The 126,695-nt window shown below is 39.7% G+C and overlaps 1 protein-coding gene and 1 pseudogene across 4 annotated transcripts; both read left to right on the top strand.

Annotated features, from left to right (window-relative positions):
* Nucleotides 1–7,410: 7,410 nt before the first annotated feature.
* RCL1 (RNA terminal phosphate cyclase like 1) lies at nt 7,411–76,295 on the top strand. Of its 4 annotated transcripts, none has more exons than XM_077148270.1 (9): nt 7,411–7,763; nt 34,857–34,928; nt 36,590–36,765; nt 41,796–41,870; nt 42,833–42,957; nt 50,513–50,638; nt 55,024–55,180; nt 61,468–61,571; nt 75,969–76,295. In XM_077148270.1, exons 1-9 carry the CDS (start codon nt 7,628–7,630, stop codon nt 76,117–76,119), a joined length of 1,122 nt encoding a protein of 373 aa, XP_077004385.1. In that variant the 5' UTR covers nt 7,411–7,627; the 3' UTR covers nt 76,120–76,295. The 4 variants fall into 4 exon arrangements, with proteins under 4 accessions (XP_077004385.1, XP_077004386.1, XP_077004387.1 ...); XM_077148271.1 differs by lacking the exon at nt 7,411–7,763 and adding an exon at nt 8,080–8,143; XM_077148272.1 differs by lacking the exon at nt 7,411–7,763 and adding an exon at nt 33,114–33,242.
* Nucleotides 66,134–66,232, top strand: LOC143675304 (U6 spliceosomal RNA; annotated as a pseudogene).
* Nucleotides 76,296–126,695: the final 50,400 nt, after the last annotated feature.

Genomic DNA, 126,695 nt, shown 5'->3' with positions numbered 1-126,695 from the left:
TGTTTCCATTTATTATGTTATTCCATGTTTTTCTTCTTTTTTTTTTTACACTAGAAATTGTTCATTAAAACACAAAGCAATGGACAGTGAAAAACATCCTGATTTTTTACTTTTTGGTGGGAGTTGAATGGGTGCATGGAAGGGATAGGAACAGATGAAGACAGCTCAAAAGGAAAGACAGCTCTATCCACCCTATTACGTTCCCCAGCCAGCCAGGTTTGAAGCCCTCAGGAATACCTCATTGAACTGCTGTAAATGCACATGAGGGCTACAGACACAGTTGGTTTGGTCTAGGCAGGGAGAGGATGGGAAACTAGAGCAGGAACTACTAAGAACCTGACATTTTTTTTTCTAGTACTTGGTACAGATTAGAGCAGCTAGACCCAATTTGAAGGGCCAGCTTCCTGACAAGCTAAATTAGGCCTAAAATGGTTAAAGAAGATCTCCTAAGCTTAGAATGGACAGCTGATCCTAGCTTGAAAGAACCTAGTGAAAGAAAAGATATCATTCCTTAAATCCACAGAGGGAACAAACCCAGGGTCAAATATCTTTTCATTCCCTGGATCATGGCACACCAGGGAACAAAAACATGAAGACCGTCTCTTTCCTGGTTTTGCCAGAATGTCTCTCCATATGTTTTTTTTCTGATATAAATTTTTTTTATTAGAGAAGTTGTGAGTTTATAGAAAAATTATGCATGAAATACGGACTTCCCATACACCACCCTATTATTAACACCTTGTGCTGTTGTGGTACATTTGTTACAACTGATGAAAGTTCATTTTTGTAATTGTGCTATTAACTATAGTCCATGACATAACCGAAGGTTCACTGTTTGTGTGCAGTTCCACAGATTTTTTAAAATTTTATTTGGTAACATATATACAACCTAACAAGACTAAACTCTTGATGGAGTTGTGGCAAGGTTCTGGAAGCATGTAAGACTAGAAATATTGTTCGGGGCATTTTTTATATATTCGATTTCACTTGGCATTATTTTTATTATTATGACACTCTTCAGATTTCACTTAAGTGTCCAGACAGCATTTCTTGATGCCTCAAAAAGTTTAGAGCTCCCTGGTTCCCATAGTTCTCCTCACACATAAAATTATTTGTTTGACTGTTGGTTTTCTATTCATATTATAAGCCCTATGAGCAAAGGGACCTGTCTTTGTTTTCTTTGTTTTAATTTCTTTTTAAAAATACTTTCAAGCTTATAGGACAGTTACATAAATAATACAAACCCATATAGAGAACTCCTATGTTCCCCTGCCTTCCTCTCCCCCCAGATTCCCAGATCTACAAATTTTAACATTTTGCAACATTTTGATGCATCATTCTATCTACCTATCTATTTATCTATGCATCTATCCATCTATCCACTCATCCAACTATCTGTCTTTCCCTCCATTCATCTATCTGCCTGCTTATCTATCAGTATATTTTCTAAACACTTGAATGTAGGTTGTATACATCATGTTCCTTGTACACTTAATACTGAATTTACATTTCCTAAGAACAAGGATATTCACTTATGTAACTACCTTATGTACAGTTACCAAATTCAAGGAATTTACCATTGATAGAAAGAAAAATGTCGCATTCTATATTCAAATATTTCATATGTCCCAAAAATGTTCCTTTGAGAATTTCTCCTTCCTAGCTAGAACCCATCCAGGATCATGTATGGCCTCTGTCATTGTCTCTCTCATTGTTGTTTTCTTTATAATTGTGGAAATTGTGGAAAAATACATACAATATAAACTTTCTCATCTCAGTTTCTTCCAAGCATACCGTTCAATGGGATTAATCACATTCACAACATGGCAGTAACTTCATACTTAAAACTTTCCCACTACCACCCACAAAAACCCTATGTGGATTATGCATTAACTCCTCATTCCCCCTGCCCTCCACTTCTGGGAACCTGTGCTCTAATTCCTGTCTCTACGACCTTGCATATTCTCTGATATTTTCTTTGTAGTAACCATGAGGCTTAAATTTAATATCCTATATCTATAACGATCTCCTTTGTTTGATACCAATTTTCTTCAATGTATACATCAACTATGTCCCTATACCCCACTTCCCCCCGCTTTTATGCAGTTCTTGTCACAAATGATGTTTTTTTATTAATTAAAAAAAAATTAACTAACACAACATTTAGAAATCATTCCATTCTACATATGCAATCAGTAATTCTTAATATCATCACATAGATGTATGATCATCATTTTCTAGTACATTTGCATCGATTTAGAAAAAGAAATAGCAAGACAACAGAAAAAGAAATAAAATGATAATACAGAGAAAAAAATAAAAATAAAAAATATATATATAAAAAACAAAAACAAAACAAAACAAAAACTATAGCTCAGATGCAGCTTCATTCAGTGTTTTAACATAATTACATTACAATTAGGTAGTATTGTGCTGTCCATTTTTGAGTTTTTGTATCCAGTCCTGTTGCACAGTCTGTATCCCTTCAGCTCCAATTACCCATTGTCTTACCCTATTTCTAACTCCTGATGGTCTCTGTTACCAATGACATATTCCAAGTTTATTCTCTAATGTCGGTTCACATCAGTGGGACCATACAGTATTTGTCCTTTAGTTTTTGGCTAGTCTCACTCAGCATAATGTTCTCTAGGTCCATCCATGTTATTACATGCCTCATAAGTTTATTCTGTCTTAAAGCTGCATAACATTCCATCATATGTATATACCACAGTTTGTTTAGCCACTCGTCTGTTGATGGACATTTTGGCTGTTTCCATCTCTTTGCAATTGTAAATAATGCTGCTATAAACATTGGTGTGCAAATGTCCGTTTGTGTCTTTGCCCTTAAGTCCTTTGAGTAGATACCTAGCAATGGTATTACTGGGTCGTATGGCAATTCTATATTCAGTTTTTTGAGGAACCGCTAAACTGCCTTCCACAGTGGTTGCACCATTTGACATTCCCACCAACAGTGGATAAGTGTGCCTCTTTTTCTGCATCCTCTCCAGCACTTGTCATTTTCTGTTTTGTTGATAATGGCCATTCTGGTGGGTGTGAGATGATATCTCATTGTGGTTTTGATTTGCATTTCTCTAATGGCCAGGGACATTGAGCATCTCTTCATGTGCCTTTTGGCCATTTGTATTTCCTCTTCTGAGAGGTGTCTGTTCAAGTCTTTTTCCCATTTTGTAATTGGGTTGGCTGTCTTTTTGTTGTTGAGTTGAACAATCTCTTTATAAATTCTGGATACTAGAATTTATCTGATATGTTGTTTCCAAATATTATCTCCCATTGTGTAGCCTGTCTTTCTACTTTCTTGATGAAGTTCTTTGATGCACAAAAGTGTTTAATTTTGAGGAGTTTCCATTTCTTTCTTTCTTTCTTCAGTGCTCTTGCTTTAGGTTTAAGGTCCATAAAACCGCCTCCAATTGTAACATTCATAAGATATCTTCCTACATTTTCCTCTAACTGTTTTATGGCCTTAGACCTAATGTTTAGATCTTTGATCCATTTTGAGTTAACTTTTGTATAGGGTGTGAGATACGGGTCCTCTTTCATTCTTTTGCATATGGATATCCAGTTCTCTAGGCACTATTTATTGAAGAGACTGTTCTGTCCCAGTGAGTTGGCTTGACTGCCTTATCAAAGATCAAATGTCCATAGATGAGAGGGTCTATATCTGAGCATTCTATTCGATTCTATTGGTCGATATATCTATCTTTATGCCAATACCATGCTGTTTTGACCAGTGTGGCTTCATAATATGCCTTAAAGTCCGGCAGCATGAGACCTCCAGCTTCGTTTTTTTTCCTCAAGATACTTTTAGCAATTCGGGGAACCCTGCCCTTCCAGATAAATTTGCTTATTGGTTTTTCTATTTCCGAAAAATAAGTTGTTGGAATTTTGATTGGTATTGCATTGAATCTGTAAATCAATTTAGGTAGGATTGACATCTTAACTATACTTAGTCTTCCAATCCATGAACACGGTATGCCCTTCCATCTATTTAGGTCTTCTGTGATTTCTTTCAACAATTTTTTGTAGTTTTCTTTGTATAGGTCTTTTGTCTCTTTAGTTAAATTTATTCCTAAGTATTTTATTCTTTTAGTTGCAATTGTAAATGGAATTCATTTCTTGATTTCCCCCTCAGCTTGTTCATTGCTAGTGTATTAGAAACGCTACAGATTTTTGAATGTTGCTCTTCTAACCTGCTACTTTGCTGTACTCATTTATTAGCTGTAGTAGTTTTGTTGTGGATTTTTCTGGGTTTTCGACATATAGTATCATATCGTCTGCAAACAGTGATAGTTTTACTTCTTCCTTTCCAATTTTGATGCCTTGTATTTCTTTTTCTTGTCTAACTGCTCTGGCTAGAACCTCCAACACAATGTTGAATAGTAGTGGTGATAATGGACATCCTTGTCTTGTTCTTGATCTTAGGGGGAAAGTTTTCAATTTTTCCCCATTGAGGATGATATTAGCTGTGGGTTTTTCATATATTCCCTCTATCATTTTAAGGAAGTTCCCTTGTATTCCTATCTTTTGAAGTGTTTTCAACAGGAAAGGATGTTGAATCTTGTCAAATGCCTTCTCTGCATCAATTGAGATGATCATGTGATTTTTCTGCTTTGATTTGTTGATACAGTGTATTACATTAATTGATTTTCTTATGTTGAACCATCCTTGCATACCTGGGATGAATCCTACTTGGTCATGATGTATAATTCTTTTAACGTGTTGCTGGATTCAATTTGCTAGAATTTTATTGAGGATTTTTGCATCTATATTCATTAGAGAGTTTGGTCTGTAGTTTTCTTTTTTTGTAATATCTTTGCCTGGTTTTGGTATGAGGGTGATGTTGGCTTCATAGAATGAATTAATTAGGTAGCTTTCCCTCCACTTCGATTTTTTTGAAGAGTTTGAGGAGAGTTGGTACTAATTCTTTCTGGAATGTTTGGTAGAATTCACATGTGAAGCTGTCTGGTCCTGGACTTTTCTTTTTGGGAAGCTTTTGAATGACTGATTCAATTTCTTTACTTGTGATTGGTTTGTTGAGGTCACCTATTTCTTCTTGAGTCAAAGTTGGTTGTTCATGCCTTTCTAGGAACTTGTCCATTTCATCTACATTGTTGTATTTATTCGCATAAAGTTGTTCATAGTATCCTGTTATTATCTCCTTTATTTCTGTGAGGTCAGTGGTTATGTCTCCTCTTCCATTTCTGATCTTATTTATTTGCGTCCTTTCTCTTCTTCTTTTTTGTTTCTGTGTTTTATATCATCTCATTTAATTACCCAACAACCTTAAGAAAACAACTATTATCCTTTGTAGCGTACTCTGTCGATGCCCTGTCCATATCCCCTCAGTGCTTACTGTTTTCCATGTAAATCTCCATGTAATTCAGAAAGAATTAGTATCAACTCTGCTCAAACTCTTCAAAAAAATCAAAATGGAGGGAAAGTTACCTAATTCATTCTATGAAGCCAACATCACCCTCATACCAAAACCAGGCAAAGATATTACATGTAATATTAAAAACAAATGATGTTTTTAATATTACATGTCCAAAAACTGATTTATCATTATATTTTATGCATTTGCCTTTTAGATCCTATAGGAAATAAAAAGTGGAATTTCAAACCAAAAATACAATAGTAGTGGCATTTAAATTTATCCATGTCGTTATCCTCACCAGAGACATTTATTTCTTCATGCAGTTTTGCTCGACCGCCTAGTGTTCTTTTCTTTCCAACAGGGAAGGAAGAAAGCCAATAAAAGCTACTTTATCAAGCAAGTTACCATTGTGGGTAAAAGGAGCATAAAATCACTGGAGAACTGTGAGTAAACACCATAGAATGTATGTTTCAGTGTTGAGGGAGCTGGGGCATTTATATACCAACTCCGATTAGTCATTAGTTGAGAACAGGATGGGAAAGAGGGCCATTAATTCCCCCACTTCCTCTTTCCTGCTTCTTTTGATGCAGGTGGGGAAAACCCTCATCAGGTAAAGAGATGTAGGTGCAAAAGGAGTAAAATTAAGGAGATTTACATGGAAAACAGTAAGCGCTGAGGGGATATGGACAGGGCATCGACAGAGTATGCTACAAAGGATAATAGTTGTTTTCTTAAGGTTGTTGGGTAATTAAATGAGATGATATAAAACACAGAAACAAAACCCACTCCTGGCTTGAGGGCTCCTCCCCTTGCCTTGGTATCCTCCAAAGCAGGATTCAAGGGAGTCTCTCAGAGCTCCTGGAGCTTCCAACACTCCCTACATCACCACTGTCAACTTCCTAAAATACAGTCTCAAGAAAGGGCATTAATGTAAATGCCCTTTCATCAGATTTCAGGACTGATTCTGCCAGTTCACCTACAACTCTACTACCTTGTCACTCTATAGGAGTTCAAAGTGGTTCCCATCACTGACTCCCGTGCACACAAGCCTATGCACATCCCCTAATTTTATTCAAAAGCTCCTATCTCTCCACGGTGCATTCTGAAAGTCATGGTCTGGTAGCACCGTCCAAGGGTGGCGGCATGCACTTTATGATATTGGATTCCTAAACTGGTAGTCATTTGAGAGTTAATTGAGCATCTTTGAAGGCTTTTGTGAAAAGTGACATAGTCCAATCTTTGGGAATATTTTAGTGTCCAGCATCGGTTGGAAGTGGAAGGGAAAGAAGAAAAGACATTAGGTATATGTTGTGTGTGCTTACAACAATCCATTTTGAGGGTCTGACTTGGAGGGAAGCTCACTAAGCTTAAGTCAAAGGACCGATGAGAAAGAGGCAACGCGAGTGTCTTATAATAAAAACAACCAACCGCCTGATGTCTGAAAACTCGTGTCCCACTGCAGGCTGCTACTGCCAGCTTTGCGATGTTCCTCTAGTCTTTTCCTGTGTGTCTGATGGAATGGCATTACTTCGTAGGATTACAGCGAGGAACGACAGGACTGCTCCCGCTGCGCGCTTAGCACCAGGACTGCAAAGTAAAGGCGCCAACCTGTTTTCCCATCTATTGAAAGGCGCAGGGTGAGGGGTGGGGGAGAGAAAACCAGCCTCACTCCTCGGGTTGCCAAAAGTAGTGATGCTAAGTTCCCGGCATATAGTAGCCACCAGTCCCCCGCCTGCTGCCGCCTCCACACCTGGGAATACCCGGCGGTGACAAGCCCCAAAAGAAAGCTCTAGTGCCTGGGATCTCACACCGCCCTCAGCGCTCCCTCCCCACGCGCGCTGTTGCCAGGGCTCCAGAGCCGCCCAGCTGTAATGAGAACCAATGGCGGCGTACCCCAGGCACCGCCCAGCTCCAAGGCTGGCCAATGGTGATGCCGCACAAGCCCCCAGATCCCGAGCGGGCCAGTAGCGGCACGGCCCCGCACAGAGACCGCCCCCAGCCGGGCGGGGAGACTGGGAGGCAGCCCTGGGCTCCGCCCTGCTCCCCTCTGACCCGGTGTCTGGTCTCTCCGTCTTCCTGTTCCAAACCACGTGGACACGCCGGGGGCTGCGGGGTTGCGGGACCCAGCCAGTGCTGCCACCGCCTCGGCTCGCCGTCACCTCCGGGGCCGCGATCCACGCGCGGGTCCGAAGCCGCTGCACCCCTGCCGCTCGCTCCTCTACGGAGGGCGCGCACATGGCGACTCAGGCGCACTCCCTCAGCTACGCGGGCTGCAACTTCTTGCGCCAGCGTTTGGTTCTGTCCACTCTGAGCGGTCGCCCAGTCAAGATTCGAAAGATTCGGGCCAGAGACGACAACCCGGGCCTTCGAGGTAACTTGGGGCGGACGGCCGCGGGCCGAGGGGAGACCGCGCTGATACCTTGGGGGTTGGCGCGCTAGGGAGCTCCGGGTCCCGCGGGCACGCCGGGACGGGCGGATTGCGTGTCGCGCCCACCCCGTACCCGAACGTGCGGGTGGAGAAGGGGAGGCGGGGTCGGGCCAGGAGGGGAGGGCTCAGCGGCGGCTCGGGTAATAAACAGCTACACGTTTTCTGGCGTTACGTGTTGCAACAATTCCCTGGCATTGTCCCCTCGCTTCCCCTCAGTCACTCTTGTCCTCACCATAAATCTCTCAAAGGAGAAAAATAAACCCAAATGTGGTGAATGGGCCGATGTAAAGATGGAGAGAGGTTTGCAGAGAAAAGTACCGCTGGTTGGTTTTCTGCCCTGTCCCGAAACAGGTTTCTGAAACGACTGCCCCCTTGGATACCCGGCTGTCCGTGTTGCCACGATCTTTTCGCTACCTCTTGAGTTTGGATTAAGCGGTGTTTTAAAATTTTGAGGTTGTTTTCCGTCGTGACTGTGACTGATGCGCACAAAACGGGAGCTTTGAAATAGATTTTAACGTCGTGGTTCCCAGTTTCTTTGACTTTAGGAAAGAGTTGGTGGCAAGCGCTAAGCCACAGGTTTCCAAGCCCACTTTTTTGCCCTGTAAAGGTGGATAGGTCAAAAATAGGTCCCATGTAAAGTAAAACGTCAGCTGGTCGCCTGAAATAAGGCACATGCGTTTGAAAGCTTCTCTCTGATTACCCCAAATTGTGAGACTCCAAGACAAAACCAGTCTCCTGATTAAGGGAGGGGGTTTGTAGTTGGTCCTGGTGTCTTCCTGGGTCCTACTGATGTGTTTAATTTTATATTGGCTCCTGTATTAGTTGGCCAGCCCATTTCGTCATCTATGAGTGCATTTTCTGGACAGCTTGATTTCTGCCTCTCTTGAACGGTGATTGGTTGTGTATACGGGGGAAAATGCCATGTCATTGATGGAGATAGAAGGTTAGGAAGAAAAGATTCCAAAGACCCTACATATTTTATGAGAACTTGGTGACAACAGGAAAGTCATATGTTGGCATATGATTTCTGTCCTTTCTCTCCTGTTCAGAAACAGGACATTAAGGAGAGAGGACTGGGAAGGTTTGTGTCTGGTGCTCTTCTCCTAAACAAAATCTGTTGTCCTTATTTTGAGTCTGTCCCTTGAGCAAAGCAATTCCTTGATGGCTCTACTCTGTGGCATTCTCAGTCAACTCTCCACTTACTTCTAGATTAGCCCAGAGAACTTGCCACTAGCTGGATATAAGAAGACATACTTTCTATGACAGCTGGAGATAGCTATTTTCTTAGATGAATAAAAGTGCTTTAGTATGGAGACCTGGGATTTCCAACAAATACAGTGTTTGTCCCTTGACAGGTGGCCTCAGACTAATTGAATGTCCCCAAGAATGCTTCCCTCTCTTCCCCCCTCTGTATGTGAGCATCTCCTCACTGCTGCACACACCAGACCCTATTTCTTTCAAGAATGGGGCTTGACCATTGGGCACTTGCCTGAAAGAGTACCAGACTGTTACCTGGGAGACATAGTACTGGTTGACATGTGTGCTGCTGGTATTTCATGAGCGACACTAATGTAGAGCATTATTTACTTTATTTCGTTAATATGCTAGGAAACAGAAAGATCCCTAATTTAGATCTCCTTGTGTTGGTTTCCAGCCCTCAGAAACCTTGTAGGTGTTTAATTTCTTATAGAATAGGAAACTGAGATATATGAACCATATATACGGACATTAATAGATGTATACATGTATATACACATGTATAAGGACACATATATGTGTATATGCTCACATGTATGCATAAGGGCATGCAACCTCTGAGCCATTATTTGTATTATAGTCAAGTGAGTCCTTAGTACCTTGATTTAAGATGTAGGCAAAGGGTTGTGTTGCCAGTTATCTAGCCCTTTCTACCTCTTCCGGATTCAGATTCTGAGAGTTAGAAAAAACTCAGAACATATCTGATAAAATCCACAGCTCAAATGCAAGAATCCTGTCTCCTGAAGATCCTTGCTTGAATGTCCCTTGTGGTACAGGAGACCTTTTGCCTCAGACAGTTATTCATTTAGAAAAGGTTTATTGCACTCCAGTAATGTGCGAGGCTTTGGACAGGGTGGGAGGGGAGATGTAAAAGTGAGAAGCGTACTCTAAAGGAGCTTGCCATCTAGGAAGAGCCTGAGTGAGTAGCTTGAGTAACTTGAGGTAGGAAGAGCTAACTGTTGCAGAGACTTCCTGGAGGTTTAGTAGTTATCAGACTTTCTGAATCTGCCTCTCATATGGACAGATGGAGTTGAGATAGTTGCTGTGAGAATCATTGTTGGTGAAAGAAAAACTTAATTATTATCCTTAATTTGCCGTGGTCATAGTAGCTTGCTGGTTAAGCTGGTTAAGTCCATAGTTGCTTGGACTTAGAATTAGACCTGGGTTTGTATCCATGTTCTCCCTTTTGCTATTAGCTCTTAGACCTTGGTCATTGTTCTAGTTTGCTAGCTGCCAAAATGCAATACACCAGAAATAGAACAGCTTTTAAAAGGGGAATTTTTTAAGTTGCAAGTTTACAGTTCTAAGGCCGTGAAAATGTCCCAATTAAAGTCTATAGAAATGTCCAAATTAAGGCACCAGTAACAGGTTACTTTCACTCAAGAAAGGCCGATGAAGTTCAGAGTTTCTTTCTCAACTGAAAAGGTACATGGCAAACATGGTGACGTCTGCTCGCTTTCTCTCCAGGCTTCTTGTTTCATGACGCTACCCTGGGGACATTTTCCTTCTCCAAAGGTCTCTGGCTATGTGAGCTCTCCTGGTTTTTCTGGCTCAGTCATTGCTCTCCAGCTTTCTCCAAAATGTTTCCTCTTTTAAAGGATTCCAGTAAACTAATCAAGACACACCTGGAATGGGCGGAGTCATATCTCCATGGAGATAATCGGATCAAGCTTCCAACCTATAGTACCGAATAGGGATTAAAAGAAAATGGCTGCCTCGGTAAAATGATCTGGATTAAAACATGGATTTTCTAGGGTACATAATCTTTTGAAACCAGCACAGTCATATTCTTAACATTTTGAGTTTCAATTTCTCATCTGTAAAATGGGGCCAGTACTACCTACCTCAGAGGGTCATTGTGAAGATTAAATGAAAGAGCACTTGAAAGTTTCTGAACACTGCCTGGCCCATAGGAAGAATAAATGTTAGCTGGTTTTCTTATCAGGTAGCTTCTACATGCTGGTAGTAATTCTGCTCCCTAGCATCCCAAACCTGTTATGTGGAAACTCTTCAGATATTTAAAGAGAATTGTGGTTTATATTTCTTTTTTAGCCTAAAGGTTTCCTTCTCTTTGTCTTCCTCTTTTAGCCGAAAAGTTTCCTTTTAGGTGAAGATTTTCCAGTTTCTGTGTGTTAAGGGTATAATGCAGTCGTTCTCAACTGGGGGACAACTTTGCTTCCCACGGGACATTTGGCAATGTCTGGAAACATTTTCGGTTGCCACAACTAGGAGATGCTACTTGTATCTAGTGGGTAGAGTCCAGAGATGCGGCTAAACATCCTCCAGGGCATAAGATAGTCCCCCACAATGTAGAATTATTCCACCCAAGGTGTCAGTAATACTAAGATTGAGAAACCCTGGTCTGGCTTAATTGTCAAAGCTTTTTCTTTTCCACATATCCCTAGTGGTTGGGAATATATTGTGGTACCAAGAAAACTGCCCAAGGATTCAGAAGGGGATAAGATGCAGGTCAAACTCTGACTTCAGGCAAATCCTTTAATCTCAAATGAAACTGCCTCCTTCCAGTGCAGAGGGAGTATAAATAATGAGAAGAACTTACACCACGAAGAAAGATGAACCATTCCCTGAAATGATTTTTATAATGATGCAGTCATATGGTTCATTTATGCTAGGAGCATGAACAATTATGTTGTCTCATTATACTCATCCTGTCAGTGAGGATGAGGAAGTATTTTTTGTTGCTGTTTTACTGAGGGTAAAAGCCAAGCCATAATTAGGCAAGGTAGCTGGTGACATTGACCATGTGGTCAGTGGCAGAACTGGAAAGAGAATGTAGCCAGCTCCAGCCTGGAGACCTGTTTTTTTCCCCACTAATTGATGATGGTTTGGGGTGTTTGTTGTCAGTGCTGGAAAGCAGCTGCTCAGAGTGCCTCTATTTCTGGATTTCAAGAGGACTGTGTCTTGCAGGTTTTGGTTGATAGAACAATTTCTTTGCAAGGTAAGGACCAAATGAAAAATAGTTTCATCAGAATGATAATTGTTTAAAGTGGGAAAAGCATAAGTGGTGAACTTGGGCAAAAGCACTGGTTTAAGAATTTGGAGACTGGACTGTGGTCATCCAAGATCCTGGGCAGGTCATATGACTAAGCCTCAGTGTATTCCCCTGTGATATTAGAGTGAAGCTATGGGAGTGCTACACATGGCTTTAACAGATGAGATCCTGAAAAAGGAAGGGAAGTGGAGTTTTGTCAAATGAATCTTTTAAAATGTACTGAGGAAACATGCTATGGAGATGTCCTTTGATAGGTAAAGCATCATTTGGTAAACTTGTTGTTTTGGAGATAAATCTGGTTGTTCATAAATAGGATTTTCTAAAAGGAGCTGTACCTATATTTTATTCCAGCACGTTCTGGAACTCAGAGTTGTTGATAGACTTCTGGATAGCAGAAGGACCAGATGACCAAACAATAATAAGCATAGCTTGAATATTGTCTTTTTGCTTAGGAACGTGCCCTCTTGTGCCTTTGTTGATTGTAAAATTTGCTCCCAAGTGATGATTATTGGCTCCCCAAAACAAGACTCTTGTCTTTTAAAGACAAATGCCAAGAATCTTAATGGCCTTTCCCCAGCCCTGCTGTCGTGTGGAAGTTTCAAACTGCTATTCCAGATGGAACCAGGCACCATCTTATTTTAAACTTTTTATTTTGAGGTAATTGTAGACTCATATGCAGTTGTAGTAAATACTATGGAGATGTTCTGTCTGCCCAGTTTCCCTCAGTGGTAACATCTTGTAAAATTATAGTACGGTATCACAATCGGGATATTGACCCAGTCAAGATACACAGCATTTCCATTGCCACAGGCATCCCTCATTGTGCCCTTTCATAGCCACACCCCCATCCCTCCCACTCCCTCTCTTTTCTTAACCCCCTGCTAATCTCTTCTCCATTTCTATAATGTCATTCAAGAATGTTAGAATCATACAGTACATAACCATATAGGAATTAACTTTTTTATACTCAGCATAATTCTCTGGAGATTCACCCAGGTTGTTGTGTTTATCAATTTTTATTGCTGAGTTGTAGTCCATGTATGAATGTACCGCCTCACCTGATGGAGAACATCTGGGTTTTCAGTTTTGGGTTATTATGACAAAGGCTACAAAAACATTCGAGTACAGGTTTTGTGTGTGATCATAAGTCTTCATATCTCTGGAGTAAATGCTCAGTAGTGCAATTGCTGCACCGTATGGTGGCTACATGTTTAGTATTTTGAAGGGCTGTCAATCAGTTTTCCTAAGTGGTTATACCATTTTACATTCCCACCAGTAATGTTGGGGTGATCCAGTTTTTCCACATCCACACCAGCATTGCCGTTTTGATAGGTGTGTAGTGATCTCTCATGGATTTAGTTTACATTTTCCTAGTGGCTAATGATGTTGAACATCTTTCCATGTGCTTATTTGCCATCTCTCTACCATTTTCAGTGAAATGTCTCTGCAGTTTTGCCCATTTTCTAGTAGTATTGGTTTATTTTTTTTATACCGTTGAATTTTGAGTGTTCTTTTATGTATTCTGGCTGCTAGTTCTTTGTTGGATATGAGATTTGCTAGTATTCCTCTTCTACTCTTTAGTTTGTATTTTTATCCACCTTACATGGTCTTTGTAAAGGAAAAGATTTTTATTTTGATGAGGTGGAATTTATCAACTTTTCCTTTTATGTGTCATGTTTTTGGTGGCAAGTCTCAGAACCCTGCACCTAGCCCTAGAACCTAAAGACTTTCTCCTGTGTGTTTTTCCTAAAAGTTTACATTTTATGTTTATGGTCATTTTTGTATAAGGCGTGAGACTTAGGTAAAGGTTTTTCTGGTGGTTTTTTTTTTTTTGCCTCTGGGTATCTAATTGCTCAGGGACTATTTGTTGAAATCTTTTTCCAAAATTATTTTAGCTGTTCTAGGTCTTCTGCCTTTCCATATAATTTTTTAAACTTTATTTGTTGTGTAATATATATACAAAGCGAAGAAAGAAAAAAGCAATGGTTTTCAAAGCACTCTTTAACAAGTAGTTACAGGACAGATCCCAGAGTTTGTCATGGACTACTATACCATCATCTCAGATTTTTCCTTCTAGTTGCTCCAGAACATTGAAGGCTAGAAGGAATGAATACATATTTCTTCATCATCACAATAAACTTTTTTCTTTTTTTGTGAAAAATAGCATATATACAAAAAAGTAATAAATTTCAGAGCACATTGCAACGATTAGTTATAGAACAGATTTCAGAGTTATAATTCCACAATTTTAGGTTTTTACTTCTAGCTGCTCTAAGATACTAGAGACTAAAAGAAATATCAATATAATGACTCAGCAATCATATTCATTTGTTAAATCCTATCTTCTCTGTATAACTCCACCATCACCTTTGATCTGCCTATCCCTCTCTTTAGGGGTGTTTGGGCTATGGCCATTCTAACTTTTTCACGTTGGAAGGGTCTGTCACTAATATGGGTAGGGAGATAGAACGATCTGATGCTGTGGAGAGGCTGGGCCCTCTAGGTTTCAGGACTTATAAGGTCCAGGGACCCATCTAGAGGATGTAGGTTTCTGGAAAGTTACTCTACGACTGCATGGAACCCTTGTGGAATCATATATTCTCCTAAGTGTTCTTTAGGATTGGCTGGAATGGTCCTGGTTGGGATTTGGCAGGTTATGATAAGTAGCAGTGTCTAACTGAAGCTTGCCTAAGAGCAACCTCTCAACTCTATTTGAACTCTCTCTGCCACTGATACTTTATTATTTACACTTCTTTCCCCCCTTTAGGTCAGAATGGAATTGTTGATCCTATAGTTCCAGGGCTAGATTCATCCCTGGGAGTCATCTCGGGAGACTTTCACCCCTGGATTTCATGTTCCACATAGGGGGGAGGGCAATGATTTCACTTGCAGAGTTGGGTTTAGAGAGTGAGGCTACATCTGAGCAACAACAGAGGTCCTTCAGAAGTAAATCTTAGGCACACCTATAGGTAGGTTAAGCTTCTCTGCTACCTACATAAGCTTCACAAGAGTAAGCCTCAGAATCAAGGGTATGGCCTATTGATTTGGTTGTCCCTAAAGTTTGACACAGTATCAAGGGATTTCCTGATGATAAAGTTTAATAGTTCCATATTTTGTTATTGATTTTTAACTTCATTCTTTTGTGGTCAGAGAAGATACATTGTATGATTTCAGTACTTTTAAATTTATTCAGACTGTGATATAACATATGGTCTATCTTGGAGAATGTTCCATGTGCACTAGAGAAAATGTGTATTCTTCTGCTTTTGGGTGAAGGTTCTATGTAGGTCTCTTAGGTCTAATTGGTTTATAGTATCATTCAAGTCTTCTCTTTCCTTATTAATCTTCTGTAGGTGTTCTATTCCAATAGTGAAAGTTGTGTATTGAAACCTCCTACTATTAGTAGAGTTGCCTATTTCCCCCTTCAAATCTGTAAATATTGCTTCATATATTTTGGGACTCTGGAATTAGTGTGCATGTATTTATAACTGTTATTTCTTCTTTTAAAATTGACTTCTTTATCAATATATAATGACCTTCTTTGTCCTTTGTAACATATTTTGACTGGATGTCTGTTTTATCTAATATTAGTATAGGTACTCCAGCTTTCTTCTTTTACTGTTTGCATGGTATATTTTCCTATCCATTCACTTTCAACCTTCTTCTGTCTTAGAATTTAATATATGCATGCAGCATTTGGTTGAGTCATGCTTTTTAATCTGTTTTGCCAATCTCTGCCTTTTAACTGGAGAGTTTAATCCATTTACATTTAAAATCACTGATTATGCAGAACTTTCTTTTGCCATTTTGCAATTTGGTCTTGATAAGTCATATACCTTTTTTGATCCTCAGTTCTTCCATTAATGCCTACTTTCGTATTTATTTGGTTTCTTTTTGTATTGTACCATTTTGTGTCCCTTCTCATTTCCTCCTAAAGTCCCCTATTTAGATATTTTCTTTGTATTTAACCTGAGGTTAAAATTTAACATCCTAAATTATGTGTGATTTGATACCAACTTCAATAGCAAACACATACAGGCAACTTCATTTTTTTCCCCAATATATATGTATTTTTAAATTTTAACATTTGTTCCTCCTATTGTTTATTTATTTTTAATCCATATGTTTTACTCATCTGTCCATACCGTAGATAAAAGGAACATCAGACACAAGGTTTTCACAATCACCATAGTCACGTTGTGAAAGCTGCATCATTATACAATCATCTTCAAGAAACATGGCTACTGGAACACTGCTCTACAGTTTCAGTCACTTCCCTCTACAGGCAGCTTCATTTTATTGTGCTTTACAGATATTGCGTTTTTTAGAAATTGAAGGTTTGTGTTAACCTTGCACTGAGCATGTCTGTTGGTGCCATTTTTCCAGCAGCATGTGTTCACTCTGTATCTCCGTGTCAGAGTTTAAGTAAGGTATTATATTAGTCAGGGTTCTCTAGGGAAAGAACCAACAGGAAATGTTTGTAAATATTATGAGGGATTTTTATGAAAATTGTCTCATGTGACCGTGGGGATGCACAAGTCCAAATTCCATAGGGCAGGCTGCAAGCTGGGAACTCTGATGAAAGTTTTCAGTGGATTCCCCAGGGAAGCTGGCTGGCTGAAATAGAGATGGAAATTCTCTCTTCTGACTGCTGAAATCATCATTTCTACTTTTAAAGCCTTCAGCTGATTGGATGAGACATTTCTCATTGTTGACAGCAATCTCTTCAGTTGGTTGAAGATGTAATCAGCCATAGATGCAGTCAACCTACTAATGATTTAAGTCCTTGAAATGTCCTGACAGTAACAATCAGGCCAGTGCTTGCTTCACCAAACAACTGGGCACCATCAAGTTGACACATGAACTTAATCATCACAGGTATTTATATTGTCTTTTTCAGATATAATGGTATTGTGCACTTAATAAACTGCAGTACTGTGTAAACATAATTTTTTTATGCACTGGGAAACAAAACAACCATTTATGTTTAAAATAAACTCACTTTATTTAAAACTTTGGGACTTAGATTTAAATGGGGACTCACTTTATTGCAGTATTCACTTTATTGTGTGGTCTAGAAGTGAACCTACAGTATCTCCTAGGTATGCCTGTATTCTGTTCTCTATCTCTCTGACTCCTTTTTATTGTACTTGTTAAAAATTATATCTTCATACATTGTATGTCTGTAACCAGGAATTTACCATTATTTCTTATATATTTGCATTTTAGCATCTATAAGATAAAAAATTGGAGTTATAATTCAAAAAGTATGGTACAGTAGTACTGGCATTTATAATTATCTATGTGGTTCCCTGTACTGAAGGTCTTTGTTTCTTTTGCTGCTTGATACATTGCCTTGTGTCCTTTCCTTTCAGTCTGAAGCACTCGCTTTAGCATTGCTTCTTGAGCAGGCTGACTAACTTCATCAGCTTTTGTTATCTGGGATTGTCTTCATTTCATCCTTATTTTTGAAAGACAGTTTTTCTCAATATAAAAGTCTTGGTTGACAGTAGTTTTCTTTCAACATTTTAAGTATTTTGCCATATACTGCCTTCTTGCCCCCTTGGTTTCTGACGAGAAATCAGTGTTTAATGTTATTGGGCCTTCCTTGTTCATGCCCTGTTGCTTTTCACTTGCAGGCTTCAGAATTCTCTTTGTTCCTGGTATTTAACAGGTTGACTACTGTGTTTCTGTGCCTGGTTCTTCTTGAGTTTTTTTGTGCTTGGGATTTGTTGTGTTTCTTAACTGTGTATATTCATGTGTTTCATTAAATTGAGGGAGTTTTCTGCCATTATTTTTTTTTAAAAATTTCCTCTGCCCTTTTCTTTCTTCTTCTAAAACTCCCATAATGAATATATTGGTTCACTTGATGGTGACCCACGGGCCTCTGTTTGCTTATTAAATTAGTTTTTCTTACTACTTCGCAGCCTGAGCCATTCTACTTTTGTCTTTTGGTTCACTGATAATTTGTTCCGCCAGCTCTAATCTGCTGTTTTAACTGTCCAGGGAATTTTTCATTTCAATTATTGTGATGTTCCCCTCCTCTTTTTCTGTTGGTTCTTTTTAAAAATTTGTGTCTTCTTATTGAGAGTCTTATCTTGTTTGTTCTTTTTTTTATTGAGATTCTTATATTGTTCATACTTTTTCTGATATCCTTCAGTCCTTTCTCTGTGTTTTCCTCCAATTCCTTGAGCATACTGAGGATCATTTTCTTAAGGTCTTGGCCTGGTGTTTCCGTTCTTTTTTTTTTTTTTTACATGGGCAGGCACTGGGAATCGAACCCGGGTCCTCGGGCATAGCAGGCAAGCACTCTTACCTGCTGAGCCACCATGCCCCGCCCGTGTTTCCATTCTTTTTTTTTTTTTTTTTTTTAATTAACGAAAAAAAAGAAATTAACCCAACATTTAGAAATCATACCATTCTACGTATGCAATCAGTAATTCTGAACATCATCACATAGATGCGTGATCATTGTTTCTTAGTACATTTCCATTGGTTTAGAAGAACTAGCAACACACCGAAAAAGATATAGAATGTTAATACAGAGAAAAAAATAAAAGTAATAATAGTAAAAACAAAACAAAAACCTATAGCTTGGATGCAGCTTCATTCAGTGTTTTAACATGATTACTTTACAATTAGGTATTATTGTGCTGTCCATTTTTGAGTTTTTGTATCTAGTCCTGTTGCACAGTCTGTATCCCAACAGCTCCAATTACCCATTATCTTACCCTGTTTCTAACTCCTGCTGAACTCTGTTACCAATGACATATTCCAAGTTTATTCTCGAATGTCCGTTCACATCATTGGGACCATACAGTACTTGTCTTTTAGTTTTTGGCTAGACTCACTCAGCACAATGTTCTCTAGGTCCATCCATGTTATTACATGCTTCATAAGTTTATCCTGTCTTAAAACTGCATAATACTCCATCGTATGTATATACCACAGTTTGTTTAGCCACTCATCTGTTGATGGACATTTTGGCTGTTTCCATCTCTTTGCAATTGTAAATAACGCTGCTATAAACATTGGTGTGCAAATGTCCGTTTGAGTTTTTGCCCTTAATTCCTTTGAGTAGATTCCCAGCAATGGTATTGCTGGGTCGTATGACAATTCTATATTCAGCTTTTTGAGAAACCGCCAAACTGTGGTTGCACCATTTGACATTCCCACCAACAGTGGATAAGTGTGCCTCTTTCACCGCATCCTCTCCAGCACTTGTCATTTTCTGTTTTGTTGATAATGACCATTCTGGTGGGTGTGAGATGATATCTCATTGTGGTTTTGATTTGCATTTCTCTAATGGCCAGGGACATTGAGCATCTCTTCATGTGCCTTTTGGCCATTTGTATTTCCTCTTCTGAGAGGTGTCTATTCAAGTCTTTTTCCCATTTTGTAATTGCGTTGGCTGTCTTTTTGTTGTTGAGTTGAGCAATCTCTTTATAAATTCTGGATACTGGACCTTTATCTGATATGTCATTTCCAAATACTGTCTCCCATTGTGTAGGCTGTCTTTCTGCTTTCTTGATGAAGTTCTTTGATGCACAAAAGTGTTTAATTTTGAGGAGTTCCCATTTATTTATTTCCTTCTTCAGTGCTCTTGCTTTAGGTTAAAGGTCCATAAAACCGCCTCCAATTGTAAGATTCATAAGATATCTCCCTACATTTTCCTCTAACTGTTTTATGGTCTTAGACCTAATGTTTAGATCTTTGATCCATTTTGAGTTAACTTTTGTGTAGGGTGTGAGATATGGGTCTTCTTTCATTCTTTTGCATATGGATATCCAGTTCTCTAGGCACCATTTATTGAAGAGACTGTTCTGTCCCAGGTGAGTTGGCTTGACTGCCTTATCAAAGATCAAATGTCCGTAGATGAGAGGGTCTATATCTGAGCACTCTATTCGATTCCATTGGTCGATATATCTATCTTTATGCCAATACCATGCTGTTTTGACCACTGTGGCTTCATAATATGCCTTAAAGTCAGGCAGTGCAAGACCTCCAGCTTCGTTTTTTTTTCCTCAAGATGTTTTTAGCAATTCGGGGCACCCTGCCCTTCCAGATAAATTTGCTTATTGGTTTTTCTATTTCTGAAAAATAAGTTGTTGAAATTTTGATTGGTATTGCATTGAATCTGTAAATCAATTTAGGTAGGATTGACATCTTAACTATATTTAGTCTTCCAATCCATGAACACGGTATGCCCTTCCATCTATTTAGGTCTTCTGTGATTTCTTTTAACAGTTTTTTGTAGTTTTCTTTATATAGGTTTTTTGTCTCTTTAGTTAAATTTATTCCTAGGTATTTTATTCTTTTAGTTGCAGTTGTAAATGGGATTCGTTTCTTGATTTCCCCCTCAGCTTGTTCATTGCTAGTGTATAGAAATGCTACAGATTTTTGAATGTTGATCTTGTAACCTGCTACTTTGCTGTACTCATTTATTAGCTGTAGTAGTTTTGTTGTGGATTTTTCCGGGTTTTCGACATATAGTATCATATCGTCTGCAAACAGTGATAGTTTTACTTCTTCCTTTCCAATTTTGATACCTTGTATTTCTTTTTCTTGTCTAATTGCTCTGGCTAGAACCTCCAACACAATGTTGAATAATAGTGGTGATAGTGGACATCCTTGTCTTGTTCCTGATCTTAGGGGGAAAGTTTTCAATTTTTCCCCATTGAGGATGATATTAGCTGTGGGTTTTTCATATATTCCCTCTATCATTTTAAGGAAGTTCCCTTGTATTCCTGTCTTTTGAAGTGTTTTCAGCAGGAAAGGATGTTGAATCTTGTCAAATGCCCTCTCTGCATCAATTGAGATGATCATGTGATTTTTCTGCTTTGATTTGTTGATATGGTGTATTACATTAATTGATTTTCTTATGTTGAACCATCCTTGCATACCTGGGATGAATCCTACTTGGTCATGATGTATAATTCTTTTAATGTGTGGTTGGATACGATTTGCTAGAATTTTATTGAGGATTTTTGCATCTATATTCATTAGAGAGATTGGTCTGTAGTTTTCTTTTTTTGTAATATCTTTGCCTGGTTTTGGTATGAGGGTGATGTTGGCTTGATAGAATGAATTAGGTAGTTTTCCCTCCGCTTCGATTTTTTTGAAGAGTTTGAGGAGAGTTGGTACTAATTCTTTCTGGAATGTTTGATAGAATTCAGATGTGAAGCCGTCTGGTCCTGGACTTTTCTTTTTAGGAAGCTTTTGAATGACTAATTCAATTTCTTTACTTGTGATTGGTTTGTTGAGATCATCTATGTCTTCTTGAGTCAAAGTTGGTTGTTCATGTCTTTCCAGGAACCCATCCATTTCATCTAAATTGTTGTATTTATTAGCGTAAAGTTGTTCATAGTATCCTGTTATTACCTCCTTTATTTCTGTGAGGTCAGTAGTTATGTCTCCTCTTCCATTTCTGATCTTATTTATTTGCATCCTCTCTCTTCTTCTTTTTGTCAATCTTGCTAAGGGCCCATCAATCTTATTGATTTTCTCATAGAACCAACTTCTGGTCTTATTGATTTTCTCTATTGTTTTCATGTTTTCAATTTCATTTATTTCTGCTCTAATCTTTGTTATTTCTTTCCTTTTGCTTGCTTTGGGATTAGTTTGCTGTTCTTTCTCCAGTTCTTCCAAGTGGACAGTTAATTCCTGCATTTTTGCCTTTTCTTCTTTTCTGATATAGGCATTTAGGGCAATAAATTTCCCTCTTAGCACTGCCTTTGCTGCATCCCATAAGTTTTGAAATGTTGTGTTTTCATTTTCATTCGCCTCGAGGTATTTGCTAATTTCTCTAGCAATTTCTTCTTTGACCCAGTCGTTGTTTAAGAGTGTGTTGTTGAGCCTCCACGTATTTGTGAATTTTCTTGCACTCCGCCTATTATTGATTTCCAACTTCATTCCTTTACGATCCGAGAAAGTGTTGTGTATGATTTCAATCTTTTTAAATTTGTTAAGACTTGCTTTGTGACCCAGCATATGGTCTATCTTTGAGAATGATCCATGAGCACTTGAGAAAAAGGTGTATCCTGCTGTTGTGGGATGTAATGTCCTATAAATTTCTGTTAAGTCTAGCTCATTTATAGTAATATTCAGATTCTCTATTTCTTTATTGATCCTCTGTCTAGATGTTCTGTCCATTGATGAGAGTGGTGAATTGAAGTATCCAACTATTATGGTATATGAGTCTGTTTCCCTTTTCAGTGTTTGCAGTGTATTCCTCATGTATTTTGGGGCATTCTGGTTCGGTGCATAAATATTTATGATTGTTATGTCTTCTTGTTTAATTGTTCCTTTTATTAGTATATAGTGTCCTTCTTTGTCTCTTTTAACTGTTTTACATTTGGAGTCTAATTTGTTGGATATTAGTATAGCCATTCCTGCTCTTTTCTGGTTGTTATTTGCATGAAATATCTTTTCCCAACCTTTCACTTTCAACCTATGTTTATCTTTGGGTCTAAGATGTGTTTCCTGTAGACAGCATATAGAAGGATCCTGTTTTTTAATCCATTCTGCCAGTCTATGTCTTTTGATTGGGGAATTCAGTCCATTAACATTTAGTGTTATTACTGTTTGGATAATATTTTCCTCTACCATTTTGCCTTTTGTATTATATATATCATATCTGATTTTCCTTCTTTCTACACTCTTCTCCATACCTCCTCTTCTGTCTTTTCATATCTGACTCTAGTGCTCCCTTTAGTATTTCTTGCAGAGCTGGTCTCTTGGTCACAAATTCTCTCAGTGACTTTTTGTCTGAAAATGTTTTAATTTCTCCCTCATTTTTGAAGGATAATTTTGCTGGATATAGGAGTCTTGGTTGGCAGTTTTTCTCTTTTAGTAATTTAAATATATCATCCCACTGTCTTCTAGCTTCCATGATTTCTGCTGAGAAATCTACACATAGTCTTATTGGGTTTCCCTTGTATGTGATGGATTGTTTTTCTCTTGCTGCTTTCAAGATCCTCTCTTTCTCTTTGACCTCTGACATTCTAACTAGTAAGTGTCTTGGAGAACGCCTATTTGGGTCTAATCTCTTTGGGGTGCGCTGCACTTCTTGGATCTGTAATTTTAGGTCTTTCATAAGAGTTGGGAAATTTTCAGTGAAAATTTCTTCCATTAGTTTTTCTCCTCCTTTTCCCTTCTCTTCTCCTTCTGGGACACCCACAGCACGTATATTTTTGCGGTTCATGTTGTCCTTGAGTTCCCTGATACCCTGTTCAAATTTTTCCATTCTTTTCCCGATAGTTTCTGTTTCTTTTTGGAATTCAGATGTTCCATCCTCCAAATCACTAATTCTATCTTCTGTCTCTTTAAATCTATCATTGTAGGTATCCATTGTGTTTTCCATCTTTTCTACTTTATCCTTCACTTCCATAAGTTCTGTGATTTGTTTTTTCAGATTTTCTATTTCATCTTTTTGTTCAGCCCATGTCTTCTTCATGTCCTCCCTCAATTTGTCGATTTCGTTTTTGAAGAGGTTTTCCATTTCTGTTCGTATATTTAGCATTAGTTGTCTCAGCTCTTGTATCTCATTTGAGCTATTGGTTTGTTCCTTTGACTGGGCCATATTCTCAATCTTCTGAGCGTGGACCGTTATCTTCTGGTGCTGGCATCTGGGCATTTAGTCAGATTTCCCTGGGTGTTGGACCCAACAAGGTTGTAAGATTTTTCTGTGAAATCTCTGAGTTCTGTTTTTCTTATCCTGCCCAGTAGGTGGCGCTCGTGGCACACGTTTGTCTCACGTGTTTGGAAGGGATCCCCCCGGTCACCATTCTCCGCGGCCTGGGGATTTCCGATCCAATTCTCTCAGTTGGTTCGGGGGGCCGCACGTGGTGGGGGCGTCAGCTGCCGTGGCTTGAGGGGACCTTGTGGCTCCTATATTAATTTCCCTATTGGTGCCGGCCGCCACCGGCCCGGGGAATTCACCACTGGACCAGGAAGTCGCCTGCGGGGGAGGGGCGTCGGTCGCAGACCACCGTGGCCTGGGGAATTCGTCACCGGACCAGAAAGCCGCCCGCGGGGGAGGGCCACCGCGGCTTGTGTAGCCCTCTGATCTGAGACTCGTAGCCGGACCAGGAAGCTGCCTGCAAAAGAGGGGCGCCGGCCGTCACGGCTTGGGAAACTTGCCTCTCCGAGACTCTCAGCCGGCCCGGGAAGGAGGGAGGGAGGAGCTCCGGCCGCCACAGCTGCCGCTGCTCGGGAAATCGCGTGCCGCTCGGGGATCTCACCGCAGCCGAGTCTCGCAGTCAGACTAGCCAGTCCAGACTGGGGTACGCTGTGTGTCCATTCCCTACCGTGGCCCCGGGAGCTGTTCTGCACTGTTTCTGTTCACCTAGTAGTTTCTCTGGAGGAGGAACTAAGACGCACGTACCTTACTAAGCCGCTATCTTGGCCCCCTCCATTCTTTATTGAGAGTTTCTGTGGGTTTTTTTTTTTTCCTTGTTTCTTCGATGGGCCATCATTTCTTGTTTTCTTGTTTGTCTTGTAATCTTTTGTTGCACATTGTTTTCAAGTGTTAACTGTGGATTTTAGTCCCTGACCTGCCTGTGCCTTACTTAAGTTTGTATAGGTGATGTGAGAGAGATTTCTTTGCGTGCCAAGAGCTAACACGAATAAACCAACACGAAAAACACCTTTCATAGTCTTTGCAGTTAGGCTCTTCTCGGCTGGTGTTCTTCAAAGTTTAGCCCTCCTGTCAAGAATGTAGCCTGAGGTGAATGCCATGTGCATGGTCCTCAGTCCTTTCTGAGCCTGCTCCTTGTCCTAGGCTTGTGCTTACCTGTAGCGTTAGGAAATCGCCAGTTCACAGAAATTCACATGACCCCTGTATACTCTAGGCTTTCTTCCTCTTCGGGTGCTCTTAAAGCAGGTAAGCTTTAAGAGCCTTTCTTTGCCTTTGGCTGCTTAGACTTATTTGATTTTTTACATTGCTTTAGCTGTCCATAAGCTGCTTCTCCCTGTAAGGCTAGTTATGAGAAGATGAACTTGAGCAAGTTTCCCGGTTCAGTCTTTCAGGCTGCCGTCCCATACACTGGCACTGAAATATAGGTACCCCAGTATGCACGTATTGGTTCTTCTCCTGCCTCCAGAACAAGGCCAGGGGCCCACGGTGGGGGCACAGGCTGGTTCCATATCACTCTGAGGACAGGTCGGGGGTGGCCAGCAAGGCTGCCAGGAGCGTCTGTCTTGTTTAAAGCTGCATGCTCCTGTAGCCATTATTCATGTCAGGAAATAGAACATGACCCACACTCTCTAAAACCTTCCTCCTGCTTGCTCCTGGTCACAGTATTTCCTCCTACCCACGAGAGAAACGTTAGCCTGACATTTAACAACTCAGATGAGATTAAATTAACTATAATTTATATAAGTGGAAGTATAGAGTGTGTATTATTTTGGGGTCTGGCTTCTTTGGCTCTGTATTGTTCTTGTGAGATTCATCTCTGTGGTAGTGGCAGGTAGTTTGTTGATTTTCATTGCTGTGTTTTGGTATTCCATTATATTGAGATACCACAGTCTCTTCTACTGTTGGACCTCTGGTTGTTTCCAGTTTTTAGCTATTGGAAATAATGGTACTAAGAATATTCTTGTGCAGGTTTTCTGTGTCCTTATGTACACATTTCTGTTGCGTCTATAATGAGTCAGCATATGCTTATATTCAGCTTCAAGTAGATGCTGCAAAACAGTTTTCCAAAGGAAGTGTACAGCTTACACACCCACCAGTAGTTTGAGTTCCAGTTATCCCAAATCCTTTTCAGTGCTTGGTGTCGTCAGTTTAATTTTAACCATTGTTTGCAGGTGGCTCATTGTGGGTTTCAATTGCGTTTCTCTGATGGCTAATGAGGTTGAGCCACTTTTCTTTGATGTATTAGTCAATTATGTATCTTCTTTTGTAATGTGTCAGTTCAGATCTTTTGTTCATTATTTTTCTTGGTTTGCCTATGTATTCCCTATTGATTTGTTGAGTTATTTTTATATTCTGGGTCTGTTGAAGTATTGCATATAAATTTTTCTACTCTATGACTTTCCTTTTCACACTCTTAATGGTGCGTTTTGATGATTAGTAGTACCTAATTTTAATTTAGCCCAATTTATAAATCTTCATGTCCTTTTAAAGAAGTCTTTGCCTGCTCCAAGGTAGATATTCTCCTTGAATTTTAAAGCCATTTTTTTAAACATTTTTTAATTGTGAAAAATAACATATGCAAAAAAAGCAGTACATTTTGAAATACATTTTAACAAGTAGGTTATACAACAGATTTTAAAGTTTGGTATGGGTTGCAGTTCCATGATTTTTTGTTTTTTCTTCTAGCTGCTCCAAGATACTGGAGACCAAACGAAATATCAGTATAATTGATTCAGCAGTCATATTCTTTTGTTAAATCATATCTTCTTCATTATACTCTTTCTTCTCTTTTTTTTTTCTTTTTTATGAAAAATAACATTTATACAAAACAATGATTTTCAAAGTACATTGCAACAATTAGTTATAGAATAGATTTCAAAGTTTGGTATGGGTTACAATCCCACAATTTTAGGCTTCTATTTCTAGGTGCTCTAAGGTGCTGGAGACTGAAAGAAATATCTGTATACTGATTCAGCACTCATACTCATTTGTTAAACCCAACCTTCTCTGTATAACTCCACCATCACCTTTGGTCTTTCTCCCATTTTTTAAGGGTATTTGGGCTATGCCCATTCTAACTTTTTCATGTTGGAAGGGACTGCTGAAAATATGGGATGGGGAGTGGAACTTCGTTGATGTTGGAGAGGCTGGCCCCTCTGCTTTTCAGACTTATATGGTCCAGGGACCCATCTGGAGAATGTAGATTTCTGGAAAGTTACTCTGGTGCATGGAACCTTTGTAGAATCTTATATAATTCCCTAGGTATTCGTTAGGATTGCCTGGAATAGTTTTGGTGGGAGGTTGGCAAGCTATGATAGGTTAGCAATATCTAACTGAAGCTTGCATAAGAGTGACCTCCAGAGTAGCCTCTCGACTCTATTTGAACTCTCAGGCACTGATATCTTATTTGTTGTACTTCTTTTCCCCCTTTTGGTCAGGATGGCATTGCTGATCCCATGGTGCCAGGGCCAGACTCAAGTCACCTCCCATACCACCAGGGAAACTTTCATCTCTGGATGTCATGTCCCACGTAGGGGGATGGGTAATGGTTTCATTTGCAGAATTGGGCTTAGAGAGAGAGAGCCCGCATCTAAGCAACAAAAGAGATCTTCAGAAGTGACTCTTAGGCATACCTGTAGATAGGCTAAGCTCTGCTATGTGCATAAGCTTCACAAGAGCAAGCTTCAAGATCAAGGGCTTGACCTATTGATTTAGGTGTCCCTAATGTTTGACACAGTATCTGGGGTTTCCCTGGTGGTAAAGTTTAATAGTTCCATATTAAATAATAAACTCTTTATGGCATTAAAGAAACTCATTGTTTCATGCATTCTAACTATAGTTAGAGGTTAATATTTTCAGTTATAAAAATGTGCTTTCCTCAGTCATAGCAAATATACCACACCAAGGCAAGGTATTAAAAATAGGATTGGTGTATAGGAATCCTGTATTTTATATATGATTATTCTGTAAACTCACAACTTCTTTACTTTATTAAACAAAAACGCAGAATTTTATGGAGAAATAGATGTTGAATTTCACCAAATGCCTTTCAGTGATAATTAAACTAGTTCCTTGATTATTTTTTTCCATCTGTATAATTAATACTGTATTTAATTACAGTGTAGTTTTACTTCATGCTTTATCTGCAGCCCATTCTTGGGATACATTGTTAATTATAGTGAAAAAATTTTTAAATATGGTATGCTATCTTTTATAAGATTGTATTTAAGATTTTTCATCTGTTCTTGTTAAATGAGATCAGTTTGAAATTTAATTTTTTAGTGGATTCATAACATTCTCCAATTTAAGTCATCATCTTTACATGCTCTTTTTTTAAAAATTTTTTATTTTATTTTATTTTTTTAAATACCAAAAAACATGTAACAAGCACAAACATTCCTCTTTTGGTCATTCCGTTCTACATATATAATCAGTAATTCATAAATCACATTGTTGCATATTCATCATCACGATCATTTCTTGGAACATTTGCATGTATTCAGGAAAAGAAATAAAACGAAAACAGAAAAAAAATTTATACATACCATACCTCTTACCCCTCCCTTTCATTGATCACTAGCATTTCAAACTAAATTTATTTTAACATTTGTTCCCCCTATTACTTATTTTTATTCCATATGTTCTACTCATACATGCTCTTTTTTGCACTTTGAAACCAGTAGTAAAGTTTCATTTTTTCTTTGAAGGTTGGTTTTACAGTGACCTCATTAGTGCCCACATTGCTCTGAGATATGTCGGGGCATCACACTAACCTGTTCAAACCAACAAGATCTCATGCCCTATTCAAGATTCCATGTACTTATAGTGTTCAAATAAACTGACCATACAAGTTAAATTAGATAATGCATTAACCAAACTATAAATTTTCACTCCAAATAACCATCCCTCCCTTTGGTTGTACACAGAAGTGGAAGTTTTAAAATATGGACCATATCATCCTTTACCATGTATTCTGATTTACCTTAGTCCTAACCAGATCAGCTTCACTCATATCTCTACTCAATGTCTGATTACTTTTTCAACTTTTTTAACAGTTGCTGTATGGGGTCATGCTGACTTTCATAGCTTCAGTGCTCTTGCTCAGAGTCTCAGGTATCACATAAATACCCAAAGTTTCTGGGAACGACCACGTTATACTCAGATAGCTCAGTATCTCAGAATTTAGAAATAACAGTTATAACTCCTGAGTATATGTGACTGCTGTAAGAGGTTACAATCTAGGACCTTTGACAATAGGCCCCAATCTGATAACTCATGCTCTGGACTTCAATTCTCCAAGTTTGTATAGTACAGTTAGTCCATATGAGTAAGGCACGATAACATTTCTCTTTGTTTCTGCCATTTCATTCAAAACCTTGTACTGAAAGTTCATTCATCTAGTTGCATGCCTTACAACTTCCTTCTTGCAGCCACTTTGTAGTCCATTGTATGCATACAGCATGGTTCCCCTTCCATTCCGCAGTCACAGTCGTTGTGCCCTAAGCCACCTCCAGCCATTGCATATTGAACACTGCTTCCATAAACACCGGTGTGCAAATGTCCATTCGTGTCCCCACTCTCAGTTCCTCCAGGTATATACCTAGCTGCAGAGTTGCAGGATCCTCTGGCAACCCTACCTCTAGCCTCTGTGTGGAACCACAACACTGCCCTCCAAGGGGCTGCACCTCTCAGCTTCCCTTCCAACAGTGAATAGGTACATCTCTTTCTTCACATTTGTTTCTCTCTGTTCATTTTTGGAGTTTTATTTGAACATCATACAGTATAACCTAAGTAAATAACTATGCCTTTGCCACCATAATCTATATGTGAAGGCATTTCCTTTTCTTCCACAAAGAATCCGTACCACCCCCCCCCATATCCCCTTATATTATTACTATTATTATGTATATTTTTTGGCATGGGTAGGCTCCGGGACTCGAACCGGGTCTCTGGCATGGCAGGTAAGAACTCTGCCCCTGAGCCACCATTGCACCGCCCTATTATTTTTCATACATGTGAATGGATACTGATTTTTCAAGCTGCCAGAGTACAGTATACCAGAAGTAGAATGGCTTTTATAAAGGGGAATTTAATAAGTTGTAAGTTTACATTTCTGAGGAAGTGAAAATGTCCAAATTAAGGCACCAGCAAGAGGTTGCTGTCACTCAAGAAAGGCCGATGGATCAGAAACACCTCTGTCAGGTGGGTACCACGTGGCTGGCATCTGCTGGTCCCTTGCTCCCGGGCTCCGTTGCTTTCAGCCTCTGTTCCTGTGGGGGATCTTCACTTTGCTTCTCTGGGGCTGGCTTTCCTCTCTTTGCTTCCCTTGGCTCTCTCCAGGTTCTGGCTTGCTTAACATCTCCTGGCACATCTGTTAGTCTCCGAGCATCTCCAAACATCTGTGTCTCTGTTCTCCGCGTGTCCGCATCTGTGTCAGCTCTGCTGCGAAGTTTCTGTTGGCTCTGAGGCTTCTGTGGTTTCTCTACGTTTCTCCAAAATGTTTCTTCTTTAAAGGATTTCAGTAAACTAATCAAGGCCCACCAATCTCCATGGAGATAAACTAATTATACATTTCCAACCTAAAGTACCGAATAGGGATTAAGAGAAATGACTGCGTCCACAGGATAGAATCAGGATTAAAGCATGGCTTTTCTGGGGATGCATAATACTTTCAAACTGGCACAGACACTTTTAATTTATTCCGAGCACTAGGTACATGTTTGGATTTCTACATTTTTTTAATTTAATGAGGAAAATAGTTATTCCTAATCTCACTTGTTAACACTTTACTGTATTATCTTCTAGTCACTTCCTGAAAGAATTGAAAACACATTGTAAATATTGCTTTTTATTTTTTCTTTAATGTAGTGTGAGCATTTGCTTATTACATTATTCTTTTTTTTTCATGGACAGGCCCCGGGAATTGAACCCGGGTCCTCTGGCATAGCAGGCACCACCGTGGCCCACCCTACATTATTCTTTTAAAAACATTTTTAATGGCTGTATAGTGTTATGTGTATCATAATCATTTAATGAAAGCAGTTTTGTTGGTAATTTAAGTAGGGTTGTACTACCTTTATTAATGTTTGGGAATTTTAGTTTTGTATATTTGAATTGGTATGAAATTCAAAGTTAAAAAAGGGTTTACAGTAGAAAGTATATTTTTCTCTTTGTCTGTTTGTCTTTCTCCCCCAATTCCCTCTCCCCCTGAAGTAACTGGTGTTACTAATTGTGGTATTTCTTTTCAGAACTATCTTTTCATAAACAAGCAAGTATATATATATATATTTTTTTCTTTATCTTTTTTCATACAAATGGTAATCTGCATCTTAACTTTTTTCTCACTTAATAACATACCTTGAACCTGACCTATATCAGTACATTAAAAACCTTGTTAATTATACGGCTGCTGTGTGTCCTGATAGATTGATGTGCTGTAATTTTTTAACCACCCTAGTTTTTCTGAATGTTTAGGTTAAGTTGTAATACCTTCAAATTGAAACCATGTTTGTTGACATTTGCTCCTTGTTTCTAAAGTATGGATCTTTAGGTTGTATTCCCTCCATTGCCTCCCTCCCCTCCCCACCACTGAGACATGTTTTTGCCTTTCTTGCTGAGGAATGGGTGAGTCAAACATCACGACTGCAGCTTTCTTCTAGGAGTGACTGGTCCCTTTAAAGAAATGATGGATCACTTATTTGTGGGATAGGGATGGGAGGGGAATAGGCATGGGGAGTAGTATTTACATCCTAAGATTAAAGTTCCTAACATTTAAAAAGTTCATTTAAGGCGGGCCGCGGTGGCTCAGCGGGCAAGAGTGCTTGCCTGCCATGCCGGAGGACCCCGGTTCGATTCCCGGCCCCAGCCCATGTAAAAAACAAAAACAAACAAACAAAATATAATAAAAATAAAGATGTTTCCCTTCCTTCCATCCTTCCTTCCTTCTCTGTCTTTCTTTCCTTCCTTTCCTTCCTCTATCTTAAAAAAAAAAAAAAAAAAAAAAAAAAAAAAGTTCATTTAAGACGTGAAATCTAATAACACCAAAAATGCATAAAACATGAAAGTGTTGTTTCATGGATTACAAAATGGACACTCCTCCAGCCCCTGCCCAGGTCAGAGAAGTAGAACATCGCCAGCCCCGCGCCCCTCACCCTGCACAGCCCTCTTCTGTGCTTCCGCGGGAGCCACTGTCCTGGCCCTTAGGGCTTTTGCTTTGATTTTCTTTATGGTCCTATAACATAATTATGTTTTCCTAAACACTTGTGGTAGAATTATGCTTGGAACTTTCCTCTTCATGTTATTAGATGTCCTAGGAGCAGTCTTAAAGAGAAAGAGTGAGTCCAGAGGGTGTGGGGAGAGGTCCAGCGGCAAGGACTCCTTCCACCTGTCTTACTGAAGCTTGGGGACTTTCAGTCTCATTATTTCTAGGTCACTTGTGATCTCTGTAGACCAGGTGATGGAGCTCTGTCTTCACTGTTGCTGAGACTGTAGAATTGGCTCTCTGTGTCTGCTGTGTCCACAGTGTGGTGCTGCCTGGAGGTGTCTGAGGTGCCTGTTCACTCCCTCCTTGTTTTCCTCTGCTGGACATTTGCGGTGGTGCTCGTGTGTTAGAAAGAACTGGTGGATTGCAAAACGTTTCTTTTTGAAATCATGCCTTCTTTTTCTTTCCTAATCTGTAAAAGCTATGGAGCTTAATCTTGGTCTTTATTTGTAAATACTTGTTCCTCAGTCCCATTTAGGCATCTGCAAAACTGGAGCAAATCAGAGTTTTCCGTGTGTGTGTGTGTGTGTGTGTGTGTGTGTGTACAGTAGTAACTTGCATTTGTATTATGATAGAGGTTGTGCCTGATTTTTTTTTTTTTTTTGCATGGACGGGCCCTGGGAAATGAACCTGGATCTCTGGCATGGCAGGCAAGAACTCTCTGCCTGCTGAGCCACCGTGGCCTGCCGTGTGCCTGATTTTTAAAAACAAAATATTTTATATAAAAAGATCACCAAAATAATTTCTAGTTTAACTCCATGGTTTAATTGCATTTAGACTTTTTTGACAGCTGTTCACAGAATATTTTTTATACCACAACATAGTATACATGCAAATAGAATTAAAACTGAAAGAGAAGTTTCATGAACAGCACTCTTACTATGTACAGATGCTCTGATATGTTTTATTCTGTTCTTATCTCATTAAAAACAAATGTCAGTTGAGGACCCATTAAATCAAATTCAGGATCCCCCAGTAGGTCACTGTATGCAGTTAAGAAGGTGCTGTGATTTTCTGGAGGGAGAAGTTGGCTCTGAGGGATTAAACTGAGTGAAGGTAACTGGTGTCGTGGCATTGTGAAGGGTGTGCGCTTTGGAGAAGGACAGATTTAAGCTCAAATCACGGCTGTGCCACTTCCCAGTCATTTGACTGAGTCAGGCCAGTCAACATTCTTGAGTTCAGCTTTCTGCAGATTGGAAATGACATTCCTTGCCTTGTGGCTGTGAGGATTACGTGAGAGAATGTGTGGCGAAAGTAAGTGGTCAATGCACAGTAACTATTATTAGCCATTCTTATTTTGTTCAGGGCTTAATGAAGTTTCTCTGATTTCTATCCCAGTGGTCTTTGTACAGATTGCAGAGTCTCCTATGACAGGAGTTGTGGGGCAGCATTAAGTAACAGACTAGGTGGAAGGGAATTGCCGAGTTGATCCGCTGACCCTTTGGTAAGCTCAGGTGACTGCTGGGACTTGTATTTACAAACTGCTTATTTCTTACCGGAGTGAGAGCTGCCTGAAGAGTCAGTTTTAGTACCTTCAGGGGCAGAAGGGTTGGAGTTCTTCCTGTATTTATTCATAGGCAGGAGTGTGTGTGTGTGTGTATGTGTGTGTGTGTGTGTAAGAAACGCTCAGTGGAAGGTTAGAGAACATATTTTGCTCTGAGTTTTCACTCCATTTACTCCCGTATTTTACATTTTAGATCTGTTCTCTCTTTATCTCTAAGAATAACCAGCTTTCATATTTTAGATGGCAGTTTCTTTTCTGATCGTCAAAGGAATGAATTGAAGCAGATTTGAACATAACAAAGTAACCAGAAAACTAAATTCTGATAAAATCTTATTATCACAAAAGGACAAATATTGTATGAAATATCTAGAGAAAGCAACAAATTCATAGAGATAGAAAGTAGATTATGGGTTATCAGGGGCTGGGGTTGGGTTGGGTGGGTGAGGAGTTATTGTATAATAATGGGTCCAGGGCTTCTTTTGAGGGTGATGGAAGGTTTTGATAATAGTTGGTAGTGATGGTAGCATAATACTGCAAATGTAATTAGTATCACACTGAATTGTACACATGAAAGTGGCTAAACTGGGAAATTTTGTGTTGTATGTATGTTACCACAATAAAAATGAAAAAAAAATAGAAAGATGTTTTCAATAAAGTTTTCTTAAAAACTTCTTTTAAAATCCTGTCATCAAGAGACCCATTTATTAACATTTGGCTTTTTTTTTTCTTCCAGCTCTTTTTTTCATGCATTTTTTAAAAAGTGGCAATAATACTATACATTCAGACACCTTTTAAATAAATAAAAAATAGTAAGGTAGTAGAGGAAGGAAAAGGGACACTGGGCTGAATGGGAGAGACAGTGATCTTGTACTGTCTCTGAGACTGAGGGGGGGCCCTCAGTTTCATCCTCCCTCTCAGTACTTTACAGCCTCTCCTACAGGAAGAGAAGGGACTGAAGAGGGTGAGAGAGCAAGTCTAGTGGTTAACGTATTTATTTAACGTATTGCTCCAGTTCTTATTGGAGCAAGGAAGAATTAGACTTTATAACTCTTCCTACTTTCTGTCTATTATTTGGCGTATGCTCCAGAAGGTAGAAGAACAGGCCTTTATGGGTTTTATGTGCTGAAATGAATATCCCATTAAATTGCTGGTGGAGGTGCTATTTTTTCCATGTAATGTGAAAGCTGGATTCTTTCTAATAGGGCTACCAAACATATATACTAGCCAGCTACTTCAGGTTCCTGAACTAGTGGTCCCACTAGAGCCCAAGCAAAACCCAGGAAGTAGGCTGCCCATCACTGTAGGACCTGGATAATGGTGCCTGAAGTGAAGCATTGACCATCTGTCTTCTCTTTTCCCTATAGATTTTGAAGCCAGCTTCATAAGGCTGTTGGACAAAATAACTAATGGTTCTCGAATTGAAATAAACCAAACAGGTAAGCTCATTTTCTTATCATTCCTGCAAACACTTACATGCACTACTTCAGTATTCTTTGATCTCTGGTTCTCTTGATGGTATAAATATTGTGTTTAGATGGAAAGACCCAATTTCCTATCTGTGATGCAGTTCTTCAGAGATGTATGTGAAGCCTCCCATTTTAAGGGGCATACGCTTGATTCAGGAATGTTGGAAGACTGAAAATTTCAGTCTTCTGTTCTTTTTCCTAACAATAAATATTTTTTTATACCTAACATGCATACACTACTTTCAAAACCTACTTACTTATCACATTAAATTCTTATGAGATAATTGTATATAGTCAAAGAAAAAATTGCGCCAGACAATGTTAAAGAGGCAAAGATAAATTTATTCAAGGACTGCTCTAGCAGAAAGTAGAGACTAGAAGAACTCAATTTGGCCCAGGCAGAGCATAGGAAGGTTTTTAAGGGCTGGGGTGGGCTAGTAGAAAAGTATTGGTGGAATCTTAAGAGGGGTTGATCAGTGGGATGGGTGAGTGACTTAATGAGTTTACGATTAAGGCCCCTTGGTTAACTGAAGGGAAGTTAAGGCTGTCCTGGTCAAATGTGCTGAATTTTGTTTTATTTTTAAAATTTTGTCTTTTAAAACAACTTTACACAAGTAAATGCAAAGAATGTTATACTCCCTTTTCTGTTTTCCTCTTCCATTCCTTTCCCCAGAGGTTGCCACTGTCATGGCTTGTCTGCTTTATTTGCATTTGCTTATGTAGGCACAGATATATTTCGTACTATAAGCAGAGTTATGTTCCTCCTATTGCTTTGCAGCCAACATATTCAGCCAGTCTTTGTGGTCTTTATAGGCTTCTCTATACTTTGCTTTGTACCTTTGCATTGCGTTCTATTCTAATTACTCATTGGGGAGTTTTAGCCCCCTCGGTGGATGTAAGCCCCTGAAGGGCAGGGGGAATTTCCTCGCATTGAGTCCCTTCAGTGTCTAGCACACAGTGGCGTACACATGTATTTCTAACCATGCCTCCTGCTGTCAGCCACTCTGGTCAGAATTCTGACCTCTCAAGTAAGGATTGCAAACTCGAATGTCAACAGGGGCTGGGCAGTTAGCATAATGAATGAAGGTTAGGGTTAAATCGTACTGAGAACCCTGTAAATAAACAACGTTAACCACTAGACTTGCTCTCTCACCCTCTCCAGCCCCTTCTCTTCTTGTAGGAGAGGCTGTAAAGTACTTGCCTTTTCTGGTCATCTTGCCTGGTCTGTAAAGTATCTGGGAAATCTCATTTCAGTTGGCTAGGGGATACTGGCTGCTGGTGTGGTGATTTAAGGATGTCGTTTATAAAACCCTACTTCCACCGCGAGTGTGCTGACTGGGGGATAGGGTGCCTGTTGGCATCTCTCTTCAGTGTCCTGTCATGACTTTGCCAGTTCAGATGGCTTAGGGAGGGGTTTAATTTTATTTTTCTTTATTAAATTACACTCACAGTTTACTATTACAGGGGCTTGACAGTAGTGAGTCAGCTTTTGGAATGAAGCGCGGACTCAGGAATGGCATTTTGAACTCCCTTGGATGCCCTTGTCAGACTTGCCCTTGGGATTCACTGCCTTCGTTCCTTTGTGACACAGCTTTTTTCTGCTGAATGTGTCTCTCTTTCCTCTGCTTAAGGAACAACCTTATATTATCAGCCTGGCCTCCTGTATGGTGGATCTGTGGAACACGACTGTAGTGTCCTTCGCAGCATTGGGTATTACTTGGAGAGTCTTCTTTGCTTGGCTCCGTTTATGAAGCACCCATTAAAAATAGTTCTGCGAGGAGTGACCAATGACCAGATTGACCCTTCGGTGAGTATTGAGACCAAACTGTGGTGTGAATTTGTTTTGTCTCTTGGCACAACCCCACCGTTGAGAAGAAAATTTCCTTATAAAGCACAGTTTTATCTTTTGAGTATATTTCTCTGGTTATTTACCTTGAGGTTTAGAGGTTAAGCACTCTAGGAAGCAGATAACCAAGACTAATAATCATCATATTCAGTAGTTCACATTCAACAAGGTGCTTTTCACTCTTATGCCTAAGAACCTTCCAAACAGATGCTTGTAGTCTCATTGTCTTTGACCGAAATGTGGCTCTATTGGCTGAAATGTGTGAGAATGGAGTTTTCATAAGATCGCATGATAGATGAGGCTGGAAAGCTTAGACCAAAATTTTAGGCAGGAAATTATATCCCCTTCACATTGCCTGAGCATAATCTTGACCATAAACCCAAGGACATTCTTCCTTCTAGAAGGTTTTGCAGATTTAAGAAAAGAGCCTAAAGACAGGGAAGGAATATATGAGCTTTGATCATATGTGGGCACCAGCAGTCTTCTTATCAAGCAGGCTAGTTTTCTGTATATATGGGGAGGGTGGTTTAATATCTAGCTTTTAGTGCAAGGCTGGGATGGATTTTGTCACATGTGCATGTGTGTGCAATTACAGAAGTCCTGCCCAGGCTTGCCTGTGATATCTTGTACGGTGGAAAGGACCCCCACTTTTGGATGCTGTGCTGTCCAGAGAGGTTGTCTTAAAGGTGTTGGCCATGATGTGAAGTCCTGACTGAGGAGGCATACTTGTCTTTTACCTCTACAGCATAGGCCCAGACCAGTGAATGAGTGACTTCTAAGATGGAATGTGAAGGGTTTAGCTTTTGTAGCCAAGACAATCAGTTAGGTGGTACAATGAACCCCAAGCAGAATTTTCTGCTATTCACCAAGATGCCCTCCAGGGTATTAACATGCTTAATATGTTAATATTTTTAAAAGCTATTCCTCAATTCTTGGACACTCAGCTGCATAAACTCTTCCTAGGATGCTAAGTACAGTGCAAGATCTGAAATTCTTAGTGGTAGAGAAATATTGCATAAGCTGAATTTTTAACTACAAGTGATTTGTTCTTTTCCTGTATTTCTAGAAGATTCTAAGAAATGGATCCTTCAGTTAATAGTATAAGGAGAGGCATCTATACTTTTAGTTTTGTTTTGTTCTTTTGGCGGGGGTAGGGGAGGTGCCTCAAATAATGAATAAAAGGCCTTGAAGCATTCAGGGGGCTTCAGCACTGTGTGTTTTTTGTTCTCTTTTCGTATAATTGTCAGTGATCTTAAAAGCTGTTCTCATTGGCATATTGAAGAAATTTTATACATTGCTAGTGACACAGATCCATTGATGAATTCCCCAGAAATGGTACTTAACTCTTTGGGGGCAGAGTATAAAGAAGTCTGTTTTCATATACTGCAGAATTACTTGCCTTTGCCAGCTGCACGACTGAAAATACCTTGGTTGGTACCTGGCTTCAGCCCAGGGTAAAATAAACACGGCTAATCCTAAATAAAGAGTGTATTATTTTCAGCCTGTGACTTCTTCATTCCAAGTTGCCTTTTTTCTCCATGGTCTCCTCACCACTGTGTCTGTATTTAACCTGTGCTTACCAGGATGCATGGGAAGAGTGATTCTCCCTCCAGGATCACTCGGTCTCGTGGGGTGGACCGTGGGGAGAGGTTTCTAGAGAAGGAGAAGCCACATGATCAGTCTGAGTTTGAAGAGAATGATTCTGGAGATAAGAGAAAGGTAAATTAGAGAAGTGATCAGCTATTTGGGACATTATGAAGATGACAGCGGAAAGGAAAAAACATATAAAGGACACTGTGGAGGAGAGATTTCATAACTTGACAACTACTTGGAGATGGGATAGGAGAGAGGAGACAAAATGACTTCGTTATTACTGTCCTGGTTGACTTGAAGGATAGCAATCAGAAAGAGTTTGACATAGGGAAGAAGAAAATTTGGTAGGAAGGGTGGGACGATGAGTGATGTATTTGGTTTTGCTTCTCTGTTCTGGAATGTTGGCAGGGTGTACATGGGGTTACCTAATAGGCAGTTGGAACTTATTATCTGGAGCCTCAGAGGCAGGTCATCGGTACAGCGTGGTGTTGTGTGTGGGTGTGAATCAGGATGGGTTAATGGTAAAACCCCAGATTTTACATTATAATAGGGCAAAGTGACAGCACTGGACGGCTGTGTCTCCATGACAGCCATCCACTGGATCCAAGTAGTAGTTGGCCTCTCTGGATAAAACATAAGTTTGCCAGTTTGACACAGGTCTCATCTGACCTCATCATTCTATTCCTTTCTGGCCTCTGTGGGCCATTGAGTCATTGTCCATGGTCCAAGGGACTGAGAATAGTAGATGAAAAGGGAAATCCTTGTTTATGAATCTGAGTGGGGAAAGAGGAGGTGGAGAAAGAGCTGGAGAGAGCAGTTTTTGTAGAGGCCAAGCAGGAGTCAGGTTCTAAGAAGATGGGGTGAGCCACAGGGTTTGTCTCTCCAGGGGTTAAGACAGGTTAGGCAGTGAGGTTTAGCAGTGACCTTCGTGAGAGCAATGTCAGTGGGGCTGCGAGGCTGGGCGCAGATTGAGAAGTGAGTAGGAAATGGAGGAGTGGCAGAGATGCGGCAGGTTAGGGCATTCTTCCAGGTCCCGTAAGATGGTTCTTTGAGAGATGAGGTGGAGAGCTTTTAAGACTAGGGGTAACTTGAGCTTGTTTGTAGGCTGAGGAGAAGGTATAATGGAGAAGGACAGAATTAAAATAAAAGATAAAAGACATGGAGATATTTAATAAGGAAAACTGCAGCAGTACAAAGGGGATGAGGATTGAAAACAGAAGTGAGGAAATGAGCCTTATAAAGAAGTATGAATATGTTTTCCTCAGAGGCAAGAAGATAGGGAGAAATTTTGAGGAGGAAATGAGATCTAGGAGGTCTCCTTTGGAGTTCAGTGATGTAACCCCCAGAGCCCCCAGTAAATATTTATTGGTGGCAACCAGCTTATCAAATGGTGAATGGAAATTCCCTGTGTGCTGGGCTCTGTTCTAGATGTTTCTGTGCATATATGTATGTATCCATATTTATTTAATTCTCATGCCAGCCCAGTAAGGTGGGTATTCTCATTAGTGTTTTGCAGATGGGTAACTGGAGAGCAGCTTTCTTCTTTCTCTTTTGGCATGCATTTGATTGCATTTCTACCAATCAAATTGCATTGATTATTGATTGAACTGTAAGAGTCACGCCTTCATCCTGGGGTGCCACCTGAGTCTGACCTTTGCCTTAAGCAGAACTCATGGACATCCTCACTCCACTAAAATTGGAGAGTGTGCAGAGATGGAGGGGACTGCGGAGAGTGGCCAGTCCAGCCTCTCATTTAATAGATGTAAACTGTGAAGCCTGGGGAGTTAGGGAAGGGTCCTAGGTTTCACAGCTAACAAAAGGCAGAACCAGACAATCTCACATCTTTTTCCCAGCCCTGGTCCCACTGCCCCGAGTTGCCTCCCCTCTGTGTCAGACAGGGCTACACCTAGAATTACACTTGGGCTTCTGGCTGACCCACATATAAATTTGACTTTGTTCTTTGTGACTTGGGGTATTGGTAAGATGAGCCAGAGGGCTGCTCTGTTGTCCTGTCTTCCTTATCCCCTGCCTATTTCCAGTGAGCCTTTTAGGCAGAGTAGCCTGCATCCCTTCATCCCTTATGTTGTTCGGAATCTGGGTTCGCCTCGTCTTCAGCTGCCCTTAATTTTAGCCTAGGTGGAATTCTCTCTTCCAGCAATCCCAAATGCATGTTTTAAGCTTTTTGGTGTGTTTCACTTTAATATTTAATTGACATTAGCTAACCTTTACTGGCTTTCCTAGTAACTGCCCTTGCCCTACCCTGAACCATTCTGAATATGTTCCTGAGCCTCTGTTAAGTTTCTGATATAAGAATATTTACTTGGGGTCTGTCTCTCTAGTTAAATCATGTTGGAATAAATTATTTTGAATCTTACCATGCTGAGTTTGTGGCAACTTGGAGAGAGCAAGGCTGAGCCCTTTTTTTTAAAGGCAAGGAAGTTAAGACGGTTATGATTATCTTGTCTGAGACCACACAGCTAATTAGAGGCAGGGCTGGGACCAGGACTTTTCCCTATTCCCTCTGCTCATGCTGCCTGCTGTCCCCCCTCCCGCTAGACAGGGGTGGCCTTATCCAAGGTTGCTGGATCTTGTGTTCCTTTGGGAACAAGTAAGGAAGTAATTTTTTTCCCCATATTTCAAATGAGGCAACATTTACTGACTTCTTAGATAAATATGACTTGAATGTCATCCTTTTATTTTATGAGGTGTCCACAAATGAATAAGAAAGGGTTTTGGCCTCCTTGGGGCTCAGCTAGACATGGGAGGGAGATAGTAACACTTGACAAAGTCTTGCCATTAACTGTGAATGCTGCAGTTGTGGTTTTGGATCTGTGCTCCTTCAGGTGATATATCCCGTATCACTCTCTACCGCCATGAGGAATCAACAGCTGCCTTTTGCCGGCCTGTGTGGTAGTTATTACTGGGATCCTTAGGTTAGACTTTTGAATGGTTCATTTGGCTTGCTTTGGCTTAGGGTGCCACCAGCTCTAAACTTTAAACAACCATGTTAGAAAAAGCTTAATAAAAAGGCTGAAATTTTCTTCCATTGATTTTTACCCATCAAAGCATAAACAGAAATCCCGATTTTTTTCCTGTATGAGCCCTACAGTTTTTTGACGCTTCTTGCATGGTGTGTGTGAAGCTCATGTTGACAGTACAGTTATGGGTGTAAGTCTCCTTGTGACACAAGGGGAAGGTGGGGCCCAGAGAAGCTGGTGGTTTGTGAAATTACTGTCTTACTTGGGGGAAGTCCACCCCTCAGTTGTCAGCCAGTATCCTTTCCCTTTACCAGATTGTTTCTATCTTCTGCCTTGTTGCTGTTCATCCACCTGCCTCATGGCTCTTCCTTACATACGCTCGAGGTTTCATTAATTTTTTTTTTTTTAATAATTTCATAGGTTGATGTTCTTAAGGCAACAGCCCTCCCTCTATTGAAACAGTTTGGGATTGATGGTGAATCATTTGAGCTAAAGGTAAGACTGTATGAGCTGCTGGCTATATATCTTTTGGTAAAGCATTTTCTTATGAACTCCCTGGAGGAGATGTGTGAATGTGTGTGTATATGTGTCCATTGGAAGTCACATTTATCAGAAGATCTCCATTACTCATGATCCAATATTACAGACTTTGAACTGTAATGTAGTGACAATAGTAACCAGCAGTTACGTTGCATTTACTGTTATGTGATAGGCACTCATGTGAGCATTTGCCATGTATTAACTAATTTGTTACTGACGGCAGCTTTGCCCATGTCACTGAGCTAATGAGTCTTGGAGCCAAGATTCTGGCCATACTGCTTCCTTGATCTACATTATCTAGATAGAATTTTTGTCCTGAAGCTCCAACCTGAGTGCCCCTGAGAATTTTCAGTATTTTCAAAACGTAGTAGAAAGTGATACAAGGATCTGCTCTTTTGCAGCTGAAAAGAATTTTATTAGTCTAGTATGGTGACACTGGATATCTTAAACTGTTCAGCATTTCTGTTTCTTTAATTGATATTTTTAAACAGGAAATTACTTCATTTATATGTAATAATATACAGTTTTGAGAGGTCAGTTATTTGCATAGGTGGGGCAAAGATGGTTCTTGATGGTTCTTGATAAGAAATGGGATCAGCTGATGAATTAAGCCATTTGCTCATTTCAAGGTGAGTTGACCTGCTCAGAGTTCCTTGAATAAGTGGCAGACATGCCACTTGGACTCAGGCATACAGGCTGTATGCCTGCTGCTCTTTCTGCTACATCATGATAGATCCTGGCTCAGCACGTACCCTCTCAGGATTCACATATGTCCTGAAGGGACTGACAAGTTGAACACAAAAGAGCTGCTCTGCCCCCTAAGGAATAGCCCCTTGGTCTAAATCTTACAGGTTAGGTCTCAGGGGAACTCACTCCTTTGCTGCCCCTGCGCTTCACCTCTCTTGGCTTGTGTGCAGATTGTGCGGCGGGGGATGCCCCCAGGAGGAGGTGGAGAAGTGTTTTTCTCGTGTCCTGTGAGGAAAGCCCTGAAGCCTGTTCAACTCACAGATCCAGGGAAAATCAAACGTATCCGAGGAATGGCGTATCCTTTACATTTGGTTTAGAGTTCTTTTTTTTGTTTCACCACCGAATGAATGACTAATGACAGTTTACTTCTTCCTCCAGGCTGGGGATGAGATTGCGGGTGACTTACATTCTGGAAAACCATCTTGGAAAAGCTTTAAAAAGAAAATCGTAATTGTTGGCTGAGATATGGTGTTTTAATATCTGTTTCACCTAGACTGGGTTGGTTGATTGGTCCAGTTTTTCAATGAGTGCTTAAGTGCATGGTGCCTGTGTATGTGGTCCTCTCCTGAGATCTGTGGTTTGGGGACCACAAATGCAGTGCAGTTCTTCCTCAGAGAAGTTCCTGGTCTAGTGTAGGAGACAAGTATGTAAACACAATTTGGTATGACTTGTGAAATTATATAGAAGTATGTACAGTAGGCTGTGGGAGGTACGTAACAGTAGGGAGTGGCTAGTTTTGTCTGGAGGATATGGTTGGGCTGGAATAATGATGAACAATGTCTACCATTTAGGAGGGGCATGCTTTATATGTGCTTCAGAATCACTTTACACATATGTAATTATAATGATTCTGTGAATTAACGTAATCCCTATTTTGCAGATAGCTTCAAAAGGTTAAGAATTTGCTCCCAAGACATGCTGCAAGTAATGGCAGAGCTTTTAATCTCTACTGTCTTCTATAGAAACATGAGGGCATTTGAACTGAGCCTTGAAGAATAGAGGCTTGAATGCTTCAGGTGAAAAAGTGGGTCTGTGCAGAGGTGACATGCGCAGTGGCTCTGGGGAGTGGCAAACAAAGTGATGTAGCCGGAATGTAGGTTGGTCGGTAGCATTTGGTGGTGGAAGATGACATGAAAGACAGGCAGGAACCAGTAAAGAGCTGAAGGTCATGTTGAGCAGTTGACCTTTATTCCATAGTCAGTACTTTCCATCTGGAGAGAGATTTTGCATATTAAAAGGTCAACTCTAGTGGTACTCTTAAGAACTTTTGACTCATCGTAGAAATTTTGGAAAAGTACAATTTAAATTTTTTTTAGGGGGTGCATAATTCAGGAATCTAACTTGGGTCTCCCGCATGAAAGGCGAGCATTCACTGCACCACCCGTATACCCGGAAAAGTACAGTTCAAATAAATAATCCTATCAATGAGAGGCCACCACTTAGAGGCAAAGATAACCAGATTATTGTCATCCCCTAAAAAAAGCAAGTGAGAATCCTCCCCTGGGGCGGTGGCCAGGGGACAGATGCAGGGAACTAGAAGAGGTCCTAGAGGCAGAATGGATAAGACACAGATTACCTGGATCTGTGGTACAGTAATAGGGAGTTCTTGCAGAGAGTTTTGGTGTTTCTTGTGAGACATTTGGGTTTGGATGTTTGCTTTGATGGTAGCTACAAAAGTTTGGCATGGGGGTAGAGTAGGGTGAACATATTTCCAATTTTATACATATTAGATTTGAAGATGCTTCAAAGTGGTTACAGAGAGGTAAGTGTAGAAAAGCAACTAGATATATAGATCTGTAAGTTGGGAGCAAGATAAGAACCAGAAGTGACTGAGAAATCAGCTACCATGTTTGATGCCAGGAAAGGAGGATGGAACCTCTAGAAGCCACTAAGGCTTGAAAGCAAGAGCAAATTGCATGCTCTCAGAATATGTAGTTAAGAATCCGGTAAGTGGTGCTGCTGCCATCATTATAGCTTGGGAGGAGATGGAGTCAAGACCACAGGCATGGTAAGAATGGCTCAGGATAGAGCTGTTCGGAGGTGAGTGAAGGGTTTGGGATGAGTTTTTTATTTTCACTGAGTTAGGATGAGATTGAGGATAAGGGAATGGAAAGGGGTAGGATTAGGAAATGTGGTAAAGGTGTGGTAAAGATGTGTTGTCACAGTGGAGCACAGCAACTCACGAAAAAGTTTTGTGGAAGAACGTTAAGGGCTCAGCATAACTTTTGTTCTAGTACTAGCTGCACGGTTGTATGACTGTGTCCAGCAGCAGTTGAAAGCCTGAGGCAGTAGGGCCAGCTTAATCCAGGGATATATACTGACAGGGCCGATGAGTGCAGCAGAACAACAGGGAGCTGTAAATGTTGGTTGAAGTGGTGGCCACTGCACTTCTTACTGAGTAGAGTGAGAGTAGGTTGGGGGTGGCTCACCAATCTAGAGAGAGCATGCAGTCAAGGGGTAGGAAACCTTAACAGGTTTAAAGATTGGGTCTAGTGGAAGTAGATGTGTGGGCTGTGTAGACAGCAGAAATTGTGTTTAGAATTCTGTTTGGAAGCTTCAGATTTTTTTTGGGGTGTATGGTCTGGGAATCAAACCCGGGTCTTCCACATGAAAGGCAGGTATTCTAACCACTGGGCTACCCGTGCACTCAGGGCTTCAGATTTTTAAAATGGTAAAATTCTAGGTGCTGATAATATGTGTTTGAGGGCTTGCTGATGGAGAGTGGTAGGTATGGGAGGGTAGAAGAAGATGTTAGGAAACAGGCCAAGTTGCTGCCTGGGTTGGGCAATAACTTTCCCACTTGGAATTGGATGAAGTGGTTCGACCAGAATGGCTGCTTCAGGGTCTGGGTAAGTACTTAAAATCACGTTTTGTATTTCTCAGATACATTGAAGCGGTCTTGGAAAAGAGATGGAGTCCGCTGACTTTCCATAAGCCTGGATTACCTTACACAGTTATTTTAGTGGTGAGGGACATGTAATAGGGTGGGTGGCATAGTCCCAGGGTGGAGAGAAGCACTTGTTGAACAGACGATCAAACTTGGGGTACTATCTGAAGTTCTTTTTAAGGATCTTTTTAAGCATTATCAAGAACAGATGAAAATATCAGAATGCTTCCCTGGCTTATGGTCTGTTTTTGCATGGCTGTCCAGGGTCTACCTGAAGGCAAAGCCCACCCCATATGTACGGCAGAGAGTGGGCAGGTAGAGGAGAAGTGGTTCCTGTCCTGGGGTCCCCAAGTTGGTGGGGGTAGTTAAATTGACCCAGAATCTTCCTAAGGTGACAGTCAACTGTAGTATCCTCCAGTTCTGAGGAGCCAAAACTACCCATGGCTTAAAGTTACTGAGAAATGGAAATGCAGTATGATTGGGAGAATGGGTGCCCAGGGCAGTCACACTGAGAGTAGATTTAATCAACAGGCCCATCTAAGAATGCAACAGTCAAGATAAGGAAATGTGTGTGTGCGTGTTGTTCTTTTTGACCAAAAATGCCTTTTCACCAAAAATATCTTTTCACCTTGGCCTGTGTCAGTTACTTACAGATCTACCTCTTTCTTATTCAGGTATATAGTATTCTACCATATAAAGAACCCAAAATCAAACCCCATTGATGGCCTTTGAGCTGTTTTCCATTTTTCATTATTGCCAGTAATTGCATTGTACATGAAATCTTACACAGTTTCAGAACAGTTTACAATTTTTTTTTTCTTTTTCATCTGAGATTTGTTTTCTTAATGCTGTATTGTGGCAGAAGATTCTGGTATCCAGTTTCTGTAGTGATTTCCAGTAACATGCTCTGTTTGTTTTCCCTTGCGGTAAAACGTGGGCTTCATGGAACCCATCCTACTGGGTGCCACCTGTACTATCTGAACTGTGTGTGCAAAGAACTTTGGGAATAATCCTTAGATGATGATGTTGGGAAATGGAAAAGCCTCCAGGGTTATTTATACAGAGGAGAACATAAAAGCTAAAAGAGCTGTAGTGCCCCAAGCACCTGGGATATAACCTTGTCTCACCTTAGCTTTTCCCTCCTGTGTTCTTTGAACCTTTCCTATTTAGAATCTGAGCCAAAAAGACACCTGATAGATCCCAAGTCCCTCCTCTTCCTTGAGGCACAGGATAGGACACCTAAATCATCCCCAATCTGTGATTTATAGGGCCTTCCTTAAATTCAGGAAAATACACGCAGCACCCTTGCTCAAATCCATGTCTGTAAACCAAATGTTTCAGCCACTGGTCTGCAGAGCTGCCCATTTAGCAACTACCTCAGAGCAGTATTGGTTTGAATTGAGATCGCTTCCTTTGCCAGTTTGGGGGCTGTTCTAGTCTGCTAGCTGCCAGAATGCAATATACCAGAAATGGAATGGCTTTTAAAAGGGAGAATTTAATGAGTTGCAAGTTTACAGATCTAAGGCCGAGAAAATGTCCCAATTAAAACAAGTCTATAGAAATGTCCAATCAAAGGCATCCAGGGAAAGAGACCTTGGTTCAAGAAGGCCAATGAAGTTCAGGGTCTCTCTCTCAAGTGAGACAGCACGTGGCAAACACAGTCAGGGCTTCTCTCTCGGCTGGAAGGGCACGTGGCGAATACGGTGTCATCTGCTAGCTTTGTCTCCTGGCTTCCTGTTTCATGAAGCTCCCCAGGAGGCGTTTTCCTTCTTCATCTCCAAAGGTCGCTGGCTGGTGGACTCTTTGCTTCGTGGTGCTGCAGCATTCTCTGCTCCCTCTGAATCTCTCATTGTCCAGAATATTTCCTCTTTTATAGGACTTCAGAAACTAATCAAGACCCACTCAAATGGGTGGAGACATGTCATCCCCTAATCCAGTTTAACAACCATTCGTAACTAAATCACATCAACCAGGGAGATGATCTCATTACAGTTTTTAAATATACAGTATTGAATAGGAATTATTCTACCTTTAAGAAATGAGATTTATATTAAAACATGGCTTTTCTTAGGGGGCATACTTCCTTTCAAACCAGCACAGGGGCCTAAGGGGAAAAAAGCCACTCTTGGAAAAAGCTTTAGTTGATTTTGTGGTTTTTTACTTGAAAAGCTGATTGGTGTGTGAGGCTAAGCTTGGAGGACTGTTCCCCTGAGAAAGTCTTGAGATGGGAGAACTGACCTTGTTCTCTTGTGTGTATTTGAGGTTTTAACCAAATTTTCTCCCAAAGCTCAACTTTTCCGTCTTAAATTCCGCAGAGAGATAACTGACTGGCCAGGGCTTGGAGGTGACCTGGTGTTGGTTCCTGCCAGCAGCTGTGACTGCATAGTGCAGTTACTTTTTTGTTTAATACCAGCCACTCCTATTCCCTTCCTGTCTAAGGTGGAAAGAGCAAGGAATACTCTGTTTTAGTTTTGTGGCTCTGTCCCAGTAGCTCCAGAACACTGGCTTTCATGAGTCAGTGCACAAGATTTAAATGAAGAACTGGGGTAGGAATAGAAGAAAGGGGTGAGTTGGAATTTGTGGGACAATATAATTTCCTTTCCCCGATTGTAACGAGGGTGTTTAGAGAATGTAACACACACACACATGAACACCAGAGAGGATGAAGGGTGAGGTGGGGGTGTCCCATATGAACTGAAGTTATAAGCTTGTCTCTCTTGGTTAAAGGTGCTTAATATGGTATTCATAAATGGACTTCAGGAGGTTCACAACCTCCTGAAATTATCTGCAAAATTGTGTGTGCACAGCTTTTTCTGGAGCTGGGTCTTGAACATGATAGTCAGATTCTAGATCAGAGGCTCTTAGCTGTTCTGTGGTAGGGCTTCTGCAGATGGCTCCGTGGTTACTCTGGGATGTAGCTGGCTTTGAAGCTCCTTTGTCTTCTTCATTTCCCTGCCTGAAATCTATTATAGGCTTCCACCTGTCCTGAATTGATCCTGTTACCCTCTTGGTTTCTGTACCTGGAGGTGGAAGGGTAGGAGGAGAAAGCTGTATTTTAGGAAGGGGGATCTGTGTAATTTTGAGCAAGCAGTTCTGTGTCCTAGTTGTCCTTGCTGTGAGCCCTGAAAGTAGGAAATCTGTAGCCCTCACCACAGGAATGCTGTGAACATAAAATAAGCTGATAGTATAAGTGAAAGGCCTTTGGGAGCCACGAACGCTGTGGTCTTCTGTGTTAGGAAAGTGGGTAGCCTCAGGCCTCCAGAGGCTACACTCCTCTGGTCCAAAGGGCATCAGACCCAGCATTGTTTGTCTAAGGTGCCTGTGGTCAAAAGTACGTTCTGGATGAAGTGGTGGCTGTGTAATGGGGCTGTGTGTGTGTGTGTGTGTGTGTGTGTGTGTGTGTGTGTGTTTTGGAAAATCCCTCTTTGCTCTTTCCTCATTTCAGGTTTGTTCTTTGGAGTCAGTCAAATATTTATTGAGCATTTCTGAGTATAAAAGTGTAGTTGAGAGTTGTGAGGGGTACAGAGTAAAGCCCCTGTCCTTGTGGAGTGTGTGGTCTCGTTGAAGAGCAGGACAGGAACAAATGTGGGTCTGTGAAGGGAGATGTATGGTGAGCTCCAGTGAAGACCCAGTCAGGTGTTGTCTGGAGGATTTCAGGAGAGAGAGGGAGCTCTGGGTTGGAAGAGTGAGAAACGGCAGTGCCAGTTAAAGAATTTGGATAGTTTGGATGGGTGGAGGGAGTGATGGTGCCACCTTGGGACACGAGCAAGTTAAACAGGTCGAAGGGTCTGACAGCTAGATTTGGGAGGGCCAGGAGTCACTGGGAGACTCTCGCTAGTGTAAGGAAGAACGATCTTTTAATGGGGTGTTCAGGATGAATCAAAAAGGGGAGATAGGTCAAGTTGCAGAGTCTCTGGTCATTTTGTTTCTGTAGCTTAAATGAGAATGAAATGTCTTGCTGACAGCCTTTCTTAAAGAGTTGGCCTGGCACAGGCAGACTACACATCTTGTTTTACCTTTTGGGCTTGCCATCTGGAGCCCGCGGGTCTAATGGGAAGATTGCATGTTGTTATTTCTCATCCCACGTGGACAGCTAGCTCTTGACCATACATGCCTTGAAAAGAGCTCAAGTACATACTTTTTAAAAATTTTTATCTGTGAGGCTTGGGAGAATCAGTCTCTGTTATAAAATCCAATATTAGGTAATAGTTTCCACTTCTTCAAGCATCATATCCTTTCATTTGAGCTCCTTTCTGGGTTGCCTTCTTCTAGAAGTGCTAATTCCCAGTACCATGACTGTAGGGTAGCAGGTGTGAGGAGCCTATAAAATCCACAAATGGAGCAGTTAATACTTCAATAATTGAAAATAATCTGTGAGTTAGAAAAATGTTTTTTTTAGGTTTTTAAAGATAGCACCCTCCATGTTCTTTCACTAAACCTTTTCTGCTTCCCCTGTCAACAGACCACTGATTGAAGTTGTCTGATTGAAGTTGGCCTTGGTCAGCCACAGTGTGGTGTCTGTTCTGGTTTTAAGTACTTAAGAGAAAAACAAATTGGCTACAGCAGTGGTGATGGACAGAGAGTATAGAATATTTTTAAATATGTAACTTCAAAGGGAGCCTGGCTCAGGAAGTACTGAATAGACTGATATCTTCAGTTATTCCATAATTGAGTTGAAAGACACTTCTAAGGTTTGAGTGAATAGGAAGTTGGTGGAGTTCAGAAGCTTTCATTTAATGTTTTCTGACTATATAGTTTGCTTTTTCCCCCATGCGTATTTAGACTTTTATAATGTAAAAAAATGAGTTATGGCACTATAATTAATTAAAAACAGTTGGAAAACAGAATGAAATTATAAGTCCCAAATTGTTATTACAGTTCCACAATTGTTTACTGGCTTTATAACCGATATTTCTCTGTTCTGGAGTCCAAGAAGAGTGACTTCCTTAACTCTAGTCTGCAGGTACTCTGTACGTGTTTCACCTCAAATGGCAAATCGGATTGTGGATTCCGCAAGGAGCATCCTCAACAAGTTCATACCTGATGTCTATATTTACACAGACCACATGAAAGGAATTAACTCTGGGAAGTAAGTGTGCATTTTTGGAGACCAATTCTGAAGCTACCCTTTTCTCTTTTATATAACTGAAGTTAAAATTGCCAGCTCTGAGGTTAGGCAGCTAGAGCAGGAGCGATTTAAAAATTACTTGCCTTCTGTTTTATTCCTGTTGCTACCAACAGACATTTCTTTCTTTCTTTGTTTTTAATAATAAAAGAAAAAAGTTTTATTAAGTGAGCATTAACTGTCATAGTTATTCTTGAAAAAAATAGTAAAGGTCAGTGGAATTATTCAAGCTTCAGACACTGCAACAACTACCAAAGGAAAAGAAACCTAAAGTGCAGGTGGAGGATCTGGACTCATGCCATCTTTTTTGAATCTTGGGACTACAATGTGACTGTTGGCAAGTCAGTCTATTTGTGCCTCAGTTTCTCATATTGTATAAGCTGGAAGTGGGTGGCTACTTTTGTGTCTTGGCTAGAGAAACTCAAATCTAGAATATACCTCCTCCCTCTCCCCATTTAAGTGCCCAGGTTGTTCCAACTTCATAGTAACTGACAAACTTTATACTTATTTACTTGACTGTCTCTTCCTATAAGAATGTAAATTACATTAGACTAGGGACTTTGTTTTGTTCACAGATGTATCTTCTGAGCGCTTTCTGTGCTATTTGTAGTTAATAGCATATGTTTAAATAAGAAGTCAAAAGAAGAGATGCATAACACTTAGGGCGAGGTCAGGGAAGGTCTCAAATGCAAACTTCCATGTCTCCAGTGGAGTCAGAACATGTCACCTTCCTGGAACAGCAGCTATTGGTATTTTCACAATCTTGGAAGCTCCAACAGGCTTTTCTTGAGCACCTGCCACATGGAAAGCATCACAGTGGCTAGTGATCATGGAAGGTCGAGGGTCCAGTCTCTACCCTCAGAGAATTAAAACTTATCTATTAATGAACAGTACTTCAAGCTCTAAATATCATCTGCAGTCTGTTCCCACTAAAGAATTTAAGTCAGTAAGTTTTTCCACTCTGAGTAATTAATTGTTTAGGGGAAAAAAAATCCTTTGTTATCTAAGTGCCAGTCTGCTTCTCTCTTTATCAATGGGAACATGTAATATTCCTAGATCCAGAAAAGGTTGTTGCTGCAGATTTGAATTTGGTTTAGTTAAGTCTCTGCTAAAATGTTCACTTTAGAATATAAAAAGAAAATTAATGATGGACTGTGCAGTAAAAATGTATCTTCTAGGCTTTGGTTGTATATTTACAAACCAATATGTAGAGAAACAGTTAAAATTAATTTTTTTATTATGAAAATTTTAAACATACGAAAGACTTGAAAGAATAGTATCATGAGCACCTGTTTATTGTAGTTAACATTTTCCTGAATTTAGTTTACTTCTCTTGCTTTTTGAAAAATTATTTTGTGTTGTTGAACCATTTCACTTTGAATGGTAGCTTCATTATACTTTGTCTCTAAAATTTCAGTTAGTGTATCCTAAAAAAAAGAATATCAGAGTTGACTCAGTCACAGATTGATGTTTTGGGTTAAGAAGTCAATTTTTCCGTAAGTGGTAGCACAGCTAATTATTTTCACATCTGTTCTGCCTGAGGTTTGTTTTAACATGTGCAAAAAGAAGGAAAGGGAGAATAAAAGAAGGGTGGTTATGTTACAGGATTTCTGACCTTCATAAGGCCCATGGGGTAAGATGAAGTTGATTTAAAAAAAAAATACAGTAATGGCTCGTATTCCAAAGCAACAAAGGCAGTGTTATCAGGGGTTACAGAGTTGGGAAAAGATTTCTGTGCAAAGCTAACCCTTTCTTCTAGGAGTTGGAGAGCTCAGTAATGGTTCTAACCCTTGGGGGCATTGTTTAAATATTAGTGGTGTTTTCCTCACTTATACAACAGGGTTGAGAATGCCTGCATCCTTGGGTTACTGTGGAGATTCAGTGGCCACGTATGTAAGGCCACTAATGCGGTTGTCTAACATAGTGGGTGCTGTAGAAATGGTAGCTGCTACTGCTGCTGTTCTTTCCTTTCCTCTCTTAGCCACAGGTCTGGAATTAGTGGATTGCAGAGAATGAAAGATAGGTAACAGCAAAAGCTGCTTGGTGGCCTGATATTGATGGCTCCTTCTCTAGCACGCCTCCAGCTCTACCAAAGGGTGCCCAAGAAGGAAGCAGAGCAGACTTGAAGGCTGTTCTACCACCAGCTCTAGTGTGACTTTTTATAGTGCCACTCATTTGGCTGACCCTAGAGCGTGGTCAAGTCCCATACTTGCTAATGGTGAGTGGGAAGCCTCATACGTGGATCAAGAGGTGGATATGAGGTAGACCTGTCACATCCTGGGATTTATCCACCTGAGTTAAGTTTGTTGAAATCTAGGAGTGGGAGTTTATGTTGGATAAAACCTTGGGGCCTGCAGTTCTTGGCCTGCATTGGGGTTTTAACTGGTGTGCACATCAGTCTAGCTGTTTGAAGATTGGTGGCTTTTTGACCACCCTTTGCAAATAACACCAACACACATCTTCCGTGAGGTTTCCTGGTAACCACTTGCTTTGTCAGCATAACTTGAAATAGGCCTGATAACACATCTACCCTAAACTGGGGATGGAGGATGTTTGTTGGAGCAAGGCATGTAGAATTTAATATGTTACCAAGTTCTTTGTTTTCTGCTGTTAGTGAATATGATAATTTAAAGTGATTAAATATAAAGTTAATTGTAATAACATATACGTATCTCAAAAAACTTCACATGGATGGAAAAATTCAGAAGTTGTTGGGATTTGCAGGTAAGTGGGTTAAAGCAGTGGTTGTAGCTTGTCTTCTGGTTCTCACTCCTGCCCCCCAACCCCGTTTTTGATTCTTTGTTTTTGCATGCCACTGCTTCTACTCCCAAGCTTGATGTCCCCTCCCTCCTCCTGGCCATATTACTCAAAGGCAACTTTGGGATTGCTCTAAAATTTTCCGAGTGCCCCGTGATTCTGGGTGGGCAGCACAGTTTTGGTTTGTTGAGCATGACTCAAGGTGCCTCGGAACCTTTGAATGAATAGTTACCTCACTGCACTCCCTTCCCTTTGCAGGTGTACAAACCCTTGACTGCATGGACAATTGATTTTTTTTTTTTTCAAGAAATTAAGGATTGATCAATATAAATCCTCCATATTGTTAATTCCCTTAATACATCTGACATGTCACACAGTTTTTCTGAAACAAATATTTTGGTTAGTCTAGTGCTGGACACAGAGCAAATGCTTTATGAACACGTGTTGTGCTAAAGGAGGCAGGTCTGTCCCGTGACTGCACGTGGACTCGGTGCTGGGTAGGTGTAGACACGTAGGTCAGTAAGCCACTGTGGTTTGCCTTTCTACTTCGAAGGTACTGGACAAATAGATTTGAGGTATCAAATCTTGATGTTTTTTAGAGGAGTGCTTGTTTATACTGTTCATGGGCTGGTCTTGTTTTGTAGCCAGACATATTGTCACTAGGCTTTGTGGGGGCAAGGACCCGTGGGTTTGCCATGGTGTCCCCAGTTCCTGGCACAGCTTTTCACCAGATGTTTGCTGGATGAAGGCGTAAATGAGTCAGCTGTGGGTCTGGACAAACAGATGTTAGTTTGTGACTTTTGGATGGTAGAAACAACATGAGAGAGAATGTGGGGCTAGCCCTTATATTCATTGAATTCTGAGATTAGAGATGTCCCTTGGTAATAAAAACATAAGCGTGCCTTGTCTGGGTACTTTGTAGGCTTGTGTAGTGGTGTTTACTCAGGAGGAAAACCTCGTGTTTCTCAAGAAGAGCTTTAATCAGGTGAGCTCCAGGCTCCTGGCTCCCAGATTGATTGTGAGTGAGAATCAGTAAGTTCTATGGTAGAGGAATTGCATAGGCTTTGAAATCCCAAAGACTTTCTTTTAAAACTCATCACAGTCAGTTTCTAGCTGTGCAGATTTGGTGCACATGACTTAGTTTTTCTCCATGTCCTCTGTTTGTAAAATGGGGACACTAGTATTTTGCGGAGTTGAAGTATCGCAAAGACTGTTTGCAAAACCCCCAACTCCATATCTGGCAGGAAGCAGGTATTCAAATTGGAAGCCTCCTTAGTGTTGTAATATACTGTTGATTGTTACAGACTCTGAAAGCAGGATCATTTAAGGGTGGGGGGGGGAGGGAGATAGGAGGAGGCAGGGCTAGTAGGAAGAGCAGTGAGGACTCGTGTCTCTGGGTTCCACCACATGCACCCTCACTAAGGCGTATATATTTCTAGTGTAAGCAGAAGCAACTCATAAGGCTTGATGGTACCGGAGGGAAGCCTTAGAACAGAATGCCATCAAAAGATGTTTGTGTTCTTTACATTTGCAGGTATGTGTGAATCCCATTTCATTAACTCTACCTTAGCTCTACACCTTTGAATCACCAGGTCTCCAGGCTTTGGGCTGTCACTTGTTGCTGAGACTACCAATGGCACCTTCCTCAGTGCTGAGCTAGCCTCCAACCCTCAGGGCCAAGGCGTAGCTGTGCTTCCAGAGGACCTCGGCAGGAACTGTGCCCAGCTGCTGCTGGAAGAAATCTATAGGGTATGTCCTCAGCCTTTCTGCAGGTTCTGGGAGAGGCATGATCAGTAAAAATTCATTGTCTCATTCTTATTCAGTGGCAGCTTTCTTCTTCCTTCTTCCTTCTTCTTCCTCCTTCCTCCGTTCTTCTTTCCCCTTCTTCCCTAAGGAGTTAGCCTCTTAAACAGTTTAGCATTAGTTAGTTTAATGGATTAGCTAAATTAGTTGCTGAGTAGGGATCCAGAGGGTTAGAACATAGGGCAGGTGAATTTTAAATGGTGGGGAGAGGACAGAACTGGAGCAGAGAGGTGAAAGAAAGTAAAAGTGAAGCAGGTAAAATGGTAGCTGGACATGTACCACCTTGACCTGGGAGGGTACCATCCCTCATGGCCCCTCATTTGTCGCCTTGTGGGACTTACTGTTTTCGGATTTTTCAAGAGAAACAGGGAAACTGGATTTGCATTACAGTTGATTCATAATTTAAAATAACGTCAGATTTTTTTATAGATTTTGCATTGTACTCTAGAAGAGGGTCTAGGGAAGGCAGGCGTGTGCCAACATGGTAGGATTTTGGAAAGCATGAGAACACGGGACAGGGAAAGGGTGACACAATGCTGAAGATAGGCTTCACTGATTACCATTTTGCTTCTGCAGTTCTGCTGGGGGCTGCATTTCACACCAGCCTACCCTCTCTTTTGGGCCTCAGTTTTTTCTCCGTCAAACCACAGATGTGTGCAGGCCCATGTTTTAATCTATTTCCCCCAAATAGTTGAGATGACCTAAAATAAGCAAGGACATTGACAGGGAAGAGAAGATGATGGAAGCTGTTGGAAATATATTCGCTAAGACCCTGTATACTTTGTTAGAGGAGAGTCGCAAATCTGGTTCCAAGATGTCTGTTAGTCTGTGCCACCTTTTCCTTTGGTCCCACACAAGAGAATGTGAAACCTTTTCCTTAACATGCAGATGGAGAAAGTGTCACCTTAAACAGCCTAAGTCAGTGCAGAATCCAGGATGGGCTCGTCATTTCTCTACTGTTGTGTAACAGCCCGCTAGGTCCTTGAACTGAGGACTCAGCATTATCTGTACTCTGAATGATTTGCTGTTATATGGTATATAATGTTTGTATACTCTCTCGTTTCTCCAGTTTATGGGCTGAAGAACCTTTTAATCTTTGTCTTTCTTCTCAGTTCTTTGCTATCTCTTGTGGTTCTTTCCTAAAGTCTTTAAGGAGGTATTGACTATTTAAGTAGCAGAAATCACATCCAAGCCCAGTGAAGTAAAATGAGTGAGGCAGGTACAGTGATTTTGTTTTTCTTTCAATTCTTCCTTTTGCCAGGGGATCAGTTTATGGGTCACTGTGGTAGGGTGATGTCCGTGTCATGGATATGGATCTCCAGACAAGTCTCAGAAGGGAAAACAGGTTATACTCATAATCTACTCTCTGGATCCAAGCCAACATTCTTGAAAATATCTCATTAGTCCCAAGGTAGACCAAGTGAGAGTGAACTGTTTCAGAGTTAACCAAACTTCTAGGTCCTAAAAGACATGATTTAATGTCTGTATAATTTAAAAATGGAAGGCAGAAAGCCTATACTTGTAACTTCAGGAGAGTAGTCCTATCCTCACTACTCATTCAGTTAGGAAATAGTGGAGGAGACAAATTTTCTATCAAAATCAATCCTCCCTTTAATTGAACACCCTAAGTACATGGAATCTCAAATAGGGCGGGAGATTTTGTGGTTTCTCCAGGTTAGTGTGATGCCTCAATAAATCCCAGAGTGATTTGGACAGTGAGTAAAGAAGTATTTGCAAAGTCTCCTTCGGGGAATGGAGAGAAAGGGGGAAATATTCAGCTTCCCCATTTGGAGAATTTCTGGTATTCTCGCAAGCAGTGGGGACAACCAAATCAATAGGCCAAGCCCTGAATCTGGGGGTTCGCCCCTATGAAACTTATCCCTATAGAGGAAAGGCTAAACGTACTTAAAATTAGGCCTAAGAGTCACCCCCAGAGAACCCCTTTTGTTGCTCAGATGTGGCCTCTCTCTCTAAGCCGATACGGCAAGTGAACTTGCTGCCTTCCCTCCTACGTGGACATGACTCCCAGGGGGTATAAATCTCCCTGGCAGCGTGGGACAGAAACCCCAGGATGATCTGGGACCCGATATCAAGGGATGGAGAAAATCTTCCCGACCAAAAGGGGGAAGACAGAAATGAGACAAACTTTCAGTGGCTGAGAGATTTCAGGTTTGAGAGGTTATCTTGAAGGTTATTCTTACGCATTATATAGACATCTCCATTTTAGTTTATAGTGTATTGGAGTGGTTGGAGGGAAGTACCTGAAACTGTAGAGCTGTGTTCCAATAGCCTTGATTCTTAAAGACGATTGTATCATGATACAGCTTTTACAGTGTGACTGTGTGATTGTGAAAACTTTGTGTCTGATGCCCCTTTTATCTAGAGTATAGACAAATCAGTAAAAGATACGGATGAAAACTAAATAAGGGGCACAAGGATTAAAATAAATTGAGTAGATTGAAATACTAGTGGTCAATGAGAGAGAGTGGTAAGGGATATGTTATGCATGAGTTTTTCTTTCTTTTTCTAGAGTGATGCAGGTGTTAAAAAAAAAATGACCATGGTGATGAACACACAACTATGTGATGATATTGTGAGCCATTGATTGCACACCATGTATGGAATGTTTGTATGTCAAGAACATTTGTATGTTACAATAAAAATACTAAAAAAAAAAAAAATCCTCCTGAGGAAGGAAGTAACCTTTCATAAGTCTTGCACATACAGACACAGGCTAGCCTCAGATTTTTTGATGCTAATAAATCAACTCAATTTTTGATGCTAAATTCCCTGATTTTTAAAAAGTGGATAGTAGCTAAATGTTGGGGGTAAATGATCTAGAGGTTGTCTTGCCAGGTACTTAATTTACAATGTTTGTCGTGTGTGTGTATGAGGAAAAAAGTCTGAGTGTGCGATGTGTGTGTCCTAAGGTCTGTGATGAGTATGGTGGTTTCCTTTTCTTGACCCTGTATGACCCACAGGCCCCCTCTCTGACTCTGGGGCCACTTCGTTCCCTTTTTAGGGGACACAGAGAAACAGCAGCATCACATTGCAGAATAGCCCAGTGGGAATGTGGCTTTTATATCCCCATAAATACATAATTGTAGCCCTCAGGCTGAAAGCGCAGCCCATAATACCACAAGAGGAAAAACGTACAGTCTGGATTAGTTTATGTATTTTTTTTTCTTTATTCTAATTGAACCCTACTTTAAACCATTTGATTGTGCCTGGCCCACATTTTTATTTTTATTTTTGTTTTTTTAAATGATTAAAGAAGACTTCCTCTGTGTGTCTGTGGTCATTAACTGTTTTTAATACCTCATGTTTTTCTGAGTAAATTCTCAAATCTGTGATAAGATGTGGTTTGAATGAGCAGTAAAAGATCTCTTTTGAAAGTGCTGTTTATTTTTACCAAAGTTTTAAAGCCTCTGATCTAATCTGTCTTATTCTGTATGTCCCATTGGTCATCAGTCCTTGATTCTGTTTCAGGTTTTTGGAAGTGCTCTTTCCTTCCCATCCTTTTTGCCACCTCCATCCACTGTACCCCAACCCTCCCAACACCTCAGGCCTGTATGATGCTTATTAGCTCTCTGCACCTCTAGAGGAGAAATCCTTCGTAAATCCTCTGGAACATGCTTTTTAGACTAAATCTCCCCTTATGACACTTAACCTGATTTTTTCACTCCATGCTCAGAGATCTTCACTAGCTTCCCAGTGTCCATAAGATAAAGTCAGAAATCTTGAACCAGGTAGAGAAGCCCTACGGCCTCTCCACCTTTGCCTTGCAGGTTTGTTCCCATCTTTGCATCTTCTCCGTAAGGCAGCTTGCGGCTCACCCCAGACTTGCGTCCTGGCTGTTCCTCACTGGTCCTGGGCCAGTTTCCCCCATTCTTGCACTCTTCTTACTTTTCTGTTCCTATCCTGCCCATCTCTCAAGAGTCCACTCAAGTTCCTACCTCCCCCCAACCTCTCTGTCTGGGCTCTCATAGGACTTGTACCTCTTAGCTGCTGGGTGGCCTTGGCCTTGCCCTGAATTATTCCCGGTTCCTGATCATAGGTCGTTTTTACAAGAGACTGAAGCATTGCACGTGCAAGGCCTAGGTCCTCTGCTGTGTGGACACCACCCATTTATTGTGTTAAAATATTGCTCCAGTATATAATAAAAATCCATTGAGGATGAAGGAATAGTAACATAATGATGAGAAGCAGAAACTGAATAGAACAGTTTTAATTTTAGCTAGCCTTATGAAAGGGAGCAAGATCAGTAGAACAGAATTAGTTCTCTTGGTCCTCATAGTTTCCACAGATCAGGTTTCCTTTTTGGATGGAAACATATGATTCCTCGTGTCCTAAAATTGGATATGTGAGATAAGTAGTATTCCCTGTCCTTTATTAACTCAGATAGTTTAGGAAAAGCAAAAGACATTCATAAAGACTAGCAGTAGGTTAACCCCTCACTCCTGCACCATTGTCGGGTTACCAGAAGCTACAGAATGAAGTCTGACAGCCCAAGCGTCAGTGCCAGCACCAGAAAATTGATTTAATCTCCACCTACATGCATTAAAAAGGAGAGTGTGCCAGTTGAGACAGCAGGGGCCAGCCCCCTTTTCTGTTCCTTTTGCCCGAAGTCTAAAAAGGGCTAGCCTTGAACAGTGATGTGCAAGGGTCAGAAACTGGGTCTCTTGTGACCTGTGCAAAACACGTAGACATTCAAGGTCATCTTGCTTTCACTACGTACAATGTAAGTTTAAATTGTCTTAAATAAAGTTATCCTAAAAAAAATGATCAGAAATGAAGACACCTTTTAAGGTTTAAACAGGGGTAATGTATGCATCTAGAGGTGAAATGACTGAAATGGTTGAGAAATTCAAGAATAAAAGAAAGGAAGGTAGCCAAGGCTGTTACTCCTCAAGAGAACATTTTTGAAAATAGTTCTGTCCTGCATATTATACTTCGTAAGAAAAAGCAGGGGAGGAGTAATGTATAGGTAATAAGAATGGAGGGGTCTCATCTGAACAATTCCCCAGTTCTAAAGCGTATAGGAAGAGGTAAAGTTATATAGCATGGTGTTCTGGTTTGCTAGCTACCAGAATGCAATATACCAGAAACCAAATGGCTTTTAAAAAGGGGAATTTAATAAGTTGCTAATTTATAGTTCTAAGGCTGAGAAAATGTCCCAGTTAAAGCAAGTCTATAGAAATGTCCATTCTAAGGCATCCAGGGAAAGATACCTTAGTTCAAGAAGGCCGATGAAGTTCAGGGTTTCTCTTTCAAGTGAGAAGGCACATGGCAAACACAGTCAGGATTTCTCTCATCTGGAAAGACATGTGACAAACGGCATCATCTGCTAGCTTTCTCTCCTGGCTTTCTATTTCGTGAAGCTCCCCGGGAGGTGTTTTCCTTCTTCCTCTCCAAAGATCGCTGGCTGGTGGACTCTGCTTCTCATGGCTATGTCATTCTCTGCTCTCTCAGAATCTCCTTTTCTCCGAAATTCTTCCTCTTTATAGGATTCCAGTAAACTAATCAAAACCCACCCAAATGGGTGGAGGCACGTCTCCATCTAATCAAGTTTAATACCCACGTTGATCGAGTCACATTTCCGTGGAGATAATCTAATCAAGTCTCCAACCTATATTACTGAACAGGAATTAAGAGGAACGGTTACTCCCACAAGATTACTTAGGATTAAATCATGGCTTTTCTAGGGTACATAAATCCTTTCAAATCGGCACAAATGGCAGGCGGTTTCTGAATACATTTGAATACGTATAATAGGTAAGACACAATGTCAGATTGACTGTATTGTTCAAGGATGAATTTAATAAATATGTGTCATTCACTTACCCCTTGGTAATTAACTGTACATTTCCTAGAACCGATTATACCTTTTTCACTTATGCTCAGTAAAATGATGCCCTCTTGCTGCTTTAATTACAAAGGGAAAGTTTGATTTTTCACTAGATATACTTCAGTAAATTTGAATGTCTGTTTATTCTGATAGTCTCAGCTGTTAGAATTGCTTTGATTAGATGTACCCTTAAAGTTTGTTTATATAAGGTTTACTCTCAAAAAACCTGTAGTCTGTTTCATCGTTGCTCAGAATTTGCAATCTGGTGTTTTATGGGTTCTGATATTCTGAGTATATGTTTCTCTTTTCTTTCTTCCTCTTTTTTATTGCTTTTCCATTTTTTGGTTTGTACAATGATTAATCATTAAAGCGTTTATGTTTACAGGGTGGATGTGTGGACTCGACCAACCAGAGCCTGGCTCTCTTGCTCATGACCTTGGGTCAGCAGGACGTTTCCAAAGTCCTGCTAGGACCGCTCTCTCCTTACACGTAAGTTGTTTGCTTTCAATCTCGTTATTCTTTCCAGTTTAATTTTTTAATTGCATAGAATGACAGAGGTGGTGTGCTGTGCATAGCATGTCACTGTGAGCGCCGCCCTGTGTCCATCTGTCAGTGAGCCAGAGGTTGTAACTCATAACCTGGTGTGTTTTACTCTGACACACAAGGATTTGCCTTCCTTGCCTGTATTTTCATCATTCCTGCCTCTCTTCCCATATAACTAAGGTTCTCTTAGTTCTATAACTGAGATATTTGGGTAGTTTTCCTTTTGTCTGTGCTTTAGATTTTATTAACATTTTGTGGGTAAATCCCTGGTTTTATTATAACTTGGATTTTGTTGTTAGTGTATTTTTAATCCCTCTTCTCTCTAGCAGTCTCATTTGCTGTGGCCAAAAGGACTATCTTTTTGTCCCAGGTGATAGGGATGAACTGGCTGGAAAAAATGAAGTAAGAAGCAAAATTCATAGTAACACTAGTATTACTAGTTGGGAAATTGTCAAGATGAATTTGAGGCCATTAGGTGTGTTTAGCAGAAGTTGCCTTCTGAGATATGAACAAAGAAGAGCTTGTCAGAAGACTTGAATTATGAATGGCACACAAAAGAAACATTCTCCATTGATAACAAATGAGGATGCCTGAAAACAGCCCGTCTGAGCACTGGCATACGTGTGTGAGCGCATGCATGCACGTCTTATATTCTTCAAGATCATCGCACAGCCATCTGTGAGAGTTAGGGGGTGGGCCTTCTGTGGAAGGAAAGGTTCAGGTAGATATGAGACTGAACTGCCCTTTTTCGGTTATCATGGTACCGATGCTGTATATCTGAAAGGTACAGTACTGTGATAACTGAAGAATGGTGGTGCCATCACATTGAGAAAGGGCATGAGGACTCCGCTGGGGCAGTTCACCACTGGACCATGCCTTTGGGGTGTGGAAACCAGGAGCTTTGAGAGACATTCTTTTGGAAGCTTCTTTATCTTTTTCTTTTTGAGTTGGTGCGGGAGGTTTTTTGGGACAGGGAAATGGAAGTGAATGCATTCTGTTAGCAGTGGGGGAAGACTGATAAGCAGGAAACTGGTGAGGACCGCATTCACTCACGATAACTTGTGTAAAATATTTCACAGGACAGGAAACCTACAATTGAGCAATCCTGGCCTTCTAACACCAGTAATCCACATTGCTAAAATAGACTTTGTAGCTAAGGCATTTGGAGGGCAAGGGCTGGGGGTACAGCACCTAGAGTACAGAGATTCACTTCCCATTGAATTTGGTGGGAGCGACCAATGACTGTGGCCACTGTCCCCCACCCCAGTTGGTCTCACTGCTGCTGCTTTCTCCCCTCTGCCTTGGAAACAGAAGACTGGCCAGCAGCTCACACAGAACTAGGCAGTGTCTAGAAATGTGTGTGGTCTTGAGGCCGGGGGTTTGGCAGAACATCATGTGAGAAATGGAATGTATATTTTTATTTTTTCTCGACACTTTTTTCTTTTGGAGATTTTTCCAGTTTGGCTCCAGGACGTTGTATAATCTTTCCAGGTCGGCACAGTCGCTTTGTAGAGGGGTCAAGTTGTGACAGAAGTCTTTTAAAAGCTCTTCTGTCCTCCCTGACACACCCTCTCACCAAACATTAATTGCAGTCTTTTATTCCCGAAAACTTGCCTAAAATTAATCCATCTCCTGGGAAAACAAAGTGGTCTGTTCTCAATGGCACATTAAAGGAATGGGACAAATTGCAAAATTCTGTGTTTTGAGACTCAGCACTGTAGGGAGGAAGTTCTCTCCTTGCTCTGGATTACCTGCCTCCTCAGGCTTTTTGCAGAGGGGCTTGCCAGGTTGTGGAATTGGGCATCCTCTCTTCTTTTTGGTGAATGAGCACAAAAAGACATAAGGGAGTTTGTTTTGAAGTAAGCTGTATCTCTTTGAAACCCAAATTGCCCTTTACTCATTGTGGAAGGTTCCAGTGGTCCAAAGTGATGAAGGACAAAGTGGGAGGAAAATACATCCTTCAAGGACCAGTAGGTAAAGTTTACATCCTGTTTGTATGGACAGCTAGGGTGAGCGGAGACAGAATCCATAGTTAAAACTGTCATGGGGGGGGGAATCAGTTATCCTAGTTCAACTCTGGAGCTATCACATTTATTCTTATGTGCAATTAAAAGTCAAAGAAATCAGTTTGAAACCTCAGATTTCTAAAACCAGAAGCAGGACCCTCCTTGGTTTTAAAAAAGTTTTTCATTTCTTCTGACAGTTTTCACATGTTTTGATTTGTATAAATAGCTTTCTGAATGTCTATTTACAGAGGAAGATGTTTTCCTTTCCGTGTTACTCTCTTTCAAACCCTTTCTGGGAAATAAGGGTTTTTCTGTTCCTCCCTTATTTTCCTCCCACTGTCTCACTGCAGGAGATTCCTGTTGGTGGTTTTCTGTGCTGCTTGAGAAAGTAAGTCTGTATGTGTGAAATTCTTCCAGAAGGCCAGAGAGAATTTTTTCTGCACAATAAAATATCATTGGTGGGGTGATTCAGATAACAAGCTGGCATGTAGAGAATCTGTTTCAGTTGAATTTGTGGAGTGTTAGGTGATTTACATTTGGCGACTGACGTAGTTCACCCTCCTGTTGAAAAGCTATATTTTACACTTTAGGGAGGATTTATATTTTACTTAAAAGTGGGATTAATAGGCAACTTAATTAGAACTTTCAGAAATTTTGAGAGGAGGCCAGCGTTATCAGAGCCCCCTACATTTCTGCTGTGGCGGTGGAGTCCCACCTACCTTAATTCAAGTCCTGACTTAGTCGCAGAGCCTCAGTGAGACCACAAACAAAACATTTATCATCTCCGAGTCTCGGTCCCCACTGTAAGGTAAGGTGAATGATCCCCAATTTATAGGTTTGTGGAGACAGAGCTAGAGTTAAATGAGATAGGGAGCTCAGTCCATGTTGGATGCTGCAGACTCCTTCCTGCCTGGATGCTCTCTTGCCTGCCCCAGATTGGGGAAGCCCATTTTCTCTGTTCAGGTCATGTTGAAAACCCAGGAGACCTAGTAAACTACTCTTTGATCTTGAAGTTAGCTGTCAATTGTCTGGTCGTCCATCTATATACATCTATAGTCATTGATTTTTAAATTTATGATTAAGCGTCTAAACAAGCGACACATCTTATTTAATTTTCTTAAGAATTCTGTGATGTACATGTCTATTTAACAAACACCGAAAGTGTTTACTGTGTGCCTGGTATGGTTTTAAGTGCTTTATACATGTTAGTGCATTTAATTTTCATGAAAACCACTTGAGGGTGGTAAAGGTAGGTAATGTTAAAAGCCCCATTTCACAGGTAAGGGGATTGAGGCACAGAGAGGTAGAGTAATGTGCCCAGGGTCACACAGACATCAAGTGGGATTCAGACTCAGGCAGGCAGCCTGATTCTAGAGTCTGTGCTCATGTTAATCCTTGCTCTTTTATGTATGTGCTAGGATTTCATCCACATGTTTAGACTCCAAGCACCTTCTTGCCTAAGACAGGATGCCATGCCACATCTTCTCAGGAGTGTACTTGTTTCAAACCCTGCAGGGAAATGACCTCCTCCTGTCTTTAGTTAGAAGTTGAAAATAAGCCCTCTACTTTGTTTTTTTCTAACTTGAGTAGTTGACCTATTTCTCCTACTTGTGGAAGTGCTGGGGAGCTAGTAGCCTGTTGTCCTTGTTAAACACTGCCTCATCCATTGTTTTCCACTCACTCAGCCTGACTTATAGGAATGGGAAGATCAAATGAGATAATGCACAGGGACATGGGGAGCTGCTGCCCAGTCCTGCTGCTATTCAGGTGCTAGGCTTCGTGGATTCAGTTCCTTCAGTGCTCTCTGTGAGCTGGCATGATTCCTACTCCATCGTACATGTGTGAAGTAGTTTAAATGCAGAAAAGCCCTGTCACTTTTAGGATGCTGTCGGAGCCTCAGAACATATTTGGGATGAGTAAAAGCAAGTGTTAACCCTACTTTTCAGATGAAAAAGTTTCAGTGACCTGCACATGATGGGTTCCTGACAAAACTCAGGCCAGGACTGTGTCTTCCACCAGTGCAGCCTGCCTGGTCTGTTTACTGCTGCCTTATAACTGAATTTAATTACTTTGTTCTTGGAGCAGAGGTCAGCTGGGCTTTGGGAAAGCTGCTGCTGGAAGGCAGAAAAAGTATTACCAAGGTATTTGAAAGCTGTGTGTAATGACTACAGGGGGCCCCATTGAGCAGACTCTCTTCCCACTCCCTGACCTTACCCCTCAGCTTCCAAAGCAACTCCTTAGCCCTGAAATGTAGGTAACCCCATATCCAAGTGGTGTGGAAACTGGGTGTCCTGTGGGCACAGGGGGCAGTACTCTGTGGCGTGGTTTGTGTATGTGGGAGCTGCAGCAGAATCCTCTGAAACCAGCTTGTGAGATCGACTGTAGGCTTTCATGGAAAAGTGGGTTGTTTTTGTTTTTTCTGAAAATAAATCACTTTGTCCTGAAAAAAAAAATGCCTGCAACAGATACAGTCCTGTAAGTCAGTAGTTGAAAATCCTTCACATGCTCTCATCAGCAACACATATACTGAAATTGGAATGATACTGAGAAGATTAACATGACCCCTGTGCAAGGATCACATGCAAATTTGTGAATATTTTTCTATGAGGAAATACAGATGGCTAAAAAGCACATGAAAAAATGTTCAACATCACTAGCAATTAGAGAAATGCAAATCAAAACTACAGTGAGATATCATGTCACACATACTACAAGGGCTACTGTTGAATAAACATGAAGCTACAAGTGTTGGAGAGGATGTGGAGAAAGAGGAACACTTATTCACTATTGGTGGGAATGTAAAATGATACAGCTGCTGTGGACGATGGCATGGCACTCCCTCAGGAAGCTAAGTATAGAGCTGCCATATGATCCAGCAGTCTCACTACTTGGTATATAGTCCAAGCAGTGGGATATACCACTACTTTTTTTTTTTTTTTTCCAGAACCGAAAGCAGAAACCCGAACAGACATTTGCACACTGATGTTCACAACAGCATTATTTATGATTGCCAAATGATGGAAACAATCAAGTATCCATCAGTCATTGAATGAGTAAACAAAATGTGGTATTTACGTAGGATAGAATTTTATTCACCAGCTAAGAAGAAATGAAGTGCTGAAGCACACAACATGGGTGAACCTTGAGGATATTAGATTGAGCAAAATAAACCACACAAAACAACAAATATTTTATGGTCTCACTATTAATGAACTAACTGTAGTGAGCAAACTCTGGAAGTGAAATCTAGAATATAGCTTACCAGTAGATAGGAAGAGGGTAGGAAATGGACAGATGATGCCTAAAGTGTACAGAATGTTTAATATGGTTTATTGTAAATGTTCGTAGTAGATAGAGGTGATGGTAGCACAGTACTGTACGGGTAATAAACAGTACTGAGCGTGAGTTTCAGTGAAAGGGGACGTCTAGGGACGTGTATGTCATTAGAAGGAAAGCTGGAGGATAAAACATGGGAACCCCGTAGTGGGCGATGGCTGTGATTAATAGTACTAATATGAAGTTGTTTCGTGATCTAGAACAAATGTACGACACTTTTACAAGGAATTAATAATAGAGCAGTATGTAGGGGAAATGCACCTATTACAAACTGTGAACTATAATTAGCAGTAATATTTTAGTATTTTTTCATCAACAGTAACAAATGTACCACACCAGTGCTCGGGGTCGATAATGGGGGTGGATGGGGTGGGATAAGGGGTATAGGATGTTTGTTTGTTTTTTCAGTAATGAAAATTTTCTAAAATTGATTGTAGTTACGAATGTGCAACTATCTGATGATACTGTGAGTCACTGATTGTATACTTTGGATGGATTGTATGGTGTATAAATATATCTCAGTAAAACTGCATAAAAAATGCTTTTGCACAGGAATTGCCCAGAGTTCCAATTGCCTATAAGTTTTTAGTCTAAAAAATGTAACTATGCTGTTAGGTAGCAATCTGTTGAAGAGCAGAGGTACTCAGTATGCTTCGAGTCTTTCGGGTCAGCCTGGCTGGCTGTGTGGTTATGTCTAGGAAGTGTGAATATATGATAGAGTGCTATGGAAAAGGAGGAAAGGGAAGTGTTCTGAACTTGGGAGGTGGTGCCTCAGTGGGCTGCCACTTCTGAGGCCCATTCATGACTGCAGCCGCACAGAGCTGTGGGTCTGTGGAGAAGAGTATGGACCAGCACTGGACTTGACAGTGTGTAACTGCAGAAGGACATGGGATGAGATCGTTCTCAGTTCACTTTTCATTTTCTTAAGGAGACAGATGGAATTTAATATTGTTAGTATTTATGTCTCAACTTCTGAACATTTTTGCTTTTTAATATCCCACCTTAAGGTGTGATATGGGTGGTATGGGCTGGAGGTAGAGGAAGGACAAACTGAAATATTCTGTAGTCCAGTCTCTTGTGTAGTATTCAGGCTGTCTTCCTCAGATTGGCCGAGGGGGTTGGCAGAACATTATGTAAACAAGTGGAACCAATTTTGCTTTTTTCTAACTGTTCTAAAGGCTACAAATACCCAAAATATGTAGCCCTGCACACTCAAGCATGTGTTTCTCCCATCCTTTTCCAGGAGATCAGAAGCAAGCAGAGGCCCTGTAGGGATCTTGCCAGCTGGGGAAGGTGTCTGGTTTTTCAAGCACAGTTGAATGATTCAGAGTGAAGTTAGGCTGGGCGAGGCTGTGGGAGCAGAGTGTGTGCCGCAGGAGTGTATTGGCTCGAGGGCAGCAGTGAGAGAGAACAGGCTGTTTTCTCCTCAGAATGCAGATGAGTGGGTGAGATGGCTGCCTTTTCCTGTGTTGCTGCCAGCTGGAAGCTTTGCCCACAGATGTGGACTGTTTATCTGTGGGTTTGATATGTTTGTTTTCTTTTTCCCTAGGACAGGATGGGGGAGGTGGTGTTAGAGCAGGGATCAAGACTCAAAAAATGCAATTTTCAGTTGGTTAGTAAGACAGGGAAGCCAGCAGGGGGAGAGCTGACTTCCTTGAATTGCTGAGAATGTTGAAGTAATTTCTCAAAATTGCTCCTGACTCCTAAATTCCATTCGGTGTCCTTATCAAATGGTAATATGATGCAAAGTAGGTACAAGAGGGGTGTCAGGGATGATAAGGCCATTCTCCTGGAGGTGCTTATATAATTTACCAAGGAGGAAGGGGGAAACCATTATAGAAACCATTATAACATAAGCATTTAATTAGGCACCATCAGCAGTGCCAAGAATGCAATGGAAGTCCAAAGGGGAAGGAACGATCACATGGGGTAGGAGTTCGTTGGCTAGGCAGGGTTTCATAGAAGAATTAGCTGGCATTTAGGATATTACTTTAAAGACCGAAAGAAACAGCACATTCTTAGGTGGAAGAAAAAGTAGAGAATGGGAAATTCTTCCATGAATGTGCACACACACAGCAAGGTTAGTTAATGCTCGTCTCTCAGCCCCTGATGCTCCAGTCATTGCAGCCAGACAGGGTGAGGAATTGTTGAGGCTCCCTCTCTCCTTATTTCCTTTTCCTTCCTTTGACAAGTTCAGTGCTCCTAGGACAGAAGGACAGGTCAGGAAGGAAAATTCACCGCAGTAGGTCTATGCTTAGTTTGGCAAATATTGCTTGGGGGTGGGTACCAGGATTGGATTTTTTTTTTTAATTCACAATATATATTTATTTTAAACAGCTTTATTGAGATAAAATTCATACACCATACCATTTATCCAGTTTAAGTGTATAATTCAGTGGTTTTCAGTATATTCAGCGTTATGAAACCATCACTGCAAGCTAATTTTAGAACATTTCATCACCCTGGAAAGAAACCTCATACCCATCAGCAGTCTGTCTGTCACTTCCCCATCCCTCCCATTCTTCCCAGCTCTAGGCAACCACTAATCTACTTTCTGTCTCTATGATAAATTTCCCCATTGTGGCCATTTCCCCATTCTGGCCATAAATGGAATAAAAAATTTGTGATCCTTTTATTCCTTTTTGTGAATAATAATACATTTTATTTATCTGCTCATCAGTTGATGGTCATTTGAGTTTTTTCCACTGTTTGGCTCTGAATAACGCTGCAGTGAACATTTCTGTGCATGTTTTTGTGTGGACATGTATTTTCATTTCTCTTGAGTATATACCTGAGAGTGGAATTGCTGGGTCGTATGTTAACTCCATGTTTAAGAAAATTTTTTTTTTCCTTTTAACATTTTTTGTATTGTGAAAAATAGCATATATCAAAAAAAGCAATAAATTTCCAAGTACATTTTAACAAGTAGTTATACAACAGATTTTTAAAGTTTGGTATGGATTACAGTTCCATGATTCTTCATTTTTGTGCTTCTAACTGCTCCAAAACACTGGAGACCAAAAGAAGTATCAATATAATGATTCAGCTATCATATTCATTTGTTAAATCCTGTCTTCTCTATTATATTTTTCCTTCTCTTTTTTTCTTTTTTGTGAAAAATAACATATATACAAAAAAACAAATTTCAAAGTACATTGCAACAGTTAGTTGTAGAACAGATTTCAGAGTTTGATACGGGTTACAGTTCCACAATTTTATGTTATTTATAGCTGCTCTAAGGTACTGGAGATTAAAAGAAGTATCAGTATACTGATACAGCAGTAATACACATTTGTTAAGCCAGACCTTCTCTGTGTAACTCCACCATCGTCTTGGTCTTTCTCTCACTCTTTAAGGGTATTTGGGCTGTGCCCATTCTAACTTTTTTCATGTTGGAAGGGGCTGTTGATAATATGGGGAAGGGAGATGGAACTAATTGATATTCTGGAGAGGCTGGCCCCTCTGCATTTTAGGATTTATCTGGTTCAGGGACCCATCTGGAGGTTGTAGATTTCTGGAACGTGACCCTCGTGCATAAAACCTTAGTAGAATCTTATATAATGTCGTAGGTATTCTTTAGGATTGGTAGGAATGATTTTGGTTAGAGGTTCGCAAGTTATGATAGTAGCAATGTCTAACTGAAGCTAGCATAAGAGTGACCTCTGGAGTAGCCTCTCAACTCTATTTGGATCCTCTCAGCCACTGATACCTTATTTGTTACACTTCTTTTCCCCCTTTTGGTCAGGATGGCATTGTTGATCCCATGGTGCCAGGGCCAGACTCGTCACTGAGGGTCATCTCCCATGCTATCAAGGAAACTTTCATCCCTGCATGTCATGCCCCACATAGGGGGGTACAGCAAAGGCGTCACTTGCAGAACTGGGCCTAGAGAGAGAGAGACCACATCGAGCAACAAAAGAGAGGTCCTCCTGAGATGACTCTTAGGCACACCTATAGGTAGGCTAAGCTTCTCTGCTAACTACATAAGCTTCACAAGAGCGAGCCTCAAGATCAAGGATTTGGCCTGTTGATTTGGGTGTCCCTAATGTTTGGCACAATATGTGAAGTTTCTCTGGTGTTTAATAGTTCATATTGTTTCTCCCACCCCTCAGGGACTTTGCTAGTACTTTTTGATTATCTGCTTAAGGTATTCTGGGATGTATCCAGTCATTACATTAAACTATACAGGATTAAAGGCTCTCATTCTTATTTTGGGCTCCATGTGTTTGGATTGTTTAAATGATCTATCCCGACAGTTTGGGTTAGATTATGTGCTACTGAAAATTTAGGTTATGAGCAAAATAAATCTTTCTTCCTTTGTTCTCATGTTTAACATTTTGAGGAACTGCCAAAGTGGCTGTACCATTTTACATTCACTCCTGCATTGTTGGAGAGTTCCAGTTTTTTACCTACTCCTTCAACACTTTCATTCTTTTTTTTTTTTTTTTTTTTTGTAATATTTGATTACCTCTGGGCCTCAAAAGCATGTGTTCTTTATTCTTTTGATCCTTCTCCCTTCTCAGTTTTTTTTCAAGTTTTTAGTATTTTACTACCAGAGGAAAAAATCCCAGTTTTTCATTTGACATATATTTTCAGACCTTAGAGTACTAGCATATGATACATAACTATATACAATATAAGTATCATTCACTTTCTATTTTACAGCTTGCTTTTTTACTTAGCAATAGTCAAATAAAATATATGACCTGATAATTTTGTAAAGTATGTATGCATACCAAAAATAACAAAGGAAAATGTGCCATAATGCCATTAATGATTATCCCTGAGTGTTTACAATGTGGAAGATTGTTTTCCCTATATGTTTTAGTTTTCTCAGTTTCCTACAATGGAAGGGCATTTTTATTTTTTAAAATTTATTTTGTATTATCAAACCAAAACAACATTACAAACATGAACGTTCTTAACATACAAACATTCCGTGTGTGGTATACAATCAGTGGCTCACAATGTCATCACATAGTAGTTTGTTCATCACCATGATCATTTTTCAGAGCATTTACATCACGACAGAAAAAAGAAATAAAAAGAAAAAAGAAAAAACTCACACATACCATACCTCTTACCCCTCCCTCTCATTGACCATTAGTATTTCCATCTACTCGATAGATTTTTAACCTTTTTTCCCCGTTTTTTTCTATACCCCTTACCACTCCCTTTCATTGTTCACTGGTATTTCAGTCTACTCGATTTATTTTAACATTTGTTCCCCTTATTATTTACTTATTTTTAATCCATATTTTTATCTATTTTATCTTCTGATATGATAGATAAAAGGAGCATCAGACACAAGATTTTCACAATCACATAGTCACATTGCGAAAGCACATGTATCATTATACATTTATCCTCAAGAAACATGGCTACTGGAACACAGCTCTACAGTTTCAGGCACTTCCCTCTAGCCTCTCTAATCACCTTAAACTAAAAAGGGTTATCTATAAAATGTGTAAGAATACCTCCAGGATAACCTCTCGACTCTGAAATCTTTCAGCCACTGACACTTTATTTTGTCTCATTTCTCTCTTCCCCCTTTTGGTTGAGAAGGTTTTCTCAATCCCTTGATGCTGAGTCCCAGCTCATTCTAGGATTTCTGTCCCATGTGGCCAGGGAGGTTTATACCCCTGGACCCATGAAGAGAGGGGGAGGGCAGTGAGTTTGCTTGCAGTCTTGGCTGAGAGAGAGAGGCCACATCTGAACAACAAAAGAGGTTCTCTGGGGGTGACTCTTAGGCCTAATTTTAAGTAGGTTTAGTCTGTCCTTTGTGGGAATAAGTTTCATATGAACAAACTCCAAGGCTGAGGGCTTGGCCTATTGATTTGGTTGTCCCCACTGCTTACAAAAATACCAGGAACTCTCCAAATGGGGAAGTTGAATTTTCCCCCTTTCTCACCATTCCCCCAAGGGAACTTTGCAAATACTTTTTTATTCACCGTTCAAATCACTCTTGGATTTGTTGGGGCATCACTCTGGACAAACCTACAAAATCTCATGCCCTATTCAAGTTTCCATGTACTTACAGTGTTAAATTAAACTATCCATATAAGTTATATTAGGAAATGCACTAGTCAAAATATAAATTTTGTACTAAATCAGCATTTTTTTTCTTTAGTCTCACACATTAAAATTTTTAAATATGAATTACCATCTGTTTTCAACACCCTGCAGTATTGACATTCCTTTGTTCTTCCTCATGTAAAACCATTTTTTAATGTGTACATTTAGTCACTATCATTACGCACTCTAGGCATTCCTAGATTATACCATCTCAGTCTTTATCATCTATCTTTTCCATTTGTGCCCCCAGTCCTCCTCCCTCTGTCCTTCTCACATTCAGCTTCATTCAGTGTTTTAACATAATTGTATTACAGTTTTATTTGTGCTGTCCATTTCTGAGTTTTTACAATTAGTCCTGTTGCAGTCTGTATCCCATCAGCTCCAGTTACCCAATATCTGCCCTATTTCTATCTCCTAATGGCAGCACTTTGTTCTTGTCTTTTTTATTGTAGCAGTCATAGTAGGTATGAGGTGTTATCGCATAGGTTTTTTTTTTGAGATGTATATTTTATTGAGATGTAGTCACATATCATACAGTTCATCCAAAGTGTACAGTCAGCTGGTTTTTAGTATAATCAGTCCTGCATCATTACCACAATCCATTTTCATTTCTCTGAAAAGAAAAATCCCATGTCCCTTAGCAATCACCTCTTAATTCTTCTGTCCTTCCCCAGAATTACCTCCAATCTAATTCTGTCTCAATTAATTTTATTTATGTTTACATTTTCAAGATATTTACATTTTATATAAATTGAATCATATAATGTATAGTACTTTGTGTCTGATTTCTTAGCATAATTTTTTTTTTTTTTTTTTTTTTTTAACATGGGCAGGCACCGGGAAATGAACCCGGGTCCTCTGGCATGGCACGCGAGCATTCTTGCCTGCTGAGCCACCATGGCCCGTGTAATTTTCTTTTAATTAGAGAACTTACAGGTTTACGGAAGAGTCATATAGAAAGTACTGTGTTCCCATAAACCCTTCTCTTGTTGACACTTTGCCTTAGTATGATACCTTTGTTACACTGATGAAAGGATATTAAAATATTACTGTTAACTATAGTGCATAGTTTACATTAGGTGTATTTTTTTTCCATAAAACACCCTGTTGTCAATTGTGTCATACATTTGTTTTAATTCATGAAAGGACATTCTTCTGTTTGTACTATTAACCACATTACATTCTTCACAACAGGGCTCGCTGTGTTGTACAGTCCCATTTTCGTGTGTCTTTGATTATCATTTCCCTAACGATGCGCATCTTTTCATGTACCTTTTTTTGGCCATATGTGTATTTTCTTTAAAGGTATAGCTAATTAAATCCTTAACCAATTTTTAAATTGAGATTTTTTTTTTTAATTACTGAGTTTTAAGAGTTCTTTATATATATTCTGGATACCATACCCTTATCTGATACATATGATTTTGCAAATATTTTCTCCCATTCTGTGGGTTGTTTTCACTTTCTCAAAGGTAAACTTAGATGACCAAAATTTTTAATTTCAAGTTCAGTTTGTCTGTTTTTTCTTTTGTTACTTGTGCTTTTAGTGTTATATCTAAGAAACCATTACCTAATCCAATGTCATGAGAATTTGCACTTATGTTTTCTTCTAATAGTTTTTTTTATATTTTAGCTCTTATATTTAGGCCTTTGATCCATTTTAAGTTTACTTTTGCATATGGTATGAGGAAGAGGTCCAAATTCATTCTTTTGCATGTGGATGTTTAGTTGTCCCAGCACAGCTACACAGCACAGCTGCTGGAAAACTTCATCGCATGTACATACCCCATCCATTCTTTGCTGAAAATGTTCCCAAACTTGCCTGATAAGAATCACCTGAGGTGTTTGTTAACAGTAGATTTCTTGCTCCTGTGCATGGGAGCACGGTATATATGTGTGTGTCTCTTCCGCACGGACAGTTCCTCCCTCCCCCTTACCTATAGATCAGAGCCCTTGAGAATCTGTGTTCAGTGAGCTCCCCAGAGGCCGCCTGTGGTCACACTAGCTTGGGCAATGCATTATCTGCAGAGTCAGGCCACTAGAAGCTTGTTTATCTGCATTGTGGTCCTTCCACAGAACTGCTGTTCCTAAGGTCCTCTTGGGGGTGATATCATTGCTCTGGGGTAAGATCACGAGAAACAGCAGTGAAACTCCTTGTCGCCTTCACGGTGAGCTCTTTACTGGCCACCTTATTTAATATTGCCTCCCGCCAGACATACATTAAAGAGTATTTCTCTTATCTCACATTTCTTCCCTAACTGACTTCTTTGCTTTATTTAATCAAGTAAATATAGCCCTTATCAAGAATATTTTATCTATTTCTTATCTCTCTCTCCCCACTAGATTGAAAACTTCTTTAGGGAAGGGGTATTTATTTTTCCCTTTTTAGTTGACTGCATTATCTTCAGCACTGAGAATAGTACCAGACATGGATTCAGCACTTTTAAATATTTGTTGAAGGTATCAAGAGGTGTGTTGAGGTTGAGGAACGAAGGAAGAGACTTCTCTATGTTGACATTAGTGGTAGTTATTCTGCTTTGTTTTTACCTCATGGCTCTGTGAATCATGGAAGTACATGTTTTTCTCTCTGTGTGGGCTGCTCAAAGATTCATGCTATATTTATGTCCAGGCTGTGACAACTGTGTAGGACTAAATGACTTATATGTGTCACATGCTAACCTCTAATCTTTTTAAAAAATTTGTTTACTTTATCTTGCTTTATTATGTGCATCTCTGCAAGCTGTCTTAATCCTCTTTGGAAACTGAAAAGTTGTAAATAAATTAAGTTTAATGAGGAGTTCTGATTTCAGTCTTTCCTCTCGGTCTGAGAAATTTAAAACATGGGTTTTAGGTGGGGCTGGGAGGAGAATTTTTTAAAACAGAATTCTTTTTCATTTCTTTCTTCCTTTCTTTTTTTTTTTTTTAGGATAGAATTTTTGCGGCATTTGAAGAGCTTTTTCCAGATAATGTTTAAAATTGAAACGAAGCCATGTGGTGAAGAACTCAAGGGTGGGGATAAAGTGCTGATGACCTGTGTTGGCATCGGTTTCTCCAACCTCAGCAAGACTCTCAAGTGATATTGTCACAAGATAAGGCTTCAACGACTGCAGACAAAACAGAGATGTCAAGGGCACCAAAGGGATCATGTCCAAGTGCTTTCAAGATAACCTCTTAATATAAATACTTTCCTAATCTTCCATTTAAAAATCTCGGAACATAGAAATAAAAGACATCCTATATCAGGTGGTTGCCAGCCATTTGTTCAGTGGCATTGATGTTCCTCAGGAAGCCCATTCACGTTATGATAGCACTTGGCACACCTGGGGCAGGAGCCACTCTGGGCACAGTTGCCCTGCTGGAACAGCATGTAGCCATACTCAGCAGTGCTTCCTCAGCCCCATCCCTGGGCTTCTGTTGGATGGTCATTTTCTAGGTCTGTGGAGTCTGTTACTGTTCTTCCTTCAAGGACTTACCTCTTTCAGCTTCAGTTTCTGTTGTAGGGATTGAGTGAGATCACAAATACAGAGAGCTCTATAGTGCATTGCTGTGAAAATGTCAGAGATTCGTATATTAGAATATTTAGTCCTTATCATCTGAATGGACTGCTGGCTTAGAGATGATACTGTTCTCCATTCTGTTCAGTGTGTGGGGGTGGGGGTGGTTGGGAGAGGGCAGGGACTCAACTAAAGTTGTATGTTTCTGTATGTCAGATGCACTGTAGATTTTCTTGTTTTAGTCTCTTAATAGCCCTATGATGTAACTTTTATTATTTCCGTACACAAAAAATGAATTAAAAAAAAGGAATATCTTGTTCCTTTGAAATTTTAAAGATCTCAGTATAATAGTGTTGGTGTCTGGGGTTTTACCCTACTTGCAAAGTAATTTCTAATATTACTATTGTATTATGGATGCTAGCAGAAGACATGAAACTCCTGGGTCAGAGACAAAGAACTTCCTTACTCATAGCCCAGTGATCAGCAGTGAGCTTTATGGTTGTACTAGTCCATACCCCTTTCCCCCAAGTCCTGGGAGGGCAACACGGAGGGGCCCTAGATCGATGCCACTCATGCAGTGGGTTTTCATCACAGCCAAGGAACAAGTAAAATGGGGAACAACTCCACCTCCTTTATAGCCTGTCAGCTATTTGTTCCAGGTGGAGACATTACCTCATCCCTTAAGATTGCTGCTGCAAACACAGTTCTGAGAAAGGGCCCAGGTTAAGAATGGTCAGGGCCTTGCATTCTACCCAGCAAGGGTGTGTAGGAACATTGAGGGCCCATGGTGGATTGACTCTGCCAACTAATAAAGTCTACATTTGTGTGTGTGCATGGCGTCCAAGTTGATAGAAGAGGAAAGATGTGATTCCTTCTACTAAAATTTCAAATGGTACTTCCTGTCTAGGGTGAACTTTTGAAATAAGCAAGGGTCTTTGCTTCACCAGTGCCTATTTGGTACCCTTTTGAAAGGGGACCAGAAAAAGTCTGTGCTGTGATGACTGGTTGTGGGAAGATGTGTAGGTAGAGAGCTGATGTTTAGAAAGGGCAGGCCATCCTGAACTGTGATACTCTACTGAGAGCTGTACATCCTATTGGTTTGCTATTGCTGCACAAATTACCATAATCTTAGTGATTTAAAATAACACCCAACTATTATCTCTCAGTTCTATAGGTCACAAGTCGAGGCAGGTTCTGCTTAGAGTCCTGCAAGGCTGAAGTTAAGGTGTCAGCCAGACTGAGCTTTCATCTGCAGGCTCTGGGGTAGAATCTGCTCCCAGCTCATTTAGGTTGCTGGCAGAATTCATTGTGGTTGTAGGACTGAAGCCCCCATTTTTTTGCTGGCTTTCGACTAGGGGAATATCTCAGCTCTTGGATGCTGCTGTCCTTGTCACAAGGCCCCCTCCATCTCCAAGCCAGCAGTGATATGTTTAATTCTTGTGCTTTGAATCTCTCTTAGTTCCTCTTCTGCTTCTAATTGGAGAAAAATACTTTTAAAGAATTCGTATTACTTTAGTCCCACCCGTATAGCCTTATTTTATGGTCAGCCAATTAATAACCTAATTATATCTGCAAAATCCCTTTTACTGCAGTACCTAGATAAGTAGTTGAATAACAAGGAACTGAGAATCTTAGGCAGCCATCTTAGGATTCTGCCTGCATACATATTGTACACTTACTTTAGGCTGGTGATGACATTTGAAACCAGGTCTGCCCATGCTCTTAGCTAGCACTAAGGGTCCGCAGTGCACTTGCATGTGTCAGGCATTGTCCTACAGGGACCTTTGAACAAGTTCTGAAAATGAATTCATCAATTGAGGGTGGTGTGTGGAGTTCATGCAGATTATTGCAATTAGTGGAGGGGATATATGCCCCCATCTGCTGTAAGCATGAAAGTCTTGTGGCTTCCATCCCTCCATCTAGCACAGCTGCTTTTGGAGGTGGTATATCTAGCAGTGAGGGTGATGATACTGGCAAAAAGAGAACAAATTTAATACGGTGCAAGCAGCCTGACTCCAGCCTTTCTCAAATTCCTGAGTGACAGTACCATTCCTTGGGCAGAAGCCATTCTGTGTTCGTTGCCAGTACATCTTAGTGGTCATTCAGCTCTTGCAGTCCCTGCCTTGTTAAATTAGCTCCTAGTTGGTCCAGCTACCCCCAGGGCAGTTGGATGAGAGAGATTCCAGCATTTTAGGGCTTGGTTTTTCCTGTTTGGCCTATCTGTTCCCCTCTGCTGACAGACTGCTCTGAATTACAACAGCAGTTACTCAATAGGACGAGTGTCTATTTTAGGCAAATACTCCTGTGACCTTGGTGATCATGGCAGAATATCTACCTACATGTCACTTGTCAGACCTTGCTTCTGCTTTTAACATCTTCGACAGCATTCTGTACAAACACCAGCTGGCCTCCCTCCATCATGATGATTTTATCATACTCATCAAAAGAGTTGGTAAGATCTGGGAGGAAACTAAGTATTGCAAATTGACATACTGATTGGGAAATAGCAAAGAAGGGGCCTGAAATCTAAACCGCTCTCATAGGGCAGCTAAACCACATGGCTTTGTTTGTTTTTCACTCTTTCCTGATAAAAAATGGTGAAGGACATCTAATCACAGACCTAGATTAAAAAAAAACACAACTGAAATTGCACCATGGTACCTGTCCTCTCACTATCTCATGAGATGGCCATTTCCCACTCAGACCTTTAAGCTGAGAGGTTCTTAGATTAGGCCAGTGCTGGCAGTTTTATAGTAATTAAGTAGAAGAGTTGATGACTCTAAAGGAAAAGCAGAATGACATAGAGGAGGCATAAAAATGAATACAAAGGTAGATGGAGAAACTGAGGAACTACAGAAGGAATTTCCTTGATCTTCCACAGTGGAGGTGGGATTTGGTTGGGTGAGGTAGGGGGAACCAGGGTGGGTGGAAGAAGCAAGTTTACTGTGTGGGCTTTGGTCAAGGGCATGAGAATTAGAATATAGAGTTAGAACTTCATTGGAGATCTGTGGATAGGCAAGTTGGTTATTTTAGCCAGTCTGTAATCAATGAGAAAGCAGCACCCCATGCTATGGGCCCAGCCTGGCATCTCCATTGTTTCTCAGCCACTCTGGAGTGGGTGAGAGTAACTTGCACTTAGCCAGAGTTTCCATGTTCACATGACCCCAGCCTGTTCTTTAGAAGTGAGTACTAGTTCACGAGAATGTCAGGTGGCAAATCAGGGCCTTTTTATACTTTGGCCAGATCTAGGAAACTTTGAGTAGAACAATTGATTAAAATGTGTGGCATCTTTCTAATGCCTAGCCACATTCACTACTTTAAGCATATGTTTACTCCTTTACTCAAACAAATTAAGAGCTCTTATTTTGTTGGGGGTTACCTGGGTTGTGGGCTGCCCTAATTCCTTGTGGCATTTGGTCCATACCTGTCAGATTGCCTGACCTCCCAGCCCTGAGTGCTGGCCTTGGGTCAGCACCTGTAGATGAGTTTTGGCACATGAAATGCCTCCCTCTCTTCTCGGCCCTTCTTTCTTGGTCCTTCTGATGCTAGTCATTCTTTATGTGGATCCTGTACTGCTGAGACTTTTCTGTTGGTTCTGCTGAGGAGATGATGGTGCTCTCAGGAGATGAGTGTGACACAGAAATTGGGAAACTTGGTTTCTGGCCAGCTTGGCTCCTAACCAGCTGTATAACATTATACAAATCAGCTCCCCACACTTCGCTTTCCTCCATGGAACGGGGGTGGAGGTGTGATATGATGTTAAAGAAACTAAGAAAGATACACCCAAGTCCACTCTCTACTCCTCTCCCATTCTGAAATATCTGTAGTGTAAGATTGGTTAGCCAACTTGAGTATTTCTTTTTAAAATCCCAGTTTTTTCTAATACTTGAATTTCTCTGAGGTCTCAGGAGATTCCTTATGCGTGAAAGAGCTTTGCATCCCAAAATATTCAGATTTTTTAATAATTTTTCTGGTACCATTTGGGAAATGATAGTTAAAGATAGATGAACTTATAGAAATCACAGGTTAACTTGAAGATAAAATAATGAGCTAGCTTAGCAACACCACATAGGGCCTCTGAACACATTGTTACGGTGGACGGGATGGAGTGATAGGGCTGCTGCTGGATTCACTGAAGCCATCTGGGCTACTGGTCTCAGTTGTGGGAGCAGACACTGCTACAGATGAAGAGAAATGGTAGGAGGAGGTGCTTATTCCTGCAAAATCCAGGAATAGTGGGACATCCTGCAGTCTTCACAGTCTTTAGAAAGGAATGTTGATAGGATCCATATATTTTTAAATGTCTGTTTTATTTAACTTCAGGTTGTGACAGTCAATCTCAGGCTCTTTTAAGTGCTATGATCACTTGGTCCCTTGACCTTCCCACATGCTTTTCTTTTGTTTCCATGCTCTTTTGGGACCTTCCTGCTATTTTATTTATTAGGCAGTTAAAGTCATTCTGCCTGAGACTGAAAGGTGTGAAAAACTTATGAAAATGTTTGCAAGAATTTGGGGGAAACAAGGTCCAACTCTTTTGACGAAGAAAAGAGCAAAATTTAAGTATCCACAGAATGAAACCTTTTTCAACTTAATAAGATATTGAGAACAGTATAAGTGAAGGTTTCTTTCAATGCAAGAATTTCCAAACACAGAGTGATTGCCAGGTTATCACAGATAACCATAAATTAAATGAGTTACTGTGGCCAATTTTTTTTTAATTTTTAAAATTAATTTTTGTAAAAAATATGATAAACAAACATTCTTAACATGTGCTCATTCCATTTGATATATATAATCAGTAATTCACAATATCATCACATAGTTGCATATTCATCATCATGATCATTTCTTACAACATTTGCATCAATTCAGAAAAAGAAAAAGACAACAGAAAAAGAAATAAAATGAAAACAGAAAAAAAATTATACATTCCATACGCCTTACCCCTCCCTTTCATTGATCACTAGCATTTCAAACTAAATTTATTTTAACATTTGTTCCCCCTATTATTTATTTTTATTCCATATGTTCTACTCATCTGTTGACAAGGTAGATAAAAGGAGCATCAGATACAAGGTTTTCACAATCACACAGTCACATTGTGAAAGCTATATCATTATACAATCATCATCAAGAAACATGGCTACTGGAACACAGCTCTACATTTTCAGGCAGTTCCCACCAACCTCTCCATTATATCTTGAATAACAAGGTGATATCTACTTAATGTGTAAGAATAACCTCTAGGATAACCTCTCATCTCTGTTTGGAGTCTCTCAGCCATTGACACTTTGTCTCATTTCACTCTTCCCCCTTTTGGTCGAGAAGGTTTTCTCAATTCCTTGATGCTGAGTCTCAGCCCATTCTAGGATTTCTGTCCCACGTTGCCAGGAAGGTCCACACCCCTGGGAGTCATGTCCCACATAGACAGGGGGAGGGTGGTGAGTTTGCTTGTTGTGTTGGCTGGAGAGAGAAGTGTGGCCAAGTTTTTAAAGGCAAAACTATAGAAAGCTTCTCAGAAACGTGGGATATATTTTACCATGTCTTGTTAGATGATAACTGAACTCTGAAGACTCCTATTATCCAGGCATCTCTGACACATGGGAAGGCACATTGCCAGCATCTGCTGGTCCTTTGTTCCAGGTTCTGTTGCTTTCAGCTTCTAACTTCTAGTGGCTTCCTCTGTGAGGTTCTGTGGGTCCTTGCTTGCTTCTCTGGGGCTTTTCTCCTAAGCTCTCTCCAAACTTCACTGGGTGTTTCTCTGTGATCTCTCTGGGTTTTGAATTGGGTGGGTCACATCTCAATGAAAAAAAACAACCTCATTAGAAGGTCCCACTCAGGTTGCAATATGATCCTGAAACTCTGATTATCAGGATAAACCTGGAAGAATTGAGTGCAGGGACATGAATGGTCATTTGCACACTGGTGTCTGTAGCTGCAGTGTTCACAATCCACAATGGATGTAGCTGGCCTAAGGGTACAACGATTGAGGAATGCAAAGGGAAACAATAGTTTACACATACAATGGAGCAGTTGCAAGAAGAAATGAAGTTGGAGGCATGCAACTAGGTGAATGAACCTTAAGGACTGTGTTAAATAAAACGTCAGAAACAAAAAGACAAATATTATGTTTCACTCATGGACTAACTATAATATAAAAACTTGGTGAACTGAAGTTGAGAGCATGAGTTATCAAGCTGGGGGCCTATGGTAAAAGGTCCTAGCCTGTAAGCTCTTACAACAGTCACATATACTCACGAGTTGTAACTGTTATTTCTAAATTCTGGAATACTGCGCTGTTTGATTATAACCTGATGGTTCCCAGAAACTTCGGGTATTTATGTGACACCTGAAACTCTGAATTAGAGTTCTAAAGCCATGAAAGTTAGCAGTACCCCATACAGGAACTGTTTGAAATGTTGAAAAGGTGATCAGACTTCAATTGTAAATAGTAATGAAGTTGATCTGGATAGGACTAAGGTAAGTCAGAATACAGGATAAAGGATAGTATCCGTATTTTAAAACTTCAGCTTCTGTGTGAGACCAAAGGGAGTGATGTTTATTTAGTGCAAAATTTATATTTTGGGTAGTATATTTCATAATTTAACTTGTATAATCAGTTTAGTTGAACACCATAAGTGTGTGGAATCTTGAATAGGGTGTGAGACTTTGTTAGTTTGTCCAGGTTAGTATGATACCCCAATATATCCCAGAATAATTTGGGCAGTGAATAAAGAAGTATTGGCAAGGTCCCCTTGGGGGACTGGGGAGAAAGGAAGAAATATTCAACTCCCCCACTTGGAGATTTTCTGATATTCTCACAAGCAGTGGAGACAACCAAATCAATAGGCCAAGCCCTCGATCTTAGGGTTTGCCCCTATGAAAGCTACCCTGTAAAGGATATAGACTTAGCCTACTTACAATGCCTAAAAGTCACCTCCAGAGACCTCTTTTGTTGCTCAGATGTGGCTTCTCTCTTTAAGCTGGCTCAGCAAGTGAACTCACTGCCCTCCCCACTACATGGGGCATACTATGTGGGACATGTTTCTCAGATGTGTAAATATCCCTGGCAACATGGGACAGAACTCCTGGGATGAACCAGGACCCGGTATCAAGGGATTGAGAAAGCTTTCTTGACCAAAAGGGGGAGGGTAGAAATGAGACAAAGTTTCAGTGGCTGAGAGATTTCAAACAGTCAAGAAATTATCCTGGAGATTATTCTTATGCATTATATAGCTATCCCTTTTTATTTTTTATTTTTTTAAATTTTTTATCCAGCTATTTTTTTTATTAATTAAAAAAAATTAACACAATATTTAGAAATCATTCCATTCTACATATGCAATCAGTAATTCTTAACATCATCACATAGATGTATGATCATCATTTCTTAGTACATTTGCATCGATTTAGGAAAAGAACTAGCAAAACAACAGAAAAAGATATAGAATGTTAATATAGAGAAAAAATAAAAATAATAATAAAAATATATATATATAAAAAGGAAAAAGAAAAAAATACAAAGACACAAACAAACAAAAAACTATAGCTCAGACGCAGCTTCATTCAGTGTTTTAACATAATTACATTACAATTAGGTATTATTGTGCTGTCCATTTTTGAGTTTTTGTATCTAGTCCTGTTGCACAGTCTGTATCCCTTCAGCTCCAATTACCCATTATCTTACCCTGTTTCTAACTCCTGCTGGTCTTTGTTACCAATGACATATTCCAAGTTTATTCTCAAATGTCGGTTCACATCAGTGGGACCATACAGTATTTGTCCTTTAGTTTTTGGCTAGACTCACTCAACATAATGTTCTCTAGGTCCATCCATGTTATTACATACTTCATAAGTTTATTCTGTCTTAAAGCTGCATAATATTCCATCGTATGTATATACCACAGTTTGTTTAGCCACTCGTCTGTTGATGGACATTTTGGCTGTTTCCATCTCTTTGCAATTGTAAATAATGCTGCTATAAACATTGGTGTGCAAATGTCCGTTTGTGTCTTTGCCCTTAAGTCCTTTGAGTAGATACCTAGCAATGGTATTGCTGGGTCGTATGGCAGTTCTATATTCAGTTTTTTGAGGAACTGCCAAACTGCCTTGCACAGTGGTTGCACCATTTGACATTCCCACCAACAGTGGATAAGTGTGCCTCTTTCTCCGCATCCTCTCCAGCACTTGTCATTTTCTGTTTTGTTGATAATGGCCATTCTGGTGGGTGTGAGATGATATCTCATTGTGGTTTTGATTTGCATTTCTCTAATGGCCAGGGACATTGAGCATCTCTTCATGTGCCTTTTGGCCATTTGTATTTCCTCTTCTGAGAGGTGTCTGTTCAAGTCTTTTTCCCATTTTGTAATTGGGTTGGCTGTCTTTTTGTTGTTGAGTTGAACAATCTCTTTATAAATTCTGGATACTAGACCTTTATCTGATATGTCGTTTCCAAATATTGTTTCCCATTGTGTAGGCTGTCTTTCTACTTTCTTGATGAAGTTCTTTGATGCACATAAGTGTTTAATTTTGAGGAGCTCCCATTTATTTCTTTCTTTCTTCAGTGCTCTTGCTTTAGGTTTAAGGTCCATAAAACTGCCTCCAATTGTAAGACTCATAAGGTATCTCCCTACATTTTCCTCTAACTGTTTTATGGTCTTAGATCTAATGTTTAGATCTTTGATTCATTTTGAGTTAACTTTTGTATAGGGTCTGAGATACGGGTCCTCTTTCATTCTTTTGCATATGGATATCCAGTTCTCTAGGCACCATTTATTGAAGAGACCGTTCTGTCCCAGGTGAGTTGGCTTGACTGCCTTATCAAAGATCAAATGTCCATAGATGAGAGGGTCTATATCTGAGCACTCTATTCGATTCTATTGGTCGATATAACTATCTTTATGCCAATACCATGCTGTTTTGACCACTGTGGCTTCATAATATGCCCTAAAGTCCGGCAGCGTGAGACCTCCAGCTTCGTTTTTTTTTCTCAAGATACTTTTAGCAATTCGGGGCACCCTGCCCTTCCAGATAAATTTGCTTATTGGTTTTTCTATTTCTGAAAAATAAGTTGTTGGGATTTTGATTGGTATTGCATTGAACTGCAAATCAATTTAGGTAGGATTGACATCTTAACTATATTTAGTCTTCCAATCCATGAACACGGTATGCCCTTACATCTATTTAGGTCTTCTGTGATTTCTTTTAACAGTTTTTTGTAGTTTTCTTTGTATGGGTTTTTTGTCTCTTTAGTTAAATTTATTCCTAGGTATTTTACTCTTTTAGTTGCAATTGTAAATGGAATTCATTTCTTGATTTCCTTCTCAGCTTGTTCATTGCTCGTGTATAGAAATGCTACAGATTTTTGAATGTTGATCTTGTAACCTGCTACTTTGCTGTACTCATTTATTAGCTCTAGTAGTTTTGTTGTGGATTTTTTCCGGGTTTTCGACATATAGTATCATATGGTCTGCAGACAGTGATAGTTTTACTTCTTCCTTTCCAATTTTGGAAAGGAAGATGCCTTGTATTTCTTTTTCTTGTCTAATTTCTCTGGCTAGAACCTCCAACACGATGTTGAATAATAGTGGTGATAATGGACATCCTTGTCTTGTTCCTGATCTTAGGGGGAAAGTTTTCAATTTTTCCCCATTGAGGATGATATTAGCTGTGGGTTTTTCATATATTCCCTCTATCATTTTAAGGAAGTTCCCTTGTATTCCTATCCTTTGAAGTGTTTTCAACCGGAAAGGATGTTGAATCTTGTCAAATGCCTTCTCTGCATCAATTGAGATGATCATGTGATTTTTCTGCTTTGATTTGTTGATATGGTGTATTACATTAATTGATTTTCTTATGTTGAACCATCCTTGCATACCTGGGATGAATCCTACTTGGTCATGATGTATAATTCTTTTAATGTGTGGTTGGATACGATTTGCTAGAATTTTATTGAGGATTTTTGCATCTATATTCATTAGAGAGATTGGTCTGTAGTTTTCTTTTTTTGTAATATCTTTGCCTGGTTTTGGTATGAGGGTGATGTTGGCTTCATAGAATGAATTAGGTAGTTTTCCGTCCACTTCGATTTTTTTGAAGAGTTTGAGCAGAGTTGGTACTAATTCTTTCTGGAATGTTTGATAGAATTCACATGTGAAGCCGTCTGGTCCTGGACTTTTCTTTTTAGGGAGCTTTTGAATGACTAATTGAATTTCTTTATTTGTGATTGGTTTGTTGAGTTCACCTATTTCTTCTTGAGTCAAAGTTGGTTGTCATGTCTTTCCAGGAACCCGTCCATTTCACCTAAATTGTTGTATTTATTAGCGTAAAGTTGTTCATAGTATCCTGTTATTCCCTCCTTTATTTCTGTGAGGTCAGTGGTTATGTCTCTTCTTCCATTTCTGATCTTATTTATTTGCACCCTCTCTCTTCTTCTTTTTGTCAATCTTGCTAAGGGCCCATCAGTCTTATTGATTTTTTCATAGAACCAACTTCTGGTCTTATTGATTTTCTCTATTGTGTCATGTTTTCAATTTCATTTATTTCTGCTCTAATCTTTGTTATTTCTTTCCTTTTGCTTGCTTTGGGGTTTGTTTGCTGTTCTTTCTCCAGTTCTTCCAAGTGGACCGTTACTTCCTGAATTTTTGCCTTTTCTTCTTTTCTGATATAGGCATTTAGGGCAATAAATTTCCCTCTTAACACTGCCTTTGCTGCGTCCCATAGGTTTTGATATGTTGTATTTTTGTTTTCATTTGCCTCGAGATATTTACTAATTTCTCCCTTGACCCACTCGTTGTTTAAGAGTGTGTTGTTGAGCCTCCACGTATTTGTGAATTTTCTGACACTCCGCCTATTATTGATTTCCAACTTCATTCCTTTATGATCCGAGAAAGTATTGTGTATGATTTCAATCTTTTTAAATTTGTTAAGACTTGCTTTGTGATCTAGCATATGGTCTATCTTTGAGAATGATCCATGAGCACTTGAGAAAAAGGTGTATCCTGCTCTTGTGGGATGTAATGTCCTATAAATGTCTGTTAAGTCTAGCTCATTTATAGTAATATTCAAATTCTCTATTTCTTTATTGATCCTCTGTCTAGATGTTCTGTCCATTGATGGAAGTGGTGAATTGAAGTCTCCAACTATTATGGTATATTTGTCTATTTCCCTATTCAGTGTTTGCAGTGTATTCCTCATGTATTTTGGGGCATTCTGGCTCAGTGCATAAATATTTATGATTGTTATGTCTTCTTGTTTAATTTTTCCTTTTATTAGTAGATAGTGTCCTTCTTGTCTCTTTTAGCTGTTTTACATTTGAAGTCTAATTTGTTGGAGATTAGTATAGCTACTCCTGCTCTTTTCTGGTTGTTATTTGCATGAAATATCTTTTCCCAACCTTTCACTTTCAACCTATGTTTATCTTTGGGTCTAAGATGTGTTTCCTGTAGACAGCATATAGAAGGATCCTGTTTTTAATCCATTCTGCCAGTCTATGTCTTTTGATTGGGGAATTCAGCCCATTAACATTTAGTGTTAGTACTGTTTGGATAATATTTTCCTCTACCATTTTGCCTTTTGTATTATATGTATCATATCTGATTTTCCTTCTTTCTACACTCTTCTCCATACCTCTCTCTTCTGTCTTTTCATATCTAACTCTAGTGCTGCCTTTAGTATTTCTTGCAGAGCTGGTCTCTTGTCACAAATTCTCTCAGTGACTTTTTGTCTGAGAATGTTTTAATTTCTCCCTCATTTTTGAAGGACAATTTTGCTGGATATAGAAGTCTTGGTTGGCAGTTTTTCTCTTTTAGTAATTTAAATATATCATCCCACTGTCTTCTAGCTTCCATGGTTTCTGCTGAGAAATCTACACATAGTCTTATTGGGTTTCCCTGGCATGTGATGGATTGTTTTTCTCTTGCTGCTTTCAAGATCCTCTCTTTCTCTTTGACCTCTGACATTCTAACTTGTAAGTGTCTTGGAGAACGCCTATTTGGGTCTATTCTTTTTGGGGTGCGCTCCACTTCTTGGATCTGTAATTTTAGGTCTTTCTTAAGAGTTGGGAAGTTTTCAGTGATAATTTCTTCCATTAGTTTTTCTCCTCTTTTTCCCTTCTCTTCTTCTGGAACACCCACAACATGTATATTTGTGCACTTCATATTGTCATTCAGTTCCCTGATCCCCTGTTCAAATTTTTCCATTCTTTTCCCTATAGTTTCTGTTTCTTTTTGGAATTCAGATGTTCCATCCTCCAAATCACTAATTCTAGTTTCTGTCTCTTTAAATCTATCATTGTAGGTATCCATTGTTTTTTCCATCTTTTCTACTTTGTCCTTCACTCCCATAAGTTCTGTGATTTGTTTTTTCAGATTTTCTATTTCTTCTTTTTTTCAGCCCATGTCTTCTTCATGTCCTCCCTCAATTTATTGATTTGGTTTTTGAAGAGGTTTTCCATTTCTGTTCGTATATATATTCAGCATTAGTTGTCTCATCTCCTGTATCTCATTTGAACTATTGGTTTGTTCCTTTGACTGGGCTATATCTTCAATTTTCCGAGCGTGATCCGTTATTTTCTGCTGGCATCTGAGCATTTAATCAGATTTCCCTGGGTGTGGGACCCAGCAGGTTGAAAGATTTTCTGTGAAATCTCTGGGCTCTGGTTTTCTTATCCTGCCCAGTAGGTGGCACTCGTGGTGCTTGTCTGTTTGCGGGTCCCACCAGTAAAAGATGCTGTGGCTCCTTTAACTTTGGAAAACTCTTGCTGTGGGGGAGGGTCGCCAGCCGAAGCGGCTTGGGGAGTGCCAATCCGAATCTCACAGCCGCCCGGGGAATCCGCGCCTGGGGGGGGGCACCGGCCGCCGCGACTTGGGGGAGTGCCGGTCCAAATCTCCCAGCCGGTCCGGGGGGCCGCGCGTGGAGGGGGGTGCCAGCCGCCGCGGCTTGAGGAGACTGCCTGTCCAATTCTCCCAGCCGGCCCGGGAAGGAGGGACGGAGGGACTCCGAACGCCAGCTGCCCCGGCCCGGGGAAGCACGCGCCCCTCGGTGATCTCACCGCTGCGGATTCTCCCTACCGGTTCAGCCGTTCCAGAATGGGGTACGCTGTCTTTTTGGTCTCTGTCTTGGCTCCGGGAGCTGTTCTGTACTGTTTCTATTTCTTTAGTAGCTGTTCTGGAGGAGAAACTAAGACCCGCGTGTCTTACTAAGCCGCCATCTTCTCCGGAAGTCTTCTATCCCTTTTTATTTTATGGTGTATTGGATTGGCTAGAGGGAAGTACCAGAAACTGTTGAGCTGTATTCCAGTAGGCTTGATCCTTGAAGGCGATTGTATAATGATATAGCTTTCACAATGTGACTGACTGATTGTGGAAACCATTGTGTCTGATGCTCCTTTTATCCAGGTTATGGACTAATGAGTAAAAAGTATGGATTAAAAAAAATAATAATAGGTGGAACAAAGGTTAAAATAAATTGGGTAGATGGAAACACGTCAGTGAGAGGGAGGGGTAAGGAATATGGTATGTATGAATTTTTTCTTTTTCTTTTTTTTTGAGTGATGCAAATGTTCTGAAAAATAATCATGGTGATGAATACACAACTATGTGATGATATTGTGAATCATTGTACACCATGTATGGAATGTTTGTATGATAAGATTTATCACTAAAAATATTTTTTAAAAAGTGGTCACACCCACAAGAATGGTTTAAAAGAATATGACATTTGCTGGGGTACATAATAGCTTTAAACCAGCACAGACTGTAATGAATAATTAGGCTCATTTTTGGTCATTCAATTCTTGGTGATGATTCAAAGCAGTCTTCCATCTAACAGGTTAGTATCAGCGTGAGTCACAGGGTCTGTCTTTACATCTAGTGTTTGGATGTACTTCAGCTAGAAAACTAGACTAGCTATGGCACCTGCATGTGGTTTGAGGTCAAACTGCCCCAAGACAAATGTTACAGAGTTAAAAAGAGGGACTGCAGACATCTCAGAAGATCAACATGTTCCAACAGGGAGTCACTGATCTGTCCTATCTGAGTGAAGTGAAAAGACTGGCAGACCTGACATAAACCCTAGATCTGATACCTACAGCAAACCAAGCTGACTTACAAAGAACTGCTTCCTTTCCTCTCCCACCCAGAAAGACAGTAACAATCTCTCATGTCCAATCCTGACGTTTTGTGTCCATCTAATTTTCTGGTAGCCAGTTTAGTTCTGGTACTGCATAGAACATCATGTCAGATAAACCACATTCAACAAACAGGATTCTGTGTTGAATCTTCCATGTAAGGACCACCTTGGAGCAAGTTACTCAACTTTTGGCCCCCAGTTTCCTCAGTAGGATGTGAGTAAAACCTACTACAAAAGCTATAAAGATGAAACTTGCTCATCACACAAGCCCCAACACACATTAGGCATTCAGAAACAATGAGTTGCCATTTTGACTGCTGGTGGTAACAGTGAGAGGTATTTCTTGAGCCCAGAAATACTGTGACAGGGATATGAAGCCAGTTTAACTTGGATGAGTTCTATGGCTTTCAACCAGTTGAGAACAAGAAACTGAACAAATGGACTCAAGCAGATGTACTTACTGGCTCATGTAGCTTAAGATTCAAATGTGTATTCTGGCTTCAGTATATATAGCTAGAGCTGGAGTTTCAAGCAATGTTACTAGAACTCAATTCATTCTGATCTCTCAGCTCTGTTTTCTTCTGTGTCAGCTTTTGTACTGGGTTGAATAGTGCTGTCCTCCCTCTGCCCCATTCATATCTACCTGGAACCTGTAAATGTGACCATATTTGGAAACAGGGACTTTGCAGATGTTACTAAATTAAATTGAGATTATATTGGTCTAGGGTGTGTACTAAATCCAATATGCTTGATGTCTTTCTAAGAAAAAGTAAATTTGGATACATGCAGACACAGAGAGGAGAATGCCATGTGAAGCTGGAGGCAGATCGGAGTGCCAAGGATTGCCAACAACCCCCAGAAGTTAGAAGAGGATTGAATCAAGGGTTGATTCTTCCCAAGAGACTTCAGAGGGGAGCATGGTCCTGCTGACATCTCGATTTCACACTACTAGCCTTCAGAACTGTGAAAGAATTAAGTTTTTTTGTTTTAAATCACCCAGTTTGTGGCAATTTATTATGGCAGTCCTAGAAACTAAACTAATTGACTTTCCTTCTCCAGCAGGCATTGCCTTTAATGTTCTATTCTCTCAGCACCCTAGAGACTGAGAGGTTCTTATCTAATACTTAGAAAAAAAAATCCCAGGATTGTTTCTCCTGTATTTACTCTGGAACACTCTGCTTGACTCAGTCTGGGTCTAGTCTCGTCCCTGAGACCTGGGGTGTAGAGTGGTAGTGATTTGGCCTCATACAAATTGTGTAGAATAAGGGGAAAGGTAGAGGTAATTCCTGTGGAAATAAGGATGCCTGTACAAAGAAAGAGATAGATGCTGGGCAGGCAGAAACAGAAGTTGTTCACTGTAGACTGCATGGCTTAAGCCCTCAATATTCTCAAGGAATGTCCCACAATGCTACATACCTACAACCATCTTTGACCATGAAGAATCTTCCAGCATTATGTTATAGAATTGCTTGGAAGAGGGTGAACTCAGTTCACAAATGATGCTTGAAAAAGGCAAGTTAATAATAATGGCTGAATCCAGAAGGCAAAAATTAACATGGACATTTAGCAAAAGTTTATCAATCTAGAATTCTGGCCTACCAAGATGGCAGCATATGACACACCAGGGTTCATTGCCCCACAGAATCTTTGAACAACTAGCAAAAATTGGGAGAGCTCTCTTACTCAGAACTCCAGAAAACAGTTACAGGGTTGCATAATTGGGAGCATGCCAAATCACACGGTGCCTTAGCTGGTTCCTTCTCCATCCTCTTCCCTATGCTGTTGGTACTGACCTCTGCTCTCATTTTGAGTCCCCAACCATGCTCCAGAGGGAACAGAGTATCCTCTGGGTGCTTGTTGTTGATGCCAACCTATTGAGTGGCAGCCAAAGGGTTTTAAAAATCTTTGACATATTCAAAGAGATAATGAAAGCACAGGGGAAGAACTAGAGTATATCAGAAAAACAATGAATGAGCAATATGGGAATCTCTGTTATAGACATAAAACTTTTAAAAGGAACCAAACAAATACTGGAATGAAAGAGTGTGGTAAAAAAGAAAGAAAGAAAGAAAGAAAGAGTGTGGTAAGTAAAAGAAAAATTTCCTAGAGGGTTTCAATAGCAGATTAGAGCTAGCAGAATAAATCATCAGTGAATTCAAAGATAAAACAATTGAAATGATTCAATTTCTTTCCAAGGAGCAAAAAGAATAAAGAATGAAAACAAGTGGACACAGCCTAAGAGACCTGTGGGACACCAAGCATATCCGTATATGCATTATGAGAGTTCTAGAAGGAGAAGAAAGGGGGGGCAGAAGGACTATTCAAAGAAACAATGGCAGAAAACTTCCCAATTTTAATAAAATACATGAATATTCACATTCAAGAAGCCTAATGAACCCCAAACAACAAATTTGAAGAGAACCACACCTAGATACATACAGTCAAACTGTAAAATGTCAAAGACAAGGAGAGCGTTCTGACAACTGCAAGAGAAAAGCAATGTGTTATTCACAAGAGAGCCCCAATAAGATGAAGGGCTGATTTCTTGCCAGAAACCATGGAGGCAGGAAGGCAGAAGGTGACATATTTAAAGTGCTGAAAGAAAATAAGTGCCAACCAAGAGTTTTGTGTCTGGCAAGAATTTCTTTCCAAAATGAGGGAGAGATGAAGTCATTCCTGGTTAAAGAAAAGCTGAGGAAATTCATCACCACTAGACCAACAAACAAGCGGTACAAAAGGGAGTTCTTTGTACTGAAAGGAAAGGACACTAGGGCTAAAGCGAAATAAAGATCTCTTAAAGGTAACCGTCTGGGTAATCATAAATGCCAGTACTATTGTATTTTATATTTGGCATATAAGTAAGTCTACTTTATACTTATTACAGATTCTAAAGTGCAAAAGCATAAAAAGTAACAATAAATCTGTGAATTTGGACATGCAATATGTAACGATATAATTTGTAGCAAGTGCAACAAAAAGATGGGGATGTTGAGGGGTATAGAAAACCCATTTGGGTATGCTACTAAAGTTAAGTTGGTATCAGATCAAATATGATTTTTGTAGATTTAGGATGTTAAATTTAAGCCCCATGGTAACCACAAAGAAAATTATGAAAAATATCTATGGAGGGAAATAAGAGACTCAATATGGTACAATACAAAAAAAAAATCAAATAATTCTGAAAGCAGACATTAATGAAACAATTGAGGGACAAAAATGGTATAAAACTTACATACCCAAATAGCAATGTGGCAAAAGAAAGTTGTGCATTATTAGTAGTTACTTTAAATGTAAATGGAGTAAACATTCCAGTCAAAAGACAGAAATTAGCAGAATGGATAAAAAAAAGCATGACTCAAACCATATGCTGTTTACAGGATACACACCTTAAATTCAAAACTCTTTAAAACAAGTTTGGCAGTTCATCAGAAAGTTAAGTATCATATTACCATATAACCTGGAAATCCCCCTTCTAGGCATATATGCCAAAAAATTGAAAACAGGGGCTTGAACAGATATCCGCACACTGATGTTCATAGCAGCAATATTCACAATTGCCAAAAGGTGGAAGCAACCTAGGTGTCCATCAATAGCTGAACGGATAAACAAAATGTAGTTTATATAACAGTGGAATATTCAGTGGTAAAAAGGAATGAAGTTCTATTGCATGCTACAACATGTATTTACCTTGAAGACATCATGTTGTATAAAATAAAGCCAGACACAAAACAATAAATAATTGTCTAATATCACTTATATAAGGTAAGTAGAATATGCAGTTGCATAAAGTCAGAAACTAGAATACAGGTTACCAGGGGCTGGTATGGGCTTAGGAAATGGAAGTTAATACTTAATACGTGCTGAGTTTCTGTTTGGGGTGATGGGAAAGTTTGATAAATGGATAGTGATGATGGTAGCCCAACATTGTCAGTGTGATAAACACCACTGAATTGTATATTTGAAAGTGGTTAAATGGGAAATTTTGGGTTGCATATATATGTTATCAGAATAAAAATTTTAAAAGCTATAAAACTACAACACAAAGAATGAACCCTAATATAAACTATGGACTATAGTTAATAGTATAATTACAATAATGTTATTTCATCATTTGCAACAAAGTTGCCAGACTCCTGCAAAATATTAATCATAGGAAAAAGTGTGTGTTTTAGGCAGGTTTATGGGAACTGTACTTTTTGCATGATTTTTTTCTGTAATCCTATAGCTTCTTTAATAAAAAGAGAGAGAGAGAGAAATTTTTGTTATCAGTTTAATCAGTGGTATTCCTGGACTAGAAAGGAAAGTGAGACCCAGGATGATAACACAGAGGGAGGAGAAGTGACAGTGACCAATTCTAGAGGTAGGAGCACCTTGTAGGTTCTGGGCTAGGAGGAGTAGGCACCTGCCTAGTGGCCAGAGGGAATATGAAGCTCTTCTTTGTGGTTCTACCTTTCCAATATCTGAAAAGAGATTCAGAAGTAAGGGAGGGAGATCTGGACTTATTTTCCCATTCCCAGGAAGTTAAAAATTAAAATGATATCAAAGTGGTAAAAAGTGACCTCTGGAAGGATAATGAGGAGTTTTATCAAAATAGTGACAGCATGAGTGGGACAGGGAGGGAATGTGATAGGTGCTTCTCTAATATACAAATAATTTATACTGTTTTGTTTTTATAATTATATATACACACTATCATCTACATATACACAGAAATATATATGTGTATATACATATATATGTATGTATGTTTGTTTATATTAAGAATCTCAGGTATAACTCCTGCAATTTCACACTAATTACACTTAGTGTGAAAGACTCTTGCACTTAAAACAAGCCCCAATCTTGAATCATTGCCAGCCCTGCTCCTCTCTTGATAGGCTACATGTCTTTAAAATGTTGAAGTTACACAGGTGCTTTTGAAAGCTGTTGTTCTGTCACTTAGTTGTGATGTGACAAGGCCTGTGGAAGGAGGTGCCATAATGAAGGGGAATCACGTGGCAGAATCCTGCAGGTGACCCTGTAAGAGTGATCTAGGCTCCCACACCCTGCCTTTTTTCCAGAGATGGAGGCAGGATTCTGGACTGGAGCACTGAGCTCAGTCTCCAGATAGAGTTACTTGGTCCCAATGTAGTGCTTCCCAGAGAATGTTTCATGAACACTAGTATCATGTGGTGCTTTCCCTGAAAAGGGTTTAATGATTAGAGAGGTTGAGAAAATGCTACAGTCTCCACCCCAGGCTTGGAGAATCACAGTGTATATTGCCATAGCAAAAGCTCCAAGAAATTGACCTCCCCTCACACCTCCCTTCCACAAAAGAACAGAAAAAGAATTAACATAACTTAGTGCTCTCATTCTATAAGGACCTAGTGGAGGCTCAAAGACTCAAACGTGGAGTGCTTAACTCATGTCTTGGTGGTGAGTCAGAAAGAAACCACTGGGAAGTAGAAGATTTCTTGTAATCTTGTGACTGACCATAACTCTTTGACCAAGCCTGAGCTACACCATGCACCTGGGTTCCCAGAGAACGCTGACCCAGGGACCTCCTGCCAGTGAAAAAACATTATCCTCAAGGCAGTGGGAGTGGTTGCTTAGAGTATGGAGAGTTCTCGGGCTTTTTAAATGGGCTTTTCAAAAGACTGTTGCACTTAAAACAAGCCCCAATCTTGAATCATTGCCCATCCTGCTCCTCCGTAGATAGGCTCTCTAGAAAAGAGTCTGCCCTGATATTCTCTGAGTGTATTTAAAATGAAGAACTTACATAGGTGCTTTTAAAAGCTGTCGCTCCTTTATTCCAAGGATAAACTCACAGCTCTCAGTAACCTCAGCCGGTGTTATTTGTAATCCTGAGTTTTGCCTTTGGGATTTCAGAAGCTGAAAGAGCAGCAAAGGTTTAATCAGAGCTCCCAATGTGACCCAGGTTAGGAAATTACTAGGAAAACTTGAAATCATTGTCCACTAGAAGAAGGGTACAAAAGGAACACGCTGTGAATATCTTTAACAATACCAAGTAAACAGCTTTGGCCAAGCAAGGGGGCTGCAGAAAGAACAGAAAGAATGTGTCAGCTGCTCCATTCCCTTAGGGGCTGTCATCCTACTTATCTCATCTGTTTGCCAGGAATCCGTGTGCCCCGAGAGGACTGTCTGAACACTGACCACATAATATAGACATTCTTGCGTTTCTCTCTTTGTAAATGTCCAGAACTACTGCTATTGTGACTAAAACAAATTCATTTTAAGGCATTATAGAATTCATTAAAGTGCTTTCTAAATCAACATATTCAACCGTTATATAGAAAATAGGTCTGTGAAAATTTTAAATATGTTTAAAAGAGGTCCTTTTACTCTCTTGAAGAAGTTGGAATTACTATATATAATCATTTTCTCCCTAGTTAGTGGTCTTAAGGGTTACCTATTTTGGCCATATGATTATTCTGGAAGGTTCTGAAAGACATTAGCTTCTTGGCACAAAACTTTACTGTGTTGGGAGGAGGGATGTTAGGGAAAAAGTAGGGGAAAGAGTGGCGGTCAGCTCAATTCTTGATTCATTCTCAATCATCGTTCAAAGAAATGAAGTTCCAGTCAGTGTCACTGATCTGATACTAAAATGATTGGCCACCCTGGGCCATATTCCAACTACTTGTTCTTTCTGACCTCTTCATAATGGCGGTGATGCCTTCTTTCTGTAGACTGGCTCTTCATAAAGAGGAAACCAGTGGTGGCTGTGGTGAGGATGCTTGTGTGATGCAGCAGGAGCTGGTAGAATTGTAAGCACCCAAGCACCACTGTGCATAGACTGCACTTCCTGCTAATATGGGCTGCAGGCATCCAGGGGTACTCCTGGAAGGGTGGATCTTGCATCTGTTCTAGTTTGCTAGCTGCCGGAATGCAGTATACCAGAAACAGAACAGCTTTTAAAATGGGGGATTTAATAAGTTGCTAGTTTACAGCTCTAAGGCCGAGAAAATGTCCCGATTAAAACAAGTCTATAGAAATGTCCAATTAAAAGGCATCCAGGGAGAAATACCTTGGTTCAAGAAGGATGATGAAGTTCAGGGTTTCTGTCTCAAGTGAGAAGGCACATGGTGAACACGGTCAGGGTTTCTCAGCTGGAAGGGCACGTGGTGAACACAGCATCATCTGTTAGCTTCCTCTCCAGCTCCCCAGGAGGTATTCTTCTTCATCTCTGAAACTCGCTTGCTGGTGGACTCTCTGCTTCACTGTGCTGTGGCGTTCTCTGCTCTCTCAGAATCTCCTGCTTTCTCCAAACTTCCCTTTTTTATAGGATTCCAGTAAAGTAATCAAGACCCACCTAGAATGGGTGGAGATACATCTCCACCTAATCCAGCTCAACAACCACTCTTGGTTGAGTCACATCTCCAGGGAGATGATCTAATTAAAGTTTCAAACGTGCAGTACTGAATAGAGATTAGAAGAAACGGCTGCCTTTACAAAATGGGATTAGGATTAAAACACGGCTTTTCTAGGGTACATACATCCTTTCAAACCGGCACAGCACCCCAAACTGCAAAGTTGAACTCCCAGTTACACTTGCTAATTCATTCATTGTCTGCTAAGCATTGGTCAGGGAGGATTATCCGCATTGTCTCAACAGAAAGTGGTGAAAGGAGAGCGTGCCTCCCTGGAGAAGACTACCAGAATCATTTATTCTTCTTCCCCTACCCCAGAAACTATTCGTGCCTGCCTACTTCCATCCTCAATTATGGTATGTTTATCCTAAGGAATGTGTAGTGTCCACACATAGCAAGGGGAAAACTTAACACTCAAGTGAGATGAGGCCGATGAAAGTATGAGAGCCACATTTTTAGGGAAAGAATGTAATTTTCATCTGCAAAGGTCACTTCCCTTGGTGAACTTCTCTGGTTTTAAACTACCTTCCATATGCTGATGACACAAAAGTATCTCTGACCAGATCTCTTGAACTGCTCCAGACTTTTAGAGCCAATTTCCTCCCCTTGGGTGCCCCATAGGCCTGGAATGCTTAACTGTCTAAAACAGAACTCATCACCTTGTTTCCAAGCTGCTCAGCCTATATTTCTTCTATTGGTGAATAGCAGCTTGATCCAGAAATCTTGGTCTATATAGTTTATTTATAAAGAAGATTTGATGTAAGAGCTACATCAAATCTTTTGGGCTCCATCCACTTTCCCATGCTCTGTCTTTTAGTTTTCAGTCATATTAACTTTATCTCTTCAATAGCTTTATTATTGTCCTTTCCCTATCCGTGGATGTTTCTTGTCATTAATTTAGGCATTCACGGTCTCCTAATTGGTTACTGTAATTCCTAATTGGCTTCAATTCATCCTCCACTCTGCTCTCCAGATCTACCTTAGTAAAACACAAATCCTACCAGGCCACTTCTCTATTAAAAAGACTTCACTGTAGGGCGGGCCACAGTGACTCAGCAGGCAGAATTCTCGCCTGCCATGCGAGAATTTAAGCATACTATGCTGTTTTGGACCAGCGATGTTCTTCTCTGGATCCCAGTGCACCCTGGACATAGCTTTCACAGAGCATCATGGCATTTATCTCACTGTATTTACTTCTTGCCTTTTTCCCACTGAATTATAAGGTCCTCAAAGAGACCATGTTGTACTTGTCCTTTTGTTCCCAGGGCAATGCTGGTGTATGGTATTGTATGGGAGTGAGTTGTCCTTAAGTATAATTCCAGCTTCAAGATTTGACATATCCACACTTTCAAGTGATATCCAAAACAGAAAGCAGTGGAAAACTAACAAACAGAAAGCAATACCACACATACACAAAAATAACAACAGGATTTTATTTCTCTCCGCCATGACAATCTCCATGAAATAACCATCTTTTATGGCCTTCGAGATACCGACCTTTCTCAAGCTGGTAAAAAACTTGGTGTGGTATTATCCTCTGTCTCACATCTTTCCTAAACCCAGCTAGCCACAGAGAATTCTGACACCTTAGAGCTCAGGTCAGCCTCTGAGGTGAGCCAAGAGGAGAGTGGGGGCTGGTCAGGGCCCTGAGATGTCTGCAAAATTTGGAGTAGGGGAAGGGAGGGGAGGAGAGATAAGGCTGCTGGTCATTGACTGTGCCTGAGTGTGGCTGGGGTGTCCTGGGATTGTAGGGAGAAGGCTGACGTGGATTCCTAGCCAAAGCCTGGCTGGGGTGAAGGACTAACATAGTTTGATCCACTCATTGGGACTGACCTTACTCATACATTAAATCAATAAATGGCCAGTTTAATGGAGCTGTGGCTGGGAAACTAAAGGCATTAAGTATATGACATCTCCCAGGGAGAGAATTTTTGTTTTGTTTGTTTTTCTGAAGCCCCAACTTGTTCCTTTAGGTTATTCTTTTTCAGTAGGAAAGTGGATTTCCACCCCCACCCTATACTTTGATGAGGTTTGAAAATGCACTCAGGAGCTGCTCCCTCAGCTGCTGCTCTACAATCAGCTGGAGAGCCGGTGGTGTCTAGGTCAAGAGGTCCCTGCAGTAGGTCGCATGAGGAGTTTGGAATGATGAAGGAAATTATTGTCTTTTCAGAAGGAAAACTCAGGAGGGAAAATGCTTGAGTACTAATTAACTAGCTCACCTGCTGATTATGTCTTGCAGCTGTTTGAAACTCCATTTCTAGCTGAACCATGTAACTCTCAGCAGGGTGCCTTTCATTCTGCACTGATAATATGTCAAATCATTTCCATTTTCTATTAGTTTCTGGAGGAAAACTGGTTGCCAAGCCGGGTGTCTCCCCTCGGGACAGAGATGCTAAGTTTTGTGCTGGCTTCACTTTTAGTCCAGCCTTCCTTTCCTGTTGTGGACTGGATGTCCCAGAAGTTTGTGGGAGAAGGAGAAGAGAAAGGAGATGTTCTCCAACACGGCTGCTGCACGTACTACCCAAACACAGACAGGGAGTGGGACCTTGGATACCAGATGTTGAGTGCCTGCGTTGTTGTCATTGGCTGTGCCAAAGCATGTGGTTCTCATTGTCTCCCTTCCACTGCCTCGCATTCGCATGAATGCCATCTTCCTCAGATGTCTGTGCAGTTCTTGGAAACTGAGCTCTAAACTCAATTCCATTGGGGTTGGTAATGAGCTGCCTATCAGAGTTTCCATCTCGGTTTCCAATTTCCTTAGAGCAAAGGGAAAACAAATTATGAAAGGGGGCTAATGAAATAGAAAGATGGTATAAGGACAGCTGTTTTGACCTAAATAAAATTAAAATATTTATGAAAGGCTCATTCACTAGTGCAGCATTTTATGTACCTGGTACCACCACCCTGCAGCCCTTTGTGGTTTGCTGAAGAGCTTGCAGCATGGACCTCAAAGGAGTTGCCGGAGTGACTTGAAAGCCCCTATTGAAACAATGGTCCTGCTAAGTCTACAGGGAACATTGTCTAAACTCACAAAACTTCATAAAACCTAGTATTTGTATATATTGTTGTATCACTCAGGATTTTGGTAGCAAGTAATAGAAATTAACTTTTATTAGTAAGGGCTGTTTGGGTTGCAAGTAATGGAAACCCAATTTTACCTGGCTTAAACAAAAATAATAATAAAAGACATTTATTGGCTTATATAACTGGAAAATATAGGAATGGTTATAGCTTTAGGCAGGGTAGAATCCAAGATTCAAATGTCTTCAGAGGCCTTTCTCTTTCTCACTGGGGAAATATAATAAAAAGCAAAATCTGTTCCCAATCCGAAAAACCTCTTCACAAAGGTAGAGGAGAAAGAAAAAAGTTTTATTATTGAATCAACATTAAGCAAGAATGTACATCACAGGCAATCCAATAAACGGGTTGTGGAGAAAGAAAGCTCACCCTTTTATATAGCCAGTGAGATACAGTACATTATATACATGTTCTCAAGTTAAATGAATTTTCAAGTAAGAGGATCTGACAGCAGCATTTGTCACACATAGTTCATCTTAAATTCACTTTATAATTGGGGTGGCTTTTGCGTTTGCTAATTTTCATTTTCCAAAGGAATAATAAAACTCATATCTTTATGACAAGTACATAGGTATAATTCAAGCCAGGTGCCTAAGTTAAAATCCTATGGTGATGGGGACATAGGGGTGCCCTCTTCCTTGGTGTTTACATTTCAGAGGGATGGCTCCCAAGTCCTTGAGGAAGACATTTTTTGGGTTGTAAAGTTGGCAAAAGTCTTATTTAGCTTCTAAAAAGTTGTACATATATCTCATAGGGGCAGAGAAAGAATCTACGATCACAAATTTTCTTAAGATACACTCTAACAAGAGGGAGGTGAGTTACTATCTACACTTACGCTTTTCATCTGTTGGGTGGGCTTGTTTCTGTTTGGTTTCGTTCCTTATACAAGATGTGTTAGTTTCCTATCTGCTAAAACAAATACCATAAATGGGTTGGCTTAAACAATGGGAATTGATTTATTCATGATTTTGAAGCTTGAAGTCCAAAACTGAGGTATCAACGAGGCTTTCTCTCCAAAGACTCTAGTGTTCTAGGGCTGGCTGCTGGTAATCCTTGGTCCTTGGCTTTTCCATCACATGTCATCACGTGAATCACTTTTCTCTTCTTGATTCCATTGAATTCCAGCTTCTTGCTGCTCCCTGTAGCTTCTCTTTCTGGGTCCAATTTCCTTTGCTTATAAGGTCTTCAGCCACATTGGATTTAGCCCCACCCTCATTCAGTTTAGGCACACCTTAATTAATAAAATTTTCATAGGTTCTGTTTACAAATGATTTTGTATGGATTAATATTAAGAGCATGTTTTTCTGGAGAAAGTAATTCAATCCCTAATAGATGGTGACTTCACAAAGAGGGCAAAACAGTGCTGACAGTCCCAAACTCACACCCTCTCAGTTTAGCCACTACAGCAGAAAAAAATATCTCTTTCTAACTTCCGAAATCATTCCTAGAGAAACCTTGACTAGACTTGTTTGAGTCATGCGACCACACACAAACCAATCATGTGGCCAGAGGGACAGGGTGCTCTGGTTGGCCAGCCAAGATTGTGTGCTCACGTTTGAGGAAAGTAACCATGCTGGTTTGTCCTAGTAGGACCAATGAAAACTGCTTACGTCTTTTTTTTTTTTTTTTTTTTAACAAAAACCACTGGTAATTCTGAAGCAGGTGGATCATATTTTGAGAAGTACTGCTCTAATGCAGGAAATTGAAGCTTAGAAAGGTTAAGTAAATTTTCCAAAGCTACATAGCCAGAAAGGCTTTGATGCCAAAATGTAGATTCAAGAGCTCATGCTCTTCCTGCTTGTAGAATAGCCCTAAGTTCAGCTGCGTATAGAGTTGGCAGAAGGCCTTCACGGCTAAAGCAGACCTCTCCCATAGCCTAAATGTAGTGACCGAGTCAGAGAAGGGCCTTCAAAAAAAGGCACATTTTCAGTTATTAATTGCTGCATAACAAATCAGCCCAAAACTTTGAGGCTTAAATAGTTATTTCTTAGGATTCTGGCTGGTGGTTCTCCTTTTGATCGAGCCTGAGCTCTCTCAGGTAGTTGCATTTAGCTGGCAAGTTGATTGGATGCTGGGATATTTGGGACTTCTGGGCCTCCCACTCCTTGATGACCTTTTATCCTCATTTGAAGATAAGACACCCAAAGCTGGGTTTGTCGCTTGGCGCGGCTGAATTTACAGGCACACCCCGTGCAGCCATGAAGGAAAGGTTTTATTTCACCAGCAGAGGACAGGAGATGCAGTCAGTCTCAAATTTGCCTTCCTGTAGTGATTTTTCTTTGTACTTGTGTGGCTTTTATGCAAGTTAGAGACAGAGAAAGTTAATCATCTTGGGTAACATGCTACATTTAGCAGGGATCTGGAGAACTTCATTAGTTTCTTATCTCAGTTGTTTCCTACATTCTTTAAGATAGCATTGTTTAGGGTACATGGTGCACGGTGCCTCCTGGTCTAGGATGGTAAGGATGAGAGAACACAGACAATAGCAATTAATGTAAAAGGCTTTTACCTAGTGCCTCCGTGGGACTGGTACATCGCCTGCATTTTGCTTCTCTGTGAAATGAACATTTTGTTTCTCTGTGAGGTTAAATTTTAAGTATATGGCTTGTTTACAGTTTCAGAGTTACATTTAAGATTCTAACACTACACAAGGATTCTAAACTGGGCTTCCTCACATGTACTGTAGTGTCAGAATTCCAAGAAAGCTGCAGTGCACAAGTGCTTATCAAGCCTCTGCTTACATCATGTTTGCTAATGTCCTACTGGCTTGTGCCGGTTTAAAAGGATTTAGGTACCCTAGAAAAGCCATGTTTTAATCCTAATCAGTCTTGTGGGAGCAATGGTTTCTTCTAATCCCTATTCAGTACTACAGGTTGGAAACTTGATGAGGTTCTCTCCATGGAGATGTGACTTAATTAATTGTGAGTATTAAGTTTGATTAGATGGAGACATGTCTCTACCCATTCTACGTGGGTCTTGATTAGTTTACTGGAATCCTATAAAAGAAGAGACATTTTGGACGGAGTTCGTTTTGAGAATGAGGAGAGAGCCACAGAACCACGACAGAAGGACGAGAGAACCGCAGAGTCCACCAGCCAGTGACTTTTGGAGATGAAGAAGGAAAAATGCTGCCCAGGAAGCATCATGAAGCAAGAGGCCTGGAGAGAAAGCTAGCAGATGCTGCCATGTTTGCCATGTGCCCTTCCAGCTGAGAGAGAAATGCTGAACGTCATTGGCCTTCTTGAGCCAAGGTATGTTTCCCTGGATGCCATAGATTGGTCATTTATATAGACTTGTTTTAATTTGGACAATTTCACAACTTTAGAACCGTAAGCTAGCAACTTACTATATTTGCCTTTTTAAGAGCCATTCTGTTTCTGGCATATTACATTCCAGCAGCTAGCAAACAAGATCATGGCCCAAACAAGTCATGTGGCCAGACTCAGATTCAGTGTGGGAGGGAATTCTCCTAGGGTATGGCTAAGTGGAGGCACGATTCATTGGGGGCTATTAATGTAACAAGCTACCACAGCATGGATGTTTCAGAGTCAATGCAGACCTAGAGAGCGCAGAACTAGAGTGAGTCAGGGAGATAATAATAAGAGGATTTAAAAAGAAAATTTCAATGGAGCCAGAAAAGGTCGAAAGGAATATTCCCTGGACTCTATGTACTTCCTACTCATTTTTGTGGCCCCCACAGCCCTCAAAGGACAGTTTTACACATGGTAGATGCTCAGGAGATATTTGTTAAATCAAATCAAAGTATCAATGATATGCTAGGGCTTCTAGGGCCTAGAGAAAGAAGTGCTACATGATACACTAAAAGAAGCCAGACCCCTTAAGCATGAAGAAGAAGTGCTAAGAAGAGAAATAATTCAAACTGTGAAATGAATACAGACATGATAGATAAGATGAGCACATGTTTGGTCCATGAACGTTCAACTGTATGTCTATTCTTTCAACCAGTATGTATTATTTGCTAAGCACCATGCAAAACTAGAGCTCTGTTTCAATGTGGAATACCCAGGTAGGTGATTGGAAATGGCTGAGTCTAGGTGGGTGGGCCAGAGACAATGTCCTTGATTCCATGATCTTTCCATAACCTAAACGGGAATCCAGAAGTTGCTATCCACCCTACGAGGGTATAGCACATATTATCCATGCCCTTACCGTATGTCTTGCCTTTATCACTTTAGTGCAGGACAGAACATATAACTGCCAGTTTCTGGATGTTCTGTCTGAGGGCTTGCTCTGGATGCTGTCTCTGTATGTTGTAAGTGCCAGGGGGAATTAAGGCCTTTGGAAGCAGCCCCCAACCAAAGACTGACAGGAGTTGGTATAGAATATTAAAACCTATGTTAGTTTCCTAGCTGCTAAAACCAATACCATACAATAGGAATTGTTGGCTCATGGTTTCAGAAGCTAGAAGGCTTGCTTCCTCCAGGGTTGTTATCTTCTGGTTGGTTGACAACTGTGCTGTTTTGAAAGGATGTGCACATATCCCCTAGAAAAGCCATGTTTTAATCTAAATCCCATTTCATAAAGGCAGAATAATTCCTATTCAATACTGTATGTTTGAAACTGTAATCAGATCATCTCCCTGGAGGTGTGATTTAATCAAGAGTAGTTGTTAAGCTGAATTAGGTGACGACATGTCTCCATCCATTTGGGTGGGTCTTGATAAGTTTCTGGAGTCCTATAGAAGAGGAAACATTTTGGAGAATGAAAGATGCAGAGAGAGCAGAGCAGAGCAGAACGACATAGCTACGAGAAGCAGAGTCCACCAGCCAGCTACCTTTGGAGATGAAGAAGGAATGTGCCTCCCAGGGAGCTTTCTGATTTTTTGGGTTTGATTCCTTATCTACAAATGATTTTCCTTGCAGAAAAGTTGGGCTTAGGAAGGGAGAGGCCACATCTAAGCACAAAGAGATTTTCAGACTAGTTTTTAAAAACCAAGTTCACTGAAGTAGCCTAACCCCTAGCCCCAGTATTTCTGGTTTTCTCTTAGCTGGAGCCCATAGGTGAAAGAGGGAGTAGAAAAAAATAAAACAACAACATAGGCCTTTGGAGCTATTGCTATTGAATACTTTGTCATTAACGTCTTCCTCCTTCCATTTTGCACTGCTCTGTTACTGTCAATGCCTTCTCTGCACCTGTTCCCACCGTGCCCCTTTCCCCACTGTGACAACACATGCAGGCTCCTCTCATCTTCTCCCCACTGCCAATCACAGCTGCTATTCCCTGAGTGCAGATAATTTCAGTTATTAAGAGGAAAGTGCCCTGGATGAACAAATTCACCCCCTACCTGGATGTTTAATAGTTCTTTAACTTTCCTAAGGATATTTGCAATTTTCTTAAATCAACTTACACTAAATGAATTTCTAATTAGTGGAATTTTCCACTGTACCAAGATAAAATGAAAAAAAAAAAAAGGTGAAATTTTGAGCCAAGCACCCTCACCAACTCTTCAGTTTCCTTTGGGATTTCTCCCTCTACAGCCAATCATTTAGCTGTAGATACCCATCCCCTCTTTTTCCTCAAAACTATTGGTATAGGCCTGGCTGAGGAAGGGCCACTTGAGCCCTGGATGGAAAACCTACAAAGTGGATATTTCTTCATTGACTTTGGTGGTTTGCCCCATCCCTGGTGGCTTGGAGCCAGCAAGTTATGGGCCTTTGAACCTCACTCTCCCTTTGGGGATAAGGAACCAAACCCAACTCCAAAATGTGGTCAGTGCTCAGTGAGCAAGAACTGGGATAATTGAAGGGAATTTCTAACTGACCAGCCTGGGGATTTCCATTCTAAACATTTGTATTCTGTTTAATTCTGCTTTATTCAAATGTTATTTATATTCAGCCACCACAAAGAAATCTCTTACCAAGGAATTTCTGTGTTTGCAACAGAAAGGGGAAAATGGGATTAGAAAGGATTAAAGTGATACTTGTCTGAGCTCAAACAGCTATTTAGAAGAGAGGCTGTCTCCTGGCTTCTAATCCTATGTTCTTTTGATTGAAAATAGCTGCTTCATATCACTTAAAATACAGAATTTTCCCAATAAGCTTGAAGATTAGCTCTTCCCTCTTGAGTCAGCATTTTTCCATTGGCCTGTGATAGTGTATCTCAAAATATGTTGTTCTATGAAACACTAGTTATCTTAAAAAATATTTATCAAAGACAAAAGTCTACTGTCTGACATCTTGGAGATATACAATATGCATTAGTATATTAAAGGCTCTGAGCCATCCTGCAATAATAAAATCAATGTCTGTTCAACTCAGCAAATCCCAAATTTATTTGGACAAGAATGCTTTTTCTTCCTTCCTTTTCTTCTTTCCCTTTTTTCTCCCTTTTCTCTTCCCACCCTCCCTCCCTTCCTTCCAGTGAAACACCATTTACAAGGATAACACTTTGAGACACATTGACTTAAGGAAAACTACTGAAAATCAATCGTCACTAGGCCAGTAGTTTTTTTTTTTTCTGAGACCAAGAAGCTATGTTCTCTACTAAGGACAGCATTAGCAAATGATAATATAATATTAAGGTATATTTCAGCAATTTGTATCTTTGAAAAAGTTTTGATTTAATTTAGGTCATGAGTATGAAATCCTCTCACACCTGTCAAGGATGTTTTTGTGTGTGTAGAGCAGGTCTACGGTCTCAGATGCACACAAAAGAGTGCAGCAGATGAGATACGTTTCTGAAGCTTTATAGTGATCCCTGAAATTCACTACTTAAAAGTCCGTCACTAGATTTTTTTCTTCAAGCTTATCCTGGCAATTTTGGGATCTTTTTGTTCTCATTACAATTTTCAATTCGTTTATCAATTTCAGTAAAATTAAGCCTGCCAGGATTTTATCATGATTATCTTGAATCTACTGACCAGTTTGGGAAGAACTGTTGCCTTAACACTATTGGCCTTTCAATCTTGAACATCATACGTCTCTCCACTTAGTTTGTTTTCTAAAATTTCTCTTAGAATGTGTGAGTTTTAAGCGTAGAAATCATGCACATTTTTCATTAAATTTATCCCCCATTATATGATTTTTTTTTGTTGACCTCTTGTGCTGGTTTGAAATTGTTATGTACCCCAGAAAAGCCATGTTTTCTTTCCTAATCCAATCTTGTGGGGGCAGCTCTGCCGCTTAGGGCAGAAGCTTTGATTGGATTATTCCCCTGGAGGTGTGATGCTCCCAGTTGTGGGTGTCGCCTTTTGATTAGATGGAGATGTGGCTTTGCCCATTCAACGTGGGCCTTGATTAGTTTACTAGGGTCCTTTAAAAGGGGGAAACATTTTGGAGAAACCGCAGATGCAGACACTTGGAGAACAGTTGCTTCAGAGCCCACAGAGATGCAAGCATTTGGAGATTCTTGGCGTGCTGACAGAGAGAGCAGACATTTGGAGATGCAGACCCGAACAGATGCTGCCAGGTGCCTTTCCATGAGATGCTAAACTAGCTAGCCAGAATGCAGAGTTGTGTCCTGGAGGAGTTAAGTGAAAGCCCACTTAGAGAGGAAACCCCTGGTATCAGAAGCTGGAAGGAGCAGGGAACAAGGAGCAGCAGATGCCAGCCACATGCCTTCCCACATGACAAACATTGGCCTCTCTTGAGTCAAGGGGTCTTTCTCTGTATGCCTTCAATTAGACATTTTTATGGCCTTAGAACTGTAAACTTGTAACTTAATAAATTCCCTTTTTAAAAAGCCATTCCACTTCTGGTGTATTGCATTCCAGAAGCATTAGCAAACCAAAAGACCACACATACAATACTGCAACTTGCTCCTCTCCCCATTTCCTGGAATTTTCATTCCCCTTACTCTGCTCACTTTTTTCTTTTTTCATAGTACTTACCCCATTCTAATATACTATATAGTTGATGGGACTATTATGTTTAATGCTTATTGTCGATCTTCTCCCACAAAGATTTAAAATCCATGAGAGGAGGGATCTTTGTCCATTTTGCTCCTGAATGTACCCCAAACTCTTAACAGTGTCTGGCGCAAATAGGAACTCAACAAATATTAATTCAGTGAATGAATGAATGGAGTACAGTAATGTAAACTCAAAGGGGGTTTCAATAAATATAGCTTATCTTCAGTAAGTGCCACAGTGAAGTCTGAAATCTTTCCCACTCCCTCCTCTCCATTTCTAACTCCAGAACAGTTAAAGTAGGAGGGGAAGACGAATGAAAATGTATATCCCTAGGACTATAGGTAAGGCCTGAGCAACTGAGAGGGCAGGGATGAGACTGAAGTTTTAAATTGGTCTGAACTGTACTTTTAAATTATTAGAGGATGGAAAAGAGAGATTTGATAGAGTACACTTGGCAACAGTGAATACAGAAAATAGAATAATTTAAAATTTATAATCTACCAAGCACAGACTGCTTTAAATACCGTTTTCATAGTGAATCCCCTCCATATTAGCCCTGCCAGAACTTCATCCCCTTCTTCCTGAACTCCTTCTGTGACAGATATCTTATTCTCCCCCAGAGTAGTCTTTCCTATTTTTGAATAGTCACTAGTATATTCCACTTCAGTAGAAGTATCTCTCTTCCCTTAGGCTTTATACACTTGTTCTTAGTTTCACTTTTAAAGGGATGGGGAAGAAGTGAAATGCTCTTGCCAAATAATAGTAGAGAAAATGATCATATATTCCTTCAATAGCCTGCACAGTCATTCTTTTACATTTTTTACTTTTTTTTTTCTTTATTAGAGAAGTTGTGGGTTTACAGAACAATCATGCTTAAAATACTGGATTCCCACACACCAACTGTGCTGGCTTGAAACTGTTCTGTATCCTAGAAAAGCCATGTTTCCTTAATCCTGATTCAGTATTGCTGGATGGGACCATTTGATCACATTGTTTCCATGGAAATGTTCTCCACCCATTCAAGGTGGGGTTGCTTACTCGAGTCCTTTGAGAGGGAACCATTTTGGAAACAGCTTTAGAGCCCACACAGCCAGAGACCTTTGGAGATGCAGAAGGAAAACGCTCTTTTCATAAGGGAAGCCTTGTGAAAGGAGAAGCCTGAAGAAAAAGGTAGCAGTTGTTGTTGCCATGTGTCTTCTCAGAGTGTCCAGAAGGCAAAGACCCCAGCAGATACCAGCCACTTGCTTCCCTGCTGTCAGAGGTGTTCGGGAGGGCATCAGCCCTTCTTAAGTGAAGGTAACCTCTTGTTGGTGTCTTAATTTGGACATTTTCATGGCCTTAGAACTGTGAATTTGCAACTTAATAAATTCCCTTTTTAAAAGCCACTCCATTTCTGGTATATTGCATTCCAGCAACTTTAGAAAATCAAAACTACCACCCCATGACCAACACCTTGCATTACTGTGGAATATTTGTCAAAATTGATGATAACACATTTTTATAATTGTATAATTAATTCAAGTCCATGATTTAACTTAGGTTCACTGTTTATGTAGTGTAGTTTTATGGATTTTTTAATACTTTTTTTTCTGTTACCAGATATAGAATCTAACATATCCCCTTTTAATCATATTCAGATATATATTTCAGTGCTGTTAATTGTGTTTACATCAGTGTGATATAATCACCTCCTCCATTACCTAAACATTTCTGTTATTCCAGATAGGATCTCTGTATATTTTAAGGCTCAACATCCTATTTCCTATCCCTACCCTGTCCCCTGACAACCTGTTTTCTAGCACCTGACTCTATGAGTTTGCTTATTCTAATTGTGTGAAATCTGTGAAATCACATAATATTTGTCCTTTTGTGTCTGGCTTATTCCACTCACATCTTCAAGGTTCATCCATGTTGTTGCATGTATCAGGACTTCATTCATCTTTACAGCTGAATAATTTTCCATTGTTTGTATATACCCACATTTTGTTTATACATTCTTCTATCGATGGATAATTGGTTGCTTCCATCTTTTGTCAATTTTGAATAATGCCACTTTGAACATCTGTACAAATGTCTTTTTGAGGCCCTGTTTACTACTCTCTGGAGTATATACATAGTAGTGGGATTACTGGTTCATATTGTAGTGCTATACTTAGCTTTCTGAGGAACTGTCTTCTGCAGCAGCTGCACCATTTTTCATTGTCATCAGGAGTGACTGAATTTTCCAATTTATCGCATCCTCTCCAACTCTTGTCATATTCAATTTTTTTTTTAATACGGACCATTCTAATGAGTGTGAAATGGTATCTCCTTGTGATTTTGATTTGCATTTCCCTCATAATGATGTCTAGCATCTTTTCATGTGCTTTCTGGCCACTTGTATGTTTCTGGAGAGATGTCTATTCAAGTCTTTTGTCCATTTTTTAAAAAGTGTTGCTTGTTTTGTCGTTAAGTTGAAGGATTTCTTTATGTATTTTGGGTACTAAACCTGTATTGGATATGTGCTTTCCAAATATTTTCTCCCATTGTGTAGATTGTCAATTTATTTTCATGATAAAGTCCTTTGAGGTACAGAAGTTTTTAATTCTGTTGTAGACCCATTTATGTATTTTTTTTTCTTTTGTTGCTTGTGCTTTGAGCATGAAATCTAAGAAACCATTGCATAATAAAAGATCCTGAAGATACTTCCCTACATTTTCTTCTGGGAGTCTGATAGTTCTAGCTCTTATATTTAGGTCTTTGATCCATTTTTGAATTGATTTTTGTATATGGTATGGGTAGGGGTTCTCCACTATTTGCAAATGGAGATCCAGTTTTCCCAACACCATTTGTTGAAGAGACTATTCTTTCCCAAGTGATTGGTCTTTACTACCTTGTCAAAAATCAGTTGGCCATAAATGTGAGGGTTGATTTCTGAATGCATCTATATGTCTGTCCTTGTACCACTACCATGCTGTTTTGATTATTGTGGCTTTATAATAAGTTTTAAGATCAGGAAGTGTGAATCCTCCAACTTCATTCTTTTTCAAGGTGCTTTAGCTGTTTAGGACTCCTGATTCTTCCATACACATTTGATGATTGCCCTTTCCATTTCAACAAAGAAGGTTGTTGGAATTTTGATTGGGATATTGTTGTACCTATAAATTCTTTGGTATTATTGACATTTAAATAATATTTAGTCTTCCAGTTCATGAACATGGAATGTCCTTCCATTTATTTAGGTCTTTTATTTCTTTTAGCAATGTTTTGTAGTTTTCTGTGTACCAGTTTTTTTCTTGCCTAATTGCTCTGGTAGAAACTTCCAGCACAATATTGAATAACAGTGGAACATCCTTGTCTTGTTTCTGTTCTTAGAGGGAAAGCTTTCAGTCTTTCACCATTAAGTAAGATGTTAGCCATGGGCTTTTCATATATGTTCTTTATTATTTTATTATATTGAAGAATTTTTCTTTTATTGCTACTGTTCTGTTTTTATCGTGAAGAGGTGCTGCATTTTATCAAATGCCTTTTCTGCATCAATGTAGATCATCATGTGGATTCTTTCTTCAATCTTTTAATATAGTGTATTACATTAATTGATTTTCTTATGTTAACCGACCTTGCAAATGAGGGGCAAATTCCACTTGATTATGATGTATAATTCTTTTAATATGCTATTGGATTCAGTTTGCTAGTATTTTCTTTTTTTCAATATTTTTATTGAGATAACATCACACACATACAGTCAATTCAAAATATACAGTCAGTGTACATCACATAGTTGTATATTCATCACCATGATCATTTTTAGAACATATGCATTACTCCAGAAAAAGAATAAAAAAAAAAAGAAAAAACTCACACATCCCATACCCCTGACCCCCCATTCGTTGATCATTAGTATTTCAATCTACACAATTTTTTTTACCACTTATCTGCCCTATAATTTATTTTTATCCATATTTTTTAAAACTCTTTTTATTGTATAGTATAACATATATGCAAAGCAAAGAAATAAAAACACAATAGTTTTCAAAGCAGTCTTCAGCACGTGGTTACAAGATAGATCCTAGAGTTTGTCACGGGCTGCCATACGATCCTCTCATATTTTTCCTTCTAGCTGCTCCAGAATATAGGAGACTAGAGGGTTTAAATACTTTTTTTATCATCACAATCAACCTTTTTTCCTTTTTTTTTTTGTGAACAACAACACATATACAAAAAAGCTATAAATTTCCAAGCATAGCACCGCAATTAGTTGTAGAACATATTTCAGACTTTGACATGGGCTACAATTTCACAATTTTAGGTTTTACTTCTAGCTGCTCTAAGATACTGGAGACTAAAAGAGATATCAATTTAATGATTCAGTATTCATATTCATTTGTTAAGTCCTATCTTTTATGTATAATTCCACCATCACCTTTGATCTTTCCAAACATCTCTTTGGGGTTGTTTGGGCTATTACAATTCTAAGGTTTTGCTATTGGAAGGGTCTGTCACTAATGTAGGGTAGGGAGATGGAATTATCTGATGTTCTGGAGAGGCTGGGCTAGCTTTCAGGACTTATCTGGACCAGGAACCCATCTGGAGGTTGTAGGTTTCTGGAGAGTTACTCTAGTGCCTGGAAACCTCGTGGAATCTTACAAATTGCCCTAGGTGTTCTTTAGGATTGGCTGGAATGGTCCTGGTTGGGGGTTGGCAGGTTATGACAGGTAGCAAGGTCTACCTGAAGTTTGCTTAAGAGCAACCTCCAGAGTAGCATCTTGACTCTATTTGAACTCTCTCTGTCACTGATACTTTATTAATTACACTCTTCCCCCATTTGGTCAGGATGTAATTGTTGATCCCATGGTGCCAGGTTTGGATTCATCCCTGGGATCCTCTCCCATGTCACCAGGGTGCCTTTCACCCCTGGATATCATGTCCCACATAGAGGGGAGGGCAATGATTTCACTTGCAGAGTTGGGCTTAGAGAGACTGAGGCCACATCTGAGCAGCAACAGAGGCCCTCCAGAAGTAACTCTTAGGCATGCCTATAGGTAGTCTAAGCTTCTATGCTACCTACCTAAGCTTCACAAGAGTAAGCTTCATGATCAAGGGCATGGCCTATTGATTTGGGTGTCCCTAAAGTTTGACACAGTATCAGGGGATTCCCTGATGGTAAGGTTTAATAGTTCAATAGTCTTTCTCCCCTCCCTCAGGGGACTTTTCCAATACTTTTTGATTATCTGGTTAATAGATAATCAAAACATTCTAGGATGTTTCCAGACATTACAATTATCTATACAGGATTAAGGGACCTCTTTCTCATTCTGTGCTCTGTATTTCAGTTGTTTTAGTGAGCTATACAGATAGGTTGAATTAGATTATGCACTACAGAAAATTTCAGTTCCAGATCAAATAAATGTTTCTTCCATTGGTCTCAAAGAGTATGTGTGGTTCTAAAATATAGACACTGCCTTCCTTACCCCTATGTTCTGAATGATGTTAACTCCAACCTGTTTGGCTTCGTTCTTATCTCTAAATATCAGGTTATATATATAAAACAACCTCTCAAAATCCGGAAATAGTAATCACCACTCCAGACTTAATGTGTCTGCTCTAAAAGCTTACAGTCTAAGCTTCTGTTTTCTTATAAGCATTTTCTAAAGGTGGCCATACCATTATTGTTTTTTTGTTTCTGGCTTATTTTGTCTAACCAAATGTCCCACATGCTCATTCACATCGTTGCATGCCTCACAACATTGTTCCTTTTTGTAGCAGCACAGCCTTCGTTGATAAGCATACACCATTGTTCGCCAATCTACTTCTCCATTAGTGCGTCCTTCAGCCACCTGCATTCATCAGGCATCATGTAGAGGGCCCAAAGTCCACAGTCCATCAACATTCTCAGTTTTAGATTTTTATCCATATTTTTAAACTCATCTATTCATACCCTGGATAAAAAGAGCATGAGACAAGGTTTTCATAATCACATGGTCACACTGTAAAAGCAATATAGTTATACATCATCTTTAAGAATCAAGGCTACTGAAATACAGTTCAACAGTTTCAGGTACTTCCCTTCAGCCACTCCAATACACCATAAACTAAAAAGGGATATCTATATGATGCATAAGAATAACATCCAGGATAACCTGTCAACTGTTTGAAATCTCTCAGCCACTGAAACTTTATTTTGTCTCATTTCTCTCTTCCCCCTTTTGGTCAAGAAAGCTTTTGCAATCCCACAATGCTGGGTCCTAGCTCATCCTGGGAGTTCTGTCCCTCATTGCCAGGGAGATTTACACCCCTGAGAGTTATGTCCCATGTAGGGGTAGGGAGTGAGTTCACCTGCCAAGTTGACTTAATGAAGGAGGTCACATCTGAGCAACCAAAGAGGTTCTCTGGGGGTGACTCAGGCAAAATTATAAAAAAGCTTAGCATCTCCTTTGCAGGAGTAAGCTTCAGAGGAGCAAACACCAAGATCAAGGGCTCAGCCTACTGAATCGGTTGTCTGCACTGCCTGTGAGAATATCAGGAATTCCCCAGGTGGGGAAGTTTAGTATTTCCTTCTTTCTCCTCAGTTCCCCAAGGGGAATTTGAAAATAGTTTTCTATTCTCTGCCTGGGATGTATGGGGACATCCCACCAACCATGGACAAACCAACAAGATCTTATGCCTTTTTCAAGATTCCATATAATTATGGTGTTCAAATAAACTGACCATACAAGTTACATTAGATAATGCACTGCCAAAAATACAAATTTTGCATCCAGTAAACATCTCTCCCTTTGGTCTCATACAGAAGTCGAAGTTTTAAAATTTGGACCATATCATCCTTTACCCTGTTTTACGATTTACCTTAGTCCTAGCCAGATCAGCTTCATGCATATCTCTAGTCGAAGTCTGATCACTTTTCAACTTTTTAAATAGGTCCTTTATGGGGTAACGTTGACATTCATTGCTTTCAGAGCTGTAACTCTGAGTCTCAGGTGTCACATAAATACCCAAAGTTTCAGGGAACAACCAATTTATACACAAATAGCTCAGTATCTCAGAATTTAGAAAAAACAGTTACAAACTCTGGAATAGATCGATGTGACAACTGTAAAAGCTTACCTGCTACAATAGGCCCCAATCTGAAAACCCATGCTCTCAGCTTCAGTTCATTGAGTTTGTATATTATAGTTAGTCCATATGAGTGAGGTATGAAAATATTTGCCTTTTTGTTTCTGACATTTCATTCAACATATTGTCCTCAAGTTTCATTCACCTAGTTGCATGCCTCACTACTTCATTCCTTCTTGCAGCCTCTCAGTAGTTAGTATTTTCTTGGAGATTTTTACATTTCTATTCATAAGAGGTGTTGGTCTGCAGTTTTCTTTTCTGGTAGTATCTTTATCTGGCTTTGGTATGAGGGTGATGTTGATGTCATAGAATAGATTGTGGAGTGTTCCCTCTTCTTCAATTTTTTGGAAGAGTTTTAACAGAATTGGAGTTAAGTCTTTTTGGAATATTTGGTAAAAATCCCCTGTGAAGCTGTCTGGTTCTGGGCTTTTCTTTTTTGAAAGGTTTTTGGTTACTGATTCAGTCTCTTTACTAGCCATTTGTTTGTTGAGATCTGCTATTTTTTCTTGAGTCAATGTAGGTCATTTGCGTGTTTCTAAGAATTTGTCCATTTCAACTAGGTTATCTAATTGTTGGCATACTGTTTTTCAAGTACCCTCTTATAGTCCTTTTTATTTTAGGAGAATTGATAGTAATGTCCCTTATTTCATTTCTCATTTTCATTATTTGTAGTCTCTCTCTTTTTCTCTTTGTCAGTCTTACTAAAGGTTTATCAATTTTCTTGATCTTTTCAAAGAATCAACTTTTGGTTTTGTTGATTTTCTCTATGTTTTTTCTATTTCATTTATCTCCACTCTAATCTTTGATATTTCCTTCCCTCTACTCACTTTGGGTTTAGTTTGCTCTTTTTTTCCTACTTCTTCTAGTATTGAAGTCAGGTCTCTGATTGAAGTTTTTCTTCCTTTTTAATGTAAGCATTTAGGGCTATAAATTTCCCTCTCAGCACTGCCTTCACAGCATCCCATAGTTTTGGTGTGTTGCATTTTCATTTTCATTTGTCTCAAGATATTTACCAATTTACTCTTTAACCCATTGGTTGTCTGAGAGTATGTTATTGAATTTCCACAAACTTTGTGAGTTTTCTTTTTCTCCCTCTGTTATTGACTTATAATTTCCTTCCATTGTGGTTGGAGAATAGACATTGTATGATCTCAACATTTTTTAATTTATTGAGACTTGTTTTGTGACCCAACGTATGAATTATCCTGGAAAATGATCCATGTGCACTTGTGAAGAATATGTACTCTGTTTCTCTTGGGTACAGTGTGTTTTATATATGTCTGTTGGGCCTCGTGGTTTTAGAGTATCATTCCAGTCTTGTACTTCCTTAGTGATCTTCTGACTAGATGTTCTATCCATTATCCAGAGTGGTATGTTAAAGTCGCCTACTGTTAATATAGGACTGTCAACTTTTTTTCTTCAAATCTGTCAGTATTTGTTTTATATATTTTGGGCCTCTGCCATTAGCTGCATATGTATTTAAAATTTTTACATTTTCCTGTTGAACTGTTCCCTTTATCAGAATATAAGGACTATGTTTGTCCATCTTAACTGTTTTTGACCTAAGGTCTGTTTTAGCCAGTGTTAGTATAGCCACCCTGGTTCTCTTTTGCTCACTACTTGCATGGTATATATTTTTCCATCCTTTCACCCTCGACCTTTGTATTTTTGAATTTTAAGGTGTATCTCTTGCAGACAGCATAGTAGGGTCATGCTTTTAGCCATTCTGCTAATCTTGCCTTTTGATGCTAGAGTTTAATCCATTTAAATTTAAGGTCACTATTGATAATGCAGGTCTTCTGCCATTTAGTATTTAGCCTTTGTAAGTTTTATACCTTTTTGCCCCTTAATTCTTTCATTTGTGCCTTCTCTTATATTTATTTGATTTTTTTGTGTTGTAGCATATTGAGTGCGTTCTCGTTTCTACCTGGATATATTTTTCATCTTTTTTCCTTGTGGTTTGCATGAGGTTAAAATTTACCATCCTAAATATATAACTGTCAAATTTGGGTTGATACCAATTTAACTTCAGTAGCATGCACATATACTTTTCCTATATGCCTCTGTTCCCAACTCCACCACCATTTTTTTTACTTATTACCATTTAAATCTTTGTACATTTTGCATACCAAAACATGGATTTATTATTACTTTTTATGCATTTGCATGTTAGCACATTTGGAAGTAAGAAGTGGAGTTACATACCAAACAGTATATTACTGTTCTAAGAAATGATCATGATGATGAATTATCCAAATGGTTACCTTTACAACCATCTTTATTTCTTTATGCCACTTTAACCACTCTCTAATATCCTTTCCTTTCAGTCTGAAGAACTCCTTTTGGAATTAGTTATAGGATAGATCTAGTGGTGTTGAATTCCCTCAGCTTTTGTTTATCTGAGAATGTCTTAATCTCCTCCTCATTTTTCAAAGGAAGTCTCACCAGATGTAAAATTCTTGGCTGGTACTTGTGTTCTCTCAGCCCAACCACCTTCTTGCATCCATGGTTTCTGATAGAAAACAGCACTCCATCTGACTGGGACTCCCTTGTATATACCATGTTGCTTTTCTTTTGAAGTTTTCAGAACTCTCTCCTTGTCCTTTGCATTTGATAGTGTGATCAGTACATGATGAGGTATATTTTTCTTCATTTGTTTCCTGTTTAGTGTTCTCTAGGCTTCTTGGATGTGTATGTTCATGTATTTTGCTAAGCTTGGGAAGTTCTATGTCATTATTTCTTTGAATATTCCTTCTGCCCATTTCTCCCTTTCTTCTCCTGGGATTCCCATATTGGTGTGCTTGATGGTGTCCGATAGCTGTCTTAGACTATTTTTGCTGTTAATATTTGTTTTTTTTTTTTTCCATTCTGCTCCTCAGAATGACTCAGAATTTCAAGTGTCTTATCTTCAAGTTCATGGATTCTTTCTTCCACCAGCTTCAATCTGCTTTTGACACCCTCCTGGGCATTTTGCATTTCAGTTATATGTTCTTCAACTCCAGTAGTTCTGTTTAGTTCCTTTTTTATTTTTCCATCTTTTTTTTTTATTGTTCAACATAAAACATACAAACACAAACATTCTTGCCATATGATCATTCCATTCTTGATATATAATCAATAACTCACATCATCACATAGTTGTATATTCATCATCATGATCATTTCTTAGAACATTTGCATCAGTTCAGAAAAATAATGAAAAGAAAACAAAAAACTTCATACATACTATACCTCTTAACTCTCCCTTTCATTGATCACTAGCATTTCGGTTACAAAATTTATTTTAACATTTGTTCCCCTTTATTTATTTATTTTTAATCTATATATTTTACTCGTCTGTTGATAAGGTAGATAAAAGGAGCATCAGACACAAGGTTTTCACAATTATACAGTCTCATTGCAAAAGCTATATCATTATACAGTCATCTTCAGGAAACATGGCTGCTGGAACACAGCATTACATTTTCAAGTAGTTCCCTCCAGCCTCTCCATTACACCTTAGCTAAAAAGGTGATATCTATTTACTGCAAAAAAATAACCTCTAGGATAACCTCTCGACTCTGTTTGGAATCTCTCAGCCATTGACACTTTATTTTTATCTCATTTTGTTCTTTCCCCTTTTAGTCGAGAAGGTTTGCTCAATCCCTTGATGCTGAGTCTCAGCTCATCCTGGATTTCTGCCCCACGTTGCCAGGAAGGTCCACACCCCTGGGGGTCATGTCCCACGAAGAGAGGTGGAGGGCAGTGAGTTTGCTTGTTGTATTGGCTGAAAGAGAGAAGCCATATCTGAACAACAAAAGAGGTTCTGTGGGAGTGACTCTTAGGCCTAATTTTAGGTAGGCTTAGCCTATCCTTTGTGGGGTTAAGTTTCATATGAACAACCCCCCAGATTGAGGGCTCAACCTATTGCTTTGGTTGTCCCCACTGCTTGTGAGAATATCAAGAATTCTCCACTTGGGGAAGTTGAGTTTTCCCCCTTTCTTTCCGTTGCCCCAAGGGGGCTTTGCAAATACTTTTTATTCACTGTTCAAATCACTCTGGGATTTATTGGGGCATCACTCTGGACAAACCTACAAAATATCATACTCTACTCAAGGTTCCATGTATTTATGGTGTTCAATTAAGCTGCCCAGTTCCTTTTTAAATTTTCTTTCTCTTTGCTAAGACTCTCATACTGCTCATTCATTGTTTTCCTGATATCCGTTAGTTCTTTCTTTGTATTTTCCTTCATTTCCTTGAGTGTTTTTAGGATCAGTTTTTTAAAGGCTTTTTTGGTATGCCCACATTGTCTTCTTCTTTCTTTATTTATTTTTTAAATTTTTAATCCTATTCCATTGGATGGACCACCATTTCTGGTTGTTTTGTTTGTCTTGTACTCTTCTGTTGCATGCCATATATTTTAATCTTTTAAAATGTTAACTCTGGGATTTATTCCCTGAGATATCTGTTTCTCAGTTTTGTAACCAACTGCTGATAAGACAAAGATTTTCTGGGGCTTCAGCCCTCCTGTCAGGAAGGTCTTCCCAAGGCATGTGCAGGGTTTTTCCTGTCTTTTTAGGCCTCTGTTTTATTCTGGGCTTTAGCTTGTTGGTTGTTTTGTAGTTCCTCTGTTTACAGGTGTTTGTTCCCTCTGTTTCCCAGGAAACAGACCTCCCGCTCCCAGGCATTTGAAGCTAACAGAATTTTGCCCAGACTGTCCACCTCTATAGTTTTTTTTACTTCTTTCCTTGTCTGAAGCGGCTTTTTCCATAGGCAGATTCTGCAAGCAGGGGCAAGCCTGAGCAGCCTTCCCCAGGGCATTCTTTCCCAGCCAAAACAGTACCAGGTTTCCATGATACTGATACAGACCAAATCCATAGTACCAGCGAACCAGGAAGGGCACCAAGAGCTTCCCCTATGGCTCCCCAAAACTCAGCTTTCCTGACATGCCCTACAAATGCAGCCCTTCAGCTAACTGTCCCCCGTAGCCCTGAGGAAGTGCTGTGTCTTAAGTCTCCATCACCATCACCTGTATCCCAGGTGAGCTGAAACAATGGCCACCTCTGCCTTTGTCCAGGTGTGTTGAAATGATGACTACCCTCTGAGCTGGAACCCACGGTGGCCTGCTGTGTGAGCAGGGGCTGGGCATGGTAGCCACCACACAGAGAGGATTATTTACTGTTCTTTAGCGTAATGTATAAATCTCTTCCTCTTACGCTTCCCTGGATGCTGTGCAGTGTTCTTCTGGCCTCCAGACTTTCAAATAGCTGTTTCGATGTAATACATGTTTGGGTGGAAGGACTGAGTCCTGGAGCTCCTACTCTGCCATCTTTCCAGAATCAACTTTCCTATATTTATTTGTATTGAGAAATCATTTCTTCCATGCCGGAATTCATAGTAATATATGCATTCTTTCTACTCTCTATCCTAAGCATTCAAAAAGGGTAATGGTGGGAATGGAAAAAGAAGATGGAGGTATACATGTGAATGACCATTTATTTTAAAATGCTATCAAATATATTTGACTCATAAATGGAATCGATGACCCAAGTGAGATATTTTCTGTCCTGTCAATCGCCAATTTTGTCAAAGATCTGCTGTTTAGTATTTAAGATGGTAAGGGTTAGTATTGACTTGCCTTGTATGTATAGGTCTTTCCTACCTTAGAATAAATAAATCCTCTTTTGTATATGTGTCCTCCATCCATGACTATGTTTTCTTCTATTTTTTTTTACAGCCAGACTTCTTGAACAAGTTATCTGTTCTTATGTCTATTTCCTCCTCCTCACTACTCAGTCTTTTCCCATTGGACTTTCATTCCTACCATGCCATGGTAAAAGTTCTCGCCACAGTCACCAATGGATTACATTTCCCTAAGTCTATTGGATATCTCCCTGATTTCATCATATTTTACCCCATGGCAGCCTTTAATACTCTTTGACCTTTTACTGCTGGAACTTCTTTCTTCCTTTGGCAACTGGAATACTGTCTTGATTATCTTCCTACCAATATGACAAATATTTCCAAGTCTCTTTTGCTGGCTTCTCTTCTTTTCCCAAATGTACTGGATTGAATAGTATCCCCCCCAGATTCTTGTCCCCTGAAGCCTCAAACTGTGACCTTATTTGGAAATAGGGTCTTTGCGAATGTAATTAATTAAGATGAGGTCGTATAGAATTAAAGCAGGCCTAACATGTAGACCAGCATGTTAATCTTCATTGCTAGAATAGAGTTAGGTGTAAAGTCAGATGCTTAAATAATTTCTAATTTCAGCAAGCTTCTAGTTTAAATTTTAAGGGAAAAAGATATTTGTAAATATAATCTTGCTATTGCCAAAGAGTCTGTGGAATGTCATAGTCAGTGATGTAATAAATGGAAGCCTGTTTCACTCCTCTAATATTTTCCATTCATTGTCATTCTCCAAAGCATTTGTTTTGGCTTATTTCTCCTAAATATGTGAAAGAATAAACCCTTCCTTTTTCTAAAACCACTGTTCAATGCAAACTACTGTGATTGCCCAGACATGGTATGGTGAAAAAATGGATTCCAGACAGGAATGAGGTTGGGAATTTCCAAATCTGTCACATTCCAGTGGAAGAACGAATAGCTAGGAGTTATGAGTGGCTTCCCAAGAGGAAGAGAAGCACTGGGATTAATAGCCACAGAAAGAGAAATTTCAAAATTTCCAGTTATTATTACTTCAGATTGCTTTCCATCTCTGGGAAATCCACTCTTAAGCATTAAAGGCAATTTCCACGACAAAAAGAAGATGCTACTTTGGAAGCCGTCATCACTTATTTCTTCACATGTCCCTGTGGGGAGCATGCAGTTCCTTTTAAGGAGCCTTTGGAAGCATCCTGTGCTTCTTCTCACACAGACTGGAACTCTCCTGGGAGCGGACAAAAAAACAGCCACCTGAAAGTTGTATGCTCTTGTGGATTCCAGTAAAAAATTTCTGAGCTCAGAAGTCAGTGAAACTCATGATCGTTTCTTATTGAGCATCACATCCTGAGGCAAAGCAGGTAAGTGTTGAAGTTTCAGGCTCTTTGTTGTCTTAGTCTTTACACTTTTGACCACAGGTGGTTTCATAACATGAAGGGACTGTTGTGCTAATGGCTATGCTGTACATCTCTTGGAAAAAAGTAGTCTATTCATATATAGGGCATTGTTATTATTGGTGTTGGGATTAAGGTTCACTACTAATGAAATTTCATAAATTAAGAAAATGTGTGCAATTCACACTAATTGACAGCATAGGCATAATATAATGCGCATTCAAGAAATTTTTAATTTGAATTATTGCTTTTAAAAGGCACTAATTTAAGACTAGATCTACATTTACTAAAATCTGGAAAATTGAGAAAAGTTATGTCAGTTATTCACATGCTAAGAATCATATGCAGTCTCTGCATATTTGATATATGATCACAGATCTCAAATAGCTTGACTCTTATTGTTATTGCAGATTACTAAAGATCTTTAGCCAGTTCCAAATGGGGAAGCTTTCTCTAAGTATATCTCACTTCCAGGCTTTGGAAGGAAAAGCTGTTGGGTTTATTTATTTCATTTTAAAATAATATTTATTTTCTAATTAGAAAGTAATAAATGTTCATGTAAAGAAACATGGAAAAACAAGGAAAAAGTTAGGATCACCTGTAATCCTAGAGATAATGCCTGTTAATGTTTTGCTTTTAACATTTGCCTTTCAATCATATTTTCCCAATGTTTCTGTTGTTTTTAAAATTACAAAAGGAATATATGCTTGTAATAAAAAATTAAGACTATATAAGAAAATATAGAACAAAATGTGGAAGTGAGTTTCCATATATCTCCTCCCCCCATTATTGACACTTTGCATTGGTGTCATACCTTTGTTACAATTGATGAAAGAATATTATTATAATTATACTATTAAGTATAGTCCATGATTGACATTAGGGTTTACTGTACTGTATGTTTACTGTTACTTTGGGTTCTTTGATAAAAATTTTTATTCTAGTAACATATATACAACCTAAAATTTCACCTTTAAACCACATTCAAATATACATTCGGTGGCATTAATTACATTCACAGTGTTGTACTCCGTCACTAGCACCATCCATTACCAACACTTTTCCATCACCCCAAATAGGGATTTTGTACCAATTAAGCATTAACTCCCCATTCCCTACCCCCCCCCCCCGCCCCCGGTCCTTGGTAACCTGTATTCTAATTTCTGATTCTATGAATTTGCATATTCTAATTATTTCATATAAATGATATGAGATAATATTTGTCCTTTTATGTCTGGGTTATTTCGCTCAAATGATGCCTTCAAGGTTATCTATGTTGTTGCATGTATCAGAACTTCATTCTTTGTTAACACTGAATAATATACTATTGTGTGTGTATACCACATTTTGTTTATCCATTCATCGGTTGCTTCCATCTTTTGGCAACTGAATAATGCCATTATGAACATCGATATACAAATATTTGTTTGAGTGCCTGTTTTCAAGTATTTCGGATATATAACTAGTAGTGGAATTGCCAGGTCATATGGTTGTTTCATGTTTGACGTTTTGAAGCACCACCAAACGACCTTCCACAGTTGGCTGCATGATTTTACTTTACCACCAACAATATACAGAGTAGTTTCCATTTTTTAATAATAGCCATTCTAGTGGATGTGAGGCAGTATTTCACTGTGGCTTTGTTTTGCATTTTCCTAATGGCTAACAATGTTGAGCATCTTTTCACATACTTATTGACCATTTTTATATCTTCTTTGATGTTTATGCAAGTCCTTTGCCCATTTTCTAATTGGGTTGTTTGCCTTTTTGTTGTTGAGTTTTAGGAGTTCTTTATGTATTCTGGGTATTAAACTCCTTCCATATATATGGTTCCCAAATATTTTCTCCCATTCTTTGGATTAACTTTTCTTTTTTTTGGTAATGTCCTTTGAGGCTTGAAAGTTTTATTTATTTTGATGAAGTCCAATTTTATTTTGATGATGTTCAGTTTATCTATTTTTTTTTCTTTTGTTTGCTTGTGTTTTTGGTGTAAGATCTAGGAACCCACTGCCTAATACATGATTTTGAAGACATTTCCCTATGTTTTGTTCTAAAAGCTTTTTATAGTTTTAGTTCTTATATGTAGGCTTTGATCCACTTTGAGTTAATTTTTTGTATATGGCATGAGATAAGTCCTTCATTCTTTTGCATGTGGAGATCCAGCTTTCTTGGCATCATTTGTTAAAGAGATTATTCTTTCCTCACTGTGTGAACTTGGTACACTTATAAAAAATCTGTTTACCACAGATATGTGTATTTATTTCTGTGCTCTCATACAGGTCTATTCCATTGACCTGTATGTGTGTCCCTGCATCAATACCACACTCTTTTGATTACTGTAGCTTTGTAATAAGTTTTGAAATCATGAAGTGTGAGTCCTTCCAACTTTGTTCTTCCTTTTTTAAAATGGTTTTTGTTCTTCTGGGTCCCTTACCCTTTCATATGAATTTGATGACTCTCTTTTCTATTTCTGTGAAGAACACTGTTGGATTCTGTTATGCATTTGGATATACGTTTTTTGGAACTGCTGCTTTTGTGAAGATAGCATTTTAGTTCTATTTCCCAATATTTCTGCCTTTCTCCTGGGAAGGAGTCAGATTTTTGTGATTAATGCAATAGGGATTCATTATACAGAAGTTAAGAGAAAGCCACTGACAGATTTCCAGATTGACTTCCATGGCTTATCACTTAGTAGATCAGATCTGGTACCTGCTTAAAAAGAAATAGAAGATGGATGTGACAGAGTTTACTTAACAGAATGATTATCATCAACCAAATTAAAGAACGGTACAGCTGCTTAGGAAATAGGATTAGAGAAGTATGTCAAGTAATTGCTACAGATTTTACCTAAATGCTGACAAACTATGACATGGGAGCTGATATCATGAGTTTGTTTGCATCACTATGGTTTCTTATTCATGGAATCATATTGAACAAAAAAAAGGAACAGAACTCACATTCTTGATTCTGTTGAAGGGGATAAAGTTTGATAATGCTCATGAATCAAAGAGAAAAAACATCATTTGGTAAATAGAGATATTAGCATCTTAGTTATCAGGGTAAGAACTTTGGGTATCGAGGAACTGAACATTATTAGATTCTATTTGACTCTTTCTTTTCCTTTTTTTGTGTTGGAGTTTAACAAAGATATAGTCACTGACAAGCTTTGGAGACTAGCAGTCTGCATATTTGAGTGTGATTAAAATATCATAGAGATTGAATAGAATGCTATAATTTGAGGTAGAGAGGTCCATACTGTTCAAACTATTTGACTGTCAGCCTCTGTTTAAAATATTTTTACATTGTTACTGAATATATTCATGCACAGACACACCTGAGGCAAAAGGTTAATCGAACAATACCTACTACATATAAGAAGCTAATTTTAATTCTCTATTCGTCTATTATATACTGCTATTCTATTTTATTAAAAATATATATTGGTTGTAGTTCACTAAATTGAATTCATAACCTACTAATGACTTGTGAAATGCAGTTTGAAAAATATTCCTTAAGTGTATCCAGGTCAGCTCCAGGAATAGAGGCACAGGAATAGAGGCTATGTGATTTGCCCAGTGGCACCCAGAA

The sequence above is a fragment of the Tamandua tetradactyla genome, chromosome 2, assembly GCF_023851605.1.
Source record: "Tamandua tetradactyla isolate mTamTet1 chromosome 2, mTamTet1.pri, whole genome shotgun sequence".
Taxonomy (NCBI): Eukaryota; Metazoa; Chordata; class Mammalia; order Pilosa; family Myrmecophagidae; genus Tamandua; species Tamandua tetradactyla.
The sequence above is the reverse complement of the archived record's forward strand: the minus strand, read 5'-3'. Positions and strand labels throughout refer to the sequence as shown.

Coding starts and splice junctions, on each gene's coding strand:
- RCL1 (XM_077148270.1), top strand. CDS start 7,628: ATGGCGACTCAGGCGCACTCCCTCAGCTACGCGGGCTGCAACTTCTTG. Junction 34,929..36,589: donor AATTGAAATAAACCAAACAG/GTAAGCTCATTT, acceptor CCTCTGCTTAAG/GAACAACCTTATATTATCAG. Junction 36,766..41,795: donor ATGACCAGATTGACCCTTCG/GTGAGTATTGAG, acceptor ATAATTTCATAG/GTTGATGTTCTTAAGGCAAC.